This window comes from Antechinus flavipes, chromosome 5 (genome assembly GCF_016432865.1).
Source record: "Antechinus flavipes isolate AdamAnt ecotype Samford, QLD, Australia chromosome 5, AdamAnt_v2, whole genome shotgun sequence".
In the NCBI taxonomy this organism is placed as follows: Eukaryota; Metazoa; Chordata; class Mammalia; order Dasyuromorphia; family Dasyuridae; genus Antechinus; species Antechinus flavipes.
Genome location: NC_067402.1, coordinates 259307249 through 259429162, shown reverse-complemented (window position 1 = coordinate 259429162; position 121914 = coordinate 259307249). Strand labels below are relative to the sequence as shown.

At 34.3% G+C, this 121914-nt stretch overlaps 2 protein-coding genes and 1 long non-coding RNA gene across 4 annotated transcripts; all 3 read left to right on the top strand.

Annotated features, from left to right (window-relative positions):
- The first annotated feature begins 2622 nt into the window (after nucleotides 1-2622).
- On the top strand, nucleotides 2623-14611 carry LOC127564427 (ankyrin repeat domain-containing protein 26-like). 2 transcript variants are annotated; one of them, XM_052000950.1, is made up of 4 exons: nucleotides 2623-3285; nucleotides 5498-5638; nucleotides 12726-12796; nucleotides 14445-14611. In XM_052000950.1, the coding sequence occupies exons 1-3, from the start codon at nucleotides 2911-2913 to the stop codon at nucleotides 12759-12761; spliced, it is 552 nt and encodes a 183-aa protein (XP_051856910.1). In that variant the 5' UTR covers nucleotides 2623-2910; the 3' UTR covers nucleotides 12762-12796; nucleotides 14445-14611. The 2 variants fall into 2 exon arrangements, with proteins under 2 accessions (XP_051856910.1, XP_051856911.1); XM_052000951.1 differs by lacking the exon at nucleotides 12726-12796.
- A 1989-nt stretch (nucleotides 14612-16600) lies between these two features.
- On the top strand, nucleotides 16601-32115 carry LOC127564433 (uncharacterized). The gene is made up of 3 exons (XR_007954267.1): nucleotides 16601-18634; nucleotides 20410-20592; nucleotides 31296-32115. It is a non-coding gene; the product is annotated as an uncharacterized LOC127564433 (long non-coding RNA).
- Nucleotides 32116-75792: 43677 nt separating this feature from the next.
- Nucleotides 75793-113176, top strand: LOC127538746 (putative ankyrin repeat domain-containing protein 19). The gene is made up of 6 exons (XM_051962491.1): nucleotides 75793-76397; nucleotides 83753-83867; nucleotides 84033-84203; nucleotides 85667-85773; nucleotides 111939-112076; nucleotides 113023-113176. The coding sequence occupies exons 1-6, from the start codon at nucleotides 76168-76170 to the stop codon at nucleotides 113174-113176; spliced, it is 915 nt and encodes a 304-aa protein (XP_051818451.1). The 5' UTR covers nucleotides 75793-76167.
- The last annotated feature ends 8738 nt before the right edge of the window (nucleotides 113177-121914 follow it).

Sequence of the window (121914 nt, the reverse complement as noted above, 5' to 3'; positions counted from 1 at the left end):
GGATTTGATTTCTTTATCCATTCTATCTTTAAATGAGTGGGATCACTTATCCAGACTCTCTTGCTAAGCTTCTCTTTCCTTTTCCCATTTTTCTGAGGAAAAAAGGTCTGAGTTCATACCCTACCCCACTTCAGTCTGCTTAGCTGTGAGCTGCCTGCTTTACTCTGTTGTGCTGATGTTGCTTGCCTTCAGTTTATGCCTGATCTTTGAGCAAAAACAGACCTTTTCTGGTGAATTTTGAGGATATCTTTTCTTGGTAATTATTTGTGGTTTTTTTTTTCAGTCAGTCACTAATTCTGAGGCTTGTCATGAAATAAATTCTGAGAGAAAAGATGGAGGTTAATTAAGTAGATGTGTGTGTCCTCTCCACCACATTGGCTGGAAGTCACCATATGCATCTTGACCTTAACAGAATTATCTTTTCTTTCTAAGCCCTCCCCTCTTCTGAATGTCCTTGTTATCAGTGACAGCATTTTCCTCCAATTCACCCAGGATTGCAACCTTAATAACATCCATAACTTCTCCTTTTGATAATGACAAATTTTCTGCCTTTGCAGCATCTCTCATAACAGTCCATTTCTGTCTAACAACAATTATCAGTATAATGTAGGCATTCTTTGCCCTCTTGCTTATATTATTGGACTTGCCTTCCTCTTTCTTTCTCTGATTGAAGACCATCCACACACCAATCCGTTCTTCAAAGCTGTCAGAGTGATTTTCCTCAAGCATAAATCTTACCATATCATTTTACCTCCTAGTATTATTGGCTCCCTATCACCTCCAAGAGCAAATATAAATTCCTTTTCTTGGCTCTTAAAAGCCCTTACAATCTTCCCCCTTCCTGCTTTTCCAGTTTTCTCTGGAAAACTTACCTCTCTCTAACGCTTGAGCTCCAGTTATAGTGGCCTAATTGCTATTCTTTCTTTCTTTCTTTCTTTTTAAAAGAGTATTTTCCCCTATGGTACATAAAAACTTGTTTGAACATTCATTTTTTAAACATTTTGAGTTATAAAATTTCTCTTCCTTTTTTTTTTATTCTCTCCCTAAAACAATAAGAAACTTGATATTGATTTTATAGGTATTATCATGTAAAACATATTTCCATATTAGTCATGGTATGAAAGAAGAAACAATCTAAGAAAACAAACAAAAAAATTGTATGCTTCGACCTGCATTCAGGCTCTATCAGTTCTTTTTACAGACGTGGATAGCATTTTTCAGTCTTTTGAGATTATCTTAGATCATTGTATTGCTAACAACAGCTAAGTTATTGATAATGATCATCACCCAATATTGATATATAGTGTGCTAATTCTGCTCACTTAACTTATCATTTCATGTAAGCCCAGGTTTTTCTGAAATTTGACTGCTTGTCAATTTTCAGTACCTTTAGTAATTAAATGTCTTCTTTTCTTTTTCTGATTCCCAGACATTTGATATGTAACTTGCTTTCATGAATTTTTACCCATTCAGAACATAAGGCAGGGAATGGTGTTTTTAACTTTGTTTATATCTCCAAAGCTTAGCACAGTACTTGAAACATAGGAAGTACTATATACCAATTTACTAATAATAGCTGACTTATTGGGAGTTCTATAATATACAATAATAGCTTATAAATAACATGCATAAAATCCCCTGACTTTCCTATGGGAATATTTGAGAATGATTTCTCCCTTACAATTTAACTTGTCCTTTACATTTTCAGTAAGACTATCATTCTATATGATTCTGATCAACATTGTTGATGGTTATACTCCTTATTTGTTAATTATAATTATTTTATTTTCTAATTCATCATTGAAATTTATGAAAACATTGTCTCAATATCTCACTTCACTTCACTTCTAAGGGTTGTGAAATACTGAAAATAATAAATCAAAAATAGGAACAACATAACATGTCTCTAATGAAAGTTTGTCTCCTTAGTTTTTCCTGAAAATTATTTCAAATTCTGATTACCACTCCAGAAAATTGTCTTATTCTGTATGAATAGTATAGGCAGGATTCTTGACTCCTCAGTGGTTCAGACACCTTCGTTTAGCATGCTGTCTACATCTTCAGACCTTAAAATAGTGGTAAAAGGTACTCTAATCAGACACTTTAACTGGTATTGTACTGGAAATACTGGTGAATACCTTAAATAGAATCTTGATGGATTTGGCTCTTTTCAACAATATGAATTATTCAGATCAATTTAAGTAGATTTGTGATGGAGAAAGCCATCTGCATCCAAAAAGAGCACGTTGGTGCTCTCAACATAGTATTACCTTTTTAGTTGTTTGCTTGCTTTCCTTTCCTTCTCATTTTTAAAATCCTTTTTTATCTTAATTTTTTTGTGCAGCATGATAAATATGGAAATATGTACAGAATAATTGCCCATATTTAACATAGAATTACTATGGGAAGGGGGGGGTCAGAAGGGAGAAAAAATTTCATAAATAAGGTTTGGCAAGGGCTTTACACTATCTTTGTGTGTATTTTGTAAATTAAAACTTATTTAAATCTACAATAGAGAAAATATTAAATAAAAAAAGAATCCTGAAAATTAAAATAAAATTTTTTCTCCCAAAGTTTACTGCAAAATTTTAAAATTTTATCTATTTTTAGTAATCTTTCAAGACTATATAACATAATTACTTGCATTTTTTTTCCCCAAATGCAATACTGAACTCTAGATTGGAAGGTGAAAAACAAAACAGAGAAGAACCACAATCAGAAATTCAATACCCTTCCTGTTCAAGTTCTGCTCTACTTGATCATCAACTTCAGATATTAAAATTACGCTTTCAGCGAGAACAAGATGAATGGCTTCTTTTAAAAAAACAACTAATAGATAAGAATGACCTCCTGTCAGTTCAGCTTTCTAAAGCTGAAGATAAGAACCACCAACTACATGATTACCTTAGAATGAAGACATTAATTTTAGAAAAAATGCAGAAAGAATTAAAGCAGTTTATGAAAAAAGTAAAGGAACTCGAAAAGGAAAATCATATTCAAAAAGAAAAATTGAATAGATCAATTTTCCAACAAGAGTCCTTGCAAGAAAGACTAACCCAGGAAGTTCAGCAGCAGCAAAAACCATTTGAAGATACCCAAAACAAGGATGTCTTTAAAATAGTGGTATCAAATGGTGTTATGGTGCAGCTTAGGGATAACTCCCATTATGTTGATACTGAAAAACAAGATTGTGTGGCAGAAGAGAAAAATAAAAAGCCAGTTGATCATTATATCCATGTAAAAGAGCTACTACGTAAACATGAAAATGAGAAGGCAGAAAGAAAGGTAGGTTTTTAAATAATAGCATCTGACAACCATTTAATATTTTGAAATTAATTTCAAAGTTACTTTGATCAAGATAAATTAGGAATTTGAATTTTTAGCAAATTTCTGATATTAGTAAGTTTCAGTCTAAAATTTCTGCCATGTAAGAAAGGAGGAAGCATTCTTGATATAAATCAACCTGATATCCATTTTTTAGATAAGATGACTCATTTTGATTATAAGTATTGTGTAGCTAGCCCATGAAAATTTAAATGCATAGTATTGGTTAATGAATGTAGGTAGAGTTAAGCATTTTTAAGTAAATATTGATAAATTTGTAGTTCTAATAATTTGCCTGGTATTCCATTTAATGCTGCAATGGAATACATTATTAGAAATGCTGAAACAAAATAAATGCTGAAAAATTATGCTATGAGAAATGTAACAATTCAAATTAGTCATCCAAATTGAGATACTGTAGGGCATTATAATTAAACTACTGTGAACTCATTTTAGAAACATTAAACAGCTGATCATATTTTTAGTGAAATTATAAAGATTAATAACTACTTTTATTTAAAATTTAGGACAATAATTCTGTTCAAAGCGACTGTGTATATACATTAAGTATTAGTTTTGGTGTGTGGTAATAAAGCCATTTTCTTTTTTTAAAATGTGCTTTTAATTCCCTACTACATACATATTTACTATTTATGTCAGTATTTTTTCACTGTTTTTAGTAATACTTGTTGCATAATGTCCAGAATTGCAGTTCTGGGATCAGAACTTTTAAAATTGAAAATAGAAAGCTTTTTACTGCCTAATACCAATTCTATTAGATTTGTTTTTCTGTGATGCTTTTCACATTTTCAGTGAGTGGAAGGGTTATGGAACTGTGTAACAATTTCAAATAAGAAAAATTAGATTTTATTTTTAGTCTTTATAATAATGTGGTTGAATCTATTCATTTCGCAGTGGAATTTACTTTTTTTGGTAGTAATTCAGTGAATTTTGCCAATTTTGCCAATTTTACATTGAGTTATTTTTAGCTTGTTTCTGTTTGAAAGGGTGTTAGATTTTAATTGAATTATTTCTACAAGATAATTAATCTTATCTAATGAGAGAAAATTTTAAATTCTTTTACTTTTTACCTTCATTTACTACTAGTCACAAATGCAATAATTTTCTTTACTTTATCATGAAAAAGTACACATGATTTTCTTTAATAACATATGAATATTAATATACACACATATATATGTGTTTTGTTTTGTGTCTATATGTGCATTTATATATGTATATATGTATGTTCCTCTTCCTGCTAGGTTTGAGAATGAAAAAGAATTATTTCCCTTTAATCGCAACCTTGCACTATACTTTATATCCATAAGTAGAAGAGCTACCATATTTTCTATAGTTTTCCATATATTCTGTCCATTGACTACAACCAAGTATAATTTATCTCCTTGAATAAAAAAAGTAACTGCTTTGAAGACTTTGCTCCCTTCCCCTTCATCCCCCCCCCCTTTTTTATTTTCATCAAATCAGATCAATTCCTTAAAGTAATTTTATCCAGCCTGACAAGCATAACAGTGAACATGATCATTCTCCAGGCGAGACTATGAGAGGAAAGAAAATGCATCCTTTTTTTTATAAGTATCCTTATAAGGACAGATGCAAAGAACTTTTTTTCTGAAAAATAGAAGGTAATAACCCCTAATGTTTCTATCAGATATAAGAAACTATACAGTCTACTTCTACCATTCCCCCACCTTCCATGTGAATTGCACATAAAAAGCTTTATCTCCTACATGGCTTTGGAGGTGTTGTAATTCTGAAGAAGATTGAATGGGGAAATCAGAGTGAAAGTAATGGTTTAAGATGAGTAAGAAGAAAGATAGTATTTGGTCCATGCTGATTGAAGGGTATCTGGTATAGTCAAAAGAACTTGGAGTTTCAAGAACTAAATTCCAACCTTTTTTTCAATAATGACTTTTATGACTTAACTGATTTAAACTTTTTGGGTCTCATTTTTCTCAACTGCAAGATGAAGTGGTTGGATTAGTCCCTAAGACCATTTCTGGTAATCTATGATAACCATGAATATGTTCATGCAATTAAATTGCATATGACAATATTTATATCAATTAACTTTGAAGTATATTTATTTCATAAAAGCTAACACTGACATATGAAATCAGTAGTAGAAATTCTGTGTACATATTTTTATCAGAATACAATACGAAAGCTTCAAGAAGAACTTGAAGATTCCCGAAGAGAAAAAACCATGATTTTACAGTTGGGTCTGTTACTTTATCAAAAGATTTTGGATATGGAGCAACTACAGAAGGAACTAGATTATACCACAAATAAAGTATGTATATAAAAATTCAGTAATTTGTAATTAATAGAAAGTGTTTTCACTATAATTATTTTTTTGCCAATATTAAAACATCATTTCTGATAACTATGCCTGTCATTTAAACTGACAGAACGAGATCTATAACATCAATAATTTATACCTATATATACCATTTTTATATTGGGATATTTATTTTCACTCATAATTTTTTTTTTACCTATCCTCATAGAAGGAATGATATTTTTTTCTCCTAAGTAATAATAATAATGTTTATCATACTTTATATATGTAAATTTATATTTACACACCACACACACACACACACACACACACACACACACACACATATATATATATATACATATGTAAATATGTACACATAGACTGCTTGGTGCAAATATGAATAGAACATCTGAAGTTAAAAAGTTGTGGGTTTGAATGTGGCCTCTGACAGTATATCAGGGTTATATTGGGATAGTCACTTCATCTTTCTCAGCTTCTTCAACTGTAGCATAATAGCACCTACCTCCTAGAGTTCTGATGAGAATCAAATGAGAAAATAATTGTAAAGCTTTGGACGTAGTAGTCACTTAATGAATGTGTATTTCTTCAGAAATATGTCAATATTTTCAGTTATCTGTAAAAGCAATCAATGTCTCTTATATTTTGACAAACATTTCCTAATGTTTAAAAACAGTTCTCTTACTTGCTTGCTTACTTCATTATAATGACTTTTACTAATGTGTATTACTAGTTTCAATCTTTTCAAAACATATTCTTTCATATTAATATGCTTGAGAAATATTTCCGGTTTTCAGATATCAATATTGGAATAGAATAAGTTTTGTTTCTCAAATCATTTGATTTCTCTTGTCACTCATTGTCTTTATTTTCCTCCCATTATTTTTGGACCACATTGATTAAAATATTAACTTTTTTTTTTCAAAGAAATTTTTATTTCAATAGAAGTAGACACACTTATAAAAATAATAAATTGATGAATGAATGAAAAAGTGTTTACTAAGTGGTTACTACATATGTATATATCTAGACATATATGCATTTATGTATACAAAGTTTATTAAATATCAGGGATGCAAATATAAAAGCAAAACATTTCTTTTTCCTACTGAGTTCACATACAAATAGAAAACTGTTCTTTGTGTAAGTCAGATGTGTAGTGCTAGTGGTCCCTAAGATATTAGCAACACATCACATATTTTTTTTAAAGCTTTTTTATTCACAGAGCATATGCATAGTAATTTTATGCAACCAGATAACTGTATAAATATGCATATATAAATATATATATGCATATTTATACAGTTATCTGGTTGCATAAGAACAATCAGATCAAGAAGGAAGAAAAAGAAAAACTGAGGAAAAAAATGCAACAAAAGACAACACAGAGAATGAGAATGCTATGTGGTGTTCCACCCTCTTTGCCCATGGTTTTCTCTCTGGGTGTAGATGCTCTCTTCATCACTACACAAGTGGAACTGTTTGAATCACCTCAATTTTGAAGAGAGCGACATCCATCAAAATTGATCATCATATAGTCTTGTTGTTGCCATGTATAATCTCCTGGTTCTGCTCATTTCATTTTGAATCAGTTCATGTAGGTTTCTTCAATCATCTCTGAAATCATCCTGCTGGTCATTTCTTATAGAATAATCATATTCCATAGCATTCATATACCATAATTTATTCAGCCATTCTCCAATTAATGGGAATCCACTCAGTTTCCAGATTCTTGCCACTACAAAAAGGGCTATCACAAACATTTTTGTACATGTGAGTCCCTTTCCCTTCTTTAACATCTCTTTGGGATCTCTTTTTCCCAGTAGAAGCACTGCTGGATCAAAGGATGTATACAGTTGAATAACTTTTTGAGCACAGTTCCAAACTGCTCTCCAGAAATGTAGGATCCATTCACAGTTCCTCCAACAATGTATCAATGTCCCTGTTTTCCCACAACCCCTCCAACATTCATCATTATCTTTTCTTGTCATCTTAATTTGCATTTCTCTGATCAATAGTGATTTGGATCACCTTTTCATGTGGTTACAAATAGTTTGAATTTCTTCATCTGAAAATTGTCGTCTTATATTCTTTGACCATTTATCAATTGGAGAATGGCTTGAACTATTATAAATTTGAGTCAGTTCTCTATATATTTTAGAAATGAGGCCTTTATCAGATCCTTTGTATGTAAAAATGTTTTCCCAGTTTATTGCTTCTCTTCTAATCTTGTCTGCATTAGTTTTGTTTGAACAATAAGTTTGTAACTTAATATAATCAATATTATCTAGTTCTTCTTTGGTCACAAATTCCTTCCTCCTCCACAAATCTGAGAGGTAAACTATTCTATGTTCTTCTGATTTGTTTATAGTATCATTCTTTACATCTTGATCATGAACCCATTTTTACCTTATCTTGGTATATACAGTGTTAGGTATTAGTCTATGCCTACTTTCTGCCATATTAGTTTCCAAAAATATTAACTTTCAAAAAAAGCTTAGTCTTCAAAGTCTAGAAACTAGGAGTGGACTGAACTTCATAAGGAATAGCAAGAAAGCAATAAATCTTTACCCATATTAATTAGCTCAGTTAAATGGCATTCAGAGCAAACTGGCCCCATTTTTTCTTTTGCTGATATAGCTATAAGCTAAGCTATATAAAATCTGGTGAAAATTCTGTTTCTTCTTTGTTCAGTAATTAGTCCATTATTTAATGAATATCAGTTCTGTGAATTATAATATAGTATAATATAGTATACTATGACAGGTTCTGATTAGGTTACCAAAAAATATGAGAAAGCCATGAACTCTTGTCCTTGAAGAATTCTTTCCAGTCTCACTGAAAAGCCAAGGCAAAATAGGGAAAGTTCATTTATAATACAGGTTATGATTTAAAAAAAAGGCAGCAAATGAGTGCTTAAATAAGCATTTAAGAGAGCGAAGGAGACAGAGAAAGAGGGAAAATGGAGAAAGAGGAGGAAAAGGAGGTGGGAGAGAGGAAGGAGACAGAGAAAGATCACTATGGTTGGAGGTGAGATCAGATGGTCTAGTCCTCTTCTTCCCAACATGAAAAAATAGCCATTGCAATATTTCTGAGTTACCACTTATATTGAAAGAGCAAATGACAAATATCTAAATTTAATTACATAGTTTAGATAATAGCATAAATATAATTTATCAAAAACCAAAATTGAAAAGTTACTTTTCCAAAGTCTATTTTTCTTTTTTTTTAATTGAAGCTTTTTATTTTTCAAAACATATGCATAAATAATTTTGCAACATTAGCCCTTACAAAACCTTGTGTTCCAATTTCTCCCTCCCTTCCCCCACCTTCTTCCCCTAGATGGCAAGTTGTCTAATATATATTAAATATGGTAGAAATATAAGGTAAATCTAATATTTGCATATATATTTATACAATTATCTTGCTGTACAAAAAAAATCAAATAAAACCAGAAAAAAAAGATGAAGAAAATAAAATGGAAGCAAATAACAACAAAAAGAGTGAGAATGCTATGTTGTGAACCACACTCAGTTCCTACAGTCTCTCTAGCTTATAGATGGTTCTTTTGATCACAAGACGATTGGAACTGGTCTGAATCATCTCATTGTTGAAAAGAGCCACGTACATCAACATTGATCAGCATGTAATATTGTTGTTGCCATGTACAATGATCTCCTGCTTCTGCTCATTTCACTTAACATCAGTTCATGTAAGTCTCTCCACATCTCTCTGAAATCATCCTTCTGGTCACTTCTTACAAAACAATAATATTCTATAACATTCATATACGATAATTTATTCAGCCACTCTCCACTTGATGGGCATCCATTCAGTTTCCAGTTTCTTGCCACTACAAAAAGGGCTGCCACAAACATTTTTGCACATGTGATTCCCTTTCCCTCCTTTAATATCTCTTTGGGATATAAGCCCAGTAGGAACATTGCTAGAGCAAAGGGAAGCACAGTTTGATCATACTTTGGGGATAGTTCCAAATTACTCTCCAAAATGGTTGGATCCATTCACAATTCCACGAAAATTGTATTTTTTCCCACATTTCCTACATTGAGTTTTCCCACATCCCCTCCTACATTCATTAGCCAATCTGAGAGGTATTATCTCCAAGTTGTCTTAATTTGAATTTCTCTGATCAATAATGATTTAGAGCACCTTTTCATATAACTAGAGATGGTTTCAATTTCTTCATCTGAAAATTGTCTGTTCATATCCTTTGATCACTTATCAATTGGAGAATGGCTTGAATTCTTATAAATTTGAGTCAATTATGTATTTTAGAAATGAGATTTTTATCAGTACCCTTGAATGTAAAGAATTTTTTCCAGTTTATTGCTTCCCTTCTAATCTTGTCTCCAGGAATAATGATATTCATTTCTTCTTTGGTCACAAATTTCTTCATCCTTCACAAATCTGAAAGGGTAAACTATCCTATGTTTTTCTAATTTGTTTATTATATCATTCTTTATGTCTAGATCACGAACCCATTTTATTCTTATCTTGGTATATGGTGTTATATGTGGGTCAATGTCTAGTTTCTAACATACTAGTTTCCAGTTTTCCCAGTTGTTTTTGTAAAATAGTGAATTCTTATCCTCAAAGCTGGGATCTTTAGGTTTGTCAAACAATAGATTACTATAGTCACTGACTATTTTGTCATGGAAATCTAACCTATTCCACTGATTGACTACTCTTTCTAAGCCAGTAGCAAAGGACTGCTGCTTTATAATATAGTTTTAAATCTGGTACAGCAAGGCTACCTTCATTTGCATTTTTCATTAATCCTTGACATTCTTGACTGTTAAGGACTAAGTGAAGGAGCAGGTCAATTCTCCAAGAGCCTCCACAGCTCTGAAACATAACACTGTCTCATTGAAATTCCATCTTCTTGAATTCTATATTTAAAGATCACATTTTTTTTGTTCAGCTCTGAACTTTTCATGAAATAAATCAAATTCACCTGTCTCATTGAATGTCCATCTTCTTCCCTGAAAGAAAATGCTCAGTTTGTCAAGGTAGTTTTATTTTCGGCTTCATTTCAAGTTCCTTTGCCTTTTGGAATATCAGATTCCAGCCCTTTTGATCCTTCAAGGTGGAAGTTGCTAGGCCCTGGGTAATACTTATTGTGGCTTCTCAGTATTTGAATTGTTTCTTTCTGGCTGCTTGTAATAGTTTTAAAATATTAAAAAAAATTAAAAATTAGCCATGATATTTCTTGGGGTCTCTTTCAGATGGTGATTAGTGAATACTTTCAATTCTTCTTCTGATTCTAAAACACTGAGGCAGTTCTCTTTGAAGAATTCCTCTAATATAATGTCTAGGTTTTTTTTTTTCACTATGGTTTTCAGGAAGTCCAAGAATCCTTAGATCATCTCTCATAGATCAATTTTTCAGGTCAGTTGTTTTCCCAAGTAGGTATTTTACATTTTCTTCTATTTTTTCTTTTTTCTTTTTTTTTTTTTTCTTTTTCTTTTCTTTTCTTTTCTTTTCTTTTTTTTTTTTTTTTTTTTTTTTTTTTTTTTTTTTTTTGGTTTTGCTTGACTGATTCCTGATATCTCTTTGAGTCATTTCCATTTTTCAGGGAGTTGTTTTCTTTTTCTATTTCTATTTTCCAATAGTAAAATCTGTTTTGTAAGCTGTTATGTGCTTTTTCCATTTCACTAAATCTACTTTATAAGGCATTTTCTTCAGATAATTTCTGTATTTCCTTTTCCAAGGTTTTCATTTCCTTTCCCCATTTTTCTGGTAGCTCTCTCTTAAGATCCTTTTTAGGGTAGCTAGGTGGTGCAGTGGATAGAGCACTAGCCCTGAAATCAGGAATACATGAGTTCAAATCTGGTCTCACACACTCAACACTTTCTAGTTGTGTGACCTTGGACAATTCACTTAACCCTAGTTGCCTCAGAAAAAAAAATTTTTTTTTAAATTTCTTCTAAAAGAGCCTTGTGGGATGGGGACAAATTTATTTCACCCTTTGGTACTTCATCTGGAGACAATCTGCTTTTAGTAACCTCAGAATTTGAAATCTGTTCTTCTCTTTCACCATAAAAATTATTTATAGTTCTTTTTGCTTTGGGGCTTATTTTTTTATAAGTCACTGAATGACTTCTAGGTCTCATGAAATTCTGGTATTTTGGGGTTCACTATTTGCCTTTTGTATTTGTGTTGGATGTTTTTACAACGTTTCTGCTGATCATCTGGCTTGCAACCAGGAGAGAGTAGCCAACACTACTGTAGATTCCTCCCCGGAGATTCTCTGGTGCACAGAACTCACACCACCCCGGGACTCTGTGCTCCTCTACTCCCCAGCATCTGTGCTCAGTCTGCTTGCACTTGGCCCACAGCCCTCTGTGCTTGATTAAAACAAACTTTTTCTGGAGATCTTTTAAATTATCTTCTGCTGATAGTTTGTTACACTCTCAGTATTTGTGGGTTCTGTTTATGCAGAACTAATTTAGAGGCTGGATTTGCAAGTTAGTCTGAGGGTCATGGGAAAAGCTCAGAAAGAGATGTGTGTTCTCTCTGCCATCTTGGCTGTGACCCCGACTACTTTTCTTTAATACATATGTTTATCCTTTAGAGCAGGAGTTCATCCTGCTTTTTAATCAACAATCATAACTGTGATTATTTTGCACAAGTTATATTTGGTTTACTGTATTAGTTGGGAATTAAGAAACTTAATTTCAATTCTTTCTCTGTGATTTACTATCCAATAACTTTCTTAAGGCTATATATACTTCAGACTACTCTTTAGGGTTTCTGTTCTAGACGGCTGTGATTCACACTAATAAAGGGTCCTGTGCTACTAAAAACATACATTTTATACATATGTAATATTGGATGTACATGCCCATGTTAAATGAAAGTGGGTTGAACATAGTGGCATTAGGAATATAAAAATGCTTAACTTTACCTATGCAATGGCCTACTACTTGATGAACTAGTAAAAATGTTAAATTTTAATACTTATGTACAGGCATCATGAATTCAAAATTAAGAATAAGATTATGATTTAATTTTTAAAGTCAAAAATTTTGAAACATTTTGTTTGGAATTTTTATAGCTGCTGGAATTTCAAGAACAGAATAAGCAGAAATAGCAGTATATTAATGGGTTAGAAGATGATATACCAAAGTAAGATTTAAAGCATTTTTATAATTTAGTGATATGACTATTTATAGAGAAAATCAAAATGATAAACTACCAAAATGTATTCATAATATATCAATGCAAAACTACTTTTTTTCCCAATGGGAAAGAGAAATAATCTGCTAAAGTACAACCTGAATTGAGATCAATAAAAAAATAAACACTGGGAATGTAAATTTTAGACATTTGGATTTCAAGCAGTATTTACCTCCCATAAAGGGAGGGACACTTTGGTCCTGAGAGATTCATGAATGAGAAATGTAGCTGTAGGGAAGTAGATTAGATGACATGTTCTAAAAAATATTGGTTTTCATATTGCCAGTTTATTCAAATGCTGCACTTTGACCATAATGGAAATAATCAGCAGAATGTCAAAGGATAAGCTATATAAATTACTGTTAGAAAATTTTTATTTTTTATTTTTTCCTGGCAAGAACTAGGCTAGAAGCAGTAAAACCCAATGTATAAACAATCTTCCTCCAAATCATGAAAATGTGTGTTCAGTTTATATATCTGATTTGTTACTTGCTGTATACTCCAAGCCGGTCACATTGTTTCCCACAAAGTTCTCTAAAAGTATGCATTGAATAGTTGCCACAAGTATACACTCCTAGAAGGAGTTTCCTCGTGAACAGTTCCCTATTCCAATAAAAAATTCATGTCTTACTACACCTCCCCCATCAAGAAAATGTCCCTTCAAAAAACTAACTGTGCCTTATTTTTCCCCAAGAATTATATAATGTGTTTTTGTTTTTCATATCTGATTGCTAATATAGCATATAATTATAAGTTAGGAAAGTATGAAGAATTATCAAAAGACGGGCTTTCTTCAAAAAAAGAAAGCTGACTTGTTTTTGATTTCTAGAAACAATCATGAGAGCTGAGTTTATTTGGGGAGAGTTTAAATTGTTGATTCTGATATATGCTGACTGTTACCCTGAGTCACAATCTGAACCTCTCAGTGCTTACCAGAAACTTTGGAAGAGTTGAGCTTGCAGGTTTGAACAGGTGGACAGAATAGTATCTTTCTACACCAAGCAAACCACAACTCCAAATCACAGTGATTTTAGATCATGATCGTGCATATATTAGAGTGTCTTAAAATAGATATATTGTTTAAATAAGTCAATGTATGTGAATGTAGGAGTGGTTATATGCAAATGTATAATATGCAAAATTTCTTAGAAGGAAGTGCTGTTTTTCCTGATATTTATATCCCCGATTTCAAATACTACTGTCTTTGATCTCTATGCCTTTGCATATTCCATCCACAATATGGAATTTACCTCCATCTCTTTCAATCTATAGCTCCAATCAAAGCTCATCCAAAGAAGCACTGCCTCTTACATAAGACTTTCTGTGTTAGTTCTTTAAAAAAAAGATTAAAAATCTTTTTTTCATTTTCATTGTATTTACTACAACTAATCTACTTTCATTTTTTTTTACTTGTGAATATAGTTTTCATTCCAATCAAATGAAATCTCTTTAGAGCCATTTTCTGCTTTTCTCTTTAAATCTATTTTCCAGGCCTTGCATGTGCCACTATAAATCTTATAAGAAATTATTAATTTAAATTAACTATAAAAAGCTCTTCAAAGCTTTTAATTGTTGACAATATATTTACGTTTTGTAGGCTTAAGATGAAACGTGCCACATTAGAAGATTCAGTAAAAGAGAAAATGAGTACAACTGAAAAAGTTCAGAAAATAATTTTGTATTCTGCTTCAGTCACCTCTGGGATAATTTTCTCATTAAAAAAAAATAAAGCAAAATAAAAAAAAAACTTTTCTTTAAATGGTAGTATATGGTAAGAATTTTAGTTTTATAAAAATTCAGTTAATGTAATTTGATATTCAAATACAATTCTTATTGATTCAAGATGCTGGATGTGTTAATCATTATGTTATGGGAAAAAACGAATTTTTTTTCTGTATAAAATTAACTACTGCATCATATCAGATTAAAAAGTTATAGTGAAGTTTTAAAAAAGTGCTTATATTATATAAAGAATTTTAAAAAATACTACTGTTGATCATGGTTATAGTTCAAATCTTCTTGTCCTAAAGTCTTTTGATGAAGTTTTGCCATTAAATTAGTTGTCATGATTTGAATTTCTTACCAAAATTGAAGTCTAAATTATTAATAAATAAAGTTGATTTTTAAATTGAGTATATATTTGAACTAATTAAAACAATATATCAAATGAAAACATTCCAGGTGCTTAAAAATAGCAAGTCTTAATAGCTATGTGTGAAGGTTCATTAGACTGTGTGTGTGTGTATGTGTGTGTGTAAATAAACCTGTGACCTAACATTTATTTCTAAGAGATGTATTTTGCTTTTTAGCATTTCTTTGAATTCTCCCATCTTTTCTTTTTAAGCTTTCATAGGAAACCTAGTAAGTGTGAACATTTATTGATGACCCAAAACTATTATCAGGTTTCTTTTGCTTACATAAAACCCTTTCTAATTATGAAGTGGCAGATTATTTTCTACATTGATCACCAAATTGGACACCAAATTTGGAATGAATCAATCACTTCATTGTTGAAAAGAGCCTGGTCCATCAGAGTTGATCATCTCATAATTTTTTCCTTACTTTGTACTTTGAATCTCTTGATTCTTCTGGCTTTACTCAGTATCTATTCATATAAATTTCCAGGCTTTTCTAAAATGCTCATTATTTATTTATAGAATACTCCCATTATATTCATGTACCATAATTTATTCACCCATTTCCCAACTGATGGGCATCTACAAAATTTATGTTTTCTAGAAAACTACAAAAAAAGCTGTTACCAACTATTTTGCACAAGCAGGTGCTTTTCCCTCTTTTATGATCCCTTTGGAATAGAGACCCAGTAGAGACACTGCTGGACAAAAGATAATTCTTTGGGCATAGTTCCAAATTGCTCTCAAGAATGATCAGATTGTTTCCAAACCCCACGAGAACTGCATTAGTCATGCTGGTCATTTCTTACAGAACAATAATATTCTATAACATTCATATACCATAATGTATTCAGCCACTCTCAAATTGATGGGCATCCATTCAATTTCCAGTTTCTAGCCACTACAAAAAGGGCTGCCTCAAACATTTTTGCACCTGGATACTTTTCCTTTCTTCAAGACCTCTTTGGGATATAAGCCCAGTAGTAACACTGCTGGATCAAACTGTGCATAACTTTTTCAGCATAGTTTCAAATTCCTCTCCAAAATGATTGGATCTGTTTACTATTCCACCAACAATGTATCAATGTCCCAGTTTTCCCACATCCCCTCTAACATTCATAATTATATTTTCCTATCATCTTAGTCAATCTGACAGTTGTGTAGTGGTATCTCAGAGTTATCTTAATTTGCATTTCTCTGATCAATAATGATTTGGAAGCACCTTTTCATATAAATAATAATCAAAATTATCTATTTTTGCATTTCACAATGTGTTTTCTTTGGCCATAAATTTCATCTTCTTCCATAGATCTGACTATTCCCTATTCTCCTCATTTGCTTATACTATCACCCTTTTTATCTAAATCGTGAATACATTTCAGTTTTTTGTTTGTTGTTGTTGTTGTTGTTCTAGGGTGTTAGATATTGGTGAAAACTTAGTTTCTACAATACTAATTTCCAGTTTTCCCAGAAATTTGCATCAAATAGTGCATTCTTAGTCACTATTTTGTGAGGTTAAGCTATTACACTGATCTAATACTCTGTTCTTTAGTCTAAAGTGGATGGTTTACAATATAGTGTTAGATTGAAGGTCTCAAGCTGCCTAAGACTCTCTCACTGGATTTCTCAGACTACATCTGTGTTCTGGAGTGAATACAGTGAGACTGACTTTTCTTGTTTTTCCAGTCTAATTTGAATTGGAGAGGGATTTCATCAGAAGCTGGCTTTCATGTGGTTTTTAAAGAAAACTGGAAGAGCTCAAAGAGATTCCTGGCTTCACTGCACCATTTTAGCTCTTGCCTGGAAGTCTCCCAAAATAAATAAATAAATAAATAGCAGAGAAAAACTGCAGACAGAAATTAGTTCATGCTTTTCTCACATAACTTCTGCTACTCTTGATCCTGAATGAAGCCAGACATCAAAACTAGACCTTGAGCATACCAATTCAATAAGAATATGAGGAGTAACTTCTTTTAATAACATAGATATGTTTTCTGAAAAGCACAAAAATACAATTCATTGCAATTAATCTTGTCTTGTATCAGAAATGTTGGCTCTAACAATAAGAAAAAAAAAAGAAATAGAATGAATAAGAGAAGACAATAAGGAAGGAAAATGACCACTCTTTACAGATGATACCATAGTATATTTAGAGAATCAACTAAAAACTGCTTGAAATAATTTACAACCTTGGCCAACTGGAAGGATATAAAATAAACCCAAATAAATCATCATCATTTCTACATGTTGCCAAAAAATCCCAGCAGCAAGAGATAGAGAAATTGCATTTAAAATTAAATTTAAACAAAATAAAATTCTTGAGTATCTACCTGTGCAAAGAAACCCAGAAACAGTATAAGCACAATTACCAAACTCCTTTTAAATAAAGTCAGATCTAAACCACTGGGAAAATTTCAGTATTTCTTGGACAGGACAAGTCAATATAATAAAAATGACCAATTTAATACTTATGGACCTATGAATCAAGTTGTCTAAAACTTAATGTATAGGGCTAGAAAAAAATAAAAATAAAATTGATCCAGAAATAAAAAATATCATTTGAATTAATGGGAAAAAATACAAAGGATGGAGGGCTACCATTAGCAGACCTCAAAGTGGCAGTCATCAAAACCACCTGGTACTGGTTGAGAAATAGAATGGCAGAACAAGAGAAAAGGTTAGGTACAAAAGACATAATACTCAGTGACTATAGTAATCCATTGTTTGATAAAACCCAAAGACTCTAACTTTCTGGGATAAGAACTTTTTGTCAAAAATTGTTGAGAACATTGGAAAAGAGTATGTCAAAAAAAAAAAAAAAACTCAACGAAGACCTACATCTCAAATCCTATACCAAAAATGTTATATAAATCAAAATAAGTACATGAGTGAAGTATAAAGGGTGATAGTAATAATATAAGCAAATTAAGAAAGCAAATGATAATTTACTGATCTTATCTTTGGAGAAGGGGAAACTTATGACTAAACAAGTCTTAAAACAACATTATGAAATGCAAAATGGATTATTTTTTTTACATTACATTAAAAACATATTTATACAAATGGAACCAATGCAGCCCAGATTATAAAGAATGCAGAAACATGGACAATATTTTTTAAATTTTTTAAAATTGTTATTATTATAGTTTTTTATTTACAAAACATATGCATGGGTAATTTTTCAACATTGACCCTTGCACAATCTTCTGTTCTAACTTTTCCCTTCTTTCTTCCCACCCCATCTCCCAGATAGCAGGTAGTCCAATACATGTTAGATATGTTAAAGTATATGCTAAATCCAACACACACACACACACACATATACATATACATAATATATATTTATACAGTTACCTTGCTGCACAAAAAAAATTGGATCTAGAAAGAAAGAAAAACAAACCTGAGAAGGAAAGCAAAAATGTAGCAAACAATGAGAGAAAGAGAGGAAAATGCTATGTTGTGGTCCACACTCATTTCCCATAATTCTCTCTCTGGGTGTAGCTGACTCTTCATTATTGAACAATTGGAACTGGTTTGAATCATCTCATTGTTGAAGAGAGCCACATCCATCAGAATTGATCATTGTATAATTCTGTTGTTACCATGTATAATGATCTCCTGTCTCTGCTCATTTCACTTAGCATCAATTCAGGTAAGTCTCTCCAGGCCTCTTTGAAATCATCCTGTTGGTCATTTCTTACAAAACAGTAATATTCCATAATTCGTATTCCATACCATAATATTCATTTACCATAATTCATATACAATAATTTATTCAGCCACTCATATATATTGAATCTTCCCTGATGGTCAGCTGGGCACATGACAATGTTTCTCTTTTGTTTCACTTTACTTTGTTTGGCATTTCTTTTCTGTTCCTTCATACTCTATTTTTTCAAATAAAAAATAATCACACACAAAAAAACTCACCTTCTGCAAGAAAAATAAAATAAAAAGAATGTTTATGCATAACCTTAAACATGTAAAAATGCTTCATAAACACCAGTATCATAAAAAATTAAAATTAATTTTAAAATATTAAAATAAAACTCATATAAAATAATATAATCATAATAAAAGAATTATATTTCCATGAAAAACTAACCAAGTAACAGTCAAGTGAAAAATACTCTTAAGTCATAGTCATTAGAGAAATGCTCATCGGAATAAGTCTGAGGTTGTAGCTTATAACAGTAAATGGGAAAAGATAAAAAGGGAAAAAATTTCTGGAGGGGAAAATGTTTTGGAAACAGCTATATTAATATATTGTTGACTGAGTTGTGAGCTGCTCTAGCCATTTTGGATTGCACTTTCAGAAATATATCCCAAAGTCTTTAAATCATTTATACCTTTCACCCAGTGATACTTTTTAAAGCCTATGTGTGAAAGAGATCAAAGAAAGAGTAAGCAGATCCATGGATATAGCAAATATTAGAAACACGTTTTGGGGGAGTGGGGGACAAGGGGGTCAAAGAAATCAATGTATTCATCAGTTGAATAAAAGGTGAACAAACAATAGTATATAAATAAAGGAGAATACAATTCTGCCCTAAGACGTAATGAAACAAGCTTTCAGAGAAACTTGGGAAGATGATATCATCTTATGTAGAGTGAAGAAAGCAGGACTAGGAAAACAATTTTACAATAACAGCAGCATTTTAAGGACACATAATTTTTATATACTTGCAGTGCAATGACCAACCATGATTCCAGAGTGTAAACGACAAACTAAGCAAGATACTAATGGATGGTGAAATAAAGATGTAGAAAAATGTGGAATTTAGATTAAACAATAACAGCTAAAGAGTTTTCATAACTCACTGAATTCATATCTATGGATACAATATGGAGTTAATTGTATGAGTCTCTGATTCCCAAATTTGAAGGGCTACAATCTGGTTCAGACTCTTGAAAGGAAAACAGGCAGAAGGTGAATCAAGCTGGTCAGGAGATATTTTGCCTAGCACTGGATGTTTCTTCTCAACTAGTATCTGATACGGGACTTTTGAAAGGATGTTGTTCAAGTCTTGTTTATCCCCATTGCTATAAATTCTTAGGACTCTGGAATCCAGCAAGTCATCATGCTTTAATAAAATGTAAATCTACCATGCAACTCTGCTTGAAAACAATCACAATTTTAATTTAGTGTAGTGCATCATTGCACCTTATGTAATCAATTGCATAAAAAGCTATTCTGAATGTAAGATTAATCTTTGGCTACTAAGGAGCCATAGATAATTTTTTATTGGCAATATTAGCTTTGCCAATAAATTGGCCATGCTTAAAATCATGGGCCTCAGTTTTTCTTTATCACAAATTTTTAACACAACAAAAAAATATACATTTATGGGCAAAGACAATGTGGGAATTGGTTTGGATTGACTATACATTTTTGATAAATTTGTTTTATTTTTTTCTTTCAAATAGGGGGAAGTGGGGGAGGAGCCAAGATGGTGGTAAATGCACACGTGACTTTCTGAGCCTCTCTCATACCCTCAATACCAATTATTAAAGTCAGCCTCAAAAATAGCACTTGACTGGTAAAATTCACAAAGATTGGAAGTGCAATAACTCACCAGCCGAAGATAATTTGGAAGATCGCCAGAAAAGGTTTGTCCTGAACAGCAGGAATAGATCAGCTCAGGCAGGGATAGATCCAGAGGGTAGCATTTAGAGCTAACTGGGAGCGGGAGTGGTCTACATGGTTGGAAGGTTTACAGAGAGCTCTCTGCCATAAGCTTACTGCTTTGCTTGGTTGCGGACAAGTAGATGCCAGAGCCTGACAGGATTTGGGTGTGCCCACCCAGGAACAGAAGTGACTCAGCACAGACCATAACACAGCTTTGCAGCGGTTTTCTGCAGCTACTATGTTCCCCAGGCAGAGATACTTCTGGTGCTGTGAGGGATACGGCAACTGCTAATACCCAAAACAGCTTTTGTGGGGGGCAGTGATACTTTCGCTGCTCAGCCTCTAGCCCCAAGGCTAATCCTCACAGTGGGGCTCATTGCAGGGTCCTTCCGCAGCTCGTCCAGTGATACCCAGGTCTAGTCACTTGTGGTGAGGAGCTTTTCCCAGAGCACTCCCGCAGCTCAGCCACTCTCTGCAGCCCATAAACAGGTCAGCTATTGTCCATATACCTACCTATCCCTGCTTTGCAGAGAAAGCTGGTAACCTCCTTGCCCTGAAGGCAGACCCTAAAGGCAGACCCTACAGGTTTAAAAAAAAATGAGTAAAAAATCAAAAGGACAATCGATAGCTTCTATACAGAGAGCAGGTTTTCAAACCTGAAGAGAAGAATACCAGTGTATAGACAATACCCCAAAAGGGGATGTAACCTGGTCCCCAACACAAAAGGCTCTTTCCTAGAAGGAACAATAAAAAAAAATCTCAAAAGATAGCTTGAAGAAAAATGGGGAAGGAAAGAGAAGCTATACAAGAGAATAACTTCCTGAAATGTGAATTGGAAAAGGTAAAGAACTCCCAGAAAAGCAGGATTTGTGAATTGGAAAAGATAAAAGAACTCCCAAGAAAGTAGGATTTGTGAATTGGAAAAGACAAAGAATTCCCAAGAAAGAAGGATTTGTGAATTGGAAAAAGAAAATAATCAGTTAAAAAAATAGTGAAATGGAAAAAAATTCCATAGAGCAAAACACCTCATTTAAAAAAAAACTCAATTGGACATATACAAAAAGAAGTAAAAAAACTGCTAATGAAGAAAATGACTCATTTAAAATCAGAACTGAACAAATAGAAATGAATGATTCATTGAGACATCAAGAATCAGTCAAGCAAAACCAAAAAAAAAAAAAAAAAAAAAAGAAAAATTAGGAAAAAATGTTAAATATCTACTTGGAAAAAAAAAACAGACCTGGAAAATAGATCTAGGAGAGATAATCTGAGAATCACTGGACTTCCCAAAAATTATGATGAAAAAAAAAAGAGCCTAGATACTATTTTACAGGAAATGATCAAAGAGAACTGCTCAGAAGTAATATAATCAGAAGGCAAAATAGGCATTGAAAGAATTAATCAAATGCTTTCTGGAAAAGACCCTAAAATAAAAACTCCAAGGAATATTGTGGCTAAATTTCAGAACTATCAAACTAAAGAAAAAATATTACAAGTGGCCAGAAAAAAAAATCCAAAATACCAAGGTGCCACAATAAGGATCACTCAACATCTGGCTGCTTCCACATTAAAGGATCAAAGGGCCTGGAATCTGATATTCTGAAAGGAAAAAAAATTGGAATGGAGCCAAGAATAAACTACTCAGCTAAGGTGAGCATTTTCTTCCAGGGAAGAAGAAGGACAGTAATTGAAACAGATGAATTCCATTTGTTTCTAAGGAAAAAAAACAGATCTAAACAAAAAATTTGATCTCCAACCATATGACTCAAGAGAAGCAGAAAAAGGTAAAAAGAACTCTTCAGACCTGTATTTCAGTTGTGGATATACATAAAGAATACATGTATAATTTGATTTTACTGATATAAAAAGGAAGTAGAAATGTAAAGGGGATGGTGTCAGAAAAAGGGAAAAGGAGAGATAAAAAGAGGGAAACTACATCCCACAAAGAGGCAAAGGAAAACTACATCCCACAAAGAGGCAAAGGAAAACTATTATACTATATCTGAGGGAATTTAGAGAGGGGGAGGAACATTGTGTGAATCTTACTCTCATCAGAGGTGGCTCAAAGAGAAAATAATTGACATATTTGTTACCCCATTAAAAAGTGGGAGAGGAAAAGGGAAATGGAAAAGAGTAATAAGAGAAAGGAGAAGGGATTCAAAGCGGGGAGGGAAGGATCCTAAAGAGGGAGAGCTGTGTGACGCAAGTGGTGCCCATAAGTTTTAATACTGGGAAGGGGGGTAAGGAGGGGCAAGAAAAAGAAAAGCATAATCTGGGGATAACAAGATGGCAGGAAATACAGAATTAGTAATTTTAACCGTAAATGGGAATGGGATAAACTCTCCAGCGGAGGTGGATTACAGAGTGGATCAAAAGTCAGAACCCTACAATTTGTTGTTTACAGAAAACACATTCAAAGCAGGGAGATACATACAAAGCAAAAGGTAAAAGGCTAAAGCAGAATCTATTATGCTTCAGGTGAAGTTAAAAAAAAAGCAGGGGTAGCCATTGTTATCTCAGATCAAGCAAAAGCAAACATTGATCTAATTAAGAGATAAGGAAGGAAACTATATCTTGCTAAAGAGTAACATAGACAATGAAGCAATATCAAACTAAACATATATGCACCAAGTGGTACAGCATCTAACTTCCTAAAGGAGAAGTTAAAAGAGTTAAAAGAAGAAATAGACAGCAAAACTATAATAGTGGAAGATCTCAACCTCGCACTCTTAGAATTAGATAAATCAAACCACAAAACAAAAATTAAAAAGGTAAATAGAATATTAAAAAAAATTAGGTATGATAGATCTTTGGCGAAAACTGAATGGTGACAGAAAGGAGTATACTTTTTTTCTCAGCAGTTATGGAACCTATAGAAAAAATAACCATATATTAGGACATATATCAAGACCTCAAAATTAAATGCAGGAAGGCAGAAATAGTAAATGCTTTCTTTTCAGATCACGATGCAATAAAAACTATATTCAACAAAAAGTTAGGGGTAAATAGACCAAAAAGCAAGTGGAAACTAAATCTCATCTTAATGAATGATTGGGTGAAACAGCAAATTATAGACATAATAATTTCACTCAAGATAATTACAATGATGAGACACCATATCAAAATTTGTGTGATGCAACCAAAGCAGTAACAAGGGGAAATTTTATATCCTTAGTGACTTACTTGAAGAAAATAAAGAGAAAATCAATGAACTGTGCTTGCAACTTAAAAAGCTAGAAAAACACCAAATTAAAAATCCCCAATCAATTACTAAACTTGAAATTCTAAAATTAAAAGGAGAAATTAATATTGAAAGTTAAAAACTATTGAATTAATAAATAAAACTGAGTTGGTTTTATGAAAAAACCTAAAATACACAAACCTTTGGTAAATCTGATTAGAAAAAGGAAAGAGGAAAATCAAATTGTTAGTCTTAAAAATGAAAAGGGTGAACTTTCCACTAATGAAGACATTAGAGCAATAATGAGGAGTTACTTAGGTTATCAAATTTATTGGCATAAAGTTGGGCAAAGTAACTTAAGTAACTATTTCTAAGTGAAATGGATGATTACATCCAAAAATATAGATTTCCCAGATTAACAGAGGAGGAAGAAAATTGCTTAAATAGTACCATTTCAGAAAAAGAAATAAAACTATCAACTCCCTAAGAAAAAAATCCCCAAGACCAGATGTATTTACATGTGAATTCTACCAAATATTTAAAAAACTAATCCCAATGCTATATAAACTATTTGAAGAAACAGGGAATGAAGAAATCCTACCAAATTCCTTTTATGACACAGACATGTTACTGATACCTAAACCAGGAAGGTTGAAAACAGAGAAAGAAAATTATAGACCAATGTCCCTAATGAATATTGATGCTAAAATCTTAAATAAGATATTAGCAAAAAGACTACAAAAAATCATCCCCATGATAATATATACCACGATTAAGTAGGATTTATACCAGGAATGCAGGATTCATTCAATATTAGGAAAACTATTAGTATAATTGACCATATTAATTACCAAATTAACAAAAATCATATGATCATCTCAATAGATGCAGAAAAACCATTTGATAAAATCCAACATTCATGAATAACTCTTGAGAGTATAGGAATAAATGGACTTTTCCTTAAAATAATCAGTAGCATCTATTTAAAACCAGCAGTAAGCATCATATGTAGTAACAGGGACAAACTGCAACCATTAAGATCAGGAGTGAAACAAGGTTGCCTAGTATCACCATTACTATTCAATATTGTATTAGAAATGCTAGCTTTGGCAAAAAGAGTTGAGAAAGAGATTAAACAAATCTCTACAAAAGTAGGTGATGAGGAAACCAAATTATTACTTTTTGCTGATGATATAATGGTATACTTAGAGAACCCCAGAGATTCTACTAAAAAGCTATTAGAAATAATCCACACCTTTAGCAAAGTTGCAGGATACAAAATAAATCTCCATAAGTCATCAGTATTTATATTTATCACTAATAAAATCCAACAGTAAGAGTTACAAAGAGAAATTCCATTTAAAATAACTACTGATAGTATAAAATATTTAGGAATCTGCCAAGGGAAAATCAGAAACTTTATGAGCAAAACTACAAACTTCCCACACAAAGTCAGATTTAACCAATTGGAAAAATATTAAGTTCTCTTGGATAGGCAGAGCAAATATAACAAAGATGACTATACTATCTAAACTAATCTATTTATTTAGTGCTATACCAATCAGACTCCCAAGAAACTATTTTAATGACCTATAAAAAATAACAAAGTTCATATAAAAAAAAAAAGGTCAAGAATTTCAAGGGAATTAATAAAAAATTAAAAAGCAGCACTTACCCAAATCATTGAGTATCGACTAAGAAATAGACTAGTTGATCAGTGGAATAGATTAGGTTCAAAGGACAAAACAGTCAATAACTTTAATACTCTAGTGTTTGACAAACTCAAAAATCCCAGCTTTGGGGATAAGAACTCATTGTTTGACAAAAATTGCTTGGAAAATGGAAATTAGTATGGCAGAAATTAGGCATTGACCCACACTTAAGACTGTACACCAAGATAAGATCAAAATGGGTCCTTGATCTAGGCATAAAGAATAAGATTATAAATAAATTAGAAGAATATAGCATAGTTTACCTCTCAGACCTGTGGAACAGGAAGAAATTTATGACCAAAGAACTAGAGATCATTACTGATCACAAAATAGAAAATTTTGATTATATCAAAATGAAAAGTTTTTGTACAAGCCAAACTAATGTAGGCAAGATTAGAAGGGAAGCAATAAACTGGGAAAACATTTTTACAGTCAAAATAAGGGCCTAATTTCCAAAATATATAGAGATTTGACCCTGATTTATAAGAAATCAAGCCATTCTCCAATTGACAAATAGTCAAAGGATATGAACAGATGATTCTGAGACAAAGAAATTGAAACTATTTGTAGCCATCTGAAATGATGCTCCAAGTCATTATTAATCAGAGAAATGCAAATTAAGACAAATCTGAGCTATCAGTACATATCTGTCAGATTGGCTAGAATGAAAGGGATAGATAATGCGGAATGTTGGAGGGGATGTTGGAAAACTGGGACACCGATACATTGTTGGTGGAATTGTGAATACATCCAGCCACTCTGGAGAGTGATTTGAAAGTATGCTCAAAAATGTATCAAACTGTGCATACCCTTTGATCCAGCAGTGTTACTACTGGGCTTATATCCCAAAGAGATTTTAAAGAAGGCAAAGGGACCTATATGTGCAAGAATGTTTGTGGCAGCACTCTTTGTAGTTGCCAGAAACTAGAAACTGAATGAATTCCCCTCAATTGGAGAATGGCTGAATAAATTGTGTTATATGAATATTATGGAGTATTATTGTTCTGTAAGAAATGACCAGCAAGATGATTTCGGACAGGCCTGGAGAGACTTACATGAACTGATGCTGAGTGAAATAAGGAGAACCAGGAGATCATTATATACTTCAACAACAACATTTTATGATGATCAATTTTGATGGACGTGGCCCTCTTCAACAATGAGATGAATCCAATCAGTTCCCATAGAGCAGTAATGAGTTGAACCAGCTACACCCAGCGAAAGAACTCTGGGAGATGAGTATGAACCACTACATAGAATTCCTAATCCCTCTATTTTTGTCTGCTTGCATTTTTTATTTCCTTCAGGCTAATTGTACATTATTTCAAAGTCTGATTCTTTTTGTACAGGAAAATAATTGTATGGACATGTATACATATATTGTATTTAACTTATACTTTAACATATTTAACATGTATTGGTCAACCTGCCATCTCGGGGAGGGGGTAAAGAAGGAGGGGAAAAGTTGGAACAAAAGATTTTGCAATTGTTAATGCTGAAAAATTACCCATATATCTTGTAAATAAAAAGCTATAATAATAATAAATAAATAAAATAGGGGGAAGTACAAGTAAGGAAAGAAACTTAATGCCTGTTAAGAGAAAAACAAAACAAAGTGAAGAGAAAAAATGTTTTGTTTAATCTAGTCTTCTCATTCTGTTGATTTTTATCTTGCACCAATGGATAAAAGTCTCTTCAGACTTTTTGTTTTCTTTTAGACTTGCCATTATCACATCATTTCTTTTTGTTTTAATTTTTTATAACAGATTTTATTTTCATGACATTCTTTTCCCTGACAATTAACTTTAAAATGGCTAAAAAAAAAAGCAGAATACAATAAAGCTCTTCATTTATTGTACCTTTTGCTCTTAATAGATAAAGCATAAAGATAATAGCGTTACAAAATCAAGACAAGAGACTTAATCTTTTATACAATCCCTACTCTATCTGGAAAAAGAGAAACAAATAAGAATTCAAATCCAGGAGAAATATTAAGAGTGGTGCTGAGATTGAAGCTTGGTACTATTATGCTTAGTTGAAAATTTCCATACTCTCCATTCCTTCAGGATAATATCTAGCACAGCAACTCGTGAGGCATAGGTTATTTCAAAGAGAATGAAGGTGTTGGTTGAAAATTCCAATAACAATTGAGTCAACTGACAAGTATTTCTCAGGCAATTACTATGTTTCAGGCTACCATTCTAAATGCTAGAGATAAACAGTAGAATTGGGGGGAAAGTTTGAATATCAGGTCCAGAGGAATAACTAAAACTCAACTCATGTCAACTATTGCTTGCAGCCATCATTAAATTTTATTTCTGTAATGAATGAAATTAATTTGTTTCTTGTTCCATTAAAAGCTGATTTAATCAGTGACAGATTTTTATGGACATGCTTAAAATCCAAAGTGAAATCTACAAAGCAGAAATTATGATAATATTCTAAATCTGATTCCAAATTACATAGTTCTTATGTCTCAGCATTCATCATTCAGTTATATAAAATGGACTTTGTATAATTGTGAAGAATAATACCCTTTTCTAATAATGCATCTGCATTTAAGTTTGTTAAAATGATTGTGCTTTCATTATTATGATTTTCAACTAATATAATAAGCATTCATCACCATTTTCAGGAATAGTGAGTAGTAGTGTTGATAATTATCAAGGTGGCCAAAGGTACACAGGGTTGGACAATGAATAAGACCGGAGTTTAAATCCAACCTCAAATATTCTCTAAATGTGTAACCCTGGATAAATCACCAAACCTTTTTCAGTATCAATTATTTGATCTGTAAAAAGGAGATAATAATACCAGCTCCCTCACCACCAGGTTAAAAGAAGATTAAATGAGATTTACATAAGCAGATTATTTTGAAACTTATATATAGGCTAATTATTCTATAAGAAATATTCTCAGCAACATTTTACTCATTGTTTCACTGATCAACAAAGCTGACAAATATTTATGAACTGTATTTTTCTTTTCCCAGTTCCTAAATATTAAAACCCATTCAATGATTTTAAGAATTATAGGACAAGAAGAAATAAACATGGTATCATCTCCTTTCTATTAATTTAGATTAAGTAACCCTGAGCCTGTGTTTTTGTCTCCTAATTTTGTCTCCTAAAGATCTGGCCAGTTAGGATTTTGAAATGCTTATTTTGTGCAAAATTGGATTTATGCAATTAACTTTGAATTAGAGGGAGGAAGGACTAGTTTTAAGATATGAAAAATTTTTAACTACCACATCAAAAAGAAAAAATGAACTTTTTTGGACTTACAACTGGTCAATATAAGTCTGGAGAAATAATTAAAGTTACATAGAACTGCTCAAACATTTTAACAGATTATGGGAGTTTTGAGACTAATCATTAAATTGTTTGGCTCTGTCCCTCTATCACTAACTTGAGTTAATCTATTGTATTTTTAAGTAGGCCTAATTTGTATGATTAAAAACTTTCTGAGGGTCTGAAGCTGAAAAAAAAGCTCTGAGATTTTCCAAGCTTCTCCACTTTAAAGAAGCTTATCCTGGCTAAGCTGGCACCCCTGGATAGCCTGGATTCTTCTGGAGTTTGTATCTGTTCTCCAACATCTTTGACATGGCTCCTCCAATTTGTGGCATGAAGGATGAGTTATTCAATCGAACCCCACAAAGACACCTGGGTCTAAAATTCTCTGACCCTCTCCTCCAGGGTCCTAATTTCAAAAATTTCTTAAATAAGATAGCATCCTCTATCTCTTCACCTTTAACTGAAGGAAGGTTGAATTGGATAGAGGGAATTAAAAAGGCAGTTTTCTGCCACCTTAAATTTTGGGGCTGTGCTTAAATTGAAATTCTGACTCTGAAATTAAATGAGATGATTACTATTAACTAGTGCACGCTAAAATTGTGAACTTCTTTATGCTGGTATAAGATTTAAGAAATATATATATAATAACATTGAAGTGTTCCTACTAGAAGTTTTGATTTGAAGTTTTAAAAAATCAATCAAATCAAGCAAAGTTCTTGGTAACACCTAAAGAAATAATGATATGGTGTAATGCCAAAGAAACTGAGCAAGACAGAGGTTAGAGAATGATTCAGTAGTTTATTAAATGGAGAGAGATACTGAGACCAATGGATCCCATGTTTGGTCCCAGGGCTGGACAGATTATCATCTCAGAGTTCAGCCCTGAGTATTGGGATAGCAAGCTTTTTAATAGGATAACAAGAACAGTGACATAATGGGGGAGGTATCTAGGTGGGGGATAACCTAATGGTGGGGAAGGCACCTAGGGGCTGTGCTGTATAAACAGAATTGAATTAGCTCAAAGAAAGAGGGAGATGCACAGAATTAGAGAAGCCACCTCAAATGTTCATAAAGACTATTTGTGTTCTGACCTGTGGTACAGGAGTCCAAGGTCATATTGGTCCGATCAGCCGCAATCAGACATGTTAACTTGACACTAACATAGTAATGTCATTTTGGTCTTTGAAAATGAAGGACAATAACCATTATCTCTAGCACCTTACAATATTCCCAAGGTCAGTTCTAGAGGAAAGAAATACACAAGAAACTCAAAGGAAATCTTGCGGACCTAGGAGAAATCTAGCTAGTTGTGCCCACACTAGACTCTCTATTTGGGAAGCCCCCCCCCTCACTTTACAAGAAAATCTCTCCAATAATTATCATCATCATCATCATCATCATGCTTACTACATGCAAGATCCTGTGATAACCACTTTGTGAATGTTTTCTTACTTGATCCTCCAAACAATACTGGGAAGTGGATTCTATTGTTCTCCTCATTTAATAGATGGGGTAAGTGAGGTAAACAGAAGGTAAATGTCTTGGCTACATGTGAGGGGGCAGGTAAATTCTCCAAGAACCTCCACAGTTGTGAATCATAACACCCCTGATGGAGTTGCTAAAGAGCCTTTGCTAACACAGATGTTCCTTGTGGACTGGAATGAAATAAATTGGAGGCAAGAGGGAAGAGGAGAGAGATCAGAGAATGTAACTGGCGCTCAGTCTCCTTCTATCATCATCATCCTCTCACATGAAGAAGATCCATCCTACAGGTCTGAGTTCCCATTCCCTTCAATCCACTGAGTGCCCTACAAAAACAAAGGATTCCAAAATTACCCAAAAAGTGCTCACAGCAAGTGCAATAACTAGATACATATCTCTTGCCAGAAGCCACAAAGAACCTTAACCTCATTGTTACCCTTCATCTACCTTCAGCCTTTTCCCAAAGTTCAATTTTGGGAGAAGCCTAATACTCAAATTACAGAAGAAAGCAATGAACTTGCAAGCTGTTAGAACATCCTTCCCCTTCTTTCTACTTGCTCTCACTCTGCTTCAAAGGGAAAATGGCTATTTACCATAGTGTTGTTTTAGGGGATCGAGGTTTTCCTTCAAAGGAGATAAACTAAAAATGCTTTCTCATCCCTTAGATAATAGGTTAGTTTATTTTCTTCCCACATAGAAAACAACGATGAACACAAGGGAATTAGAATGTGCATTAAAAGAAAAACTTAAATATAACTTGTCAATTCAACATATAGCCAAGTTGTAACTTGTAGTTATGTTCCAGGAGGCTTTTAAAGCAAGTCTTCCCATATAATTAGATCAATTTGACAATTGTTCAAATTAAGGATTTCACATTTTTCATGATCAAAGTTCAAACACCGTGTGTGTGTGTGTGTGTGTGTGTGTGTGTGTGTGTGTGTGTGTGTGTGTGTTTCCAAGGCAGATCTTTTCCAGGGGTGACTTTTTCTCAAAGACCAACTCTTCCTTTTTTCCAGTCTGCTGCTACCACCACAACTGACCACTTCAAGAAACAACCATAGTCCAGGACCTCATGACATTCTGAAATTTACAACATCACCTGGGCTTATCCATCCTGAGGTTTTGACTCAGTGACCTAGCGACTTTGGAAAAAGATAAATTTTCCACCATTCCCTTACTCTACTTCCCCATAAAGCTTTTTGAAGAGTCCTTAGGATCGGAAGCCATAAAGCAAAAGAACATTTGGGGAGAGGGGCAGGGCTTTGAGCCCTCCCCCCGATTTGTTCTTCAGCCAGTACTGTAGGTATACAGATAACTCTTAATTAGTATAAATGATTTCTCTAAAGTTGTCCCACATATTGACATAATTTTTATACTTATGTAAAACATGGTCATTGGTTCTAGCCCAGTTCCACCATATAGTGCAAATCCAATGATGTATGTAATCTATTTGCAAGATTCAGTATTTGCATTAATTGTAACCATACTAAGTTCTAGCTTGAGAAGCAATGGGAAAATTTAACATATGCAGATGCAATCAGATACAGACATAATATCTTCTCAAAAACAGCTGGAGAAAAAGGCACTCAATACCAATATGTCCCACATGTAGGAAAACCAAGGAAAAAACTTCAAAAGAATAGCTTTACTAAATTTGAACTGGGTTCAAATCTAGCCCCTTTCATTTAATAGCTGTGTCCCTTGCCATGAAAGAGAGACAACTGTATTTAAAGTGCCTATTTCTTGTAAATTTGCAGTAAAAATAGAATTAACATATGTAAAGTGTTATATGAACCATAAGATACTGGGTATGTGGGAGTTAATTATAACAATAATAATAACTGTTGGATGAATTATTTGTCCATTTTCATCATTAAAAATTCATGAAAATGTTTTTCAATTTCCACAAATTTTATACTAGTTTCAGTCAAATATCTGTAAGTCACAAGATTTTGATTAATGATTTGCCTCTGTATTTGAAATATTAACTAATATGAAATTAGTCTTCATATACCTTGGCCTTCACCCCAATTTTAAAAAAAATGTGTTTTTTCAAATAATTATATAATTCATTACTTTCTGTCCACAACTTATACACAGTATAATATGTATATAATAATGGAGTCTATTATTTTCTCCGTGGAGCTTTGAACTAGCCAAGCCATTGTCCAAATGTATTCACAATACTAGATCATGGTGCTAAATATTAGAAAATATTATAGAACATCATATGCAATTCAGAGACAGTATTGAAGTTCTACAAGAAGTCATCAGGTATTTTACATCTATCCCTTGAATTAACGAGCCATATCACAAGTATAACCAACAACGTATTGACCAATGAATTTACAAAATGTTTCACAAATAATCCCCACTGAGAACAAAAGACCTACAGGATGAGGTCTTGATTGGTTTTGGTTGGTTGGAAAGGAGGTGAGGGAAAAGACATGGGAGGCAAGGGAAAAGGGGGATTAGGAGTAGAAAAGGGAAGAGGAGAAGAAAAAGAGGGGAAAAGGGGAGGGGGAAACAGAAGGGAAAAGGGGAAAATGAAAAAGAGGGGAAAGAGAAGGGAACAAGGATATGGAGATGAGGAGGGAGGAAGGGAGAAGAGAAGAAGCAGAGCAAGGAGAAAAACAACAAGCAACAGCGATTCTTCAGGATGGGTATGCAATATTTCAGTTTTTGCAGATTCAGTGAGGAGGACTTCAGATTTCAGCAGGAGCTGAAAAAACAAAAGTGGGTTGATGGTGCAGAGAATACATTTCACATCATAAATGGACGGTAGAGAGGAGGGGAAGGAGAGCAGGGAGAGGGACAGCAAGAGGGGGGAAAGGCCAAGACCAGCTAGATAATAACCAGTAGTGTTTCCCTTTGCAGAAATGTCCTTACAATTTGGGGGTTGAACACAAGTCAGTAAAACAAAATACGCCTAGCTTCTATTCATTATATGTAACTTTAAAACAAAGCAGATTTTAATGATCACTCCCAATGGAAGCATGCAACAGGAGGACATAAACCAATACTGAGAATCAAAGTATCTCTGTAGGATATTTGAAAATCGCTGTCATATCTTCCTTTAGTTTTCTCTTATCCATATCTCTTGTCTCTGAATTCTTCAAACGCCCTCCTAGAATGTAACATCCTTAAAAAACACAATACTCTGGACAGGGGCTTATCAGCCCAGAGTTGAATGGGACCATTATTCTCTATATACCCTCTGTAGTCTTAGGGTATATTTAAACCTTCCAACTAAAACTTTTCTCCCCCGAACTACCGTAATCCCCTTCTTTCTTCTGCCCCTCCACTAATAACAGCATGAATAAGGCAATTTAAATTCTTATAGGATGGGTTTGAAGCCAGGGCTGCCTGGTTGAGAACAGCTCTCCCCTGCATGTGGCAGGCTCTCTGTCCCGTACCACTCCTTCCCAGACACTCTTGACGGCAGTAACCGGGAAGGAAGAATCAGAAGAGGAACCTAGACTGCATTTGTCGAACCCGGGCCCAAGGATCCTCCTTTTCAGGCTGGGTGCTTCCTTCAACTTCACAGAACTGTTAGGGGCTGCACGATATTTGAGAGATTATCTATCTAATAGAACGCCTTCATTTTATAGGAGAAACCACCGAGCCTCGCAAAGGAAGTGCTGGGCCCGTCAAAGCAAGCAACAGAGTAGCTCCCGACAGTCGAACGCAAGACCTGGAGCTTTGGCCTCTTGCAGCTGCGAGCTAACGGATCCTGCAGCACCAGGGCGTGACTTGACCATTTTTTCGCATCCGCATGAGCCACGGACCTGACAAACGCACGCGCGGTTCAGTTCCCCTCCCGCCATTGCCAGGGTTGCAGGCCGCTCTAGGGCTGAATCAGTTATAACTGCTGCGGGCTCACAGGTCTCGAAACCTGCGGCCTCAGCCTACTGACATTTCCCCTTTTAATTCCCCTTCCGAGCAGGTGAAGGGGCCCAAGAGACGATTCCCCCCGCGAGTTCTCCAGACTAGCCCTGAAGCTTGCCTCCAGGATGAAGAAGATTTTTCACTTCAGCACTTCATCAAGCTGCCTAGTGACTTGGGAGTCCAAACACCATACCCACCAAAGGATACCTGATCCGGAGCAAGGACTCCGGGAAGATCCACAAAGCCGCATTGCTCGCGGATGTGGCGAAAGGTAGTAGAAATAATAGATATATATTGAATACCCTCTGGAGAGGAGGGTACATCATATTTTGGTTTTGTTTTTGTTTTTAGCTTCTCTTCCCAGGAAAGCCTGAAAAGAAAAAAATACATACTGGTTTGCAACTCATCAGCCTTTTTCTTCTAGGGATTGTAGAGGTCTGTACACAAGGAACATTATTGTCCATGGAGAAGAGCTAGAGCTATGTCATAGGAAACAGAGCAGTCTCTGGATCTCTTCTTATGACCTAACCAGTCATACCATTTGTACTGAATGTAGCAGTATTATACTCCATCTGTGGGCAGTATGTTGAAAAAGGTGAAACAAATGTAGTCTTTTCTCAACAAACTACATGTAAATTCCATATTCATTGTTATGTCAGATTGTTCTTACTATGTGATATCTACTAGAAAGATTGTGCCCTGTCATTGTGAAGCAGCCTGCTAATCAAAAGGTTAATGCAAATAAATCACTGACATATATCAAATAATTTTAGAAGACCTCTTTCTATCCACAAACTCTTGACAACTTTATCTATAGCCTAATTCAATTTGAATCATAGGTGCTTTTCAGGTCCAAAAAACATATTGTAGCAAAGCTTCACAAATTATATTTTTCATATGAATTTCATGTATTGGTGTTTGTGTTTTAATTATATATTACTACTTTCCACACCAGTGAAAGAAAGCTTCATAACAGGTTAATATTTTAATTAATCAATCCTCATGTTCCATTCTCCAAATATTTTTTTCTATCCAAGACAAAACTAAATCTCATATATTCATATTTAACCTACTCAAAAAGACATATATTCAATTTAACCTATTTTCACTATCACATTAATCCATGCTTTTACTTTATTATTTTGTACAGAATTAGATCTAGTTAAGAACTAGTGTGTATGTATGTGTATATATACATATATATGTATATATGTATTTTTGTGTATACATACAAAATAATTACAAAGTAAAGATTATACAAATAAATACATTCAGAAAGATACACACGTATATATGTAAATATGTATTTATAAATCTTTGCCTACATGTGTATAATATACAAAATAAAGAACAAATAATCATATAAACATACATATATACTAAATATGCACACGTGTGCAAAAGCAAGTGTGTATGTGTTTGTGTTTATTTACTTAGCAGATTGTCAACTGTTTTGTGTTATTAGCCATCTATGAAGGATTAAATTGCTTGCTTGGATTTACAAAACCACTATGTCAAAATGGTAGAATTTGAATCCATTGTATTTTTCCTTCAAGACCTATTCCCTATTCACAATGCCTTAATATAACTATTAAGAAATCATTATTAGGTGAATGAAGAATGAACAAGCTATGTTCTGCCATATGGCCACTCTATGTATTAACCATCTGAGATGGATTACTAAAAAGACTTCTAAGGCACATTTTTAGCGCAAATATGTATCATTTTATAATTGTGAAAATGTATTTAAGTGCTCAGGCAAAGGGGTTATCAACATAGAGGGATTATTCAGTTGCACCAGGATCCTAAGACTAGACAGGAAAAGAATTTGGAAATTTCTCAACAAGGAGAGTATCAATAGAGGACAGAAATGTTTGATGACTGATTTCTGCTTGGAATTCTTATGGACAACAGTGGTAGAAAGCTACTTCTCACGTTGAGACTTGTGCAGGAATTTTCAAGTTCCCAATTAGAGGTATCTGGGAAAATGGTCAGTGCATCTTGGGAAGAGGTAGCAAGTCTCTTAAAAGGACATAATGTCTCTGGAGCTTCAAGGAGGTGAACAGATTTGGCAAGGCATTAGCTGTAAAAGGGGCAGCTAGGTGGTGCAGTGGATAGAGCACCATCCCTGAAGTCAGGAGGACTTGAGTTCAAATGTGGCCTCAGACATAATAAAACAAAACAAATAAACAAACAAACAAAACATTAGCGGTAAAGGCCACCAACAGAAGTGACTATGGAGTAAATATTTCATTTCTGGTAAGCTCAATGATATGCAGAAAATGACCAGTTAAAGAATTAATCTTAATATAGAAAAAGGTAGAAAGTCTGGGGAAAAAAGCTTTTCTACTCTTAATGATCAAGTACAATGAAGTATTGCTAGAAATGATAACAAGTTTTGAAAAAGAAAAAAAAAAGGATAGCCTACAAGAAGGGAGGGAGTAGTGTGTCAGGATGTGGGTGAGAAGAATCCCATGACATGGAGAGGACTGAGAAAACTGATATTTTGAACCTTTCATCCTACTTTTGTCCAAAGGATGATGGAGCATCAGATAAACGAAGGAGCCAAGTAGCAGGTAGGAGAGCCATTTCTAGTGTTCCAAATTCACATGAAACATTTATCACAAACCAAAAAGGATGTCATTAAAGTAAAACAGCTTAGGGACTAAATCAAATATTAAGCAAGATGTTTCTAGGGATATAACTTGTTAAAGTCTGAGGAAATATATGTGATTATGCTTGATAATAATTATTACAAAGAATTATTATTCCAGATAATGGAGAAAGGAAGAGCTCTTTTATGATATTGTGTGATAAGGGGAGTGGGAGAAAGATCTAACTAAAGGAGATAATGACTTGTGAAGCTAATTTAGACACCAAAAGTTTGAAAGTTAATAAAAAAGAAACGTAGGAACCCTTTAGAAACTTGAGCTGAAGAAGAAATACTCCAAGAAAAGGAGGGAAAGAAAGTGAGCCCAAGAAAAAGGAATTGAATAGAGGAGAATACAATGTAGATAAGATAAAAGTTACAAGGAGTAGGAATTCAATTGAAAGAGAAGAAGCAGAAAAAGCAGATTTTTAAAGATAAGAAAAAATAAGTAAAGTAAGTTAGCATGTTTAAGGAGAAGGAAAAAAAAATGGGGCTTGCTTGTCAACAAATTAAGAGGTAAAGAAAAAAAAAAAAAGCTGTCAGTATTAACAGATCCTAAGGAGTTAATGGACAGGAATCTGGGAGTAAAGATGAACTGGGTTTAAGTTTCCCCATTGTCTCATAATTAATTTCTGACCCCAAACAGTCAACAAATCCTTGAGTGTCTGCAGGAAACTCTCTGACATGACACAAAACAGTTGCCCATTTGCATTATTTCCTCTCTGGAAGTTCCCTGTACTGGTCAATCTCAAATCGTATGTCCCACCCTATTTGAATTATGGACCCCACTCCTTTTCACCTCAGGTGAATCGATAAATCTGGAATTGAAACTTCTGAAAGCAGATGACCACAGCAACTGTATAAAATGCAGATAACAAAAAAGATAAAAAATAATAATTTCTTTTAAAACCTTTTCAAGAATCAAAGATAAATGTTTATTATAAATTATGGCTATATAATTACCGTTATATTCTGTATCTTATGTGATTGAGTCTTATGTGATTGACTAAAATCATGAATAAGCATATGATTTTCCACATTTTAAATAGTGCCAATGATAAAAAATTACATGTATTTTACTTATTTGCATATATATATATATATATATACATATATATATATATATACATATATATATATATATATATGTATATATATATATATATATATATAGAATTATTTGTTTTTAGGCCTACAAAGAATACATTAAATAAAAAGATTAAGGTCCTGTGAAAAAATATAGAAATATAAATTGGTCTAGAAAATAATGCAATTTTAAACAAAAAAAATTCTTTTTGCATTATGATGCATAGGAGAACTTAATCAGAAAAGGAATACTTTTAGATATAGTCTTCCTGTGAAATGTGTTCAATGTGAATGCCAGAGAATGAATGTTTCTGGCTTTTCTTTCATTTCTCCCCATAAATTAAATGAAGAAAATTTATTAGCTATAAGAGATAGTGTGACTATTTGTGATAATTTTCATAAGGTTGCTAAATAATTCAGCTTGTAGGTGGCCTGGTGAATAGTCAAGAAGACTTGAGTTTGAATCCTTTTGGGGCTCTTACCTAGCTTTATAATTCAGGCCAAGTCTCTTATAGCTTGTTTCTTCTTTTATAAAATAATTGAGTAATGTTTTTGTCATAAAATTGTTGTGAGTATGCTATGAGTTAATGTACAGAAAGTGTTATGAAAAGCTTAAAGTGCTACATAAATGTTAGTCATTATTATTATTTATAACTATTTTACATTAAATTTATTGTTTTACAATATTTTTGTATATTATAAGTACAGATGGCTGCAGATGCTCTTGAGGAACTCATTCAATCATCTTACACAGATACAGAGGCTGATGATTTGGCTCCCTCAAATAATAAGAATAATATGTTATTGATTGAGCAACTTAAGTGTTGTTTAAAAGTAAGAACATTTTTAAATTTTTTAACAGAATACCAACATTAAACAAAAACCAAAGATGCGTTTATATCCAAGAAGACCACTGAAGTCTTATTCCATTGCCCCATAGTCTTTGGCTTCTTGGAGACTCTGACATTGGTGTCTAATCTCTGGCAGACTTCAGTAAGCTAAAAAGGATTATGTTTGGATCAGGCTGATGATTTTTCAGCCATGAAAGTTCTCAAGAATGATCTACTATTTGTTTCAATGCAGAAAGAATTAAGTACCCACTATGGACCAAATACACAAATTTTAAATAAGACAGAGTCCTGAACTAAAATGGTAGAGTGAAGCAATGAAAGCTGCTCCAGCTCAACCAGTTCTCCTCAAAAACTACATAAAACCAAGCCTCTGAATAGAGTCTAACTGAATGAAACCACTCTCCAGGTCAGTATAGATTGGAAAAAAAACTTGAATGAAGATCAGTTTCACTGGTATGAAAAAGGTGTTAAGACTACCTCAGATGGAGTCTGGGAAATGAAATGAGAGGATCTTAATCACAGCAGATCAGCAACTGAAACTCTCAGGGTTGGCTCACAGAGAAGTAGAGTAATGGGGCAGCCCCAGTTCCAGCTCAGAAGACAAATTCTGGGAAATCAGGCTTTTCATCAAAAGAGCAGGCAAAGCTACCCCCTGCAAATACAGGAAGTCCTGTGCTCAAACCCAATACCTAAAGCTGCACAGGAAGTTTAGGATAAAGGCTCCTTTACAAGCAGAACCCAAACTTATAAATTAAAAAATGAAGAAATGCAAAAAGAAAATGAACAAGAAACATAATAGAAGTTTGACAATAGAAAGCTACTGTGGTTACAGGTAAAAAAAATGAGAAAAAAAAAGTAGAACTAAACAGAGAATTTAATCTTCAAACATAGGATTCAAGAGGCTCCTAGAAAGATAAACAGGGGAATTATATTTATTATTTAAAGGCGAAATTGTTTAGCAACAACTCAGATGAGGACAAAATGTCCATAGAGGAAATCCTAGATTGATCTTAAACCCAAAGAGACTTCTCATTTTTGATCATAAAATTTTAAAAGACAAATAGGAGAGGTAGAAGAAAAAATGAGAAAACAAAAGAGAAGTATTTGAATACCTCTCTCTCCTGAGAGTCAACAGCTTGGAAAAGGAAGGTAATTCCTTTAAAAAGTACAATTGGGCAGATGCAAAGAAAAAGAAAAAAAAACAATGGAAGAAAACAAAACATTGAAAAGTAGAATTGAACAAATGGAAAAAAGAGATACAAGCGCTAACTCAAGAAAACCACACATTAAAAACTAGAATGGGGCAAATGGAAGGTAAGGACTTCTAGAATCACTCAAACTAAAAAGAATGAAAAAATGAAAGAAAATAACATCTCATTGGAAAAACAGCTGACCTGATATATATGTCCAAAAGAGAAAATTTTTAAAAAATTGACCTACCAGAACACCATGGGCTAACCAAAAAAGGACTCTAAATAGCATTCCTCCATGAAAACTGCCCTGATATTCTAGAACAGAGGGAGAAATAGTCATTGAAAGAATCCATCAATCACTTCTGGAAAGAGATCCCATGAGGGAAACATGAAGGACTCCAGAACTATAATCACAAGGAAAAAATGCTGCAAGCTGCCTGATAAAAGTGATTCAAATATCAAGCAGCAACAATCAGGATTACTCAGGATCTGGCAACATCTATAATAAAGGAGCAGAAGGCCTGGGATACAATACCTTAACCACCCACTAAGGTGCAATGGCTAAAAAGCCCTTAGTCACAAGTACTGGCTAACTCTACCTAAGCAGCCAGTGCTTCCACCAGCAAAACCTTGACAGACTATGATTATATCTATTTTTTGGACTCTCTTTGTATTGATTCAAGGTCCATGTTTCCAGCAAAGGACCTAGATTTACTACCAAGAATTAACTACCCAGTGAGAATGAGTATCATCTTTCAGGGGAAGTAATAGATATTGAGACTTTCAATCATTTCTATTGAAAAGAAGCAGAACTAAATAGAGAATTTAATCTTCAAACATAAGATTCAAGAGGCCCCTAGAAAGGTAAACAGGGGAATTATATTTATTATTTAAAGGCTAAATTGTTTACATTCCTAGATGGGAAAGGGATATCTGTAACTCTTGAGAATTGTATCTATTTTGGGGGCAAAATTGGAGCATCACACGGACTGAGGGCATGTTTGTGAATGGACTCTGATATAAAATACATTAGGAGGTGAGAGCAGGACAGCTAACAAAAGAGGAAAAAGGAGCTATAATGGGACAAACTAGATCAAAGGAAGAGGAACAAAATATCTCTAACAATTCAGGGAAACAAGGGAAAGGAGTGAGCATTTTCTGAGGGTAGATCTTAACAGTTTTGGCTCAAAGAGGGAATAACTTAATCATGCAGTTGAGTATTACTCTTATTCTACAAAGAAGAAGAAGGAGACTGGATAGAAGGGAGAAACACTAAGAGAAAGGAATAAGAGAAGGTGGGGAGGTGACAGAAAATGTAGGGCAGGTAGTGGGTGGGGAGAGTTCAAAACAAAACCCTACTAAGGATGGAAAGCAAGAACAAAAGTTTGCACAAGGTAGAAAATAGGATGGAGGGAAATACAGAGCTCATAATCATAACTGTGAATGTCAATGGGATGAACTCTCCCATAAAGGAGAAGCAAATAGTAGAGTAGGGAAAAAAAAAAAAAAGAAACAGATTCCTTATATATGTTGTTTACAAGAAACCATATTTGACACACAGAGATACTTATGGAATAAACATAAAAAGCTGGAGCAAAATTTATTATACTTCATCTTGAGTAAAAGAAAACAAAGCAAAACAAAAAACAGGTGCAGCCATACTGATCTTGCATAAAGCAAAAGTAAAAATACATCTAATTAAAAGAGGAAAAAGCAATTAAATTAAAAGCAGTTAAAAGCTAATCTAAAAGAAGGAAAGTACTTCTCATCTTGTTAAAGGATACAATAAACAATGAAGTAGTAATAATACTAAATGTTTATGCAGTGGTAGAACACCCAAATTCCTAGAAAAGATGTTAAGCCAGTAACAAGATGAAATAGACTGCAAAACTATATAAATGAGGGAGATTTCACAGTAATACATAGCAACTACATGAAAACTGACCATATATTAGGGCATAAATACCTCACAGCCAAATCCAGAAAGGCAGAAATAGTAAATGTTTCCTTTTCAGACCATGATACAATAAAAATTATATTGAAAGAAAGAGACTACAAACCAATTGGAAATTAATTCTAAATAATGAGTTGTTCAAATAATAATTCACAGAAAAAATCCATGTTGTAATCCAAGAGAACAACAATGAGACAACATACCAGAACCTATGGGATGGCGCCAAAGCCGTTGTTAGGGGAAATTTTTTAACTCTAAATGGCTACATAAATAAAGTAAAGAGGAGATCAATGAACTGGGCATGCGACTAAAAAAGCCAGAAAATAACAAATTAAAAATCTCCAATTAAATACCAAATTGGAAATTCTGAAACTCAAAGGAGAGATTCATGAAATTTAAAAAAAAAATGTTGAAACAAAACAGTTTGATGGGAAAAAATAATAGATGAACCTTTTGTTAATTTGAAAGAAAGAAAAAAAAAAAAAAGAAAACCAAATCACCAGCATCAAAAATGTAAAGTGAACTTACCCCAATGAAAAAGAGATTAAAACAATAACTAGGAGTTATTTTGCACCAACTGTATGCTAGCAACTCTGACAATTTGACCAAAATGGATGAACACTTACAAAAATATGAATTGTCCACATGAACAGAAGAGGAAATAAATTATTTGAATAGTCTCATTTTAAAAAAAGAAACAGATCATATCCCTAAGGGAAAAGCTCAAGGCTTAAATGGATTTAAAAATAAATTCTACAGAACTTTCATTTATTTATTTATTTAAATTTTATTTTATTTAATAATAACTTTATATTGACAGAATCCATGCCAGGGTAATTTTTTACAACATTATCCCTTGCACTCGCTTCTGTTCCGATTTTTCCCCTCCCTCCCTCCACCCCCTCCCCAAGATGGCAAGCAGTCCTATATATGTTAGATATGTTGCAGTATATCCTAGATACAATATATGTTTGTAGAACCGAACAGTTCTCTTGTTGCACAGGGAGAATTGGATTCAGAAGGTAAAAATAACTGGGGAAGAAAATCAAAAATGCAAATAGTTTATATTCATTTCCTAGTGTTCTTTCTTTGGGTGTAGCTGTTTCTGTCCATCATTTATCCATTGAAACTCAGGTCTCTTTGTCAAAGAAATCCACTTCCATCAGAATACATCCTCATACAATATCGTTGTCGAAGTGTATAATGATCTCCTGGTTCTGCTCATTTCACTTAGCATCAGTTCATATAGGTCTCTCCAAGCCTCTCTGTATTCATCCTGCTGGTCATTCCTTACAGAGCAATAACATTCCATAACATTCATATACCACAATTTACCCAGCCATTCTCCAATTGATGGGCATCCATTCATGTTCCAGTTTCTAGCCACTACAAACAGGGCTGCTACAAACATTTTGGCACATGCAGGTCCCTTTCCCTTTTTTAGTATCTCTTTGGGGTATAAGCCCAATAGAAACACTGCTGGATCAAAGGGTATGCACATTTTGATAACTTTTTGGGCATAATTCCAGATTGCTCTCCAGAATGGTTGGGTTCGTTCACAACTCCACCAACAATGCATCAGTGTCCCAGTTTTCCCGCATCCCCTCCAACATTCATCATTATTTTTTCCTGTCATCTTAGCCAATCTGACAGGTGTGTAGTGGTATCTCAGAGTTGTCTTAATTTGCATTTCTCTGATCAATAGTGATTTGGAACACTCTTTCATATGAGTCTACAGAACTTTTAAAGACCAATTTTAATACTATAAAAAGTCCTGCCAAATTCCTTCTATGACACAAATAATGCTTCTGTTACCTAAAGTAGGAAAAGCCAAAACAGAAGGGGAAAAAATTATAGATCAATCTCTCTAATGAATATCAAAGAAAAATGTTAAATAAATTAGCAAAAAGATTACACTAACTGCAGAATAATACACTGGGACCAAATAGGATTTACTCTAGGAATGTAGGGATAGTTTAATATCAGGTAAACTATAGTCCTAATTGACCATATCAATGAAAAAAAACCAGATATCATATGATCTCAGTTGATGTGTTAAAAGCTTCTGACAAAATGCAGCAGTTATTCCTGTTAAAAACACTAGACAATATAGGGATAAAGACAGTTTTCTCTAAAATATAAGCAGTATCTATCTAAAACCAATAGCAAGCATTATTGGTAATGAAGAAAAGCTGGATGCATTCCCCACTAAAATCAGTGGTGGAACAAGAATGCACACTATCACCAGTATTATTTGATATTTATTAGAAATTTGGCTCTAGCAATAAGGAAAAAGAATTGAAAAGAGTTAGAATAGGCAATGAAGAGATTAAACTATCACTCTTTGCAGATGACATGATATAGAGAATCCTAAAAAATCTATTTGAAACAATTAACAGATTTAGCAAAGTTGCAGAATGCAAAATAAGCCCACACAAATTGCCAGCATTTCTACATATTACTGACAAACTCTAGCAGCAAGAGATAGAAAGAAAAGTTCCATTTAAAATAACTATAGATAAAAAATTTATTTACTTTGAGGGGAGAATTAGTTACTTTGGAGAAGCATTTACATTGAATAATGTTAGGTGAGAGCCACTTAAGTTGAGACTGATTAGAGAAGAAGCTGAGCTAATGAACATGCATGGCTTTCCCTCCTAGTTTAAATGAGAAAGTGATGGAAAAAAGGTGGGGCCTAGAACTAAGATGGTGGAAAGAAGACAAGTCTTTTTCTGAATTCTCCCCATGACCTCAAACTAACAGCAAATCCAGACTGTGGACTGGTTTTGGAGTGACAGAACTTATGAATATTGTGAGTGTAAAAAATTTCCAGCAAATGATAGTTTTGAAAATCTCCAGAAAAGGTCTGTTCCAAGTGGGCATGAAGGGAGGCAGAATGAGCACAGGCAGCCACTTGGTAAAGCCAGCACAGACAAGAACAAGAAATCTACCAGGAAGAATCTACAGCAGCGTTGGCTACTCCTTGTTGATTACAAGCTAGTAAATCAGCATACTATTTAGATGACATAAAACACAAATTCAAAAGTCAAATAGCCCCTAAATGCCAGAATTTCATGGGATCTATTCACATCCACCCAGCATCAGATATAGTAAGTACTGACCCAGCACAGCTACTGTTGCATATAGACGAAGCTTGGACAATCTCCCCTTTGCCTTAAAAGCACACCTCAACTTTAAAAAACAAACAAACAAACCTCTCACCATACTTTTTATGGAGAAAGAGAAGAAAAAATTTCAACCCCTGAGGAAACTAAAAGCAGATTGTCTCCAGAGGAAGCTCAAAAGGGTGATATAACTTGGTCTCCCTCACACAAGGCTCTCTTGGAAGAAATCAAAAAAGGATCTTAAAAGACAGCTAGAATAAAAATTGGGAAAGGTAATGAGAACTTTTCAAGAGGGTTTGGAAAAGAAAACACAGACATTATCTGAAGAAAATTCCATACAAAATAGATTTAGTAAAATGGAAAAAGCACACAACTCCTTATAAAATAGATGTAACAAAATAGCAAAAGAAAATAATTCCCTGAAAAACATAATTTGTGAAATGGAAAAAAAATCCATAAAACAAATCTCATTTAAAAATTCACTTTGTTAAAAAGAAATAAAAAAGGTAATTGAAGAAAATAATTCACTGAAAGAACTGAACAGAAATGAGTGACTTGATGAGACAATAAGAATCAAACCAAAAAAAAAAAAGAAAGAAAGAAAGAAAGAAAGAAAAAATAGAAGAAAATGTAAAATACTTCCTTGGAAAAACAATGGGCATGTAAAAATAGATCTAAGAGAGATAATATAAGGATTGTTGGACTTCTTGAAAAACATGATGAAAAAAAGAGCCTAGACATTATCTTTCAGGAAATCATCAAGGAAAACTTCTCTGATATCCTTGAACCAAAAAGAGGTAAAATTCACCTATATCATTGAATGTCCATTTACTTTCCTGAAAGATAATGCTCATTTTAGTTAGATAGCTTATTTTTGGCTGTAATCCAAGTTATTTTGCCTTTTGGAATATCAGATTCCAGGCCCATTGATCCTTTAAGGACCTTTAAGCTAGATCCTAGGTAATCCAAATTGTGGCTCCTTGGTATTTAAATTGTTACTTTCTGGCTGCTTGCAATATCTTTTCCTTGGTGTGATAATTTTGAAATTTAGCCATGATATTCCTTGGAGATTTAATTTTGGGGCCTCTTCCAGTAGGTGATCGGTGAATTCTTTCAATGGTTATTTTACCATCAGATTCTCAGAGTAATCCTTAGATTGTCTCTCTTAAATGTATTTCCCAAGTCAATTGTTTTTCCTAGAAGTTATTTCATATTTTCTTATATTTTTTTGCATTTTTTTGTTTGATTGATTCTTGAAGTCTTATTGTGTCATTCACTTCCATGTGTTCAGTTCTAATTTTTAGTGTATTATTTTCTTCATTTCCCTTTATTATACCCTTTTGTATTTGGCCAATTGAATTTTTAAATGAGTTCTTTTATTCATTGCTTTTTTTCCCCCATTTTACAAATTTTGCTTTTCAACGAATTGGTATATTTTTCATACCTATTTTGTAAAGCATTATATGCTTTTTCCATTTCATCTAATCTATTTTGTAGGGTATTATATTCTTTTCCCATCCCTTCTTGCAATGATCTCATTTCCTTTCCCCATTTTTCTTCTCTCTTTTAAGATCCTTTATGCAATGTTCCAAGACAGCCTTTTGAAATGGGGACCAGCTCCTATCTCCTTTCCAGGCATTATCTGGACTTGATTTGCCTTTAGGAATCTCAGGATTTGAGGTCTGTTCTCTCTCATTCCATAAAAGATGTCGATGGTGAGAATTCTTTTTCTTTTTCTTTTTTTTTTTTTGTTCATCTTTTTTTTAAGGGTTGAGGTCTATTCTTAATGAATAGGAGCAACAGCTGCTTTAGTTTATCCTGGGATAGTTCTGTCAATTGACTGCCAGTGGTGGGTAATCTCAGCTAAGTCCTGCATTCTTCTAGGGCTCAGTGGCTTACAATTTGCCTTTTGTAGGAAACCTACTTGCAACCAGGATAGAGTAGCCTAAGAGACTCACAGAAGACTCCTAGGTGCATGGAAGGTGTAACTCTCTGACTCTCCACCCCAGCTCCTTGCCCAGTTCTCCCTGTGCTGTGGTCTGAGCCCCTGCCCGTTTGAAACAGACTTGTTCGGAAGTTCTTCCAAGATATCTTCTTCTGGAAATATGTTATATTCCAAATATTTGTGGGTTCTTTGACTCCAAAAAACAGTTTAGAGGCTTAATCTACAGTTGGTTTGAGAGAAGGTCAGAGGAGATCACAGCAAGTCTTATCTGCTCCATGCCATTTTAGCTCCGCCCTCAAAGTTTTTCTTTCCATGAAAATTAAATTTGCATCTTTATACCTTCCATTCACGAATAAAACAAGTCTAATATTTTTTCCATCTGACAATGCTTTCAAATAATTGAGAAGTTCTTTTTAACAAAATGTGTGTATACACATTCTATCTGATATAAACTCTACCATGTGAAGAGATGAAAAGTTTCTAATACATAAATCTATATACAAAGACACTGAAGCCCAGAATTTTGGGGGCAATATAAGGTCTCCAAGTGATAAGTTCCTGGGTAAGTAGGTGGGGTAACAGAGAAAGCCTGGAGACAAGATTGTAATACTCCCTAAGGCAAGCAGGGAATGTCAGTGCTGGGATCAATTTACCCTTCCAGTCCCTCCTTCCCCATCCCAGGTCTTTGAAAACTTTATATCCAATCAGAAATTCAAATTGTATTTGTCCCCACCCCCCTTTTCTCTTCTCCCTCCCCTTAAATTTCCCCTATAAAGAATGTCCTCAAGATGTAAATCTTCCCTAAAATCCCTTTTTAGTCCACCATGCTGACCCTCAGGCCATCTTCTCACTCTCTCCCTTTTGCTTACAAGATGTCTTTCTCTGTGTTAGAGTTAACTCTTAGAATGCTAAATTCCTTTTAGTATGCTAAATCCCTTTCAGGTTAGCCAGTTGGTCTTTGTTTGTCTCAGGAAATGTTTTCTTTTACTCCCTCAAGTTCATTTCATATCAGCCCAAGAATTTACAAAGAGATATGTTTAATCTTTTCATTTCCAAATAGCACTAATATCCCAGAAGGTAGGGCTGCTAACTAAACTTCCTTAGACTAGCTGGAATCCTAAATCAAGGCTCTATTAGCAGCTGGCTGCTCTCAGCTTTCAGCTTAGTGCTTCCATATGGGAGCTTTCTGACTCATTGCCTTATAACTCATTGTCTGACTTGAGACATGAATTCTATTCAATGACAATTCTTTCTGTCCTTAACTTCTTCTCTACATTCCACTTCTGCCTTGTGACATCTCTGCTGGCTTTCAATTCTGCTGCCTTCTTTCTTACTGCCTTCTGCCTTCCCACTTTGGGCTGTTGGCATGTTTTTATCGACATCACACAGAAGTGGTGAATTTCCAATACAATAAGCAGACACCTGAAAAAAAAAAAACAGTTAGGTAATGCATATGTAATATATCTGCTTGAGATAACCTTACTCACATAAACATCACTATATTAATTGGCATTACAAGAAGTTCTGTTACCTCAGAGAAGGGCTGTCTCCACCAGGGAAAAGACTTGAGAAACTTTTACTCCAATCTGGGAACCTTGATTCTCTCGGGCCATTTTACCTCTTTTATTGGGAGAAATTGCAGGAATCTTCACTGCCAATTAATTGTTCAATCCCCTTCCCTTACTAACCTCTTTGCAGGTTGGTCTGTTATACTCTTCTATGGATGTAGCCTGTAACTCAATTGTGTATTCCTTTTCTTTTGGTTAATTGGGAGTTCTCCTGGGTAACTTGTCTTTTCAATTGTTAATTCTTAAAACACTTTTACTTGCTAATTATAACATTCTTTCTACTGTTTTCCTGAATCTATACCTAGCCCTTGGCTGTAACCTCTTCTCAAAAACATGGGTAACTTCTGGCCAAGAGAATGCCTATTGTGAATTCTTCACCAGTACCTTGGGCCTTGTATTTTGAATTAGAAATTGCTACCCTGACCCACTACAAATTTCTCTACTGAGCCCCTGAGAGCAATAAGAATGGTGTAACTAAACCTTAGCAAGAATGTTTTGCCTTCTGAGCATGGGGAATTTATATCTTCCCATAGTAATTGGTGTGCAAGCTCCTGGTACATCCATCACTATTCCAAAAGAAAGATAAAGATAAAACATCATAAAGGATTACTTTTTTTAACTTATTATTTTGTCTATGTCAGAATGTGTATGCTTCTTCCTAGGAAACATCTCCATCTAAATATATTCTCTTAATGTCTTTGTGGTTCTTTTCAGCATTTTTTTTAAATCTTTGAAAAAAAAAAGAAAACAGAATAATCATGTTTTTTATAATGTAGATATAAACATAATCTTTTTAAAAAATTTATAATATCTACATTATAATGTCTGACCCATTGCCTTAAATTATATTCAATCACAGAGAAGAAAATAAGCGTTAAAACAATCCTTAAGGCTATCCAACTCAAATCTAACAATATTTTGTTAAATTAAAGTCAAAGAAACAGTAACCTCATTAATAATTAATAACAGTATTTCAAAAGATATACATTCATTGTCAGCTATTCATTGATATCATGTCATTGTAGAATGATGACTGGTTAAACAGCATTTATTAGAAAGGGGAATACATTCATGGATAATCAGAAATTTAAATCTTAAGTGAATTTATTTTTATAAAACATTTTATAGTGATATTCTGGGCCTTTTAAATTTTAATCCTAGATCTATATAAATTAGTTGATGAAGTATCTAAATGTATTAGCCACAAAACAAAAACAAAACAAAAATTAAGATTATTAGAGTACAAAGTTTCATTATGTTTGTTTAGTGGATATAAATAGGTATCGATTTTATAATACAATGTACTATAAACTTGAAAAGTAAATTTGATCTCAAAGATTACTTTGTAAATTAACTGGTTGGAACAGGGAATACATTTTTTCCCCCTTACAAGTAACTAGTGCTCTAAAAGACAGTTCAAAATAAGCCTAAACACATATTTAAGCCATAACCAGCTGAATAACAATCTTGGAAAATTCGTGATGACTTGGAGACTTTCCTCTGTCACTGAAATGATAGCCTCTAGACTAGGGTGAGAGGAATTGATACCTCAACATTGGCAACCTCTTAGTATGGTCAATTCAAGTTCAATCAGAAAACATTAAGTGCTTACTCCTAAAAGTTGTGATGCAATATAAAATCTAGATAAGCCATGACTTGTTCTCTCATACAATTAGAATGTAGGAAATACATGTAAATAATTATGATGTACAACAAAATATAAGAGCCTTAAGGAAGTGTGACAGAAAGTTGGCTATGAAGTCTGAAAGTGAAATTCATTCATCAGCAGCCACAGAAATCAGAGTAGTCTGGAGAGGAAACTGCACTTGGATGAGATGGAGTGCAGAGGGCATGGGATGAACATCACAGCCATAGGGCAGAGTAGAAAACAATCCAGTTCAACTACAGAGAAGGCTTTATAATTGGGAATAATATAAGTGGGGAAAGGCAACATATTTTTACATTGTAAAGGGCCTTCAATACCAGACTAAGAAATTTTTTTAGCTAGCTCAAATGTCATCTTCTGAATGGAATTTTGCTGATCCCAGAAAGTAAGAAGATATCTTTTCCTCCTGCAGGGTCTGATCATATTTTCTTTGAATCATCCCCTAATCAATTACCACCTTCTTATCTGCACAACATTTATTTGGGTCCTGAGTTACCCTTTTTACTAGACTGTAATTATCTTCAAACTTCTTATGGGCAAAAAGCACAATATGACACCCTCAACAGATGTTTAATAATACTTTTTGGATGAATGGTGAAGTAATGAATAAGTGAATAATAAAGGAATCAAATGAGGATGGAGAACTAGAAACCTTATAGAAACAACTTATGTGTAAAAATAGTATACTTAACTGGAGACTGTCACATTTTATACAATTGTGAACAAAAGATAGTTTAAGGTTCAGGTGCTAATATAGCATTTTACTATAACTTCAAAGATGTATTTAAGAAGCTTTGATTTTCAGCAATAATTCAGTGAAATTTTTTTTTTGTTTAGAATCCTATGTACTATAATTATCAAGTGTTAATCTATAAAATGAAATTGTACTTAGCATTTAAATAGTTAAAGAGATCAAAGATCTGGAATACAAAAAATCAGGAAAAACAGCACTTCCTTCTAAGAAATTTATATGTGCACATAACCACTCCTTTCTTCATCTCATACATATGCACAGTCATCATCTAAAACCAGTAATTTCAAGTCATGATTTCCTTAGTATAGGAAGACACTGGCTACCTATTCAAATCTGCAATTTCAAGTCTTGCAAAGTTTCATGTCAGCACTGAGAGGTTCAGTGACTTCACCGGGGTCACACAGTCAATACTTTATAGAAGCAGTATTTGGATGCAAGTTTTCCTGACTCCAAGTTTACTCTGACTACTAAACACTATTCTCTCATGATTGGTTCTAGTAATCAAAAAGCCAGCCAATTTTCCATTTTACAGAAAACCTGTCTTTTGAGAATTCTTTAAACATACTTTATTAACTTGTAATTATATGCTACACTAGCAACTGGATATTCAAAAACACAATTCTTAATTAAACAAACAAACAAACAACAACAACAACAACAACAAAACCTGATAAAGTACATTAAGTCAAGATGTGTTTTGAAGGTGTACTTTCTTGAGGGTGTGGGGTGTGTAGTAAGACTTTAACATTTTATTGGAATAGGGAACTCTTGATGAGGAAACTCCTTCTAGCAGTGTCTATCTGTGTCAGCTCTTCAATGTATAGTTTTAGAGAAGTGTGTGGGATACACAAGTTATATGTCAGATGTAATGTTCTCTTCCCTAAAATATGATGTTCTCTGGCAGCAGATTTCTTGGAGAGCTTTTGGGAGCAGCCTTAGTTTCAGTTCAGAGTAATATCTCAAATGCAAACAGAAGTTAAAGCCCAGTCCTTTATTATCTCCTTCAAATAGCCCAATTAGCTTTCTTAGAGGTCTACCTCTTTCCTTGGTTCCAAGAGCTCCTGTTGCTAGTCCTTTGCCTCTGCCAGCTTCAGCCTCTAGCTCCCTCTGTCTCCAGCCAGCACAAAGGTTGAAGTTGGAATGAATCTGGCTCCTCCTCTGAGAGTGGGATTGTGGGTTCTCTCTGGGCTTGTGGGAGCTCCTGGACTGATTCCTGACTTATAAATCTTCTCTAGTGGGCTCTTCCTCTTATATGCTCTCTTAAAAGTGTTAACTCTTAAAGGTGTGAGAGGTAGGAACTCTGAACTAGAGAACTGTTAAGTACCATGCTAAATTAGACAACCGAATTAGCACCTTGTAAGAATCCTAACATCTCCCACTTTCTTTTGATTTTAGAACATTTTTGGTCATGACCTCGCTGACTTCTCAAGGAGGTGAGAATCCCAAAAAAGAAGGTGATCATGCCTTCCCTGACTGCCCAAAAAAGGAATGAAAACTCTATAAAAATAAGGTGGTCACATCCTCCCTGACTTCTGAGGAAGGGAAATGAAAATTCCAAAGGAAAAGGGAAATCAAATCATATTAGCAGGTTTCTGAAGGGACTCACGTGAAACAGGTATACATCAATCCATCAATATGGGGGGTATTACACATAATTACATAAATTCCATAAGCACATAGCAATATAACACAAGCTAGAAGTGATGTAACAAATAACATGAATGAACATGAGGAATTATACATGTCCATAAGTCCTAGAAATAGTCCAAAAGGAATCTATTGTCCATTAGTTCATGTGCCAGGAATCCAATAATTCCTGCAAGCTTTGAAGTCCTACCATAGTCTCATCAACAATTTTTCATCTCAAGGAAACCAATGATTCCTGCTGGTTTTCAAGTCCTGCAACAATCTTTATCAACAATTTTTCATCTCAAAGAATCCAATGATTCCTGCTGGTTTTCAAGTCCTGAAACAGTCTCATCCTGTGTTAGGGAATCCGGTGATTCCTGCAGATTTTGTTCTTAGGTCTTCTCCTTTGTTTCCAGATGTTTCTCTTTTTCTGTCTCTCTCCAGATGCTCGTTGCCACCCATCTGTTTCCTTCTCCCTCTGTAGGAATTCAAGCAAACCCTCTCTCCCAGGCAGTTAACATATCTAATTCACTTCTATTTACCGCTTTTAAGATTTCTCATCATCTTGCAATGACTATTGGAGCTGTTTGCACTGGACACTATCCTGTTGGTTTAAAAAGCCTGTATTTTTTCCCCAATTGTAATCTCTTTCTGTTATCTGATTGCTTTTCTGTTGGTTGATCATGTAATCCCTTTCTGCCATGTGATTACTTTTAGGCTGATTGAGCACATCAGAGTCCTGATCTTCTAAAGACTCTCTGGGTGTAAATTCAGTTACCATCATGCCCCATCTGTCTTTTGATTGGTATCTTGGGGCTGGGCCCTGCCTCTCATTTCCCTGGGTCAATCTACAGTCTAAGACTCAGTGGAAGCCCTTGTGGCATGGTGGACATAGGGTTTTAGGTCTTCTCTCACCCTGTCCTCTCACTCTAGCTCTATATCTACACTGAGCTCTAAAATGTCCAATTTTTCCACACTGAATACATTGATGATTTTCTCTAGAAGTCCCTTGCCAAGAGGGACCCTTGTTCCCATTGTCATCATAGTTTGGGTATAATAAACATTTGTGCCCACTGTGGCACAGCATCTTATGATCTCCTCTAAAGGAGCTCTTTGTGTAATCCCCATCTAATTCTTCTGCAAACCTCATTGGCATTTTCTTTAGCCAGATATCTGATCATTATTTCTGTAGCTGCATTTTCTCCAATGGTTCTTGTGACAGCTGTCTGCAAACATCCCACAAATCAGCAAAAGGTTCATTGGGACCTTGCTCTATTTTTGTGAAGGCTTTACCTTCATCCTTCTGTCTGGGGAGGGAACTCCAAACTTTTATTGCAGCCATAGAAAGTTGCTCATACACTGTTATGGGATAATTAATCTTTTCTGAGTTCTCTCCATACTGACTTTCACCTGCTAGTTGGAAAAAAGTGACTCGTACATTAACTCCTGTTTGCCTATTGCATCTGGCTTGAATCCTACGTAATTCATGATACTCTGAAAGCCACAAAAAGTTTTTCCAGGTTCTAAACTTGTCCTTGCTATGGATTTCCAATCACTCGGTGTTAAGATTTCGTAAGACAAATTATCTAGTAATGTCTTAACATAAGGTGATGTAGCCCCATATACAGTGCAATCTTTTTTCAAATCCTTAATTTTTTCCAAATCAAAAGGAATGTATCTTCTCCTTTTTTGACCTGAAGAGTCAATCTCTTCAATCACAGAGTATATATGTATTAAATCAGATACATTCTGTCCTTCATTTTTTGCCTTAACCAATGCTTTTTCTAATCTTGTCACAGGCTGCTTAATAGGTGGTTCTGTTTGTGTCACTGCCTCACCCCCTTCTCCTTTTCCCTCCACCCATGAATTGAAGGAGGGAGGTCAGGGGAATGATCTAATTTTTCCTGCTGTTCTTCATCCTTTTCACCTAGTTTAGTTGGCACCTCCCCCTCCCGTTCTTTCTTCTTTTTCCTTATTCTAACACTTGTATAATTTCCTAAAGCCAGTTGTATTAAATTATATGTATTAAGTGTGTCTTTGGAAATTGAGTCAGTTCCATTACCATTATAGGATTGACAAAATAGTTCTCCTATGAAGTTCCACTCCTCTAGATCCAATTTGTTTGCCAAAGAGAACCAAGGAGATATGCACTGTATAGTTTCTAAAAGTTCAGTGATCTGCTGCCAAATTATAATCAAACCTGTGTTTATATCCAAGAAGAGACCACTGAAGTCTTATTACATTGCCCCATAGTGATATAGAAGTGTCGTTGGGGTTTTGGAGCCTTTGACACTGGAGTCTAATCTCTGTCAGACTTCAGTTAGGTTAAAAAAAAATGTTTGGATCAGGCTGATGATTTTTCAGCCATAGAAGTTCTTAAGGATGTTTCACTGTAGAAAGAATTAAATCGCTACTACGGACCAAATACACAAATTTTCCATAAGACAGAGTCCTGAGCTAATAAGATGGTAGACTGAAGCAATGAAAGCTGCTCCCAGCTCAACCAGTTTCTCTCGAAAACCACATAAAACCAAACCTCTGAACAGAGTCTAACTGAATGAAATCACTTTCCAGGTCAAGACAGATTGGGGACTATCTCAGATGGAGTCTGGGAAATGAAATGAGAGGATCTTAATCACAGCAGATAAGCAACTGAAACTCTCAGTGCTGGCTCAGCAGAGGAGTAGGGCAATGGGGCGGCCCCCAGTTCCAGCTCAGAAGACAAATTCTGGGAAATCAGGCTTTTCATCAAAAGGGCAGGCAAAGCTACCCCCTGCAAACACAAGAAGTCCCTGTGCTCAAAACTAATACCTAAAGCTGCACAGGAGGTTTAGGACAGAGCCTCCTTTACCAGCAGAGCCCAACCTTATAAGTAAAAAATGAAGAAATACAAAAAGAAAATGAACGAGGACTTCCGGTTAAGATGGCAGAGAGGAGGCACACGGCTGTGTAGCTCCACGCTTTCTCTCACTATTCATTTCATTACAAGCCTCTGAATTAATGCTTGACTGAAAAAAAACCCACAAATAGTTACCAAGAGAAGCCATCCTTGAGATTCGCCAAGAAAGGTCTGTCTTTACTGGAGGGCTGGGACGGTTTTAGATCGAGCGCAGGCGGTGGGCAGCGGCAGTGAGAGCACGGGAGCAGACTGGAGAGGGGGTGGGGAGTGATCACAGCCTTCTCTGCGGGGAGAGCTTCGCTACAGGACTGGATACTTTTCTCCGGCAGCAAGTCAGCAGCCCAGCAGAAAAGCTAAAAACACCGGGGCTGAAGAATACAACCCCAAATAGCTGGAGTCTCTCAGGACCTGGCCGCCCCCCCCTTCCCTCCCCCCCCCCCCACAGTGACTCAGCACGCTCTGGGATGTCAGAGCGCAGGCGCAGCATAGTAGGGCTAATGCCTTACTGCTACTCCCCCCCCCCCCCCGCAGTCTGTAGAGGAAGCTCGGTAACACCACCCAGCCCCTCCCCCAAAGAAAGACTCCAGTTTTTTCTGTTTTTCTTTGCTAGTTTGTCTTTGATTATTAGACAGAATAAGCAAGAAACTGAAGAGGACTTTAACCCTTGACAGCTTCTATACAGATAGAGAGCAGACTCTAAATCCTGAGGAGACTAAAAACAGACTGTCTCCAGGTGAATCCCCAAAGGAGGAGATTATCTGTTCCTCAGCACAGATGAACCTCATAGAAGTAATTAAAAAGGCTCTCACAAGAGAGCCAGAAGAAAAATGGGAAAAGGAGAGGGAGTCTTGGCAAAAGAGCCTGGAGAAGTCAGTTAAAGAGAGAGTGGAAAAAGAAGTAAAATCCTTGAAAAATAGAATTGGTGAACTGGAAAACAAAATTGGCAAAATGGAAAAAAATTCCACAGAACAAAAGAACTCAATGGGACAATTAGAAAAAGATTTTTAAAAAGTGACTGAAGAAAATACTTCACTGAAAATCAGAATTGAACAATTGGAATTGAATGACTCGAGGAGACAAGAAGAATCAGTCAAGCAAATCCAAAAAAATCAAACAATGGAAAAGAATGTGAAATACCTTCTGGGGAAGACAACAGACCTGGAAAACAGATCCAGGAGAGACAATCTGAGAATCATTGGACTTCCAGAAAAGCATGATCAAAAAAAGAGCCTGGACACTATTTTCCAGGAAATTATCAAAGAGAACTGCCCAGAAGTCATAGGAACAGAGGAAAAAATAAACATTGAAAGGATTCATCGATCACCCACTGAAAGGGATCCTAAAATCAAAACACCAAGGAATATAGTGGCCAAATGCCAGAACCCTCAGACGAAGGAAAAAATATTGCAAGCGGTTGGAAAACCCAATTCAAGTATCAAGGAGCCACAATAAGGATCACCCCGGATCTAGCAGCATCCACATTAAAATATCGAAGGGCCTGGAATATGATATTCTGAAAGGCTAAGGAACTTGGTATGCAACCAAAAATAACTTACCCAGCGAGAATGAGCATCTTTTTCCAGGGAAGAAGATGGACATTCAACGAAGTAAGCGAATTTCATCTATTTCTGATGAAAAAGCCAGAACGTAACAAAAAGTTTGATCTACAAATATAGAACTCAAGAGAAATATAAAAAGGTAAAGATTAATCTTGGGAACTATATTTCGACTATATAGATTTATAAAGAATACATGTATACCTTGTTCTAGAAATTGATGTGGAAATGACATTGTACCAGAAAAAAGGTAAAATGCGGGTAGTACATCTCATGAAGAGGCATAGGAAACCTATTATATCTGAGAGAAAGAATGCAGGGGGATGAATATAGTGGGTATCTTACTGCCTTCAGAATTGGCTTTAGGTGAAAAATCTTAAGACCTATTCAATCTATGGTGAAACTTCTCCCACCTCATTGAAAAGTGAGAAGGGAAAAGTGAAAAGGGAAGGAATAAGCTAAGTGGAAGGGAATACGGGAACTGGGAGGGAAAGGGGTAAGATAGGGGGAGGAACTCTAAGGCAGGGGGAGGGATACTAAAAAGGGAGGGCTGTGAGAAACAAGTGGTGCTCACAAGCTTAATACTGGGAAGGGGGGAAAGGGGAAAGAAGGGAGAAAAGCATAAACCGGGGTTAACAAGATGGCAAGTAATACAGAATTGATCATTCTAACCATAAATGTGAATGGGGTAAACTCCCCCATAAAGAGGAAGCGGTTAGCAGAATGAATTAAAAGCCAGAATCCTACAATATGTTGTTTACAGGAAACACACCTGAAGCGGGGAGATACATGCAGGTTAAAGGTAAAAGGTTGGAGCAAAATCTACTATGTTTCAGGTGAAGTCAAAAAAGCAGGGGTAGCCATCCTGATCTCAGATCAAGCTAAAGCAAAAATTGATCTAATTAAAAGAGATAAGGAAGGGCACTATATCTTGCTAAAGGGTAGCATGCATAATGAAGCACTATCTATATTAAACACATATGCACCAAGTGGTGTAGTATCTAAATTTTTAAAAGAGAAATTAAGAGAGCTGCAAGAAGAAATAGACAGTAAAACTATAATAGTGGGAGATCTTAACCTTGCACTCTCAGAATTAGATAAATCAAACCACAAAATAAATAAGAAAGAAGTCAAAGAGGTAAATAGAATACTAGAAAAGTTAGATATGATAGATCTCTGGAGAAAATGTAATGGAGACAGAAAGGAATACACTTTCTTTTCAGCAGTTCATGGAACCTATACAAAAAGTGACCATATATTAGGACAAAAAAACCTCAAACTCAAATGCAGTAAGGCAGAAACAGTAAATGCATCCTTTTCAGACCACGATGCAGTGAAAATTACATTCAATAAAAAACCAGGGGGAAGTAGACCAAAAAATAATTGGAAACTAAATAATCTCTTACTAAAGAATGATTGGGTTTAACAGCAAATCATAGACATAATTAATAACTTCACCCAAGAAAACGATAATAATGAGACATCATACCAAAACGAATGGGATGCAGCCAAAGTGGTAATAAGGGGAAATTTCATATCTCTAGAGGCCTATTTGTATAAAATAGAGAAAAAGAAGGTCAATGAATTGGGTTTGCAACTAAAAATGCTAGAAAAGGAACAAATTAAAAAATCCCAGTCAAACACTAAACTTCAAATTCTAAAAATAAAAGGAGAGATCAATAAAATTGAAAGTAAAAAAAAAAAAACTATTGAATTAATTAATAAAACTAAGAGTTGGTTCTATGAAAAAACCAACAAAATAGACAAACCCTTAGTAAATCTGATTAAAAAAAGGAAAGAGGAAAATCAAATTGTTAGTCTTAAAAATGAAAAGGGAGAACTCGCCACTAATGAAGAGGAAATTAGAGCAATAATTAGGAGTTACTTTGCCCAAATTTATGCCAATAAATTCGACAACTTAAATGACATAGAAAAATCCCTCCAAAAATATAGCTTGCCCAAACTAACAGAGGAAGAAGTAAATATCCTAAACAGTCCCATCTCAGAAAAAGAAATAGAACAAACTATCAATCAACTCCCTAAGAAAAAATCCCCAGAACCAGATGGATTTACATGTGAATTCTACCAAACATTTAAAGAACAATTAATTCCAATGGTAAATAAACTATTTGAAAAAATAAGGATTGAAGGAGTCCTACCAAACTCCTTTTATGACACAGACATGGTACTGATACCTAAACCAGGTAGGCTGAAAACAGAGAAAGAAAATTATAGACCAATCTCCCTAATGAATATTGATGCTAAAATCTTAAATAAAATATTACAAAAAGATTACAGAAAATCATCCCCAGGATAATACACTATGACCAAGTAGGATTTATACCAGGAATGCAGGGCTGGCTCAATATTAGGAAAACTATTAGCATAATTGACTATATCAATAACCAAACAAACAAAAACCATATGATCATCTCAATAGGTGCAGAAAAAGCATTTATTTAATCCAACATCCATTCCTAATAAAAACACTTGAGAGCATAGAAATAAATGGACTTTTCCTTCAAATAGTCAGGAGCATGTATTTAAAACCATCAGTAAGCATCATATGCAATGGGGAAAAACTGGAACCTTTCCCAGTAAGATCTGGAGTGAAGCAAGGTTGCCCACTATCACCATTATTATTTAATATCGTATTAGAAACACTAGCCTCGGCAATAAGAGTTGAGAAAGAGATTAAAGGAATTAGAGTAGGCAATGAGGAAACCAAACTATCACTCTTTGCAGATGATATTATGGTATACCTAGAGAACCGCAGAGATTCTACTAAAAAGCTATTAGAAATAATTCATAATTTTAGCAAAGTAGCTGGCTACAAAATAAATCCCCATAAATCCTCAGCATTTTTATACATCACCAACAAAACCCAACAGCAAGAGATACAAAGAGAAATTCCATTCAGAATAACTGTTGATACCATAAAATATTTGGGAATCTACCTACCAAAGGAAAGTCAGGAATTATATGAGCAAAATTATAAAAAAGTCTCCACACAAATAAAGTCAGACTTAAATAATTGGAAAAATATTAAGTGCTCTTGGATCGGCCGAGCGAACATAATAAAGATGACAAAACTCCCTAAACTAATCTATTTATTTAGTGCTATACCAATCAGACTGCCAAGAAAATATTTTAATGATCTAGAAAAAAAAACAACAAAATTCATATGGAACAATAAAAAGTCGAGAATCTCAAGGGAATTAATGAAAAAAAAATCAAATGAAGGTGGCCTAGCTGTACCTGATCCAAAATTATATTATAAAGCAGCAGTCACCAAAACCATTTGGTATTGGCTAAGAAATTGATTTAGTGGATCAGTGGAAAAGGTTAGGTTCACAAGACAGAATAGTCAACTATAGCAATCTAGTGTTTGACAAACCCAAAGCCCCTAATTTCTGGGAAAAGAATTCATTATTTGATAAAAACTGCTGGGATAATTGGAAATTAGTATGGCAGAAATTAGGCATGGACCCACACTTAACACCATATAACAAGATAAGATCAAAATGGGTCCATGACCTAGACATAAAGAATGAGATTATAAATAAATTAGAGGAACATAGAATAGTTTATCTCTCAGACTTGTGGAGGAGAAAGAAAATTGTGACCAAAGATGAACTAGAGATCATTACTGATCACAAAATAGAAAATTTTGATTACATCAAATTAAAAAGCCTTGGTACAAACAAAACTAATGCAAACAAGATTAGAAAGGAAGCGACAAACTGGGAAAACATCTTCACAGTTAAAGGTTCTGATAAAGGCCTCATTTCCAAAATACATAGAGAACTGACTCAAATTTATAAGAAATCAAGCCATTCTCCAATTGATAAATGGTCAAAGGATATAAACAGACAATTTTCAGAGGATGAAATTGAAACTATTACCACTCATATGAAAGAGTGTTCCAAATCATTATTGATCAGAGAAATGCAAATTAAGACAACTCTGAGATACCACTTCACACCTGTCAGATTGGCTAAGATGACAGGCAAAAATAATGATGAATGTTGGAGGGGATGCGGGAAAATTGGGACACTAATGCATTGTTGGTGGAGTTGTGAACGAATCCAACCATTCTGTAGAGCAATCTGGAATTATGCCCAAAAAATTATCAAATTACGCATACCCTTTGATCCAGCAGTGTTTCTATTAGGCTTATATCCCAAAGAGACACTAAAGAAGGGAAAGGGACCTGTATGTGCCAAAATGTTTGTAGCAGCCCTGTTTGTAGTGGCTAGAAACTGGAAAATGAATGGATGCCCATCAATTGGAGAATGGCTGGGTAAATTGTGGTATATGAATGTTATGGAATATTATTGTTCTGTAAGAAATGACCAGTAGGATGAATACAGAGAGGACTGGCGAGACTTACATGAACTGATGCTAAGTGAAATGAGCAAATCCAGGAGATCATTATATACTTCGACAACGATATTGTATGAGGACATATTTTGATGGAAGTGGATTTCTTTGACAAAGAGACCTAACTGAGTTTCAATTGATAAATGACGGACAAAAGCAGCTACACCCAAAGAAAGAAATGAATGTGAACTATCTGCATTTTTGTTTTTCTTCCCGGGTTATTTATACCTTCTGAATCCAATTCTCCCTATGCAACAAGAGAACTGTTTGGTTCTGCAAACATATATTGTATCTAGGATATACTGCAACATATCCAAGATATAAAGGACTGCTTGCCATCTAGGGGAGGGGGTGGAGGGAGGGAAGGGAAAAATTGGAACAGAAACGAGTGCAAGGGATAATGTTATTAAAAAAAAAATTACCCTGGCATGGATTCTGTCAATATAAAGTAATTATTAAATAAAAATTTAAAAAAAAAATTAAAAAAAATAAAAATATCTTGAAAGACTAAACCATTAAAATGAAAAAAAAAATTAAAAAAAAAAGAAAATGAAAGAAAATGAGAAAGAAACATTACAGAAGTTTGACCATAGAAACCTACTGTGGTAACAGGGAAAACCAAAGCAACAACTCAGATGAAGACAAAATGTCCACAGAGGAAATCCTAGATTGATCTTAAACCCAAAGAGGCTTCTCATTTTTGCTCATAAAATTTTAAAAAGGCAAATAGGAGAGGTAGAAGAAAAAATAAGAAAACAAAAAAAGAGGTATTCAAATACCTCTCGCTTGAGAGAGAAAGTCAACAGCTTAGAAAAGGAAGGCAATTCCTTAAAAAATACAATTGGGCAAATTCAAAAAAAGAAAGAGAAAAAACAATTGATGAAAACAAAACATTGAAAGTAGAATTGACCAAATGGAAAAAGAGATCCAAGAGCTACCTGAAGAAAACCACACATTAAAAACTAGAATGGGGCAAATGGAAAACAATGACTTCAAGAATCACTCAAACTAAAAAGAATGAATCAATGAAAGAAAATGAATAACACCTCATTGGAAAAACAGCTAACCTGAAAATGGTCCCAGAAGAGAAAATTTAAAAACATTTGGTCTACCAGAAGGCCATGAGCAAAACCAAAAAGGAACCTGGATAGCATTCTTCCATGAAAACTGCTCCTATATTCTAGAACAGAGGGAGAAATAGTCATTGCAAGAATCCATCCATCACTTCTGGAAAGAGGTCCCACAAGGAAAACATCAAGGACTCCAGAAGTATAATCACAAGGAAAAAAGTGCTGCAAGCTGCCAGATAAAAGTGATTCAAATATCAAGCAGCAACAAATCAGGATTACCCGGGATCTGTCAGCATCTACAATAAAGGATCAGAAGACCTGGCATACAATATTTGAAAAGGCAAAGGACCTAGAGTTAGTACCAAGAATTTATTACCCAGTGAGAATGAGTATCATCTTTCAGGGAAAGTGATAGATAAGGAGACTTTCAATCATTTCCAAAAAAGCAGAACTAAACAGAGAAGTTAAACTTCAAACATAGGATGCAAGAGGACTTTATAAAGGTAAACAGGGGAATGATATTTATTATTTACAGGCTAAACTGTGTACATCCCTAGTTGGGAAAGTGATATATGTAACTCCTGAAAACTGTATCTATTTTGGGGACAGAGTTGGAGCATCACATGGACTGAGTGGTATGTCTGTGAATGGACTCTGATGTAAAATACAATAGGGAGTGGGAGCAGGACAACTAACAGAAGAGGAAAAAGAAATTATATTGGGACTAGATAAAAGGAAGAGACACAAACACCTATAACAATTCAGGGAAACAAGGGAAGGGAATGAGCATTTTCTGAGGGTGGATCTCATCAGTTTTGGCTCAAAGAGGCAATAACTTAATCATGCAATTGAGTATTGCTCTTACCCTATAAAGAAGTAGAAGGAGAAAGAAGATAGAAAAAGTACAGACTGGATAGAAGAGAGAAACACTAGGAGAAAGAAATAAGAAAAGGTGGGGAGGTGATAGAAGATATAGGGCAAGTAGTGGGTGGGGTGGGTTCAAAACAAAACACTACTAAGGATGGAAAGTAAGGACAAAAGTATATACAAGGTAGAAAATAGGATGGAGGGAAATACAGAACTGATAATCATAACTGTGAATGTGAATGGGATGAACTCTCCCATAAAGGAGAAGCAAATAGCAGAGTATAAAAAAAAAAAAATGCTACAAAATCTTGTTTACAAGAAATCACAAATTTGAAAACAGAGATACATACTGAATAAATGTAAAAAGCTGGAGCAACATTTATTATAATTTTATACTTCAACTGGAGTAGAAAAAAAAAACAGGTGTAGCAATACTGATCTCAGATAAAGCAAAAGTAAAAATAGATCTACTTAAAAGAGGAAAAAGTAATTAAATTAAATGCAATTAAAAAATAATCTAAAAGAAGGAAAGTACATCTCATCTTGTTAAAGGGTACAATAAACAATGAAGTAATGCTAAATGTTTATGCCACAAGTGGTAGAGCACTCAAATTTCTAGAAAAGATATTGACTTCCGGTTAAGATGGCGGAGAGGAGGCTCACAGTTGCATAAGCTCCGCGCTTTCTCTCACTATCCACTTCATTACAAGCCTCTGAATCAATGCTTGACTGAAAAAAACCCACAAATAGTTACCAAGAGAAGCCATCCTTGAGATCCGCCAAGAAAGGTCTGTCTTTACTGGAGGGCTGGGGCGGTTTTAGATCGGGCGCAGGCGGCGGGCAGCGACAGTGAGAGCACAGGAGCAGACTGGAGAGGGGGTGGGGAGTGATCGCAGCTGTCTCTGCGGGGAGAGCTTCGCTACAGGTTTGGAACCTGCAGCAAGTCAACAGCCCAGCAGAGAAGCTAAAAACACCGGGGCTGAAGAACACAACCGCAAACAGCTGGAGTCTCTCAGGACCTGGCCGCCCCCCCCTTCCCCCCCCTCAGTGACTCAGCACGCTTTGGGATCTCAGAGCGCAGGCGCAGCACAGTCCTGCTAGTGCCTCACTGCTGCCCCCTGCAGTCTGTAGAGGAAGCTCGATAACACACCCAGCCCCCCCCCCCCCAAGAAAGACTCCAGTTTTTTCTGTTTTTCTTTGGTAGTTTGTCTCTGATTAATAGACAGAATGAGCAAGAAGCTGAAGAGGACAGAAATATTAGGAGAAAATAAGAAAAGATCGGAGTGGTGATAGAAAATAGGGCTGGTAGTAGATGCAGTTGGTTAAAAAATAACACTACTGGGGCAGGTAGGTGGCACAGTGGATAGAGCACCAGCTCTGAAGTTAGGAAGAGCCGAGTACAAATCTTGTCTCAGACACTTAACACTTCCTAGCTGTGTGACTCTGGGCAAGTCACATAATCCTAATTGCCTCAGCAGAAATAAATAAATGAATGAATAAATAAATGAATGAATAAATAAATGACACTACTAAGGATGGCCAGGTGGGAAAGAGAACAAAAGTGTATATATATATATATATATAGGAGAGAAAACAGAGTGGAAGCAAATACAGAATTGGTAATCATAACAATTACTATAAATGTGATAAACTCTTTGATAAAGTGAAAGCAAATAGAGTGAATTAAAAACAAAATTCTATGATATGTTGACACAGAGATACATGATGAAAAAAAGAGCCTGGACACTGTCTTCCAGGAAATTATCAAAGAGAACTGCCCAGAAGTCATAGGAACAGAGGAAAAAATAAACATTGAAAGGATTCATCGATCACCCACTGAAAGGGATCCTAAAATCAAAACACCAAGGAATATAGTGGCCAAATGCCAGAACCCTCAGATGAAAGAAAAAATATTGCAAGCGGCTAGAAAAACCCAATTCAAGTATCAAGGAGCCACAATAAGGATCACCCAGGATCTGGCAGCATCCACATTAAAAGATCGAAGGGCCTGGAATATGATATTCCGAAAGGCTAAGGAACTTGGTATGCAACCAAAAATAACTTACCCAGCGAGAATGAGCATCTTTTTCCAGGGAAGAAGATGGACATTCAACGAAGTAAGCGAATTTCATCTATTTCTGATGAAAAAACCAGAACTTAACAAAAAGTTTGATCTACAAATATAGAACTCAAGAGAAATCTAAAAAGGTAAAGATTAATCTTGGGAACTATATTTTGACTATATAGATGCATAAAGAATACATGTATACCTTGTTCTAGAAATTGATGTGGAAAGGACATTGTACCAGAAAAAGGGTAAAGTGGGGGTAGTACATCTCATGAAGAGGCATAGGAAACCTATTATATCTGAGAGAAAGAATGGAGGGGGATGAATATAGTGGGTATCTTACTGCCTTCAGAATTGGCTTTAAGTGAAAAATCTTAAGACATATTCAATCTATGGTGAAACTTCTCCCATCTCATTGAAAAGTGAGAAGGGAAAAGTGGAAAGGGAAGGAATAAGCTAAGCGGAAGGGAATACGGGAACTGGGAGGGAAAGGGGTAAGATAGGGGGAGGAACTCTAAGGCGGGGGGAGGGACACTAAAAAGGGAGGGCTGTGAGAAACAAGGGGTGCTCACAAGCTTAATACTTGGAAGGGGGGGAAAGGGGAAAGAAGGGAGGAAAGCATAAACCGGGGTTAACAAGATGGCAAGTAATACAGAATTGGTAATCATAACAATTACTATAAATGTGATAAACTCTTTGATAAAGTGAAAGCAAATAGAGTGAATTAAAAACAAAATTCTATGATATGTTGACACAGAGATACAGATATAAAATAAAGGTAAAAGGCTGTAACAGAATTATGCTATGGCCAAAGTTAAAACAAAAAAACAAAACGGGTAGACATTCTGATCTTAGATAAAGTAAAAGTAAAAATTGATCTAATTTAAAGAGATAAGGAAGGAACGTATATCTTGTTAAAGGGAACTATAAACAATGAAGTAGCATACTAAATATATATGCACAGGTAGTAGATTTGAGCATCCAGATTCCTAGAGAAAATATCAAGGCAGTAAATAGTTAATGCAAAAAAGAAAATGAGCAAGAAATAAAAAGAGACTGTAAAACTCCATTAGTAGGAGACTCAGGCTTCCCCTCTCAAATCAGACAAATCTAACATCAAAATAAACAAGAAACTTAAGGAGATTAGTAGCATCCTAGAAAATCTATATATGTTAGACCGCTGGACAAAACTGAATAGGGACAAAAAGAAATACATCTTTTTCTTTGCAGTATATGGCACCTAAACAAAAAGTGACCATGTATAAGGCATTAAAACCTCACAGTCAAATGCAGAAAGTCAGAAACAGTAAATGTTTTCTTTTCAGACCACTATACAATAAAAATTACATTCAACAAAAAAGCAGGGGGAAGTAGACCAAAAAATAATTGGAAACTAAATAATCTCATACTAAAGAATGATTGGGTAAAACAGCAAATCATAGACATAATTAATAACTTCACCCAAGAAAACGATAATAATGAGACATCATACCAAAATGTATGGGATGCAGCCAAAGCGGTAATAAGGGGAAATTTCATATCTCTAGAGGCCTATTTGTATAAAATAGAGAAAGAGAAGGTCAATGAATTGGGTTTGCAATTAAAAATGCTAGAAAAGGAACAAATTAAAAACCCCCAGTCAAACACTAAACTTGAAATTCTAAAAGTAAAAGGTGAGATCAATAAAATTGAAAGTAAAAAAACTATTGAATTGATTAATAAAACTAAGAGTTGGTTCTATGAAAAAACCAACAAAATAGACAAACCCTTAGTAAATCTGATTAAAAAAAGGAAAGAGGAAAATCAAATTGTTAGTCTTAAAAATGAAAAGGGAGAACTCACCACTAATGAAGAGGAAATTAGAGCAATAATTAGGAGTTACTTTGCCCAACTTTATGCCAATAAATTCGACAACTTAAATGAAATAGAAAAATACCTCCAAAAATACAGCTTGCCCAAACTAACAGAGGAAGAAGTAAATATCCTAAACAGTCCCATCTCAGAAAAAGAAATAGAACAAACTATCAATCAACTCCCTAAGAAAAAATCCCCAGGACCAGATGGATTTACATGTGAATTCTACCAAACATTTAAAGAACAATTAACTCCAATGTTATATAAACTATTTGAAAAAATAGGGATTGAAGGAGTCCTACCAAACTCCTTTTATGACACAGATATGGTACTGATACCTAAACCAGGTAGGCTGAAAACAGAGAAAGAAAATTATAGACCAATCTCCCTAATGAATATTGATGCTAAAATCTTAAATAAAATATTAGCAAAAAGATTACAGAAAATTGTCACCAGGATAATACACTATGACCAAGTAGGATTTATACCAGGAATGCAGGGCTGGTTCAATATTAGGAAAACTATTAGCATAATTGACTATATCAATAACCAAACAAACAAAAACCACATGATCATCTCAATAGATGCAGAAAAAGCATTTGATAAAATCCAACATCCATTCCTAATAAAAACACTTGAGAGCATAGGAATAAATGGACTTTTCCTTAAAATAGTCAGGAGCATATATTTAAAACCATCAGTAAGCATCATATGCAATGGGGAAAAACTGGAACCTTTCCCAGTAAGATCTGGAGTGAAGCAAGTTTGCCCACTATCACCATTATTATTTAATATCGTATTAGAAACACTAGCCTCGGCAATAAGAGTCGAGAAAGATATAAAAGGAATTAGAGTAGGCAATGAGGAAACCAAACTATCACTCTTTGCAGATGATATGATGGTATACCTAGAGAACCCCAGAGATTCTACCAAAAAGCTATTGGAAATAATTCATAATTTTAGCAAAGTAGCTGGCTACAAAATAAATCCCCATAAATCCTCAGCATTTTTATACATCACCAACAAAACCCAACAGCAAGAGATACAAAGAGAAATTCCATTCAGAATAACTGTTGATACCATAAAATATTTGGGAATCTATCTACCAAAGGAAAGTCAGGAATTATATGAGCAAAATTATAAAAAAGTCTCCACACAAATAAAGTCAGACTTAAATAATTGGAAAAATATTAAGTGCTCTTGGATTGGCCGAGCGAACATAATAAAGATGACAATACTCCCTAAACTAATCTATTTATTTAGTGCTATACCAATCAGACTTCCAAGAAAATATTTTATTGATCTAGAAAAAATAACAACAAAATTCATATGGAACAATAAAAAGTCGAGAATCTCAAGGGAACTAATGAAAAAAAAATCAAATGAAGGTGGCCTAGCTGTACCTGATCTAAAATTATATTATAAAGCAGCAGTCACCAAAACCATTTGGTATTGGCTAAGAAATAGATTAGTGGATCAGTGGAAAAGGCTAGGCTCACAAGACAGAATAGTCAATTATAGCAATCTAGTGTTTGACAAACCCAAAGCCCCTAACTTCTGGGAAAAGAATTCAATATTTGATAAAAACTTCTGGGATAATTGGAAATTAGTATGGCAGAAATTAGGCATGGACCCACACTTAACACCATATACCAAGATAAGATCAAAATGGGTCTATGACCTAGGCATAAAGAACGAGACTATAAATAAATTAGAGGAACATAGAATAGTTTATCTCTCAGACTTGTGGAGGAGAAAGAAATTTGTGACCAAAGATGAACTAGAGACCATTACTGATCACAGAATAGAAAATTTCGATTACATCAAATTAAAAAGCCTTTGTACAAATAAAACTAATGCAAACAAGATTAGAAGGGAAGCAACAAACTGGGAAAACATTTTCACAGTTAAAGGTTCTGATAAAGGCCTCATTTCCAAAATATATAGAGAACTGACTCAAATTTATAAGAAATCAAGCCATTCTCCAATTGATAAATGGTCAAAGGATATGAACAGACAATTTTCAGAGGATGAGATTGAAACTATTACCACTCATATGAAAGAGTGTTCCAAATCATTATTGATCAGAGAAATGCAAATTAAGACAACTCTGAGATACCACTACACACCTGTCAGATTGGCTAAGATGACAGGAAAAAATAATGATGAATGTTGGAGGGGATGCGGGAAAACTGGGACACTAATGCATTGTTGGTGGAGTTGTGAACGAATCCAACCATTCTGGAGAGCAATCTGGAATTATGCCCAAAAAATTATCAAAATGTGCATATCCTTTGATCCAGCAGTGTTTCTATTGGGCTTATATCCCAAAGAAATACTAAAGAAGGGAAAGGGACCTGTATGTGCCAAAATGTTTGTAGCAGCCCTGTTTGTAGTGGCTAGAAACTGGAAAATGAATGGATGCCCATCAATTGGAGAATGGCTGGGTAAATTGTGGTATATGAATGTTATGGAATATTATTGTTCTGTAAGAAATGACCAGCAGGATGAATACAGAGAGGCTTGGAGAGACCTTCATGAACTGATGCTAAGTGAAATGAGCAGAACCAGGAGATCATTATACACTTCGACAACGATATTGTATGAGGACATATTTTGATGGAAGTGGATTTCTTTGACAAAGAGACCTGAGTTTCAATTGATAAATGACGGACAAAAGCAGCTACACCCAAAGAAAGAACACTGGGAAACGAATGTGAACTATCTGCATTTTTGTTTTTCTTCCGGATTATTTATACCTTCTGAATCCAATTCTCCCTACGCAACAAGAGAACTGTTCGGTTCTGCAAACATATATTGTATCTAGGATATACTGCAACATATCCAACATATAAAGGACTGCTTGCCATCTAGGGGAGGGGGTGGAGGGAGGGAGGGGAAAAAAATCGGAACAGAAATGAGTGTCAATATAATGTAATTATTAAATAAAAAACTTAAAAAAAAATAAAAAAAAAATAAAAAAAAAATTCAAATACCAAATTGGAAATTCTGAAAATCAGAGATGAATAAAATTGAAAGGAAGAAAACCATTGAACTAAATAAAATTAAGACTTGGTTTTATGAAAAACCCAATGAAATAAATAAAATTTGGTTAATTTGAATAGAAAAAAAAAACATATTACCAACATGAAAAGGGAAAATTTAACTTGCCACTTAAGAAGAAATTAAAGTTCTAATTAGAATCTATTTTGTCCAAGAAATCTGACAAACTGAAATGGTTGAACATTTACAAAAATAAAAAGTGCCCAGATTAACAGAAAAGGAACATGGTATTGATACCTAAACCAGGTAGGTTGAAAACAGAGAAAGAAAATTATAGACCAATCTCCCTAATGAATATTGATGCTAAAATCTTAAATAAGATATTAGCAAAAAGACTACAGAAAATCATCCCCAGGATAATACACCACGATCAAGTAGGATTTATACCAGGAATGCAGGGCTGGTTCAATATTAGGAAAACTATCAATATAATTGGCTATATTGATAATCAAATTAACAAAAAACATATGATCATCTCAATAGATGCAGAAAAAGCATTTGATAAAATCCAACATCCATTCCTATTAAAAACTCTTGAGAGTATAGGAATAAACGGACTTCCCCTTAAAATAATCAGTAGCATCTATTTAAAACCAGCAGTAAGCATCATATGTAATGGGGACAAACTGCAACCATTCCCAATAAGATCAGGAGTAAAACAAGGTTGCCCACTATCACTGTTACTATTTAATATTGTATTAGAAATGCTAGCTTTGGCAATAAGAGTTGAGAAAGACATTAAAGGAATAAGAATAGGCAATGAGGAAACCAAATTATCACTCTTTGCTGATGATATGATGGTATAATTAGAGAACCCCGGAGACTACCAAAAAGTTATTAGAAACAATCCACACCTTCAGCAAAGTTGCAGGATATAAAATAAACCCACATAAGTCATCAGCATTCTTATATATCACTAACAAAACCCAACAGTTAGAGTTACAAAAAGAAATTCCATTTAAAGTAACTACTGATTGTATGAAATATTTAGGAATATATCTGCCAAGGGAAAATCAGAAACTTTATGAGCAAAACTACAAAACACTTTCCACACAAATTAAGTCTGATCTAACCAACTGGAAAAATATTAAATGCTCTTGGATTGGGTGAGCAAATATAATAAAGATGACAATACTACCTAAATTAATCTATTTATTTAGCACTATACCAATCAGACTCCCAAAAAACTACTTTGATGAATTAGAAAAAATAACAACAAAGTTCATATGGAAAAACAAAAGGTCAAGAATTTCAAGGGAATTAATGGGTAAGCATGCAAAGGATGATAGTCTACCAGTACCAGACCTAAAACTCTATTATAAAGCAGCAACCATTAAAACTATCTAATATTGCCTAAGAAATAGCAGTAGAATAGGTTGGGTACACAAATGTACAGGAAGGTACTGTTTGATTAAATCCAAAGAGACCAGCTTTTGGGATAAGAACTTGGCATAGACCTATATCTCAAACCCTGACCCTTTTTTGGTCACAATGGATATGTGAGTTAAGCATAAAGGGCGATAAGTATAAGCAAATCAGGAGAGCAAGAGATAATTTGCTGTTCATATCTTTGGAGAAGGGAAATTTCATGACCAAACAAGGCTTAAAGAACATTTTGAAATGCAAAATGAATACTTTTTGATTACATCAAATTAAAAAGCTTTTTAATAGAACCAGTGTAGCCAAGAGTAGAAGGAAAGCAGAAAGCTGGGAAATAATTTTCATATCCAGTGTTTCTGATTAAGGCCTCATTTCTAAAATATATATAGAATTGACTCAAATTATAAAATTCCCCTGTTGATCAGTGCTCAAAGAATATGAACAGAGAATTGACATATGAAGAAATTAAATCCCAATATAGATTTATAGAAATGTAAAGTAAAACCATCCTGAGATACCATCTTATTCCTATCTGATTGATTAAGATGACAGGAAAATATGATAAATATTGGAGAGATGTGGGAAAATAGATGCACTAAAGCATTGCTGGTAGAGTTGTAATCTGATATCACCATTCTGGAGAGCAATTTCAGACATAAACCCCAAAGTATTTAAATTCTGAATATCTTTCACCCAATAATACTTTTTTAAAGCCAATATGTGAAAAAGATCAAAGAATGATTAAGAGGACCCATGACTATAAAATCAAATTACCCCCAAAATTATTTTATTAGTCATGACAAAATAACAGAATTGATCTGGAAACAGAAAATTCAAGAATATTAAGGGAATTAATGGGTAAGCATGCAAAGGATGATAGTCTACCAGTACCAGACCTAAAACTCTATTATAAAGCAGCAACCATTAAAACTATCTAATATTGGCTAAGAAATAGACTAGTTGATCAATGGAATAGTTTAGGTTCAAAGGACAAAACAGCCAATAACTTTAATAATATAGTGTTTGACAAACCCAAAGACACTAGTTTCTGGGATAAGAATGCATTATTTGACAAAAATTGCTGGGAAAATTGGAAATCAGTATGGCAGAAACTAGGCATTGACCCACACTTAACACCGTACACCAAGATGAGGTCAAAATGGGTTCATGACCTAGGCATAAAGAATGAGATTATAAATAAATTGGAAGAGCATAGGATAGTTTACCTCGCAGACCTCTGGAAGAGAGAGGAATTTATGACCAAAGAAGAACTAGAGATCACTATTGACCACAAAATAGAAAATTTTGATTATATCAAATTGAAAAGTTTTTGTACAAATAAAACAAATGCAGACAAGATTAGAAGGAAACAATAAACTGGGAAGACATTTTTACAATCAAAGGTTCTGATAAAGGCCTCATTTCCAAAATATATAGAGAATTGACTCTAATCTATAAAAAGTCAAACCATTCTCCAATTAATAAATGGTCAAAGGATATGAATAGACAATTCTCAGACGAAGGAATTGAAACTATATGTAGACATATGAAAATATGCTCCAAATCATTATTAATCAGCGAAATGCAAATTATGACAACTCTGAGATACCACTACACACCTGTCAGATTGGCTAGAATGACAGGGAAAGTTAATGCGGAATGTTGGAGGGGATGTGGGAAAACAGGGATACTGATACATTGTTGGTGGAACTGTGAACACATCCAGCCATTCTGGAGAGCAATTTGGAACTATGTTCAAAAAGTTATCAAACTGTGCATACCCTTTGATCCAGCAGTGTTTCTATTGGGCTTATACCCCAAAAAGATACTAAAGAAAGGAAAGGGACTTGTATGTGCCAAAATGTTTGTGGCAGCCCGGTTTGTAGTGGCTAGAAGCTGGAAAATGAAAGGATGCCCATCAATTGGAGAATGGTTGAGTAAATTGTGGTATATGAATGTTATGGAATATTATTGTTCTGTAAGGAATGACCAGCAGGATGAATACAGAGAGGACTGGTGCGACTTACATGAACTGATGCTAAGTGAAACGAGCAGAACCAGGAGATCATTATATACCTCAATAACAATATTGTTTGAGAATGTATTCTGATGGAAGTGGATCTCTTCGATAAAGAGAACTTTAATTGATCAAAGATGGACAGAAGCAGCTACACCCAAAGAAAGAACACTGGAAAATGAATATAAACTGCTTGCATTTTTGTTTTCCTTCCCGGGTTATTTATACCTTCTGAATTCAATTCTCCCTGTGCAACAAGAAAACTGTTCAGTTCTGCACACATAGATTGTATCTAGGATATACTGTAACCTATTCAACGTGTAAAGGACTGCTTCCCATCTGGGGGAGGGGGTGGAGGGAGGGAGGAGAAAAAATCGGAACAGAAGTGAATTCAAGGGATAATGCTGTAAAAAATTACCCTGGCATGGGTTCTATCAATAAAAAAAATTATTAAAAAAAAAAAAGTACAACTATTTGTTGTAAATTTGCACTAAAAATAGAGATAAACTATATAAAGTGCTGGATGAATGATGATGAAATCTGTTACTAGCTCAATGGGGCTTTCAACTTGCCAAACTATTGTCCACACTTATTCAGAATATAACATGGTGCGAAATGTTAGAAAATGTTAGAGAACATCATATGCAATTTAGAGACAATATTGAAGTTCTCAGAATATCATCAGGTAAGGCCCAAACGATGGAGAGAATCAATCCCTTGAATAGATATTGACGAGCCATGTCACAAGTATAACCAACATGTTGACCACAGGTTTTACAAACTGGATCACAAATAATCTCTACTGAGACCAAAAGACCTACAAGATGAACTGCAGCAGCAACAACAGCAGCGGGTTGGGAGTGGGGAAGGGAGGGTCATCAGGGTGGTTATGCATTATTTCTGTATTCTCAGGTTCAGTGACTGGAGCTGAACAAATCAAGGTGAGCTGATGGTGCAGAGGATCCATTTCACATCATGAATGGAACATGAGAGGCAGCAGGGAAAAGCAGGAGGGGGGAAAGGCCAAGACTAGTTAGATAACCTGCATTGTTTCCCTTTGCAGAAATTTCCTTATGGATTGGGGGTTGAACCCAAGTCACTAGAAGGTAGCAACAAAACACTGCTACCTTCTACTCCACATTATATGTGACTTAAAAATAAAGCAGACTTTGATGATCTCTCCTAATGGAAGCATGCAACACTATGGTATAAACTGATAGAGAATCAAAGTATCTCTGCAGGATATTTGAGAAGAGTCATGCCTTCCCTTAGTCTTCTCTCTCTTATCCGTATCTCTTGTCTCCGTATTCATCAGTGTCCCTCCTAGAATGTAACATCATTAAAAACACCATTTTCTGGACAGGATCTCATCAGCCCAGAGTTGAATGGGTCTATTATCCTCTATATGCCCTCGAAAGTCTTAGGGTATGTTTACATCTTTCAAGTAAAAGTGGTACATCTTTTTCTATTGAACTGCGGAAATCCCTCTCCTTTCTGACCCCTCTCCCTCTCCCCCCTCCCCCCCCCCCAAGTTAATAATAGCAGCAATAAGGCAAATTATGTAGAGGATGGACTTGAACCCAGGGCTGTCTGGTTGAGACCAGCTGACGTCGCCCCGTACAAATCTTTCCCAACACACTTTTAGGCAGTAACCGGGAAGAAAGACTCAGAAGAGATCCCTAGACTACATTTGTCCATGCGGGCCTCTAGGGTCCTTTTCAGGCTGGGCGCCGCCTTTAGCCTCACAGAATTGCAAGAGACTTGGGGAGATCGAGTAGAGTCTCCTTTTACGGAGGAAACCAATGCTCAGAGAAGTGCTTGGCCCATTACAAAAGTAAGCAACAGAGCAGGTCCCGAGATTGGAATGCGAGACCAGGAGCTCACCCACCCTGAAGCGACCTCGAGCTCTAGATTCCTCGAGCTGAGAGTTAAGGGACCCAGCACCCAAGCACTGATCAGTGCGTGACTTGACTATCGCATCCGCGTGAGCCCAGAGCCTGACAAAGGCACGCGCAGTTCAGTTTCCCTCTTGCCGTTGCCAGCGTTGCAGTCGACTCTAGGGCTGAATTATAACTGCTACGGGCTCACAGGTTTCTTAAACCTCTGGCCTCCGGTTATTGACATTTCCCCTTTTTATTCCCCTTTAATTTCCTTTTTAATTCCCCCTTTAATTTTCATTTTAATCCCCCTTTTAATTTCTTCAATTTCCCCTTTAATTCCCCCTTTAATTTTCATTTTAATTTCCCCTTCAATTTCCCATTTAATTTCCCCTTTAATTCCCATTTTAATTCCCCCTTCAATTTCTTCAATTCCCCCTTTAATTTTCATTTTAATCCCCCCTTCAATTTCTTCAATTTCCCCTTTAATTCTCCGCCTCGGAACAGGCTGAGGGGCCGGGAGAGAACTCCCCCCTGCTTCCAGAATGAAGAAGATTTTTGATTTCGGCAAGCAAGAGCAGTTTCCACCTTGCCCTCCCCGCAATCTGCCGAATTTCTTTGGGGTCCAAACATCCAACTACATCCCAGGATACGTGATCCAGAGCAAGGACCTCCGGAAGATCCACAAAGCTGCTTTGTTAGGGGATGCGGCCAAAGTGCAGCAGCTGCTGCTGCTCGGAAAAAACAATGTAAACGATGTAGATAGAGAGAAGCGGTAAGAGCAAAAGTTGGGGGAGGAGAGAAGGAGAAGGCCCCACAGGAGGAGCCTAAGACATTCCCATCTTCCCTAATCCCTCCACTTGAGTCCGTGTTCCTCACCCTCATTAATCCCCCAGAAATCAAAACCCCCTCAGCACCTGCGACAGGGTCAGGGTCAGGTTTTGCTTCCTAGAGATTGGATAGCAAATCCCCAAAGCTGACATCACTTCCTTCCTCGTGCCCATTTTTTAATGAATTGGAAACTCCTTCCTTTGGATTTTAGCCAGCTTTCATATTCTTAATCAGTAGCAACGTGGGAGCAAATATGAATCTTTCCTGCTGAAACATTGACCTATCTAAAACAACTGTGTCTGACTATCCGTAGGTGAGGGATTTTCTTGGCAAAGTTACTGGAATGGTTTGCCATTTCCTTCTTCAGTTCATTTTGATAGCTGAGGAAATGAAGGCAAACAGGGTTAAATAACCTGCCCAGGATCACACAACTGTAAGTAGTTGACATCAGATTTGAACTCAGGAAGATGTCTTCCTGACTCCAAGCCCAGAAGTCTTATTCATTGTGCCACTTAAATGCCCCAATATGGACACAGTATGTGAAGAGTAAAAATTTCAAGGCAGACAACTGCTGCTTTTATTAAGATCTATGTATCAGGTAGAGGACTCACAACAGCAGATACAAAGGAATGGGGGAGCAGGAATTGCCCCTACATTCTAGGAGGTCAGTCAGGTAAGGGATCAAAAATCAAAAAAGCAGTGTCAGAAGCAGAGGAACTGATATTTGGAAAGAGAACCAGGAGAGAGAGTGGTGTTTAAAAAAAAAAAAAAAAAAAAAAAAAAAAAAAAAAAAAAAAAAAAAAAAAAAAAAAAAAATAGAAGGGAATATCAAAAAGAAAAAGGTTGCAGTTTGGAAGGCTTCAAAGAGGCAAAAAGAGAATTGAGAAAAGACAAATTAGATTTGGCAATTAAGAGATGCATTAACATCTGTGAAGAATTTAGAAGAAAGAACATGAATGTTAAAAGAAAACGACAGGAGAGGAAATGGAGACACCTCTTGTCAAGACCCCTCTCATGGCGTTTAGCTACAAAAGACTGGAGAGATATGGAATGATAGTGGGGATGGATCAAGTAAAGTTTCTTTGGGCATTGGGGGAGAAGACATGGACATGTTTATAGGCAGCAGGGAAATAGCCAGGATGTAATGAAAGATTGAAGATAAGTGAGAAGAGGAATGATAGATAAGATACCATGCTATCGCTTATATATGTAGAAACATTTTCATTGGCAAGGAAAGGACTACCTCTTCATGGGAGATAGGTGAAGGAAAAAATATTCATAAAAGGCATTTATAGATGAATTAGATGAGAAGGAGGGGAAAAGAGGGAGATTTCAGGACATGGTTTATTTTTTTTCCCCAGTAAATATGAGCCAAGATTTTTAGCTGAAAAGGTACAGCAGAGTGTGTACTATGGGAAGTTTGAGAAGGGATGAAAAGGTTTGGAAGAGCTGTTGGGATAAGGGGCATAGTGAATTGTTTAGGGAAGTATCATATGAAAGGATGGCCTTGGATCAGTGAGAGCCTAATTGAGGTCATGTGACCTAAGTTTGCAGTGGCCCTAGTAAGCACAGTTGCATGATTTCCTCCAGCCTCATTGACAACACGTGCATAGAAAAGCTTAGCCTTAGGAGGACAGTGTTGGCAACATGATACATGAGCAATAGATTCAAGGGAAGGCAATGGAGAGTTGAACAGCCATAAGGGAAGACAATGGAGAGTTGAACAGCCATTATGAATGGTTCACCAAGGAGTCAAGATGCGGAAAGGAGAAGAGTGTAGCTAATGCAGGAGTGATGGCCTTGGATTAGAAACCATGGTCTGGCTGAAAAAGAGAATTTAAGTTTGCAAAGCAAAGGAAGAGATGGAACGACAATAGATTGTGATCAGAGAAGAGAAAGTGAGGATTTGAAAGCATGGCAGCGCTGCATTTGTGGGTGGTCAGAGATCTATCTGGCTGAGATAGGATGAAGTAGATCATATGAAATGAGGAAGTTGAGTAACTGTGAAGTGAGAATGTTTGAGGGAAGGACAACCTGTATGTTGAAGTATAATGCTTTGGAAAGGAGAGATTGTGAGCTAACACATGGGTGTAAATATCTATGTATAAACTAGATACATACAAGCTGAAGTGGGAGTAGTCTCAGAGGGACAGCACTAGGTCTAAAGGAGGTGACTAAAGGCTTCTGATAGAAGGCGAGACTTTTGCTGATATCAGGAGGTGGAAGTGTGGAGCATCCCAGTCATGGAGACAGCAAGTAAAGTTACTTCGTGTCCAAAGATGGAGTGCTACGTGGGAGGAAAGGTTAGTGGACAAAGACTTATTCAATGTTTACTATGTAACGACACTCTGCTAAGATCTTGGAATACAAATATTGGTCAAAGACGGGCCCTGCTGTCAGAGCACTCACGTTTCAGTAAAGGACATAACATGAAAACAGCTAAGTACAAACACGATACTGCATGAAGGATAAACTGGGAATAATCAACAGAGGAAGACATCAGTTTTAAGGGGGATTGGGAAAAACTTCTCGTAGAAGTTAGCATTTTAGCCAGGGTAGGGCAAGAGAAGAGTATTGGGGGAAGGGGGAATCTAGTAAAAACACCTGGAGTCTGGAAGTAGAAGTGTCTTGTGCTAGGATGGGCAGTGTCTGCTCACTCCATGTTTACTCTCTCAAACAAACTACTGGACACAACAGGCCACTCCGTTGTACATCGTATAGAGCAGAAAGGAGAAGAGTGTAGCTAATGCAGGAGTGATGGCCTTGGATTAGAAACCATGGTCTGGCTGAAAAAGAGAATTTAAGTTTGCAAAGCAAAGGAAGAGATGGAACGACAATAGATTGTGATCAGAGAAGAGAAAGTGAGGATTTGAAAGCATGGCAGCGCTGCATTTGTGGGTGGTCAGAGATCTATCTGGCTGAGATAGGATGAAGTAGATCATATGAAATGAGGAAGTTGAGTAACTGTGAAGTGAGAATGTTTGAGGGAAGGACAACCTGTATGTTGAAGTATAATGCTTTGGAAAGGAGAGATTGTGAGCTAACACATGGGTGTAAATATCTATGTATAAACTAGATACATACAAGCTGAAGTGGGAGTAGTCTCAGAGGGACAGCACTAGGTCTAAAGGAGGTGACTAAAGGCTTCTGATAGAAGGCGAGACTTTTGCTGATATCAGGAGGTGGAAGTGTGGAGCATCCCAGTCATGGAGACAGCAAGTAAAGTTACTTCGTGTCCAAAGATGGAGTGCTACGTGGGAGGAAAGGTTAGTGGACAAAGACTTATTCAATGTTTACTATGTAACGACACTCTGCTAAGATCTTGGAATACAAATATTGGTCAAAGACGGGCCCTGCTGTCAGAGCACTCACGTTTCAGTAAAGGACATAACATGAAAACAGCTAAGTACAAACACGATACTGCATGAAGGATAAACTGGGAATAATCAACAGAGGAAGACATCAGTTTTAAGGGGGATTGGGAAAAACTTCTCGTAGAAGTTAGCATTTTAGCCAGGGTAGGGCAAGAGAAGAGTATTGGGGGAAGGGGGAATCTAGTAAAAACACCTGGAGTCTGGAAGTAGAAGTGTCTTGTGCTAGGATGGGCAGTGTCTGCTCACTCCATGTTTACTCTCTCAAACAAACTACTGGACACAACAGGCCACTCCGTTGTACATCGTATAGAGCAGAAAGGAGACACTAGTAATCTTAGAAAGTGCACCTCAACCTAAAACTGACTCAAAGTATTTTATATCGATGACATAAATTCAAAGACTTATCATTTCTTCAATTTATTTTTCTTTAAATAATTTCTATAAGTATTTCTCCTACACTCCAACAATCCTAATTTTTTGAAAATAGGTTTTTTAATCTATATTTTAAAGTTAAGATTTTGAGCATGATTTCCATACAAAGACAAGTGAAATAAAACAGGGATGAAGTTATGATTAATGTAAGCAGATTTTTTTTTCATGTTTAGCTTATAGAATCAGCTTCATTCCTTTCTCAGAATACCTCACATAGCTTTCCAATGAAAAGTGTAAGAGTTTCTCATGGGATGTAGACTGTTTAGGTAGTTTTATTGATAAGAGGGAATTCCCTTGACTGCAGATCAGTATCTTTTCTGCAACTTTAAATTTTAGAAAATTGTGTTGATCAGTGAGAGGTTAATTGATTTGTCCAGGTTTTACATAGGCAGTGTATGTAATATGTAAGACCTAGTAGGTCTGCAAACTTCCAGAATAATCTTCTGTCCACCATACTGTGCTGCCTCTCTTGATTTTATGAAACAATATATGCAAGAGACTCTTTAACCATGAGTCACAAAAATTATACATAGGGAAGTTAAATTCCACATGTATTTTTCAAAGGACTTTTTAAATTAAATATGAAAATCTGTGGAATCCTGTCTGGAAATTTGATGGTTCAAAGTATATTATTCATTTGTCCAAATTGAATTTTATATTGTTTCTTAATTGGTGAAAATATGCAAGTGATTGTGTTCTTAGAAACAATGAAGCCTTGTCCTGATTTAAACTTATTTTTTCATGCCATTTCCAACACCAGTCATTCATTAGCTTCCAAAATTTAAAAAGGCTATATTTTGATTTTTTTCTTAATATTTTTCCTTATCCTAAAAGCCAAGAAATAAAGGTATTGGCATGGTACTTCTGCACAGACAGCCATACATCGATGTATCTGGCTTAACATTTATAAAGCCACAGTAGGTGTGAATAAGTGAGGACAGCCCCATAAGTTAAACAACAGAGGTATTGGCTCTCTGAAATGACTGAAGCAAAAGGCCGCCTTCTAATAGATATGCTGATTTGCAGTTGAATTAGTTTCAGAATATATAAATAGATAAAATAAATCTGTGTAGACATAGTTTTTGATTTGGTTATTAAGATTTATTTAAATATGGTAATCATGGAAATGACAGCAAGTACCTCTTGGTTTAAAATGTTTTTTTTCCTAAAACTAAAGAAAAATGAAAATCCTATAGCCACACAGTATGACAATTCAAAGAAAATGTTAGTTACTTTTTCAAGGTTGAGATACTTTTAAATGTGTTAAGTAGTGATCAGAGAACCCATGCCAAATGAGCCTGAACAGAATGTCACTAATTATCCACCAGTTTGAAGTTTAACTGTATTTAATATGGAGACTTACTCGAAATGATGAGCATTGAATTTCTAACCATCTTCTACTTGTTAATTAATTGAAAACTGTCTCAGATTCTTCCCTTCTCCCCTCTACTTTTATGGTTATATTGCCTTCCCACTCAGTTAGCATGACGGTTTACCAAGCATCTTTCTTTTTCACCCTCTTTTTCTCTATTATGAGAATTTTTTGCTGCTTTGCTTCCTTCCTTTCATTACTCATTACTCAGTTACCTACTTGAGCAATTTCACAAATATAAACACCTTTTAAAAATCCCATCACCCTTTCTGCCAACTCCTTCCCTGGAATATCATTTTATCCTGTCTTCCTTTAATTTTGTTTATCCCTTTTCTGAGTAAAACAAGGAGTACATCTGGATTAAGAAAGATAAAATTAGTAGTGTAAACAGAATTAACAAATCTCATTTTTTAAAGTTCCCTTCATATTCTTAATAAAAGGTTCATTTCATCTCCCCCTTTTCTAAATAAACTTGAAAAAAATTAGCAGTTAACTTTTTTTAGATAGGCAAATGTGTTGTGTTTTCTGTTTTGTTTATTGATTTAAAAACTCATTTGTATTTTTGCTAAATACTAATTACTAGAAAGACCTGGATTCATATATACTTTCTAGTTATATGACTCTGAGCAAATTTGTTTATCAGTTTCTTCAGTGTCCTCAAGTTTGAGGATGATAACTACTTCCCAAAGATCAAATGATGCAATATTTGTAAAATGCTGAACACAGTCTCTGGGACATAGTAGACACATAATAGATGCTAGTTTTCCTTCTTAGCAAGATACATCCAAGCATGTCACCATTGCAGCTGGCAGGATGGGGAAGAAGAAATCTCTTCCCTCCTGACTTCCTTGGACACTCTGGAAGAAGGCCAGAAGGAAAAGGCAAAAGGGGAGTTCTGAAAAACAAGAAAAAATGAAAATTTATATGAACATTCATTACTTTAGTAATACATGATTTTGTTGTTATGGATATTTCCTCCACCAACACATAACACACCTTCTTTATAACTTGGTGTAGAAGGTCAGCTATCAGCAGGAGGTTTTTCAATGGATAGAATGCTGGGCTTGGAGTCAGGAAGATTCATCTTTGTGGAGTTCAAGTCTGGTATCAGATACTAGCTGTGTGACTTTGGGCAAGACTTAATCTTGTTTGCCTCAGTTTCCTCATATGTAAAATGAGCTGGACAAGGAAATGGCAAACTACTAGAAGCAAGAAAACTCAACATGAGGAGACAGAGTCAAACAGGACTGAGATGACTAAACAACAAAGATAAACTTTGAAATATATCATCGATAAAAAATTCATCCTCCTTTGACCAACCTGGTAATATCTTTATGACCTTAGTTAGGTTGGTCCATGGACAACAGACATACTTACTGCAAACCCTTTCCACCATGGCAGAAGTGCCAAAATGGTTACCTTGCTGGAATAGCCTGTGGCGACTTTGAGCCACTTTAACTGTACAGTGCTGCATTTCCGTGAGTGTTGGTAGAGAATGCACACGCGTGTACATGTGCTAGTACAAAGATACGATATGTAAATGTATAAGGGATTTTGATGAGGCAGCTGCTTCACTAAATATTTTGTAGTTATGGATGGATAGCTTAGTGGGAAAAGTTATTAGACTTAACCACCAGGCAGAGTGAAGCCCACCTATAATCCCAAGTTACAGAGAGGCTGAGGCTGGCAGATCTCTTGAACTCATGATTTCTGGGTCACAGTGGGCCATGCCAGTAGGGTGTCTGCTCTATTTGGCATTAGTATGGGTAATCCTGAAGTACAAGGGCCTGCCAGCAAGTTACCTCAGGAGAGGTGAAGCAGTCCAGGTCAGAACCTGAGCAAAATTCCCCTGCTAATCTGTAGTGAAATCTACATCTACCTGCTAGATATATTTCTCCTGCTGTAGCGATTTTTCGTATCATATCCAGCAATGAGAGTTAATGCATATTTTGTATTTATTTATGTGATATTAGTAACCATTTATTTTGGAAATGATTTCTAATTTAGGCAAAAGAATAATGCATTATTACTCTAATTAAGTTAAAATTATCCTAACAATGATACAATATTGATTGCCGTAGTATATTATCAAACAATCACATTGCTCTCTCATTTCTATAGAACATGTCTTCATCTGGCCTGTGCGAATGGACAACCAAATGTTGTGTCTCTCTTAATAGAGAGAAAATGTAACTTGAATTTGTTGGACGGAGACAGTCGAACACCTTTCATGAAGGTATGCTTTAGTTAATCATGCTGTTCGTTGAAATGCATTTGGATTTCTGTCTTTGATTAAAATATCAAAAGTTAGTAAATAACTTATTTAAATATCACTAATGATGTTTGAATATGCTCAATTTTACATTACATTATTATTTCTTTGTATGTATTATGCTGACAGGCAATACAGTGTGAGGAGGTGGAGTGTGCAACTCTTTTGCTTGAACATGGTGCAGACCCTAATATTGGGGATGGCAACAACAATGCTCTTCACTATGTTGCCTTTTTTCAGAACGTAGACATGACGGCAAAACTGCTTCACTATAAAGCTGATATTGATGCAAAAAACAAGGTAGAAATTAACAATCTTGTATAATAGATTATCAGCTAAAAAACAATGTACAATGTACTTATTTTATAATTCATTTATTTTTGGAAGCATTTTTAAATGAAAATAATTTAAAATTATTCTGTAGTCAAAATTTATTAGTCCTTGGAATTTTTTAATGTGGGATGGAGGGATGAGGAAGGCAGGGAGAGTACACATAACACTAGAAGAGGTTTCATTCACAGTGGAACTCCTAAGAAGGAAATTCCCTCTTCTAATTTAGCTCAGGGCTTGCTCTATGTTTTAATCTTACAGTATGGATTCTTCCACTTAACTTTAAAAAGACTACATTATGTTTATGCTTATTTCAATGTAATTGGTTTTGTTTGTTTTCGATGTATTTTAGGCATTTAAAAACATTCTAAAAAGGGAGTTCATGAGAAAGAAAAAGTTAAGAAACCCAATGTTAGGGAGAGTCCTGGAGGTACTGCAGGGTCGTTCAGTCAGCATATGTGTGTCAGCTAAGGCCTTTTTGTCTTACTGCTCTTTGTTACTTTGTTCTTTGTTACTAGTTTGCTGACTATTCTATCACGTCCATCTCTCCAAAATCTTCTTTGAATGATATATTAAGTCTGTTCCCCAGAATGCAGTAGTACTCCAAGATATTATCTACAATGCTTTTCTATATTTAGAATTTTGCAATGTGAATTTGTCATGAAGAAATGCCATAATATTTTAAGAAAAACTTTTTGAAATTTGTTCCTCGTAAATCTGAACTACATAGAGACAGAATTTTCACAGGAAAAAATTAAATACATGTTTTCTTTATCCTAATGACTACACATTTTTTCTTTATAGAACTGCTGAAAGACTCCTGATTTTTTAAGTAAAGGCTTAATTCTTTGTCATTGGCACTTGGGAGAGGAAAAACAAGGAATATATTAGGAGGGTGGTAAGAGAGGGAAAATACTAGGTGAACGATTTTCTTCCAGGTTTCAATTCAATTTTTATTTGCTGTTGTTTATCGTTGTTGTTGAGTTTGTTTGTGCCTGTGGAGAATGGGTAAAAATAACTAGTCAACTTCCAATCCAGCCAGGATATAGCTTTACCTTAATAGAGTTTTGAGGAAATAAGTTTGGAAATAAGTTGGACAATTATCTGGCAAGAAAGGAAGATACTCATGAAATAATGTGAACTGGTCTCTTACTAATTCTGAATTTCTATCTTCTGATTACATATTAATCATTTTATCATTTTACATATAAGGGAACTTATAGCCCAGAGAGCTAAAGTAATTTGCTTTGTGATCACATAGGAATTAACTAATAGAAGTAAGATTTATATTCTAGTCTGCTCACTCCAATGTTCCATTGTGCTATGCTTTCTTACCATGTCATTAGCAAATTCATATAATGTCATAAGTTTTGAATTAAAGTAAATAGAGAATACTTACTTAATATAACAATGTCTTTCTTGTGACTTTGCAGGAAGGCCTTACACCACTTTTTTTTGCAATTAGAGCAAAGAAATTTGATATAGCAGAATTTCTTCTAAAAAATGGAGCAAATGTTAATGCCTTAGATGGCTATAAAAGGTACAGTAATAACAGCTTAAAAATACAAAAACATTTCTAGAGGAATAAAAATAACTTAAATCATGGAACACTTAGTGAACAACAATCATTGAAACTGAATATCATTGCAAGGGGATGAAAAAAGCACACATCATCTATGAAAAGAAAAAATCTTTATGTCTTTGCAAGAGAAAAAATATGTGGGCATATTAACCATTATTTATTGGTGATTACTATTTGCAATTTTCTATATTGATTTTGAATTAGTTAAGATTATCCCATAGAAGTTTTGAACTTTCATAATTCAGTTGATTCTCTTTATGAAATAATCTTAATATCACCCATGAGGATTGTAGCATATGTTTTCTGTTCCTCATTTCAATTTCCCTTAAGAATATGCACATTGATAAATGCAAATAAAGGAATGATACGATAAAATACTTTGATGAACCCTTGATCTTATCATTATGAAGACTCTTGCCACTGATTCAGTTATTAGTCCTTCCATCATTTTACATATAAGGGAACTTATAGCCCAGAGAGCTAAAGTAATTTGCTTTGTGATCACATAGGAATTAACTAATAGAAGTAAGATTTATATTCTAGTCTGCTCACTCCAATGTTCCATTGTGCTATGCTTTCTTACCATGTCATTAGCAAATTCATATAATGTCATAAGTTTTGAATTAAAGTAAATAGAGAATACTTACTTAATATAACAATGTCTTTCTTGTGACTTTGCAGGAAGGCCTTACACCACTTTTTTTTGCAATTAGAGCAAAGAAATTTGATATAGCAGAATTTCTTCTAAAAAATGGAGCAAATGTTAATGCCTTAGATGGCTATAAAAGGTACAGTAATAACAGCTTAAAAATACAAAAACATTTCTAGAGGAATAAAAATAACTTAAATCATGGAACACTTAGTGAACAACAATCATTGAAACTGAATATCATTGCAAGGGGATGAAAAAAGCACACATCATCTATGAAAAGAAAAAATCTTTATGTCTTTGCAAGAGAAAAAATATGTGGGCATATTAACCATTATTTATTGGTGATTACTATTTGCAATTTTCTATATTGATTTTGAATTAGTTAAGATTATCCCATAGAAGTTTTGAACTTTCATAATTCAGTTGATTCTCTTTATGAAATAATCTTAATATCACCCATGAGGATTGTAGCATATGTTTTCTGTTCCTCATTTCAATTTCCCTTAAGAATATGCACATTGATAAATGCAAATAAAGGAATGATACGATAAAATACTTTGATGAACCCTTGATCTTATCATTATGAAGACTCTTGCCACTGATTCAGTTATTAGTCCTTCCATCCAATCTCATCCCACAGGACTTTTGTCATAAAGGATCCAGAAAACACACTGATTCATTCCCTTGTTTCTTTTAATACTTGAGAACCAGTACAAGCTTTCATTTTCAATACAAGATTAGCCTACCTCTTTTTCTATTCATTTTTGCCTTTGCCATCACTTACTACATCAAAGACATCAAAATCACCTACTTATACTCACCACATATATGTCCATGGATTTTTGGGATTTTCTACAATTTTGATTCGTAAAAGATCATGTGTTTGTGTTTGTGTTTTCTAAAAATCTACTGTGGCCAAATATCATTCCTGAATAATATTGGTGTTTACAAAATAAGCTTTTGGGGCAGTGTGATCATTAAAGAAGTGCTGTGTAGTTTCTAAAATGAGATCCTATTGGATTTCTTTTTCCCAATAATTTCGCGACTAGTTCATTGTTATTGTTCATTCAATAAATTTCCATAACTTTCCATTCAAGCTTTGTGGGTGTGTATATCTATATGTATAAATACATCTACAAAGATATAGGTACACCAACTAATTGGGATTGTGCAGCAAACTACATGGAATCTGGAAAATTCTTCTCATTTACATTTTCAATATAGATTCTTTGATCAATCTCTTTATACTAAATGTGGGCCTTTTTCACGTTCAAAGGCTTGACATAGTTAGTAAAATGTTGTCCCAAATAGAAGCATTTGGAAATCTTTTCCATCATATACAGTCTATTCTATTTGGACTCTATACAGAGCATCCTACACAGTACTGGCTACTTTCTTTTATATATATATATATATATATATATATATATATATATATATATATATATATATATATTTTTTTTTTTTCATTTATGCCCTTGATATTCTTGATGTTTTGTTCTAGCAGATGAATTTTATTTTTGTTTTGTTTATGTTTTTCCTAGCTCTATGAAATGATTTTTTTGATAGTTGGTTTCTGTGGCACTGAAGAAGTAAATTAATGTAGGTAAAATGATCATTTTTAATTATATTGGCTGGTCCTACCCATAAGCAATAATATTAATTGCTCATGGGTAAAACCTGCCAATCTAAAATTTTGCATGTGTGTGTCAAAAGTGTTTTGTAATTGTATTCAGAAAGTTCCTGGATTTGTTTTGGCAGTAGACTCCCCAAATTTATTATTGTTTATAGTTATTTGGGATGGAATTTTTCTTTCTACCTATTGCTTCTGTGCTTTGTTGAGCATATAAAGAAATGCAAATGATTTATGTGGGTTTATATGCAACTCTATCAAAGTTGTTAATTATTTCATATAAAATTGTAGTTGATTTAGCTTTCTCTAAGTATACAATTATGCATAATCTGAAAAGAGTGATCATTTTTGTTTCCTTATTACCTGTTCTAATTTCTTCTATTTTCCTTCTTTTCTTTCTGTAGCTAACATTTTTAGTACTATGTCAAAAAATAGTGACAATCAACATCCTGGCTTCACCCCTGATTTTACTGGGAAGTCTTTGAGATTATCTCCATTACAGATATTGTTTGTTGACATTTTTAGATAGATGCTGATTATTATTTTAAAGAATGATGACTTTTTATTCTCTCTAATGCTTTTAATAGGAATGGGTGCTGTATTTTATGAGAAACTTTTTAAAGTATCTTTTGAGATAATCACATGATTTCTGTTGCTTTTGTTTTTGATATAGACAATTCCATTGCTATTTTCCCTAATATTGAGCCAATCTTGCATTCCTGGTATAAAGTCCACCTGGCCATTGTGTATAATCATACATTGCTACAATCTCCTTGTTCTTATTTAAATTGAAGTTTTTGCATCGCTATTCCTTTGGGAAAATAGTCTATAATTTTGCATGTGTGTGTCAAAAGTGTTTTGTAATTGTATTCAGAAAGTTCCTGGATTTGTTTTGGCAGTAGACTCCCCAAATTTATTATTGTTTATAGTTATTTGGGATGGAATTTTTCTTTCTACCTATTGCTTCTGTGCTTTGTTGAGCATATAAAGAAATGCAAATGATTTATGTGGGTTTATATGCAACTCTATCAAAGTTGTTAATTATTTCATATAAAATTGTAGTTGATTTAGCTTTCTCTAAGTATACAATTATGCATAATCTGAAAAGAGTGATCATTTTTGTTTCCTTATTACCTGTTCTAATTTCTTCTATTTTCCTTCTTTTCTTTCTGTAGCTAACATTTTTAGTACTATGTCAAAAAATAGTGACAATCAACATCCTGGCTTCACCCCTGATTTTACTGGGAAGTCTTTGAGATTATCTCCATTACAGATATTGTTTGTTGACATTTTTAGATAGATGCTGATTATTATTTTAAAGAATGATGACTTTTTATTCTCTCTAATGCTTTTAATAGGAATGGGTGCTGTATTTTATGAGAAACTTTTTAAAGTATCTTTTGAGATAATCACATGATTTCTGTTGCTTTTGTTTTTGATATAGACAATTCCATTGCTATTTTCCCTAATATTGAGCCAATCTTGCATTCCTGGTATAAAGTCCACCTGGCCATTGTGTATAATCATACATTGCTACAATCTCCTTGTTCTTATTTAAATTGAAGTTTTTGCATCGCTATTCCTTTGGGAAAATAGTCTATAATTTTCTTTCTCTGTCTAGGCCTTCCTGATTTAGGTATAGTACCATAGTTGTGCCATACAAGGAATAGTAGAACTCTTTCTTTGCCTATTTTCCCAAATATTTTATATAGTATTAGAATTAAGTTTTCTTTGAATGTTTATTAGAATTCCAGAGTGAACCCATCTGGCACTGTGGATTATTTTTCTTAAGGAGTTCAATAATGGCTTGTTAAATTTCTCCTTCTAAGATGCAGTTATTTAATCAGGAATCTGATTTCCTGATTTATTAATCTGAGTAATGAATATTTTCTTAAATATTCATTGATTTTTCTCATATGGTAAGATTTACTGGCAGAGAATTGGGCAAAATATTTCCTAATGATTGTTTTAATTTCTTTATTGGTGAGAATTTTACTTTTTTGTTTTTTGATAGTGGACATGTAGTTTTTTTTTTTTTTAAATCAAATTAACTAGTGACTTGTATCATTAATTTTTCATTAAAGCAGCTGTTAGATTTATTAGTCTATACTCTCCTTATATGTTTTTGTTTTATTTAAATATTTTGAAACTCACATTTGGTTGTGAGGATTTTTAATTTGGTACTCAGTTGGGGATTTTTAAATTCATTATCTTACTAGGTTTTTTGTTTTGTTTTGATATGTTTTGTATTTGTTTTTAGTTTCATGCCCAATTCATTATTCTTTCTTTTTGTATTTCACTTATCTGAGAATATAGGGAAGCAAATTTTACCCTAAATACTATTTTGGCTGCATCTCAAATTTTGGTATGTTATCTCATCAATATCATTCTCTTTTATGTGCATTTATTTTATTTTATGTCCTACAATTTTGCTAAAGTTGTTAATTATTTCATATAAAATTGTAGTTGATTTAGCTTTCTCTAAGTATACAATTATGCATAATCTGAAAAGAGTGATCATTTTTGTTTCCTTATTACCTGTTCTAATTTCTTCTATTTTCCTTCTTTTCTTTCTGTAGCTAACATTTTTAGTACTATGTCAAAAAATAGTGACAATCAACATCCTGGCTTCACCCCTGATTTTACTGGGAAGTCTTTGAGATTATCTCCATTACAGATATTGTTTGTTGACATTTTTAGATAGATGCTGATTATTATTTTAAAGAATGATGACTTTTTATTCTCTCTAATGCTTTTAATAGGAATGGGTGCTGTATTTTATGAGAAACTTTTTAAAGTATCTTTTGAGATAATCACATGATTTCTGTTGCTTTTGTTTTTGATATAGACAATTCCATTGCTATTTTCCCTAATATTGAGCCAATCTTGCATTCCTGGTATAAAGTCCACCTGGCCATTGTGTATAATCATACATTGCTACAATCTCCTTGTTCTTATTTAAATTGAAGTTTTTGCATCGCTATTCCTTTGGGAAAATAGTCTATAATTTTCTTTCTCTGTCTAGGCCTTCCTGATTTAGGTATAGTACCATAGTTGTGCCATACAAGGAATAGTAGAACTCTTTCTTTGCCTATTTTCCCAAATATTTTATATAGTATTAGAATTAAGTTTTCTTTGAATGTTTATTAGAATTCCAGAGTGAACCCATCTGGCACTGTGGATTATTTTTCTTAAGGAGTTCAATAATGGCTTGTTAAATTTCTCCTTCTAAGATGCAGTTATTTAATCAGGAATCTGATTTCCTGATTTATTAATCTGAGTAATGAATATTTTCTTAAATATTCATTGATTTTTCTCATATGGTAAGATTTACTGGCAGAGAATTGGGCAAAATATTTCCTAATGATTGTTTTAATTTCTTTATTGGTGAGAATTTTACTTTTTTGTTTTTTGATAGTGGACATGTAGTTTTTTTTTTTTAAATCAAATTAACTAGTGACTTGTATCATTAATTTTTCATTAAAGCAGCTGTTAGATTTATTAGTCTATACTCTCCTTATATGTTTTTGTTTTATTTAAATATTTTGAAACTCACATTTGGTTGTGAGGATTTTTAATTTGGTACTCAGTTGGGGATTTTTAAATTCATTATCTTACTAGGTTTTTTGTTTTGTTTTGTTTTGATATGTTTTGTATTTGTTTTTAGTTTCATGCCCAATTCATTATTCTGTTCTTTTTGTATTTCACTTATCTGAGAATATAGGGAAGCAAATTTTACCCTAAATACTATTTTGGCTGCATCTCAAATTTTGGTATGTTATCTCATCAATATCATTCTCTTTTATGTGCATTTATTTTATTTTATGTCCTACAATTTTGCTAAAGTTGTTAATTCCTCCTAGTATATTATTTGCAAAGAGTGCTAGTCATGTTTTGTAATCACTTACTATGTTTTTTTTTTCCTTCTTTGAGCCAATTCTGATGAGAGTTAAGGTTCACACTCTTCCCCTGTCCTCCCCTTCTTCCCCTTAACTGTCAATGTTTTTTTAAATCCCTTTTTTACTACAGATAATTTGCACCATTTATACTTTTGCCATTTTCCCAGTACATTCCTCTCACCCCTTAATTTCATTATTTTTTAAAAAGATATTATCTCTTTGTATTCAACTCACACTTGTGTCCTTTGTTTATATATATATACTCCTCCTAACAGTCATAATAATGAACAAGTTCTAGGAATGCAAACAAAAAAAAAAGTATCATAATGTCTACCACTTTCCTGATTACCTCCTTATGCTTCTATAGAGTCCTGAATTTGAAAATCAGATTTTCCATTCAGCTCTGCTCTTTTCATGAGAAATATCTGATAATCTTCTATTTAATTCCATAAAGGATTATACTGACTTTTGCTGGGGAGCTGTTCTTGGTTGCAATGCTAGCTAGCTCCATTCTCTCAGTAATATCTTTCAATGCCTTCTGGGCCTTTAATGTAGACGCTGCTAAATCTGAAGCTCCATTATAACTGAATTATTTCATTCTGTCTGCTTGCAGTATTTTGTACTTGATTTGATAATTAGCTTAATTCTGGAAATTAGCTACAATATTCCTTTCAGTTTTCATTTTAGGGATCTCTTTTAGGAAGTTATCTGTGGATTCTTTTTTTTTTTCTTATACCTTTTTATTTATAAGATATATGCATAGGTAATTTTTCAACATTGACCCTTTTCATATGACTAGAAATACTTTCAATTTCTTCTTCTGAAAATTGTCTGTTCATATCCTTTGACCATTTATCAATTGGAAAATGGCTTGATTTCTTAGAAATTAAAGTCAATTCTCTCTCTCTCTGTGTGTGTGTGTATATATATATATACTCCTCCTAACAGTCATAATAATGAACAAGTTCTAGGAATGCAAACAAAAAAAAAAGTATCATAATGTCTACCACTTTCCTGATTACCTCCTTATGCTTCTATAGAGTCCTGAATTTGAAAATCAGATTTTCCATTCAGCTCTGCTCTTTTCATGAGAAATATCTGATAATCTTCTATTTAATTCCATAAAGGATTATACTGACTTTTGCTGGGGAGCTGTTCTTGGTTGCAATGCTAGCTAGCTCCATTCTCTCAGTAATATCTTTCAATGCCTTCTGGGCCTTTAATGTAGACGCTGCTAAATCTGAAGCTCCATTATAACTGAATTATTTCATTCTGTCTGCTTGCAGTATTTTGTACTTGATTTGATAATTAGCTTAATTCTGGAAATTAGCTACAATATTCCTTTCAGTTTTCATTTTAGGGATCTCTTTTAGGAAGTTATCTGTGGATTCTTTTTTTTTTTCTTATACCTTTTTATTTATAAGATATATGCATAGGTAATTTTTCAACATTGACCCTTTTCATATGACTAGAAATACTTTCAATTTCTTCTTCTGAAAATTGTCTGTTCATATCCTTTGACCATTTATCAATTGGAAAATGGCTTGATTTCTTAGAAATTAAAGTCAATTCTCTCTCTCTCTGTGTGTGTGTGTATATATATATATAGGAAATGAGGCCTTTATCAGAACCTTTCTCTGTAAAAAATGTTTTCCCAGTTTATTGCTTCCCTTCTAATCTTGTCTGCATTAGTTTTGTTTGTACAAAAGCTTGATATAATCAAAATTTTTTATTTTGTGATCAATAATGACTTCTAGTCCTTCTTTAGTCACAAATTCCTTCCTTCTCCACATATCTGAGAAGTAAACTATCCTATGATATTCTAATTTAATTATAATCTCATTCTTTATGCTTAGATCATGAACCCATTTTGACCTTATCTTCGTGTATGGTGTTAAGTGTGGGCCAATGCTAGTTTCTGTCATACTGATTTCCAATTTTCCCAGCAATTTTTTTTTTCAAACAGTGAATTCTTATTCCAAAAGCTGGGGTCTTTGGGTTTGGCAAATACTAGATTATTAAAGTTATGGACTGTTTTGTCCTGTGAACCTAACCAATTCCACTGATCAACTAATCTATTTTTTAGCCAATAACAAATGGTTTTGGTGACTGATGCTTTATAATATAGTTTTAGATCTAGTACAGCTAGGCCACTTCATTTGATTTTTTTTCCACTAGTTCCCTTGAAAATCTTGACCTTTTCTCAAAATGAATTTTGTTGTTATTTTTTCTAGATCATTAAAATAGTTTTTTGGGAGTCTGATTAGTATATCACTGAATAAATAGATTAGTTTATCTAATATTGTCATCTTGATTATACTCGCTCGACCTATCCAGGAGCATTGAATATTTTCCCAGTTGGTTAAATCTGAATTTGTGTGCAAAGTGTTTTGTAGTTTTGCTCATATACTTCCTGACTTTCCCTTTACAGATAGATTACCAAACATTTTATACTATTGGCAATTACTTTATATGGAATTTTTCTTTGTATCTCTAACTATTGGATTTTGTTAGCAATATATATGAGTGCTGATGATTGATGTGGGTTTATTTTGTATCCTGCAACTTTGCTAAAGTTGTTAATTCCTCCTAGTATATTATTTGCAAAGAGTGCTAGTCATGTTTTGTAATCACTTACTATGTTTTTTTTTTCCTTCTTTGAGCCAATTCTGATGAGAGTTAAGGTTCACACTCTTCCCCTGTCCTCCCCTTCTTCCCCTTAACTGTCAATGTTTTTTTAAATCCCTTTTTTACTACAGATAATTTGCACCATTTATACTTTTGCCATTTTCCCAGTACATTCCTCTCACCCCTTAATTTCATTATTTTTTAAAAAGATATTATCTCTTTGTATTCAACTCACACTTGTGTCCTTTGTTTATATATATATATATAATATATATATATATATATATATATACTCCTCCTAACAGTCATAATAATGAACAAGTTCTAGGAATGCAAACAAAAAAAAAAGTATCATAATGTCTACCACTTTCCTGATTACCTCCTTATGCTTCTATAGAGTCCTGAATTTGAAAATCAGATTTTCCATTCAGCTCTGCTCTTTTCATGAGAAATATCTGATAATCTTCTATTTAATTCCATAAAGGATTATACTGACTTTTGCTGGGGAGCTGTTCTTGGTTGCAATGCTAGCTAGCTCCATTCTCTCAGTAATATCTTTCAATGCCTTCTGGGCCTTTAATGTAGACGCTGCTAAATCTGAAGCTCCATTATAACTGAATTATTTCATTCTGTCTGCTTGCAGTATTTTGTACTTGATTTGATAATTAGCTTAATTCTGGAAATTAGCTACAATATTCCTTTCAGTTTTCATTTTAGGGATCTCTTTTAGGAAGTTATCTGTGGATTCTTTTTTTTTTTCTTATACCTTTTTATTTATAAGATATATGCATAGGTAATTTTTCAACATTGACCCTTTTCATATGACTAGAAATACTTTCAATTTCTTCTTCTGAAAATTGTCTGTTCATATCCTTTGACCATTTATCAATTGGAAAATGGCTTGATTTCTTAGAAATTAAAGTCAATTCTCTCTCTCTCTGTGTGTGTGTGTATATATATATATATATAGGAAATGAGGCCTTTATCAGAACCTTTCTCTGTAAAAAATGTTTTCCCAGTTTATTGCTTCCCTTCTAATCTTGTCTGCATTAGTTTTGTTTGTACAAAAGCTTGATATAATCAAAATTTTTTATTTTGTGATCAATAATGACTTCTAGTCCTTCTTTAGTCACAAATTCCTTCCTTCTCCACATATCTGAGAAGTAAACTATCCTATGATATTCTAATTTAATTATAATCTCATTCTTTATGCTTAGATCATGAACCCATTTTGACCTTATCTTCGTGTATGGTGTTAAGTGTGGGCCAATGCTAGTTTCTGTCATACTGATTTCCAATTTTCCCAGCAATTTTTTTTTTCAAACAGTGAATTCTTATTCCAAAAGCTGGGGTCTTTGGGTTTGGCAAATACTAGATTATTAAAGTTATGGACTGTTTTGTCCTGTGAACCTAACCAATTCCACTGATCAACTAATCTATTTTTTAGCCAATAACAAATGGTTTTGGTGACTGATGCTTTATAATATAGTTTTAGATCTAGTACAGCTAGGCCACTTCATTTGATTTTTTTTCCACTAGTTCCCTTGAAAATCTTGACCTTTTCTCAAAATGAATTTTGTTGTTATTTTTTCTAGATCATTAAAATAGTTTTTTGGGAGTCTGATTAGTATATCACTGAATAAATAGATTAGTTTATCTAATATTGTCATCTTGATTATACTCGCTCGACCTATCCAGGAGCATTGAATATTTTCCCAGTTGGTTAAATCTGAATTTGTGTGCAAAGTGTTTTGTAGTTTTGCTCATATACTTCCTGACTTTCCCTTTACAGATAGATTACCAAACATTTTATACTATTGGCAATTACTTTATATGGAATTTTTCTTTGTATCTCTAACTATTGGATTTTGTTAGCAATATATATGAGTGCTGATGATTGATGTGGGTTTATTTTGTATCCTGCAACTTTGCTAAAGTTGTGGATTCTTTCTAATACCTTTTTAGTAGACTTTCTGGTTCTCGAAGTATACCAACATATCATCTGCAAAGAGTGATAATTTGGTTTCCTAATTACCTACTCTAATATTTTTAATCTCTTTCTCGACTCTTATTGCCAAAACTGGCATTTCTAATACAATATTGAATAGTAATGGTGATAGTGGGAAACCTTGTTTCACTCCTGATCTTATTGGGAATGATTTCAGTTTATCCCCATTACATATGATGCTTACTGATGGTTTCAAATAGATGCTACTAACTATTTTAAGGAAAAGTCCATTATTCCTATACTCTCAAGTGTTTCTAATAGGAATGGATGTTGGATTTTATCCAATGCTTCATCTACTGAGGTGAAAATGAAACCAACTCTTAGTTTTATTTATTAATTCAATATTTTTTTAGTTTCAGTTTTATTAATTTCTCCTTTTAATATTAGAATTTCAAGTTTAGTATTTGATTGGGGCATTTTACTATGCTCTTTTTCTAGCTTTTGAAGTTGCAAGCCCAATTCATTGAACTTTTTTTTCCTCTATTTTTTTCAAGTAAGCCTCTAGAGATATAAAATTTCCCCTTATCTTCACTTTGGCTGCATCCCACAAATTTTGGTATGTTATCTCATCAATATCATTCTCTTTTATGTGCATTTATTTTATTTTATGTCCTACAATTTTGCTAAAGTTGTTAATTCCTCCTAGTATATTATTTGCAAAGAGTGCTAGTCATGTTTTGTAATCACTTACTATGTTTTTTTTTTCCTTCTTTGAGCCAATTCTGATGAGAGTTAAGGAATGCAGGGCTGGCTCAATATTAGGAAAACTATTAGCATAATTGACTATATCAATAACCAAACAAACAAAAACCACATGATCATCTCAATAGATGCAGAAAAAGCATTTGATAAAATCCAACATCCATTCCTAATAAAAACACTTGAGAGCATAGGAATAAATGGACTTTTCCTTAAAATAGTCAGGAGCATATATTTAAAACCATCAGTAAGCATCATATGCAATGGGGAAAAACTGGAACCTTTCCCAGTAAGATCTGGAGTGAAGCAAGGTTGCCCACTATCACCATTATTATTTAATATCGTATTAGAAACACTAGCCTCGGCAATAAGAGTCGAGAAAGATATTAAAGGAATTAGAGTAGGCAATGAGGAAACCAAAATCACTCTTTACAGATGATATGATGGTATACCTAGAGAACCCCAGAGATTCTACTAAAAAGCTATTAGAAATAATTCATAATTTTAGCAAAGTAGTTGGCTACAAAATAAATCCCCATAAATCCTCAGCATTTTTATACATCACCAACAAAACCCAACAGCAAGAGATACAAAGAGAAATTCCATTCAGGATAACTGTTGATACCATAAAATATTTGGGAATCTATTTACCAAAGGAAAGTCAGGAATTATATGAGCAAAACTATAAAAAAGTCTCCACACAAATAAAGTCAGACTTAAATAATTGGAAAAATATTAAGTGCTCTTGGATCGGCCGAGTGAACATAATAAAGATGACAATACTCCCTAAACTAATCTATTTATTTAGCGCTATACTAATCAGACTTCCAAGAAAATATTTTAATGATCTAGAAAAAATAACAACAAAATTCATATGGAACAATAAAAAGTCGAGAATCTCAAGGGAATTAATGAAAAAAAAAATCAAATGAAGGTGGCTAGCTGTACCTGATCTAAAATTATATTATAAAGCAGCAGTCACCAAAACCATTTGGTATTGGCTAAGAAATAGATCAGTGGATCAGTGGAAAAGGTTAGGTTCACAAGACAGAATAGTCACCTAAAGCAATCTAGTGTTTGACAAACCCAAAGACCCTAACTTCTGGGATAAGAATTCATTATTTGATAAAAACTGCTGGGATAATTGGAAATTAGTATGGCAGAAATTAGGCATGGACCCACACTTAACACCATATACCAAGATAAGATCAAAATGGGTCCATGACCTAGGCATAAAGAACAAGATTATAAATAAATTAGAGAACATAGGATAGTTTATCTCTCTGACTTATGGAGGAGAAAGAAATTTGTAACCAAAGATGAACTAGAGACCATTACTGATCACAAAATAGAAAATTTTGATTACATCAAATTAAAAAACCTTTGTACAAATAAAACTAATGCAAACAAGATTAGAAGGGAAGCAATAAACTGGGAAAACATCTTCACAGTTAAAGGTTCTGATAAAGGCCTCATTTCCAAAATATATAGAGAACTGACTCAAATTTATAAGAAATCAAGCCATTCTCCAATTGATAAATGGTCAAAGGATATGAACAGACAATTTTCAGAGGATGAAATTGAAACTATTACCACTCATATGAAAGAGTGTTCCAAATCATTGTTGATCAGAGAAATGCAAATTAAGACCACTCTGAGATACCACTACACACCTGTCAGATTGGCTAAGATGACAGGAAAAAATAATGATGAATGTTGGAGGGGATGCGGGAAAACGGGGACACTGATGCATTGTTGGTGGAGTTGTGAACGAATCCAACCATTCTGGAGAGCAATATGGAATTATGCCCCAAAAGTTATCAAATTGTGCATACCCTTTGATCCAGCAGTGTTTCTATTGGGCTTATATCCCAAAGAAATACTAAAGAAGGGAAAGGGATCTGTATGTACCAAAATGTTTGTAGCAGCCCTGTTTGTAGTGGCTAGAAACTGGAAAATGAATGGATGCCCATCAATTGGAGAATGGCTGGGTAAATTGTGGTATATGAATGTTATGGAATATTGTTCTGTAAGAAATGACCAACAGGATGAATACAGAGAGGACTGGCGAGACTTACATGAACTGATGCTAAGTGAAATGAGCAGAACCAGGAGATCATTATACACTTCGACAACGATATTGTATGAGGACATATTTTGATGGAAGTGGATTTCTTTGACAAAGAGACCTAACTGAGTTTCAATTGATAAATGACGGACAGAAGCAGCTACACCCAAAGAAAGAACACTGGGAAACGAATGTGAACTATCTGCATTTTTGTTTTTCTTCCCGGGTTATTTATACCTTCTGAATCCAATTCTCCCTGTGCAACAAGAGAACTGTTCGGTTCTGCAAACATATATTGTATCTAGGATATACTGCAATATATGCAACATATATAGGACTGCTTGTCATCTAGGGGAGGGAGTGAAGGGAGGGAGGGGAAAAATCGGAACAGAAACGATTGCAAGGGATAATGTTGTAAAAAAAATTACCCTGGCATGGATTCTGTCAATATAATTATTATTAAATAAAAATTAAAAAAAAAAAAGAAAAAGAAAGTTAAAAAGAGACAAAGACAAGGAGGTATGGAGAAAAAGTGTGAGAGAAAGGCAGGGAGGGACAGAGGGAAGGTGAGAGAGAAAGACAGGGAGGGACAGAGGGGAAGGTGAGAGAAAGGCAGAGATCGTGGGAAGAAAAAGGAGGGAGTGAGCAGAGACATGGAGAGGAAGAGGGAGAAAACGAGGAAATACTTCTGAGAATAGAGAAGTCATTTAAAATAGGTCATCTCAAAATATTGCTATTTGTATACACTTCAGGGCACTTGTATTCATACAAAAAATAATATTCCATGACAGTCATATACCATTTTCCATTTTATTCAGCCATTCCCCAATTGGTAGGCTTCTCCTTGATTTCCATTTTTTTCTACTGACAAGAGAGGTCCTACAAATATTTTTGTACTTATAGGTCCTTTTACTTAAAAAAAAAAATCTCTTTTTGTATTCATAGCTAGTAGTGCTATTAAGTCAAAGGATGTGTGTGAATTTATACCTCTTTGGGCATAGATCATATCTTATTATCATTTATCATTTGGGGCATAACTCTTATTTTTAAAAATTGAGTCAGTTCCTTCTATGTTTGAGAAATGAGGCATTATCAGCAAAACGTGCTTCAAAATTCTGTTTACAATTACTGTGCTAACCATACCCCACATTATTTTTATTCTCTTCCCTTTCACCCTAACACTCCTAAAAAAAATGTTCTGCTGTTGACCAACCTTCTCCCAAATTGCTCTCTTAATTTATCACTCTTTCCTCTTCCCATATCGCATTCCCGTCCTCTTTTCCTCCAAAGTTATATATATTCCCTTATATAATGTGCATATTGTTTCCTTCCTTCATAGTAAAGTTCATTCACTTCTCCTTCCTCCCCTTTTCCCCTGTAATATAAAACATTTTTTGCCTCTTTTTATAGCAGATAATTTATATTATTCCATTTTCCCTTTTCTTTTAACCCAGTACATTCCTCTCTCATTCCATAATTGCATCATTTTTTTCTGCTCTATTTTATTATTTTCCCCAGCTACATTAAAACAAATTTCTTACATTTGTTTTTACAATTTTTGATTCTCTTTTATTTCCTCCCACAATTAAGAAAGCACTTGTGAAGTTAAGCAAAGTATTTCCATAAAAGTCAAGTCCTGCAAAAATAAACATAAATCTCCTAGCCCAATGAAGGTAAAATTAATTTTAAAAAGAGAAAGAAAAAAAAAAAACCCTGCAGGATAAGATAGGTTTCTACATACTCTTATAAAGTATGTTTTTTTTTTTCCTTGAGTCAATTCTGATGAGAGTTAAGGTTCACACTCTTCCCCTGTCCTCCCCTTCTTCCCATTCACTATCAATGTTTTTTTAAATCTCTTTTTTACTACAGATAATTTGCACCATTTGCACTTTTCCCATTTTTCCAGTACATTCCTCTCACCCCTTAATTTCATTATTTTTTTAAAAGCTATTAACTCTTTGTATTCAACTCACACTTGTGTCCTTTGTTTATATATATATATACTCCTCCTAACAGTCATAATAATGAACAAGTTCTAGGAATGAAAACAGATAGACATTATGATACCACTTTTCTGGTTACCTCCTTATGCTTCTATAGAGTCCTGAATTTGAAAATCAGATTTTCCATTCAACTCTGGTCTTTTCATGAAGAATATCTGATAATCCTTTAATTCCATAAAGGACTATACTGACTTTTGCTGGGGAGCTGTTCTTGGTTGCAATTATAGCTAGCTCCATTCTCTCAGTAATATCTTTCAATGTCTTCTGGGCCTTTAATGTAGAAGCTGCTAAATCTTGTGTTATCCTGACTGAAGCTCCATTATAACTGAATTATTTCATTCTCTCTGCTTGCAGTATTTTGTACTTGATCTGATAATTAGCTCAATTCTGGAAATTAGCTACAATATTCCTTTCAGTTTTCATTTTGGGGATCTCTTTCAGGAAATGATCTGTTGATTTTTTTTTTCTTATGCCTTTTTATTTACAAAATATATGCATAGGTAATTTTTCAGCATTGACCCTTTTCATATGACTAGAAATACTTTCAATTTCTTCTTCTGAAAATTGTCTGTTCATATCCTTTGACCATTTATCAATTGGAAATGGCTTGATTTCTTAAAAATTAAATTCTCTCTCTCTCTCTCTCTCTCTCTCTCTCTCTCTCTCTCTCTCTCTCTCTATATATATATATATATGAAATGAGGCTTTTATCAGAACCTTTCACTGTAAAAAATGTTTTCCCAGTTTATTGCTTCCCTTCTAATCTTGTCTGCATTAGTTTTGTTTGTACAAAAGCTTGATATAATCAAAATTTTCTATTTTGTGATCAATAATGACCTCTAGTCCTTCTTTGGTCACAAATTCCTTCCTTCTCCACATATCTGAGAAGTAAACTATCCTTATGGTGTTCTAATTTAATTATAATCTCATTCTTTATGCTTAGATCATGAACCCATTTTGACCTTATCTTGGTGTAAGGTGTTAAGTGTGGGCCAATGCTAGTTTCTGCCATACTGATTTCCAATTTTCCCAGCATTTTTTTTTCCTTTTCAAACAGTGGATTCTTATTACAAAAGCTGGGGTCTTTGGGTTTGTCAAAGACTAAATTATTAAAGTAATGGACTGTTTTGTCCTGTGAACTTAATCAATTCCACTGATCAACTAATCTATTTTTTATCCAATAACAAATGGTTTTGGTGACTGATGTTTTATAATATAGTTTTAGATCTAGTACAGTTAGGCTACTTCATTTGATTTTTTTTTTCACTAGTTCCCTTGAAAATCTTGATCTTTTCTCAAAATGAATTTTGTTATTTTTTCTAGGTCATTAAAATAGTTTTTTGGGAGTCTGATTAGTATATCACTAAATAGATTAGTTTATCTAATATTGTCATCTTTATTATGTTCGCTCGGCCGATCCAAGAGCACTTAATATTTTTCCAATTATTTAAGTCTGACTTTATTTGTGTGGAGACTTTTTTATAATTTTGCTCATATAATTCCTGACTTTCCTTTGGTAGATAGATTCCCAAATATTTTATGGTATCAACAGTTATTCTGAATGGAATTTCTCTTTGTATCTCTTGCTGTTGGGTTTTGTTGGTGATGTATAAAAATGCTGAGGATTTATGGGGATTTATTTTGTAACCAGCTACTTTGCTAAAATTATGAATTATTTCTAATAGCTTTTTAGTAGAATCTCTGGGGTTCTTGAAGTATACCAACATATCATCTGCAAAGAATGATAATTTGGTTTCCTAATTACCTACCCTAATGTCTTTAATCTCTTTCTCAACTCTTATTGCCAAAACTGGCATTTCTAATACAATATTGAATAGTAATGGTGATAGTGGGAAACCTTGTTTCACTCTTGATCTTATTGGGAATGATTTCAGTTTGTCCCCATTACATACGATGCTTACTGATGGTTTCAAATAGATGCTACTATTTTAAGGAAATGTCCATTATTCCTATACTCTCAAGTGTTTTTAATAGGAATGAATGTTGGATTTTATCAAATGCTTCATCTACTGAGATGAAAATGAAACCACCTCTTAGTTTTATTAATTCAATATTTTTTAGTTTCAGTTTTATTAATTTCTCCTTTTAATATTAGAATTTCAAATTTAGTATTTGATTGGGGCATTTTACTATGCTCTTTTTCTAGCTTTTGAAGTTGCAAGCCCAATTCATTGAACTTTTTTTTCTGATTTTTTTTTTTAAATAAGCTGCTAGAGATATAAAATTTCCCCTTATCTCCACTTTGGTTGCATCCCACAAAATTTGGTATGATGTCTCATTATTATCGTTTTCTTGGGTGAAGTTATTAATTATGTCTATGATTTCCTGTTTCACCCAATCATTCTTTAGTATGAGATTATTTAGTTTCCAATTATTTTTTGGTCTACTTCCTTCTGGTTTTTTGTTGAGTGTAATTTTCATTGCATCGTGGTCTGAAAAGGATGCATTTACTATTTCTGCCTTACTGCATTTGAGTTTGAGGTTTTTATGTCCTAATATATGGTCAATTTTTGCATAAGTTCCATGAACTGCTGAAAAGAAAGTGTACTCCTTTCTGTCTCCATTACATTTTCTCCAGCCAGTATTAAATTTATGGGCACCACTTGCCTCACGCAGCTCTCCCTCTTTAGAATCCCTCCCATGCCTTTTGATTTCCTCCCCTTTCTTATATCTTTCCCTTACTTTTTCATATTGCTTTCTATTTAGCCTACTCTTTTCCTTTTCCCTTGTCCTCTCCCACTTTTTAATGAGGTGAGAGAAATTTCTCTGTAAACCAAATATGTCTAATATTTTCTCTTTGAGCTAAAGCTGATGAGAGTAAGTTGATTCACACAATGTTCCTTCCCCTCCCTTAATTCTCTCAGATATGATAGGTTTCTTTTGCCTCTTCGTGGGATATAATTTCCCTCTTTTTATTTCTCCTTTTTCCTTTTTCTAATACAATGCTCTTTCCATTTCTAATTCTTTTTTTTTTTTTGGTATTATAACAGTAAAATCAAATTATACCACACACTCATTATATATTCTTGTAATAGAAATCTGGTTCTCAGGAGTTCTTTTTACCCTTTATGCTTTTCTTGAGTTCTATATTTGGAGGTCAAATTTATTATTTAGCTCTGTTTTTTTGTTTTTTTTTTTTTGGTTTTGCTTGACTGATTATTGATATCTCAATGAATCATTCATTTCTATTTGTTCACTTCTGATTTTTAATGAATTATTTTCTTTATTAACTTTTTAAAACTTCTTTTTGCATATGTCCACTTGAGTTTTTAAATGAGTTGCTTTGTTCTATGGGATTTTTTTCATTTCATTAATTTTTTTAATGTCATTTTCTTTCTTTCTTTTTCTGAGATGAGACTGTTTAGGATATTTGCTTCTTCCTCTGTTAGTTTGGGCAAGCTATATTTTTGGAGGTATTTTTCTATTTCATTTAAGTTGTCTAATTTATTGGCATAAAGTTGGGCAAAGTAACTCCCAATTATTGCTCTAATTTCTTCTTTGTTAGTGGCGAGTTCTCCTTTTTCATTTTTAAGACTAACAATTTGATTTTCCTCTTTCCTTTTTTAATCAGATTTACTAAGGGTTTGTCTATTTTGTTGGTTTTTTCATAGAACCAACTCTTAGTTTTATTAATCAATTCAATAGTTTTTTTACTTTCAATTTTATTGATCTCTCCTTTTATTTTTAGAATTTCAAGTTTAGTGTTTGACTGGAGGTTTTTAATTTGTTCCTTTTCTAGCATTTTTAGTTGCAAACCAAATTCATTGACCTTCTCTTTCTCTATTTTATACAGATAGGCCTCTAGAGATATGAAATTTCCCCTTATTACCACTTTGGCTGCATCCCATACATTTTGGTATGATGTCTCATTATTATCGTTTTCTTGGGTGAAGTTATTAATTATGTCTATGATTTCCTGTTTCACCCAATCATTCTTTAGTATGAGATTATTTAGTTTCCAATTATTTTTTGGTCTACTTCCTTCTGGTTTTTTGTTGAGTGTAATTTTCATTGCATCGTGGTCTGAAAAGGATGCATTTACTATTTCTGCCTTACTGCATTTGAGTTTGAGGTTTTTATGTCCTAATATATGGTCAATTTTTGCATAAGTTCCATGAACTGCTGAAAAGAAAGTGTACTCCTTTCTGTCTCCATTACATTTTCTCCAGCCAGTATTAAATTTATGGGCACCACTTGCCTCACGCAGCTCTCCCTCTTTAGAATCCCTCCCATGCCTTTTGATTTCCTCCCCTTTCTTATATCTTTCCCTTACTTTTTCATATTGCTTTCTATTTAGCCTACTCTTTTCCTTTTTCTAATACAATGCTCTTTCCATTTCTAATTCTTTTTTTTTTTTTTTTTTGGTATTATAACAGTAAAATCAAATTATACCACACACTCATTATATATTCTTGTAATAGAAATCTGGTTCTCAGGAGTTCTTTTTACCCTTTATGCTTTTCTTGAGTTCTATATTTGGAGGTCAAATTTATTATTTAGCTCTGTTTTTTTGTTTTTTTTCATTAGGAATAAATGGGATTTACCTGTTACATTGAATGTTCATCTTCTTGCCTGGAAAAAAATATTCAGCTTAGCTGGGTAGTTTATTCTTGGCTTCATTCCAAGTTCTTTTGCCTTTTGGAATATCCCATTGCAGGACCTTTGATCCTTTAATATGGAAGCTGCGAGATCTTGAGTGATCCTTCTTGTGGCTCCTTGGTATTTGAATTTTTTTTTCCCCCTAGGTAATAATATTTTTTTCCTTAGTCTGATAGTTCTGAAATTTAGCCACAATATTCCTTGTAGTTTTTTTATTTTGGGGTCTCTTTCAGAAGGTGTTTCATGAATTCTTTTAATGCCTATTTCACCTTGTGATTCTATTATATCTGTGCAGTTCTCTTTGATGATTTTCTGGAAAATAGTGTCAAGGCTCTTTTTTTCATCATAGTTTTCAGGAAGTCCAATAATCCTCAGATTCTCTCTCCTACATCTATTTTCCAGGTCTGTTGTTTTTCCAAGTAGATATTTAACATTTTTTTCCCTATTATTTCTTTTCTTTTTTTTTGGTTTTGCTTGACTGATTATTGATATCTCAATGAATCATTCATTTCTATTTGTTCACTTCTGATTTTTAATGAATTATTTTCTTTATTAACTTTTTAAAACTTCTTTTTGCATATGTCCACTTGAGTTTTTAAATGAGTTGCTTTGTTCTATGGGATTTTTTTCATTTCATTAATTTTTTAATGTCATTTTCTTTCTTTCTTTCTTTCTTTCTTTCTTTTTTTTTCAATTTATAAATTCTACTTTCCTAGGAGTTTTTTTTATCTTTTCCAGTTCACAAATTCTGTTTCCCTTGGAGTTCTTTACCTTTTCCAATTCACATTTCATGAAGTTGTTTTCTTTTTCCACTTTATCAAACATCCTTTTAAGGAGTTATATGCCTTTTCCATACTCTCTTGCAGTGCTTCTCTTTCCTTTTCCTATTTTTCTTCTAGCTCTCTTTTAAGATATTTTATAATTTCTTCCAGGAGAGCCTTGCGTGATTGGCATCAGGTTATATCCCCCTTTGGGGTTTTGTCTGGAGTTTGTCTGCTATTAGTCTACTCAGGGTTGGAAATCTGCTCTCTTTCTGCATATCTATAGTTAGAGCTCACTTTGCTTTTTTAACTCATTTTTTTAAACCCTTGGGTGCCTTCAGGGCAAGGTTACCAGCTTCCTCTCCAGAACAGGGACAGATGACAGTAGCTGTCCTGTGAACAGGTTATAAAGTGCAGCGGCTGCCCTGTGGTACTGCCACTGCCCTGGGAAGAGCCCCGCTATGGTGGAATGTGACTACCCTGGGCAGAGCCCTGCTGTGTGGAACAGCGGCTGCCCTGGGATGAACAGCTGAGCAGCAGAAGTGTGACTATCCTGGGCAGAAACACACCCCCCTTCCACCTCAGCTCCCACCTCCCAAGTGCGACTGCCAGGGGCAGAGCCCTACACTGGGGAATACGGCTGTACAGCTGCACTGTGGTAATGCTGAGTCCTAGTGCTGGGGGGTATGGCCAGGTCCTGTTAAACTCTGGCTTTGGGGTGAACTCTACCTTTGGCGTTTGTGTAACTTCTCTGCTGATGCAGGCAAAGAAGAACAGCCAACTTGTGGTAGAGTCCTCCCTGCAAAGTCTCCACCCTCTCCTTTCCCCACCGCCTCCCCTCCCTCGCCCTGGACCTCCTCAGTGTGCACTACCCTTTGTGTTCTGCCTCCCTGCCTGCACTGGCTTCCTCCTGCCCCATAGACCTTTTCAAGTGATCTTCCAAGTTATCTTTGGCTGGTAATTTGTTGTACTCCCAATATTCGTGGATTCTACCAAATATTAATTTAGAGGCTGAATTTGGTAATCAGTAAGTGAGGGTAGAAGGGAGTTAAGAATGAAGTGTGGGTCCTCTTTGCCATCTTGGCTCCAACCCCTGAGTAGATTCTTTCAGGTACTTATTTTACCCTATAGTTCTAGGATATAAAATCAGTTTTCCTTGATTTTTTTTGAAAGGTGTTATCCAGGCGCACACGCTCTCTCTCTCTCTCTCTCTCTCTCTCTCTCTCTCTCTCTCTCTCTCTCTTTTTCATCATGTCTTTCAGGTAGTCCAGTAATTTTTAGACTGACTCTCCTGTATCTTTTTTCCACTGAGGAATTTTATGTTTTCTTCTATTTTCTTTTCTTTTTTTATCCCTTCTTTTTGTTTATTCCTTCTTCCTTCCCTTCCTTCCTTCCTTCCTTCTTTCCTTCCTTCCTTCTTTTCTTCATTCTTTCCTTCCTTCATTCCTTTCTTCCTTTCTTCTCTCCTTTCTTCCTCTTTCTCTTTCTCTCTTTCCCTCTTTCTTTCTTTCTTGATGACTGATATATTGTTGAGTCATTCACGTTCATTAGTTCAGTTCCAATTTTCAGGGCCTTCTTTTTTTCAGTCAGAATTATTTCTTTTACATTTGATCAGTTAATTTTTAAAGGAGTTTTTGTAGTTTAGTAGAAAGTTTTTTTTTTTTTTTTTTTTTTTTTTTTTCATTTTAACTGACTTTTATTTTTTAAAGGATTGTTTTCTTTTTTCCATTTTGCCAATTTTATATTTTAAGAAATTGTTCTCTTCAGTATGTTTTTTTTTTCCATTTCTCAAATTTTATTTTTTAAGGAGTTGTTTTCTTCAGTCAGTTTCTGTTTTTTCTTTTACAACCTGTTGGCTTTTGCTTCCAACATTTTCATTTTTCTGCTTCATATCCCTTATTTCTTTTTCCTATTTTTCTATTATTTTTCTTTCAAGATTTTTTTCAATTTCTTCCTAGAGAGCCTTTTGGTGCTGAGATCATAAGATTAGTTCATATGCCCATTTGAGATTTCATGTGGAGGCATGTTGCCTCGTCTGGTTCTCTATTCTGATATTCCTTCTCTCTCTAGTAGTTTTCTATGGTCAGAGATCTTCTTGCTTTTTGCTTCTTTTAAAAAGTTGAGCTCTGCTTCCAGGGAACAGGAGAGATTATCCCAATCTTCTTTTTGCAGGGGAACAGGGGTTTCTCATTGGCTCTGCTGGGGCCAGTGATACTGCAGGTTTTCACATTGCACTGAAGGAGCCTGTTCAAGTCCTACTTACACTGAGATTCAGGGACTCTCCCCCAAAATTTGTTTTTTGCAATTGTGCTGAAGGTCTCAAATATGGTCTGCTGATCTACTGGCCTTCTGAAACAGCACAGAGTAGCCAACACTGGGCCATTTTTACCCCCTCTCAGTTAAGCCAGCCCTTGGCTGAAGACCTTCCAGGATATCTTAAGTTGGAAAATTATTATACTTTGAATGTTTGTGGGTTAGATTATTTAGTTTTCAACGAATTTTCCATCTCTTTTTCCACTGTCTTTTGTTGAATTTAATCATATTGCATCAGTAACTGAAAAGAACACATTTAATATTTTTGAGTGACTTTTGGGAATCAAGCTAGAGGAATAAGGAGAAAATCATTATAACTCTCCTATAGTCACCTCCCCCAAAAATATAAAATAGCTTCCAAAACCAATCTGTACAAAGTACAATCATCAAAAAGTTGGGAAGAAACAGTTTCTGAGCCCAAGGACCTTGGAAGATCAACAGGAAATATGTAAGAACAATAGGGAGGACAGTCCAAGTCAGCAAGCAAGACAGCAGCTAGCCCCAGCATAGCAATCATAGGTACAGCCTGAGCACCAGTATGGTGGTATGGGCAAATGCCAACACTAGGATCCCCCAGATACCTCAGGGGAACAAAGAGGCTGTAGCTTTGAGAAGGGTCACATTCTTCAGTGTAGAGCCAGACAAACAGGCAGCCTCCAGAGGCCACTTCTCCTTTCTGTGCAGTCCACAGCTAAAGTAGATCCCAGATCTTCAAGTGCCTAAAACAGCAGGCAGCTGCCAGTGACTGGATCACCACATCCATCAGTGTATGGAGCAAGGGATGCAGAAGCCCCTCGGAGACATGAGTACACACCACCACTAAGAGCCTCACTCAATACCAAGTAAGCTGCCAGACCTCTGTTACCTACAGAGTGCCAAAAGATGAGCAAAAAAAATCACAAAAAGAATCTGACCATTATTGTGGGGAGAAGATCAAAATACAAACTCAGAGAAGGACAACAATTTCAAAACATCCATAGGCAAAACCCCAATGAAAAGTGCTTATTATGATTTCTTTTCCTAATTTTTTCTTCTATTTTTCTCATATGATTTTTAAGTTCCTTTCTGAGCTCACCTAGGAGTTCTTTCTGTGCTTGCAATCCCTGCCCTTTTTTCTTTAAAGATGGGGTAGGGTAGCTGGATACTGCTGGAGGCTTTAGGGATCTGGGTACTGAGCCAGTGTCCTAGTGTTTGTGTCTGCCCTATGCTGAGGCTGTTGGAGGGTTTCTACATTTTCCCAGAGACCACTGGCCTGTTTGCTTAGGTACCTATAGGTTTGGGGTCTACCTGTTTGCCCAGGGCTACATTGAAGCACATGGAGGTCTGGCCTCTGGAGGTTGCCAATTTGCCTGGGGCTATGCTGAAGCATGTGGCAGTTCTCAGAGCTGGAGTGTGCCTGTTCCCCTGATTATGCCGAAGTATATGGGGAATCCAGGTGTTGAATCTCTGACCTGGTACTCAAGATCTACTGCTAGTTTGCTGAGGTGGGGCTGGCTGCTGGTTTGCTGGGATGCTTCCTGTTCTGGACTGCACTTCCCTTTTATTCAAGTGAACCTTTCCTGCCAATCTTTCAGGATTCTTGGTCTCACAGACTGATGGTTCTACTGTTATAGGATTTGTATTGTATTATGTTGTGTGGAGGTGAATGTGGGAGTATTAAAGTGATTGTTTCCTTCACAATCTTGATTGCCTGGACTGAATGTTAACTTATGAAAAAAAAAAAGAAACCCTAACCTTTTTAGATATATGATAACATTAACTACTGATACCAGAGTTTATGATTCTATCAGTTTCAATATCTCTCATAATTCCCTAATTCCCACCAAAACATGGTTCCTTTTGGGTGTCTCTTAAATCTGATATTGGAGAATTAGGATCAGAGAAAAAAGGTTTAAAGAGTAAACATTTCTTCCTGCTAGAAAGAGCCTGTTAATACTTCAAAATTAATACCTTAAAACAATCTATGATTTCCCCAGTAAGGATTCTCCTTACAACAATTGAATCTTTAACAGAATCAAGCTGTTCATCACTTATCACTAACTAGTTAAAGGACACCAAACAAACTTTCCCATGATATTACTGATATTGCTTCGGATTCTACCTGAGACAAAAAGCCCATGCATCATCCAGCATACAATAAGCTCTTTACTTCAGAAGATAATGTGTTTTCATCAATATGGGTATTCCTTCTACTTGTGCAGCTCCTATCCAATCTGAATCTTAATCTGCCTTTGTGAGTTAATGTTGCTTCTTCAAATCAACTGGTGCTAGCTTTTTGATGATTAATTCTTCTTAACTTACAGTATTTTGCATTTAAACAAGAAAGTATTTAAATATTTAAACAAGAAAATTCGGGTGTGGAGACTTTCACAAGTTTGTTGAAACATAAAATAGCTTGTTCTAGTTTTGCTTCAGGCAACCAATGGTCTCCTCTACAGTGTGATGGGGCATTGGAGTAGGAATTTATGGAGTGGTTAAGATTATTTCTAATCATTTTTCAAAGGACCTTTACTTTATTTTTAAGGCCAGTAAACCAGCTGAAAATCCTTAACTGTTTTACACAAGAACCATCGACATACTCTTGTTTCTCTTTTTTCTCCCTTCAATTTTATAGTCCTTACTAAAATAGAAAGAAGGGGACAAGAAAATCTCTTATTTTCTACCTTTCTTTTTGGTTTTCAAAGCTTCTTGAACAATCAAAGTACTTCTGAACATTACTATGTGTTTGTGTTCCACATATGTATTAATGCCAAAGAATATGAGATGTCCTGCTGTTGAAGCATATCTAGAAAAATAATTTTTAAATTTTTAAAGACAAATTGTTTCTTTGTTATTCTAGAACAACCCTTATGGTTGCTGTCAGTATGCAGTTCACAGAAATGGTCAGTCTTCTTCTTGAATATAATGTTGATCACACTATCAAAGATGAACTTGGACGGTCAGCTGAGAAGTATGCTAGGACTTATAATTATCCTCTGTAAGTGCTAACATAACTCGAATTGTCTTTATATAAGTGCATATAAAAGATTTTTTCCTCCATAAAATTGAGACTGAACCTGGTTTTCATAGTTACATATTATAATAATTGTCTGGAAAACACCCTGGGAAACTCCAGCTCTTGAGAACTGCCACATGCTTCATAGCCCCAGGAAAACGGGCAGCCTCCAACAGACAGATCTCTACCTGTTTCATACTTAAGGGTACTAAGAAGAAATTCTTAATTATCGAAATTCAGTAGGAAATAAACAAGAGAAAGGATACAAGGTAGATTCACATAATCTGAGATTAGAATTTTCAGAAGTAATAATGAAAACAGCTGCCATTTTGTAGTTTTCTTAAGATTGTTCATTGCTTTATATTGATTTTATTATTTTATAATCACAAAAATTATATAATTAACAATAATAATGCACATTTATAGAGACAGTAGACTTTTTTTTTTGTTTCTATTTTAATCTCTTGCTGACCCCTCTCAATTGTAAGAGACCTAAAGTTAGTTTTAGGGAAAATGACATCATGTCTTGGATGCCTTCACATGAGTGCTAACTAAAAAAAAATCACAAACATTAATAGTCAATATTAGAATTCACAGAGAGACAGTTTGCAGGATGCTCCATTTGGAATCAGGAGATTTGGGGAGAGATCATGTCTCTCACCCTCTGTGTGACCTTGGACAAGTACTTATTTAATTGATAAAATAGAGATTAGAATTAATGACCTAATATTACAAGTCTATAATAATGTGATTCTGAAGATAACTGTATTACATCTAGATTGAATCATTAGGTTTTTTTTTTCTACAGACCATCAAAACAATAAAAAATTGTTTATAATCTGATTAAGATTTAGATACACAAAAACTTCTTGCATATAATTTTTATATTGATTGATATAGACTTATTATATTTTATTTTCTATTTTAGACATGCTTATGTCAAACAAATTGAAAAACATATGGAACGTAATAAACCCTGTACATCCCAAATCAGCTGTTCAAAGGAAGCTACTGTTGTTCCTGGGTTTGTTTTGAAAGCATATTCTCTGAACAAAAAAGGTAGAACTCACCAATACAAATAAATAATTTAAAAAATAATGAGCAACAATCTTAAAATTCATATTTTCTCTATTTTTTTCCATTTTATATTTTAAAGGGATAAGAACTGGTTTATTTGTGGTAAATTATTTAATTAATTAACCTTTTATGTCTACTACCATGAAACTGGAAAAACAGTATTTGTGTTATTATCTGCTTTATAAAGAATATTAGATAAACTACATTCTCAATTTTCTGATTTCTATATTATTCTAAATATATTTAACCCAATCATATGAAAATTCTTTAACACTTTAAAGATATTTAGCAATATTTTTTGTTTCTTATTCTTAAATGTGGGGAAAATAAATAAGGGATATTATTTATGATGCAATATAGAAAGAAAGAAAGAATGAAAGAGAGTATGATTTTTCAACTTTGCTTTATTATGTAAATTTTACTTTGCCACACAAATTAAGACTGCCTCTTAGAATCATATTTGTGGTATGAAATAAGACTAGTGCCAATGTGCCACCAGCTTGGAAGGGTTTAGAACTTTTATCCATTAAAAACTAATATTTCCTGAACAAAACTGAGGAAAAGCATTAGATATTTTGTTCTAGAATTGAACTTACTTTTCCCGACCCTCCACACTTTGGGAAAGTATCTAGACATATCATTTTATCCTGTACAATATAGCACTACATTTTTATCTTACTTATGTTTAAATGGGGAGCAAGCATGTAAGAGTCATTTTTGTTACTTACATAACCAGTACTAGATACTCAATATGTATTATGCTCTATACTGAAGCCTAATTCCAAAAAGACATCATGGGGTACAGGGAATGCTAAAGTTTTAGCTTGAGTAGACACAGTGAATACTCTTGTCAGTCCTAACCAGTTGGAAAAACCGAATAAAGAGCTGGCCTTTACAGTAAGAAATCTTGGGTTTAAAACCTACTTCTAATACATACTAGCTGGTTCACTCTACACAGCCTGCTTTACCTCTCAGTGCCTCAGGTTACTAATTCGTTTAGAATAATTTGCAGAGAAATTGCCTGTCATATCAGTGGAGATCATTTTTATCACTGTGATTTCCAAACAAATTAAATCTAGTTAAACATAAGTAGTTCTAAAAAAATCTGGCAACATGTTTACAAGGATTCCATATGTTTAACTTATATTGGATTGCTTGATATATTGGGAGAGATGAGAGAGAAAAATGTGGGGTGTAAGATTATGCAAAGGTGAAAAAGCTATTTAAAAGAAAAAAAAAGAAGAGCTTATTTCACTGCCCATCTGAATATGTTTTGGTGGAGAAGGTCAGAAGAAATAATAGATGTGCATTGTACATCATCAGTTTTATTTTTGTTTTTAGCTTCTCTCCCCAGGAAAGCTTGAAAAGAGCAACTATATTGGTTTGCAACTCATCAGCCTCTTCTAGGGATTGTAGAGGTCTAGACAAGGTACATTGTTTTGGACCTCTTGCCCATGGAGAAGAGCTAAAAATGTAAGGTCATACTAAACAGAACATTCTCCGGATTTGCCCTGATATACAGAATACACCATATAAGACATTCCATGTCATGCTGAATGTGGCAATACTACATTCTATTTGTGAGGCCCGTGGTGGAAATGATGAACAAATGAAGTCTCTCTCAATCTACTTGCATGAAAAAAATGCAGATTAATCATGCAGTGGCAGCTTGTTCCTTCTTGTTCCTTCCACAATATCTGCTAGAGAAATGCTGTCAGTGTGAAGCAGCCTGCTCATGCAAAGTTAATGTAACCAAATCAGTAACAGATATCTAATACTTTAAGACCTCCTCTTTCTACCCACCTCTTTCTACTTAAAGACATTTATCTATAGCATAAATCCATTTTAATCACATTGTCATTGCACAAAAATATCATTGTAGCGATGTTTTAAAATATGCTTTTCATATTAATGTAGTATATTAATATTTAAGTTTTAATTGTATTAATTTTTTTGCAGTAGCTGAAAAAAGTTCTACAGAAGAATCTATAAGCAGGTAGGCAGGCTTCATAGCAGGTTAACATTTCTTTTAATTAATGCTCATGGTGTAGTCTTCAAGAGGTTTTTCATTCCAAAGCAAAGCAGACTCTCATGCCCCCAAAAGATGTCTTCAATTTAAGCAATTCCCACTGTCACTTTAATTCTTTTTTCTGTTTCATTATCTTTCAAAAAATTTGGTTTACTAAACATTTCCGATGTGTGTGTATGTGCAAGTATGTTTATATACACACACACATATGTACATATATGTATACAGACAACTTGGAGCATATATAAAATATAAAAAATATGCAAATAATACACCAATATATAAACATTCACACATATGCATATACACTATGTGTATTTATGTGTGTGTTTATCATTTTTCTTTTTTCTTTAATTTCAAAACTTTATTTACATTTGTTTTGAAGATTTTTTGAGTTCTAGTTCTCTTCCTTATCCCCATTGTTTTGCATAATTTCACATGTGAATTGAATTAAGCGACATGTGAAATTATGTAAAATATTTCCATAAAAATCAAGTTGTGGAAGAAAACATAGCTGTCCCACCCTAAGGAAAATAAAAGCCCTCAAGAAAAAGAGAGAGAGTGAGAGTAATAGAGAATGCTTTGATTTATATTCAGACTCAATCTATTGCTTCTCTGGGTATGGATAGGATTTTTCATCATCAGTGGGTGGGATGATTGTACTACTGAAAATAACATAGTCATTGTACAGCTGTTTATCCAGAACATTGTTATTACTTTTTTATGCAGTAAAACTTTCCAGGTTTTTTTCCCCCCAAGAGCATCCTGCTTATCATTTTCCAGAGAACAATGATATTCCATCAGAGCAACTTGCTTTGAAAAATTTTTTCTCAATTATTATTGCTAATTGTATTCCCCTCCCCCCCATTTATTCTCTTTGTCCTCCTATCCTGTTCCTCCTCAAAAGTGTTTTGCTCTTAACCACTCCCTCCCCTAAATGCCCTCCCTTTTATCACCTCTCCCCCTTGCCATAACTCACTTCCCTCCTAATTTCTTGCAGGATGTATCTGCAATCTATATCCTTATTGAGTATGTGTGTTACTTTCTCTTTGAGCCATTCTGATGAGAGAATGATTCACTCCCTCACGCTTTTCTTTCCCACATCCACTTTTGTAAAAATTTTTTCCTTGCTTCTCTTTTTTATGGCAGATACTTTGCATCATTCCATTTCTCCCAGTACATTCCCTTCTCATCCCTTAATTTCATCATTTAAAAAATATTATCTCTTCATATCCAACTCGTTTTTGTCCCTTCTGTCTAGTTATATACTCCTTTTGAACTGGCATAAAAATGAAAATGTTCTAACGAGTTACAAGTATCATCCTCCCATGTAGAAACGTAAACAGATGAACTTTAAGTTCCTTATATTACTTTTCCTGATTACCCCCTTATGCTTTTCATAGTTGCGTATTATAATGATTGTCTGGAAAACACCCTGGTGAACCCCAGCTCTTGAGAACTGCCACATGCTTCAGGAAAATGGGCAGCCTCTAGCAGACAGACCTCTTCCTGTTTCATACTTAAGGGTACTAAGAAGAAATTGATCAAATGGCAAACTTAGGTTATCAAAGTACAGTAGGAAGTGAGCAAGAGAAAAGATACAAGATAGAGTCACATAATCTGAAATAAGAATTTTCAGAAGAATTTTCAGAAGAATTTTCAGAAGAATTTTCAGAAGAATTTTCAGAAGAATTTTCAGAAGAATTTTCAGAAGAATTTTCAGAAGAATTTTCAGAAGAATTTTCAGAAGAATTTTCAGAAGAATTTTCAGATAATGCAAATAGCTGCCATTTTTCTAGTTTTCTTAAGATTGTCCAACGTTTTATATCAATTTTAGTATTTCATCATCACAAAATTATATAATTTAATAATAATTATAATAATAATGCACATTTAGTCAAGATTTTTTTTGAAGGGACATTTTATTGAGGGGCATGTAATAAGACAAAAACTTTTGACTGAAAGAGGGAACTCTTCATGGGGAAACACTTTCTAGCAGTGTGTACCTGTGGCAGTTCTTCAATGTATACTTTTAGAGAATTTTGTGGGAAACAAAGTGACTGGCCCACGATAAACAGCAAATAAGTCAGATCTACAAACCTAACAAAACTTTCCATGATTTGGAAGCAGGTTGTCGATACATTAGATTACACTACTTCAAGTCTAGATCTTGAGGGGGAAAATAATAATTTTCTAGTAATAATTTATATGCTTTATCCTTTGAAATTCTGCTGATGATTTCCATTATGATCAAAGTGCAGCACTAGAAAAAAGTGACAACATAAACACCAATTATTTTGAAAGATGTCATACAATCTACTTCCCTGAAACTCTCAGGACCAAAGTGTCCGTCACTTTATAGGAGGTAAATAGTGCTTGAAGTTCAAGATACTTTTGATATTTACATTCCCAATGCTGAGTTCAATTTATTTATTCATCTCAAAATAAGTTCTACTTAAGCAGATTATTCCTCTTTTCCCTTGGAAAAAAGTAGATTTGCATTATGTTCTATTGCGAATTTTGATTTGCTCTATAACTAGTCATAACACTAAATTGTAAAAATGCTTTAACTCTTACTTTTGTATATAATCTCCCCTCTCCTTAAGATACTGCAGTTTCTGCTTATCTTCTTTTTGAGATTTCTGCAGCAAAAAATTCCCAAACAAAATGTTTCAAATATTTCAACTTTAAAAATTAAATCACAATCTTATCCTTAACTCTGAATTAGAGATGCCTGTACATAAGTATTAAAATTTCATAAAATTTTACTAATCAAGTAGTAGCCCATTGCATAGACACAAAGTTATGTATTCTTATATTCCAAATGTGACTATATTTAATACACTTTGATTTTAAATTGGCATATACACCCAATATGTAAAATGTACTAAAATATAGCACAGGGCTTCATTAGTGTAGATCACAGCCATCTAGAATAGAAACCCTAATTAGTTGTCTGAGGTAAATACACTTAAGAAAGTTTCTTGGGGTCTTCTGGCTAGAAATTACAGAGAATGAATTGAACCTAATTTTCTTAATTCCAAACCAATACACTACACCAGAGGTGTCTTGAGTAAAATGAAAATGTTGATTATAAAGCTACATAATGAAACTGCTGCTCAAAGGACAAATACATGTTTCAAAGAAAAGTGTCTTTGGAAAAGTAACTTTCCGATGTAGATTTTTGACAAATTATATTTATGCAATTATCTAAAGATGTTATTAAATTTAGCTATTTGGCAATTGCTCTTTCAACAGAGGTGCTAACTTAGAAATTTTGCAATGGGTATTTTTTTTTTTATGTTGGTGAGAAGACTAGATTAAGTACTCGCTGATGTAACCTAAAACCACAGTGATCTTTCTTTCTATCTCTCGGTCTCCCTCCATCTCTCCTTCCATCCATTCCTCCCCTCTCCCCCTTCCCTTCTTTTTCTCTCTCTCTATCTCTTTCACTCTTGCTCTCTTAAATAAATGCTTACTTAACTTATATAACAACTCATTTGGTGCTTATTTCCATGATACCTTGTATTGTAATGAAATTTTCCCTATTTTGCACTGACTTTTCAGTGAAACTTTAAATTCTTCAAGGACAAGAGAGCATGGCTTTCCCATATTCTTGTTAACCTAATCAGAAATTGTCATAGCATAATTCACAGTACTGACATTCATTAATTGATGGACTAGTTATTGAACAAAAAAGAAAAAAAATTACCCACTTTTTATATAGTTTAGGTACTTCAGGGAAAGAAAAAAGGGAAGAAACAATTTGCTGTGAATGCATTTATAGACACATATAGACACAGACTGATTGCTTCCTTATGAAGTTCAGTCCACATCTAGCTTCTTAATGACAGCTTCAACACAAGGGCTTTTTAAAAAGTTAATATTTTAATCAATGTGGTCCAAAAGGAATGGGAGGAAAATAAAAGCCCTCAAGAAAAAGAGAGAGAGTGAGAGTAATAGAGAATGCTTTGATTTATATTCAGACTCAATCTATTGCTTCTCTGGGTATGGATAGGATTTTTCATCATCAGTGGGTGGGATGATTGTACTACTGAAAATAACATAGTCATTGTACAGCTGTTTATCCAGAACATTGTTATTACTTTTTTATGCAGTAAAACTTTCCAGGTTTTTTTCCCCCCAAGAGCATCCTGCTTATCATTTTCCAGAGAACAATGATATTCCATCAGAGCAACTTGCTTTGAAAAATTTTTTCTCAATTATTATTGCTAATTGTATTCCCCTCCCCCCCATTTATTCTCTTTGTCCTCCTATCCTGTTCCTCCTCAAAAGTGTTTTGCTCTTAACCACTCCCTCCCCTAAATGCCCTCCCTTTTATCACCTCTCCCCCTTGCCATAACTCACTTCCCTCCTAATTTCTTGCAGGATGTATCTGCAATCTATATCCTTATTGAGTATGTGTGTTACTTTCTCTTTGAGCCATTCTGATGAGAGAATGATTCACTCCCTCACGCTTTTCTTTCCCACATCCACTTTTGTAAAAATTTTTTCCTTGCTTCTCTTTTTTATGGCAGATACTTTGCATCATTCCATTTCTCCCAGTACATTCCCTTCTCATCCCTTAATTTCATCATTTAAAAAATATTATCTCTTCATATCCAACTCGTTTTTGTCCCTTCTGTCTAGTTATATACTCCTTTTGAACTGGCATAAAAATGAAAATGTTCTAACGAGTTACAAGTATCATCCTCCCATGTAGAAACGTAAACAGATGAACTTTAAGTTCCTTATAATTACTTTTCCTGATTACCTCCTTATGCTTTCATAGTTGCGTATTATAATGATTGTCTGGAAAACACCCTGGTGAACCCCAGCTCTTGAGAACTGCCACATGCTTCAGGAAAATGGGCAGCCTCTAGCAGACAGACCTCTTCCTGTTTCATACTTAAGGGTACTAAGAAGAAATTGATCAAATGGCAAACTTAGGTTATCAAAGTACAGTAGGAAGTGAGCAAGAGAAAAGATACAAGATAGAGTCACATAATCTGAAATAAGAATTTTCAGAAGAATTTTCAGATAATGCAAATAGCTGCCATTTTTCTAGTTTTCTTAAGATTGTCCAACGTTTTATATCAATTTTAGTATTTCATCATCACAAAATTATATAATTTAATAATAATTATAATAATAATGCACATTTATAAAGACAGTAGATTTTTTGTTTTTTTCATTTCTATTTTAATCTCTTGCTGACCCCTCTCATTTGTAAGGAACCTAAAGTTAGTTTTAGGGAAAATGACATTATGTCTTGGAAGCCTTCACATGAGTGCTAACCAAAAAAAAAAAATCATAAATATTAATGTTCAATATTAGAATTCACAGAGAGTTTGCAGGATGCTCAATTTGGAGTCAGGAGATCTGGGGACAGATCATACCTCTCACCCCCTGTATGACCTTGGACAAGTGTAAACTTTATGGGATGCTGCTATTTAATTGGCAAAATAGAGAAAATAGAATTAATGATCTAGTACTACAATTGTATAATACTGTGATTCTGAAGATAAGTGTATTACATCTACCTTGAATGATTAGTATTTTTCTACAGACCATCAATGCAATAAAAAAAAATTTGTGATAATTTTGATTAAGATTTAGATACACAAAATCTTCTTGCATATAATTTTTATCTTGATTGATGTAGACCTATTATGTTTTATTTTCTGTTTTAGAGATATTTATGTCAAACAGATTGAAAAACATGTGGAACATAATAAACCCTGTACACCCCAAATCAGCTGTTCAGAGAAAGCTACTGTTGTTCCTGAATTTGTTTTGAAGATTTTTTGAGTTCTAGTTCTCTCCCTTATCCACACTGCTTTGCATAATTTCACATGTGAATTGAATTAAGCGACATGTGAAATTATGTAAAATATTTCCATAAAAATCAAGTTGTGGAAGAAAACATAGCTGTCCCACCCTAAGGAAAATAAAAGCCCTCAAGAAAAAGAGAGAGAGTGAGAGTAATAGAGAATGCTTTGATTTATATTCAGACTCAATCTATTGCTTCTCTGGGTATGGATAGGATTTTTCATCATCAGTGGGTGGGATGATTGTACTACTGAAAATAACATAGTCATTGTACAGCTGTTTATCCAGAACATTGTTATTACTTTTTTATGCAGTAAAACTTTCCAGGTTTTTTTCCCCCCAAGAGCATCCTGCTTATCATTTTCCAGAGAACAATGATATTCCATCAGAGCAACTTGCTTTGAAAAATTTTTTCTCAATTATTATTGCTAATTGTATTCCCCTCCCCCCCATTTATTCTCTTTGTCCTCCTATCCTGTTCCTCCTCAAAAGTGTTTTGCTCTTAACCACTCCCTCCCCTAAATGCCCTCCCTTTTATCACCTCTCCCCCTTGCCATAACTCACTTCCCTCCTAATTTCTTGCAGGATGTATCTGCAATCTATATCCTTATTGAGTATGTGTGTTACTTTCTCTTTGAGCCATTCTGATGAGAGAATGATTCACTCCCTCACGCTTTTCTTTCCCACATCCACTTTTGTAAAAATTTTTTCCTTGCTTCTCTTTTTTATGGCAGATACTTTGCATCATTCCATTTCTCCCAGTACATTCCCTTCTCATCCCTTAATTTCATCATTTAAAAAATATTATCTCTTCATATCCAACTCGTTTTTGTCCCTTCTGTCTAGTTATATACTCCTTTTGAACTGGCATAAAAATGAAAA

Coding starts and splice junctions, on each gene's coding strand:
- LOC127538746 (XM_051962491.1), top strand. CDS start 76,168: ATGAAGAAGATTTTTGATTTCGGCAAGCAAGAGCAGTTTCCACCTTGC. Junction 76,398..83,752: donor GATGTAGATAGAGAGAAGCG/GTAAGAGCAAAA, acceptor TCATTTCTATAG/AACATGTCTTCATCTGGCCT. Junction 112,077..113,022: donor AGGACTTATAATTATCCTCT/GTAAGTGCTAAC, acceptor TTTCTATTTTAG/ACATGCTTATGTCAAACAAA.
- LOC127564427 (XM_052000950.1), top strand. CDS start 2,911: ATGAAGACATTAATTTTAGAAAAAATGCAGAAAGAATTAAAGCAGTTT. Junction 3,286..5,497: donor ATGAGAAGGCAGAAAGAAAG/GTAGGTTTTTAA, acceptor TATTTTTATCAG/AATACAATACGAAAGCTTCA. Junction 5,639..12,725: donor TAGATTATACCACAAATAAA/GTATGTATATAA, acceptor GAATTTTTATAG/CTGCTGGAATTTCAAGAACA.